This window comes from Mixophyes fleayi, chromosome 1 (assembly GCF_038048845.1).
Source record: "Mixophyes fleayi isolate aMixFle1 chromosome 1, aMixFle1.hap1, whole genome shotgun sequence".
Classification (NCBI taxonomy): Eukaryota; Metazoa; Chordata; class Amphibia; order Anura; family Limnodynastidae; genus Mixophyes; species Mixophyes fleayi.
The window spans coordinates 444,640,512-444,784,690 of NC_134402.1; the positions used below are offsets into that span (position 1 = coordinate 444,640,512).

A 144,179-nucleotide genomic window follows, 5' to 3' on the forward strand; every position below is an offset into this window, starting at 1 on the left:
AATTTACACCCATCTTTCGGTCAATTCTGCATCAGCCCCACAGTGTGGATTGGTGTCCTACAGAATGCTGGAGCAAAAGTGTCTCTGGAACGTCGTAACTCTGCAATGTAACTTATTCTGCTGTGAAGCTGAACTCCCGCGACGTTTCACTGCATCTTTGCTCATTACTAGCTGTTACATATCCCAGCATGCAAGGCAAGAGAAGTGGTACTACTGGCTTGTCAACACACAAAGTATAAGAACCAGGCGTAGCTCATCATTAGGTGGCTACCTCGGTGGTAGTCAGCATATCGATGCTGACTACCCCGACAATACTTACCCCGAGGGAGCGACCCCGAACGGCTACTTCACGACCTGGCTGCAGAACGACTGCTGTGACCGCCGACTGCCGGGGATCGCGACCAATGAAGAATTCGGCCACTCTGCGTGACGTCACTGCCGACCGCGACGCTGTTCTCCTTGCTGTTAAGGTGGAAATGTAAGTATGCGCCCATAGACAATGTGCAACGCTAAGCAAACAAAATACATTGTGCCTGGCAGTCGGCGGTCACAGCAGCCGTCCTGGAACCAGGTCGTGAAGTAGCCGTTCGGGGTCGCAGCGTTGAGGTAAGTATTGTCGGAATAATGGCAGCCATTATTCCGTACCTCTTACACCACTGGGTGAGTCCTAAAGAAGAACAGGCTGTGTCTTACCTGACCAAGGAGAACTGCATCACACAGGACAAAACAGGTTCATAAATCCACCTGGGCAATTTTATGTACATTCCGTGTACACAGAACGTAAAACCGGGTGCAAAGATTCAAAAGCAACACGCAACATGCAGTACACAGCTCTATCATAAATACTGCATACTGAATCTTAATAAATAATATTCCAAATATCAGATTTTTATCTTAAACCAAATTAAAAAATGCTTTCTAGTGGAAAGTAACTGACCCATCTCTAAAAGGAACTGATACAGAAATTAGCAGTAGCTTGAGGGAAGGATAATCCACATTGATTGGCATAGCGTCCACTTCTTCTTTCTATAATAAATAAGTAATGTAATAGAAATTAAGTGTATCATTTTCTTATAATAGGCATTACAGCAACAATCTATTCTGCGTGGATCACGCCGGTTATTTGCAATATTGCCTGGAAAACCCAATTGATTGTCCCACGAAGAGACAGAGGGCTCTTTACTATGCAAATCTTGGGACAAGTGTCAAACAGACCATAGGGGGGAAATTGATTTCCCTGCCATGTGTCACAAAGTGCCTAAGGAACTGTAGTGAAGGCACTCGGCGGCAATGGAGCGTCACTGATTTTTCCACGCCCCCATAGAGGTGTGCAGGAAAATCAATGATATTCGGGTGCCATAGTACATGGAAATGAGCGCAGCATATTACGGAGAATTGAATTACTCCCTTAGGTTACATTGGGTATGAAATTATTATTATTAATATTCATTTATTTATAAGGCACCACAGATTCCGTAGCGCCGGATACAGAAGCAAGTAAGTTGAGTGTGAGTAATGCTATGGGGACTCACACAGAGTGCAACAAAAGACTTGACAGGGTGTACAGAAGAGTCAGACAGTGGACAGACGTGGGACAATAGGTAGAGTGGACCCTTCCCTACTCTAGAGGGAGTGGTGGTGAGAGACAGTAGGAACAACTGGATGAAAATGGAGATGGCAGACGAGGAAGAAGAGGTGACGGATATAATGGTTAGGAGGTGGTAGGATAGGGAATCTTGAAAAGGTGAGTTTTGAGTGAGCGTTTGAAGGACTGAAGGTGGAGGGAGAGTCGATTGAGTCATTGTAGGGAGTTCCAAAGAATGGGGCAGCACGACAGAAGTCTTGGTGTCGACCATGGGAGGAGGTAATGAGAGGTAAATTAAGGTGAAGGTCAGAGGCAGAGCAGTGGTTGGGTAGGTAGGTACCTCAAGACAAAGTCAGAGATGTAAGGGGGATAAGTGTTGGTGAGGGCTTTATAAGTGAGGGTAAGGAGGTTAAACTGAATTCTGAAATGGATAGAGAGCCAATGAAGGGATTTAGACAGATGATTAGCGCAAGAGGTGCGGTGAGAGATGAAGATGAGCCTAACAGCAGCATTCTGTATTGATTGAAGGTCAGAAAAGTGAGAGACAGGAAGGCCAGTGAGAAGGAGGTTGCAATAGTTGAGACGAGAAATGATGAGTAAATGGACCAAGATTTTGGTTGCTTAAATAAAGAGTAAAGTCGACCACTGATTTGATTAAAGTCATGCTCACAAAACAAACTCTGCAGGGCTAATTCTACTTAATCCAGTGCATGTCTGATATACCAAACTCCTACACAGGGATATGCATGTAAATTCACCAATCCCTGTCAGGATTAGATTATATCAAATCTGTTTGAGACCCTTATCTCCCTTGACCAAGGAAACAATCCATTTACAACATGATTTCAGCCTTAACACAGATATCTTCAAGAAGGATGTCATATGTCCTATTCCTGACAGTGGCTGGTGAGTAAGCTTATTGCTCAGAATAATACGATTGCCTTTCATCTGCTACAGTAAGAGCATTTTTCTGGTAAAATGCTGCTACCCACTGACTTGTGGCTGAAGCAACTTTGTGAGGATCATACTGAAAGCTAATTTATGAAATGTGCACTAATCATATACATTATTGTGTGGACTTATGTGCATAAGAAGAGATTATTTGAAAATTGTCAGCAACTGGAGAGAAATAATCACCACCAGCATACACACGAGCGGTGGCTAAGCGCTGTGGGATGTGTATTTTGTTGTTTCTTGGAGGGTATAAAAAAAACTGCAGTCATGGTAAAACTTATTCATCAGTTTAGCTTGAAGCTCAATGGGATGGTGTCTGGGGGGTGACAGAGATCGAGACCCAGGTCGTTCCCTGCACAGTATGCAGGTTACACTTTTTTACTTTTATAGTTAAGAACAATGAACTGATGGGACGAGTAAAGACAATTAATGTTAAGTGTAACTGAAGTGGGCGTGAATCGTAATGGAGTGCAGTCACTATATTCTGCTATGACAGCACTGATGAAGCTACAGAATGTTTGGTGTAGAAGGTTTAGTTAGTGAATGAGTTGGGTCTTAAGACACCACAGGTTCCATACCCACACGTTTTAGCTATGTAACTCAGACTTAGACCTTTAATAGTTACTGTGACATGATGGGCTTACTTCGCTATCCGGTCTGTAGTGGGGAAGGAAGATTGGATGTCCTTTCTGCATGGTTTATTTGGATTTCTCTTTCACAGTCAGTAACCGACTGTTACTGACCACTCCTACTGGTGTCACTTTGCCACCAGACAATCGCCGACTGTGAATGCCAACTGTGCAATAGTTGTAGGAGAATTCAGCTGCCACCACTGGGCTCCTTCAACGGCGCTTAGAATCGCTTACTTTTGCTATAGCTGCTGCAGTGTCTCTTTGCTCTGGGCAGACTGGTACTTCCTAACCACTTACTATGGATCAGGACTGCTGGGTAGTGGGCAGAGCGTTGACAAGTAGACACTGGTTTCAACACAGGGCAGCCGGGGAACAGATGAGAGCGTAAGCAGGTAATAGGGAGGATCTTTAAGTAGTGATGTTTTATTGCTTAATAGGCCTGACATGGACAGTTACACGCTAGTTTGAAGTACTAGAGTTCTCCAAATGATCAGATGGTATAATACAATACATGGTCAAACAGGGCCCTTTTTATACAGTTTTGGACACATAACCTGGCAGGAGGTAATCCAGCCCTCTTCCTACCTGACACCACAAGTCTGAGATATTATATCAGATATTTATCATCAGGATGTAATATTCTCTAGACTTGAGATAACGCAATTTTAATCTTTAATAAAACTGATATCAATCTGTGATTACCTAAATTGCTTGCTTGCTGCATTATTCATGTAGTTTGTCTATCTTTTAACAAGAAGGGATAAAGGTAACAACCTTCTGCTGTGCATTCAGACTAAATTGGTCACACACAATGAAAAGACTTAATTAAGTTAATTAGGATCTCCTTCCTTCCATTCGTGCAAAAACACATTTCCTCCAGCATACAGCTACTGCATAAGAAATCAATACATTTCCAATCGGAAAATGCAACACAATATCAAAAATCAGTACATTTGCTATGATATACAGTGGCGCACTGCGGCCCTAATTGATATTTATGTCAAGTTATTTCTATGTGATCCAGCCAAAGGTACCATTTAGAGCTTTGACGATCTGCTTACAGTGTTCTCCCCCACCATATAGCATGTTTACTGAGTTAAATAAACAACTTTCTATTTGCCAGCAAGTTCTGTGTGGTGTCTTTTATATATATATATATATATATGATAGTGTTAAGCAGAAGAGTAAAGGGTCATGGTTATGACATCAACCATTAAGCATTTTATTGCTGGCAGTGAGGTACTGTAAAAGGATGAGGGGGGCAGCTACATTGGGGTGCTTCAGGTGACGTGGAGGTCCGGAACACCCCCCTGTGCTTATTGTAGAAGACAGACAGCATACCAGTCAGGTGTACAAGGTAAGAAGTGCAGACAGGTGTATTGTGTTTCTCAGTAATAAACTGAGAACTACATTAATGTCCAATTAAGGATTTACTTCCCCTTTAATTGATGGCTCAGTTGGTTTTAATGAACCAGGGCGACTTAATATCACTTATTTTGGAGTGTATTTACTAGACAGAGAAAACTTTCTGGAATAAAAAACTAGAAATGATACCCATTTAATGAATTCAGCAGTAATTATGCTGATTGTGGTAATCTCCGGGTATATAAAAAGTTACTTCCTAAAAAACGATTCACATCAACTTTTATATTCCATACTAAACTTGGCATCTAGAACCATGAATGCGATTGTGATCTTCCTAGTAGGTGCGTAACAATAACTATATTCTACTATATCCTGAAATTACTACTGAAAACTAAATAAAATTAGGGCAGCATGGTGGCTCAGTGGTTAGCACTTCTGCCTCACAGTGCTGGGGTCATGAGTTCAATTCCTGACTAGTTGTGTGGACTTCCCTGTGTTTGCGTGGGTTTCTTCTGGGTGACACTCCCAAAAATACTAGTAGGTTAATTGGCTACTATCAAAATTGACCTTAGTGTGTGTGCGTTCGTGCGTGCGTATATATTAGTTAGGGAATTTAGATTGTAAGCCCCAATGGGGCAGGGACTGATGTGAATGAGTTCTTTGCACAGCACATAGTGGTGCTATATAAATAAATAATGATGAATGGGATTGTGATCTTCCTAGTGGGTGCATACAATAACTATATTCAACTATATCCCAAAATTACTACTAAAAACGAAATACTGAGATTTCTACTAAATGCTATATACCAAGATTTCCGCACAGGAGTCTAGCTACAGCTATAAATCTTTTGTTTCAGGGGTTTTCAACTCCAATCCTCAAGTACCATCAGCAGGTCATGTTTTCAGGATTTCTGTCTGTGGTCTTGATGAACCAGCAAAATAAATTAACTCACCTGTGCATAATTAAAGAAATCCTGGAAACCTGCCCTGTTGGTGATACTTGAGGATCATTGTTGAGAACCCTTGTTTTTTTGAATATAAACAATCTGCTGATATGATGTGATGTTTACCTAAAAATCAATTGTTACTTGCATTTTTCCAATGTAATGTATTAGAAAAAAAATATTTTCTATTTTGTAATAATTAAACCTGGTTCTTTACATTGTATGTAATCTGTTCAGATTATCTGTGACATCACCGAGAGATAGTACATGAAGAGGATTGTTTACAAACTTTGCTGAAAGTTGCAAATCTGCACTAAATCCATAGACACCAATCAGACGTCTGCTTTCATTATCTGACCTGCTTTAGGCAGATAAATGCTAAATGCTGATTGGTTGCTGCTATTGTTTAAGTGATAAATGTTAGTAAATAGCAAACATTCTGGTTGTCTATTTTGTGTAGGCAATGAGTGCACTTTAACTATGAAAGAGATGATATATGCTTACATTGGGCCTAATTTAGATTTGGATGCAAAATACCTGTATATTTTGAATTTCTTGAATATTACAATATGGGCACTTTGTAATCTAGCACATAGATATGATCATTGCAACCATGCACCTGTAATCGTCATGAACACGGAAAATTACATTATGACTATCGGGCTTGTATATATACGCATCGTACAAGGTGAATCTTAAGGATATGTGTGACTCAAAAACACCTCTCTAAGGGGTGTGATAGACTTGCGTCATCATGCCAGGCATGATATATGAACCGATCTGCTCTAAATATGGCGTCAAGTCAGAATGATGCCCCTTTTGTGGTTATGAATTATATATACTGTGCTAAATAACTGTTTGTTTTATTTTAGGTTCCCTTGCTGGCTTCGCAGTTTCAGGTACGTGTGCTGTACTAAATTATACTAAATTATACCTGTATAAGATGTAACGATGGAAGGTCTATGGCGACTAGTGGTCGAATACCTGTCATTAAATGTGCAGATATCTGAGGACCTTCCAACACATTGGCAAGAAAAACAAGACGGGCCTGATTCATTAAGGCGATTAAACAGTGATTAGAACCAGACAATACATCCAGGGGCAAACGCAGGATTTGTAGATGGGGTTTCCACACCACGCCACCAGTGGGCGTGACCAGCATGCATGGGGGCGTGGCTATACTTTAGGCAGTGCATGGTTGCTTTCCAACTCTTCCTATGCCCATAATATACATGGGCAATGCTGCGTGCACTACTGTTAGGTGCACATAGCAGAGCTGTGTGAAGCAGGAGCAGGGTCCAGCCACCTTAATTATACAGTACTCCTAGTGCCTGGAAACCCCCCTCGGTTTGCCTATGACATCCTAGAATGCAGCCACGTTCAATTCATATTCAAGAACAAAGGATGTCTTGTTACAGCCTACGATTTCAGGGGGGGATGTGGGTGGGGAATTGGCACAGCAAATTTGCTGGATCTAGTACAATCGTGGGGACTACACTCTTTTTAGTCCACCGATTTTGCTAGTACTAGCCTAGGCTGGCAGCACTAGGGTTAAGCTGTTTGGGGGGAAGGGAGGGCACACTGTTTTTTTTTACTTATGTATTGACGTTTAATTTTATTTTTTTACTGTATTGTTTACTGTATTGTGCCGGCGGGTGTGGTAGCTGGTGGTGGCATTTCCGTTTGAATGTCGACATTGTGACTGCCAGCTTTACCAACTGTCGACAATGTCAGCATTTTAACCATGTAGACACACCAAACCTGTCAACATTCTGACTGTCGATAGGTTCAGGGTCGACAGATTGACTACATCCCATGTTATTAACAAGTGACATTAATTGATAGGTTTTTTTTCTGTGCATTCTTTTGTGATTTTATATTCCATATATATATTGGACGGATCCTGTAGTATCTTTTGTAGTAGAACAGACCTACACCCAAATTCATCAGTGCACGATCTTCACATCCGTTCCTTGTTGAATTCAGGCGTACGTGTATCCGATTTACGTGCGTTGCAAAACAAAGACACATCACACTCAGTATGCTTCCCTTAATGAATCAGGCCTGGATAGACAAATGCATTTTAAAGGAAAAGTCTGACACCTGCAAGATCATTGTAGGGTTGACATCAGTTGAATTCAAATTAGGAACATTTTAAAGGGAGAAAAATGCAGGAGGCCCAGTGACCCAGCCCAAGGTAGCCCACTATGGGGCCGGCCCGGGGGCATATGCCCCCCAGCCCAGCCTGCCCCTGACTCCTACCTACCAGCATTCCAATCCTGCTCACATTGGGCCTCATGGACAGTTTGGAGTAAATACACCAACAGGGTGTAAATTTGCACCTGGACAAACCATTTTGCGATGCAAGGGGTGCAAGTGAAATTCATCTCTTTTGCCTCCAGGGACATTACTGTCTGCTTTTAAACATATCACACAAATACTAGCCAGATTTATTTTCACACAACGAGTTACTGATGATCTAGAACGAGTCATCTCCCCTCCCAACTTTAAATCTATATGCACATTTTAAATTTCCCCCTGTAGTGCAACATGGTTTTGCCATATGTGTAGTTGTTGTAGTTGTCTGGTGCTGTCAGAGAAGTAAAGAAGAGATATGGGAGAATGTTACAGTGGTATGCAAGAAGCATGCCTTGGTTTTCCAAAATCACTTACTTGGTGCTTCATTCATTTTTATTTATGCACCTGGAACATGGAAACCCTTAAAACCTGGACCATTCAAGGTAGGTGTCTAGGGCATAAGGACTGGAATTGGGAACCACTGACCTAGAACAGACTGTCACTATCACTCTATTTATTTTAGACGAGCCACTGAACATCCGACTCGTCAGTGGAGACCATCGTTGCAACGGGAGACTAGAGGTTCACCAGGATGGAGAATGGGCCACTGTGTGTAGTCATAACTGGGATAGACTAGACACCAGAGTGGTGTGTAAACAACTGGAATGTGGGACCCCCATATCTGGCAAGCGCTGTGGCAGGTTACAAAGAGGAACCGGTGCGGTCTGGCTGAATGAGGTGCGGTGCGCAGGAGACGAGAAATCCCTATCTGAATGCCAAGTGACCCCAGTGGGGCGACACCAATGTAACCACAGGGAGGACGTCTGGGTGAATTGCAGAGGTATGGATTTAGTTATCATTGCAATGATTCGGTGTACATATGTGTCTGTACAGCCAGCTGCAATCTGCCTCAAATCATTAAAAAAATACATAATTTGTCACATATTTTCATATTGTTACATGTCAAATTTGTGTTTTCTATTTGTATCTGTATAATGTAAGCATTATTGTCACGGCTCTGAGGTTTTTTGCAGATCCCCTGCCTCACTATCGAGGATGGTGGAAGCAGAATACACGGATATTCACAGGATAAGTTCACGGCTTACAAGCATCAATAATAACACAGGAGAAAGTAGTAGTGCTGCAACGTAGTATATTGAATGTTGGTACAACAGGAATAGATATATCTACTATATAAATGCCTAGTGGCGTGTGGGGAAAAAACCAAGCTGCAGCGCCACCTGCTGGGCAGAGTTATACACTGACCTATATATTTCTTGAAGGAGAAGTGACAGTTGGAAGTGGTTGGTGGTTGCCGGGGGTAACAGTGGGGAGTTTTTAACATCTTAAGTAGCTTGATGAAGGATGTGGCGATGAAGATAAAGGATGAGGTGATGGAGAAAAATGATGATGAGGTGGTGACATGTGGACAAAACCACTTAAAAAAAGGGCACTTGCGTTGGGAAGTAACGCTCTTCCCTTGAGGAGGCCTGGGCTAGGCCCAAATGCATGACAAGAACCTTTTTAACACCTTAAGTAGCTTGATTTGACTAGAATGCATGAGTATCATGCACGGGTTAACTTGTGTGTATATATATATATATATATATATATATATATATATATATATATAGGCAGAAATGAATACACGGCAATTCGTAGCAATGCAGACACAATTCACATATGCTACTTCATAGTCGGTAATGCTTGGCAACAGCATGAGATGATATACAGTTCAACGCAGTGATGATAAACAAGAACACTAGGATGCAATAGAGAACCACACAGCAGATGAATGTGAGTCACTGGTACAGCATACAGTCCAAACAGAGTAGTATATAGAACTTAGCTGATCCGAGAGTAGAGATGACTCAACTTAGCAGGTGGTACTGGAATCGCTGATTCTTATTAAGTAAAGCAGTAAGCGTTAATCATCACCCAAGGACTTGGATGAACACTGACACATGCAGTAGAATGTTGCCTAGAAGTAGCAGAGACGTGAGTAGTATCTGAACCATGCGTGGAACTACAGGTAGCAGGATTCGTTGTAACTGCAATGGTAAGTTCGCTGTAGTATGGAGCAACTGAACAGAGACACGCAGCTTGAGCCCAAGTACTAGCCACCGGCACAACAAGTAGTTCACAATAACAGTCCAGTAACCAGGTAACAGCAGATTAAGGATAACCCGTGTCAGACGTGGAACTACAGGTGACAGGTAACTTGATAGTAGCTCTAACAGTGAGATGCAGCGATCTTAGCCAGCCAGCAGTAAAGTTGAACCAATAGTTAAAGCACAGGTTTAGCAACAACTCACGATACTCGTTCAGTGTGCAGATGAAAATCGGAGAGGAGTTCCAGCTTGTAGGTGAACAGCGGTGAGGAGTTTGCAGCTTGTAGATGAACAAACAGCAGTGAGGAGTTTGCAGCTTGCAGCTGAACAGCAGTGAAAAGTTTGCAGCTTGCAGCTGAACAGCAGTAAGAATTTACAACTTGCAGCTGAACAGCAGTGAGGAGATTGCAGCTTGCAGCTGAACAGCGGTAAGAAGTTACAACTTGCAGCTGAACAGTAGTGAGGAGTTTGCAGCTTACAGGTGAACAGCACACGGAAGGAGAGGTATACAGCCAGATCCAATCTGACCTTGGCCACCCCGTGTCGGATGAGGACTGGATCATATCTTCAAGAATGTATACGCAATGTCAAAATGCATCAACCACTCAGGCGTGTTCATTAAAAGGATTCATAGATTATATTACACCCCAGACAAGCTGCATATCATTTGGTCCACTGTACCTCAGTCTTGCTGGAGAAAGTCTGGGAAAGCCAGCTCCCTCTTCCACATTTTCTGGACTTGCCCCAAAATTAAACTTTTATGGGATGAATTAATCCGACAAGTAACTTCTACAGCCACCACGACACAGTTTTCCCTGGCCCTCCTTCGACTGTAGTCGCCTGATTTCAGAGCTCACCACAGGTACGTGGCTGGACATATCTTAATTACAGCTAGAGCGGCAATCGTCCAGAACTGGAAGAACCCGGCTCTTCCACATCTCTCCAAATTTATAGCGAAAACTCAGTATAGTTATGTGATGGAAACCATTGGTCTCAAGTATTCCACTGCAGTGTCCCCCCCAATAAAGTGGTTCCTCTGTTCTGACTATTACGCTACCCATGCGGCTGCGGCCTCTCCTTCTAGGTCCAGTTAGAGCCAACGCCACTTCTTCTGGGCCGCCCACGTGAAGGGCCCTTTTGCAATCCACTGACCTCCCTTCTCTGGCTGCTCCCGTTTATGTGCCCACCCCCCCCTTCCCCCACCCTCCCCACTCCTTTCCTTTAGCTTGTTGTCTTTGTCTTCTTTGGTTTTATGTTTTTTGGGATTTTTTGTTTTTTATGTGATATTTCTTGAATGATCCGACACATTTATCTGCCATTTGAGCTGTATTCATCTTTGTATTCATTTTTTGTTTTACTTTGGAAACTCTAATAAAAATCTTTTGCGTTCACCTTTCTTACACACAGACACCAAGAGAAAAGGAAACAGAATCAATAGGCGCTCACACCCTAATGAAAAATATTTTTTCATATATCTAATTGTATTTACAATGTAATTATCCTCTTCCTTAATTTCCATGATACAAAAATCTTAAGGATTATTTTTTATTTTACATTTTTACCAACACTTCCTCGAACCATTGAATTCTATATAAATTCCTTATATCGGCATCAGACTTCTTGAACGTGTTTTTCAGCTGGTTTACATGAACTATGACATATTTTCAAGTTCAGCCATAATATTAAATGCAGCCTAGGAGCCAACATACCCAAAATTCATGAAGAAATCAGAGACTGGGAGAGAGGGGAATGATGTGGAAAATAAACACTGGAGATTGTTTCCTAAGAACTAACATTGAATAGGATCTAGACACTTCTCTTCACTAGAGATGTTCTGTCACTATAGTAGGAACATTGAGCCTGATCATTAAGAAAAGTTCAGCAAAAGTAAGTAAGTAAGGCAAAACCATGTTGCATTGGAGGGGAGGTAAATTTAAAATGTGGGGACAGATTTATAGTTGGGGTACGGCATGTCCTAGATCAACTTTAAATTTCAGTGTACAAATAAGCTATCAAGTATTTGTGTGCTACATGATAAAACAGTATTTTCCTTATTTGCAAAATAATAAACTCATATGGACCCCTTGCATTGTAACATGGTTGTGTCCAGATAACTTGAGTAAGAAATCTCACTCAATTTTTTGCTTAACTTTCCTTAATGAATCAGGCCCATTGTACTTGTCATTCTATGGTGGAGAACATTGCTTTCCAGGGAAATCCAATATTTGACAAGTATGGCAACATTAACAAATACCCAAAACAAATTTGTTGGTTGATTTGGTTATCCTATGGTATAGGTGTAAGTATGGTTTTCATTTAATAAATTCCTTATGGAATACACATGGAAATAACATTTTACCTTACAACAGAAAGGAACATATGCAATTTTTTTTTCAAGATAAAGCTTTGTTTTTTTAATTAAACTTTAATTAATTCTACATGCCTTCCTCGAGGACAGAACTATAGGACCTGCAGCCGCTACAAAGAACTCCTCTCTCAAAAGAGTAGACTGGATGCTCAGAAGAGGCCAGGGGGGCTGGTGGCTAGACCAACATCTCCGGCCCATCCCCAAATTTTGCTATGGGGCCCTCTTAAAACTTGTACTAAATACATTGCTTTACCCTTCCAGCTTCCTTCCGCTCACTACAGCCAGTTAGTTATACCATCAGTCAGAGTTTTTGCTCTCCGTTGCCCGGGTTACGTCCCAGCTCTGCTGTGTTTTCTGTACTGGATACAATTGTATCCAGATAGCAGCTTTGTGTCATTGAAAATTAACAATTTCATCTTTATTATATTAAGACAAAAGGAAAATAAAAATTAGAATCATGCATTTAGCCTGCATGTTGCATCAGGGCATTTACGGGGCACTCATTTAAAGTCATCTGAAGGTGGAAACCACGTTTAAAAATACAAATCAACAACAAAGTTGGATATGGGTGAATTGTCTATTGCTGTCCTCACTTATTACGTATTTTTCATCTTCACATAGAACCTTTTCAAGTCAGACTGGTTGACGGTCCCAGCAGATGCACCGGAAGGCTTGAGGTCTATCACGGGGGAGAATGGGGAAGTGTGTGTGATGACTTCTGGGATGACAGAGATGCTAACGTGACCTGTGGCCAGCTCCGGTGTGGATCCTGCCAGCCATACATCCGAAGGAGGAAGCGATTTGGACAGTCAGATGGGAATATTTGGCTGGATGATGTTCAGTGCGATGGAGATGAACCTACGCTGGATAAATGTCGGCACCGAGTGTGGTCATACAATGACTGTACCCATGAAGAGGATGTAAGCGTGTACTGCACAGGTATGTGTTGTGCACTTCTTTTGTGAATCTCCTGTTGTCATTGAATTAATGACTGTAAGAGCTTCATTTATGTGTAAGTTTCCTCTTTCCCAGGACATGATGCACGAAAATCCTGGAGGAAACAGGGCAGGTTGGAGACCTAACTCTAAGTCATACTGCATGCGCATCATTCTCTTGTCGTATCATCATCATCATCACCATTTATTTATATAGCACCACTGATTCCGCAGCGCTGTACAGAGAATTCATTCACATCAGTCCCTGGTCCATTGGAGCTTACACTCTAAATTCCCTAACACACAGACACAGACAGACAGAGAGAGAGAGACAGACTAGGGTCAATTTTGATAGTAGCCAATTAACCTACCAATATGATTTTGGAGTATGGGAGGAAACCGGAGCACGCGGAGGAAATACACGCAAACACGGGGAGAACATACAAACTCCACACAGATAAGGCCATGGTTGGGTTAGGGTTAGGGTTATCCTCTGTGACACATATTTTATTGGTGTCCCTGTACCATGGCATTACCGGCACATTCCTATGGGCAGAACACACCTTCCTACCAAATATCTCCCAATCCTACCTCAGATGGTGCTTCTTTTGTCTCTGTTCAGTGCATAGGCCCTAACTGTTATTCTACACACGCTATACACCATATAAAATATACAACAGTAATAAGCAACAACACTTAAAAATGACAACAGACATGATACAATGCAAACAAATATCACTAGGAACGGGGGGAATAGGAGTTGCCTACCTAGATTGCAGCCTCTACTTAAACGTCCTGGGCATGAGCTCAAGGGGTAGTGAGACCGAGGGTTGGCTGGGGCATCAAGCTGATGAGATCTGCTGGCTGCAGCCTAACACTTAGGCCTGGCTGGGGCCTAGGTCCTGTGACTGGGTTAGGCCTGATGCCTGTAGCTGACTGAAGCGTAGTTCCTGGGGCTGGCTGTAGGCAAGCGATGGGGACTGGCTTGAGCCTGGTGCCTGATGCTGACTGAGGCCTAGTGCCTGAGAAAGGCTGAGCCAGGGTCCAGAGGTTATGTTCAGATCTTAGAGGGTTGAGGGCTGGTGAGGCCGGTGGCTGTGGCTTGGGGCTGAGGACTGAACTGAGGCCTGGGGCTGTGGTTGATGGCTGGCGCTATGACAAGAACTGATGTGGCCTGTAATTGGCTAAGGCTGGTGCCTGGCTGGAGCCTGGTATCTTGGAAACTAGGGTGCTGGGGTGTGAGACTTCAGAGGACTGGGGTCTGTCGGCAGCCTGTAGGCTGAGGCCTCTGGAGCAGGGGCCCGGGCATAGAAGGCTGGGCAACTGGTGGTCGGGGTGTCTAAGAGGCCTAGGGGTTGGCTGCGGCCTGTGGTCTGGGGTCTATGATGTCACACCTAAGCCCCATACTCCCACTCTGAGAGCAGAGGATGCCACCCCCATCTTCCGCCTGCTAAGTTGAGAAGCAGCATTGATAGGGGTGCAACACCCAAGGCATGTGCCATTTTCGAGAGATGCCATCTAGGGTACCCCCAGAGCTAATGCCAGGCTTGTACATATACATAATAGGGGTAGGCATTTTGTGGGCTCAACCAATATTTACCAATTGATAGGCTGCATTTGAAAATTAGTTCAGCACAAAAAATGATGTGTGTATCTCAGAGACGTCACTGGTTCCTAGTGAAGTTTAGGCTGCATTCTCATAAGTAGTGTGTCAGCCAATATAACGACTGCCTGCACTATGTGTCCATGGTGGATGCATCTTAATTTGGGATCAGGAATGTCTCAAGAAGAAAATTATATTGGCTCATTGCTCCTTTGTGCTACAAGTGGCAGGCACAAATTTAAGTAAAAACTCAGACATACATCTCAGATTTCTTAAGAAAGGGTCAATCGTACTTGCTAAACTAAAGTATGTAATGTTACCAAAGTGAAACCTCTTTGCGAAATTCCTTGTGAAATAAAATACCAGCCATATCTGATGTACTGATCGATGACACAGCATTTCGGGAATTCTCAGGAGGCTATGCAATATACAATTTCTTAGTAACTAAAAGCCCAAACTTTTTACTTTATAAGTATGTAAGATATGTTATAAGTATCTAAGATATGTTTCACAATCAACAAAATCTAAGACTGAGGCATGAGGTTTATGTATGTTTGTCTAAGGGTAAGAAGCCCTATTAACAGGTATTTTCTTCTCCCAATACATCAAAGGGTTACCATGTGCAGTACTCACAATTAGCATTATTCATGAATTGTTGGAAAGTAAAACTGATGAACCTTATCGCCTCTAAAGTTAATGCCATCTCCAAATGAAGTTAACTATATTGGATAATGAGTGAATGAATGAATGAATGAATGAATGAATGAATAAATGAATGAATCAGCGGCTCAGCTTACCGCTACCTGATTCCACTTCTGCAGGGTCCTAGCTCCTCCTCTTCTTCTCTGCACAGTGCATGTATATGTTTCTTCATTGTAGACCGCGGATTGCAATATTTTTACACTCTTGTTATATTAGTGTTTTGTTGCAGTTGTTATTTATTATTTAATCATTGCCTTATTTCTAACCCCTATCTTAGCCACTGTCCCTCTACGTTTTTTATGCCCATCTCTCCATTCTAGCCCCTTCAGTTATGCCACGATTCATTGTCTCCAACAAGGTCACTTACAAACCACCAGAAAATATACGATTCTGGGTTTTTTTAAACTGTCCCCACTGAAATGCACTTTGCAACCTTCTGCAGGTTTGCAGGTCTGGCTGAAAATGTGTGCGGTGGGAACTACTATGCAACTTGTTATAATATTCCATCCCATGAAATTATATATTGTACTTGGATTCATGCCTATAATAAGATGCACTAATTGCGAACATCCCATATTCTGTACGGAGCTTCCCCGATCTCCTGATATCTGGCCATGGCCTTCATGCAAACATTTGCTCTACTCATAGTGTACCCATGTTGCCACTCTTATCTGATCACTTGTCTATATAAACAGGTGCAATCCCACAAAAACAGGCAAGGCCGGACTGACTACCTGGCACTCCTGGCGAATGCCAGAAGGGCCCATGGCTCTATGGGCCGATCCAGCCATCCGCATGCCCGTCTGAGCAGATGAACATGGGTGTGCACATGGTGCGCGTCCCATGTGATTACTTGCATCGCCCGCACGTCACTGAATCTCAGCGCGCAGGGAGGTGCAGCTGCTCGGGTGGGCATGCGGACGGCTGGATCGTGAAGTGTAGCGGATGTAACAAAGTAAGTGTGTCTGCAATATTTCAATATGGGGTGTGTGTGGCCACAGTATTTCAATATGGGGTTTGTGGGGCTATTAATTGAACATGGGGCTGATTTTGGGGAGGAGGGCTTGTTATTAAATGTGAATATGAATTGTTTAATGCCGGGGATGATTGTGGAAAATGGTTATATTTATTAAACGTAAATGTTATTTAATTTATTGCTGGGACTGTTTGAAGGGAGGGAAATGGGATTTGATTAAATGGGTATACTGTTAATTTAATGTTGGGGCTGGTGAGAGGGAAATAGGTCTTCTTATTAAATGTGAATATTATTATTATTGGGAATGGAGGGAAGCCTAATTATAAAACGTGAGTGCTATTGATTTAACACTGGGGCTGGTTGGAGTTTTCTAAAGCTCATCTCCCAATTTTTTTTTCCAAATAGGGCATCCAACATTCCAGGATCAAGATCAGCAGGAACTGAGTTAAAGACACCAGCATCCACAGGTGGTGAAGTTACAAGACAGGTATGAGAGAGCAGGACAGTCTGCCAACTGTCCTGAATCTGGTGGGGCAGTCCTGAAAGTTGGGTGACTGTTTCGCTTAGTCGGGATTTGGTCCAACTGCGAGGACAGTTGGGAGGTATGTCCCGCTTCACAATGTACTGCTTGTGAAGGCAGAGCTGTGTGCATCTAACAGTAGTGCTCACAGTATTGCCTGTGTATTTGTCTAAAATTTGTCTAAAATTATAACCATGCTACGTAATGGGGGCCCTGCTGTCTTAAATACCCTTGGCCCCCCCAAGCTTTAATCCAGCTCTGGTTAGGGGAAGGGAGCTGATAGCTGCTCGCAGTCCCCGGAGAGGACACAGCCTGCAGAGCAAGCCGAGGAGCTCTAAGTAACACAAGATTTGGTAATCTTGTGAGACAAAGACCTTCTCTGCTTGCTCTACAGGAAGTTCCCATCCTTATGGATGTCAGCAGCACCAGAAGCATAGATAAGTACATTGGGCTGGGAGTGTCATAATGTGACTGGGAGGGTGTGATAAATGTAATGTTTTAATACAATATATGTATCAATGCCCTATGTTGACCCCTCCCCCAGCACAATGTGGCCAAGCACTTTTCGGCGTGACGGCACACAGTTTGTTTGCTTCTTGTCTATGGAGGGGGGCTCCAAAAGATCACTGTACCTGTGCCCCAAATTTCTCTTGTCAGTCCTGTACATACTATTATCTGATACTGGTAAGCCCTATGCTGCAAATAGAGAGTCAAGCTGCGCGTAATACATTTGTATCTTACAGGACACCGTATAACAATGTGCTTTGCAAAAATTAATGTAATATTATAATTATCTGGAACAGCGATGTGCCTGTGTGCTTTAAAGGCCAGGGCTGAATTTTAATCCCAGTCCGGCCCTGAAAACAGACATGTGATATTACAAAGCAGGAGGCTATGAATCCATATTTTTTGTGGCTCTTAAATGATACCTACTCTCATCAAAATAGCTATCAAAGATGTTGAGCCAAGTCTGTGCAGCCAACCTTAAGGTAGACCCCTGCGTTGGATACAGTCATTCGGCCGGATAGTTGAATGGTTCGAGCTGTGTTCAATTTGGCTGATTAAGCTCCATTGGTGGGATCTGCTGATGACCACATACGCATATCGATAGCAATCACCGGCCAGCTGCAATTTCCTTCCGCTCTTCAGTTACTCTTCCTATGACGGCTCGTAGAGGCCGACACACTCAACGACTTCAGCCTAACTTGACACAAAATCGGGATGTGTGCTTATCGTTAGACTTGTCGCATAGGTCTCATATCTACCTCTAGTTTGACTAGAAAAAAAGTATGGAAAAGATCAATAATTATTTTTATATGAGTAAATGTAATTATTGTATGAATAATTAATGTCATTATATCTTCACAGGATAAAGGCAGAACAAGTCTACTTAAAAATATGATTCCAGTCTAATGATGGATCAATTTCCAGATTAGTTATCTAAAGACGGAGCACATTCACAACTAACTCTCTGCGTTCCTGCTGCCAGCCAAGAACAAGTCCTTCCTCGAAAACTCTAAACCTATACACAGTTAAATTGTTCAGAAGCTACACTCTAACATCAGTTAGTAATTCATCCCCATAAGGGTATGCTTATTTATGCAGGTGCAGTAAAGAACAGACAATTTTGGTAGTGGTTCATCTTCTTCAGGTGTTGGAGAAAAAGGGGGACCTTCCCTAAAATGTGATGTTCCTCTCTGTGTTTGCATAAATAAACGTACCCCTTAAGGGGGGTGAATAACTTACTAATATCTGTGTGCTGCCTCTGGACAATTTTTTGTTCACTTCAAGAGTACATATAAAATTTATTTTTCTTTCTGATTAACTCATTGTTTATGATAACCAATACATACAAAGAGCAATAAGTAACTGACCTGTGCGTCCTTCCTTTGTATTCAGTTTTGATTTTTGGGGTTTTTCTTTTATGTGCAATTATTTTCAGAGGTTTTTTTCTATTTTAAAAAATCATCTTAAATTACTGATCAAATTAATAAGTTAAACATTAGGCGGAACTGTGGTGGAACTTTGTAGACCAGTAGAAAATCCAGACTCTGAAATCCAGCTGGTGTGTTTGTATTTAATCTCAAAAAAGGGGGGAAGAAAGTCATTTAAACGGAAACCACTATCTATAGTATATAGACCTAGAATATAACTGTTTTTAATAAATAATTAAAAATACCCATATGTAACCAGAACAAAATTCCAAGACAGCAAAATGTAAAAGGTATAGTAAAGTAGTATTGGTGATTATAAAGTTATAGAAATATGTCATTAAAATTAGTTCTGTGGTTGTGAGTTTTTGACAATCACATTTAAGGCTAGATTTACTAAACTGCTGGTTTGAAAAAGTGGGGATGTTGCCTATAGCAACCAATCAGATTCTAGCTGTCATATTGCAGAATGCACTAAATAAATGAAAGCTAGAACCTGATTGGTTGCTATAGGCAACATCTCCACTTTTTCAACCCAGCAGTTTAGTAAATATACACCCTAGTCTGTTGTTATTTCTCCTCAATTAATGTGACTTTATAACTTCCTTAGGGAGGTTATAAAGTCACATTAATTGTTTCATCCATTGTTTCTTATGGTTCTTATTCACCAAGAATCCTTATGGCTCAGTTATTTTATCCAGATATATTATTCCATGTATTATTCACTTATATCATATATCTCACTAGATTCCAAGCCATGTACTTCAGCCACAGAGTCATTCATTCATTCCTACATGTCAGCTGAAGCTGTTGCGATCAAATAGGCTTACTGGGGCTGGGGAAGCTATAATTGTTATTATTATTATTATTATTATTATTATTATTATTATTATTATTATGGTAGATTTGTAAGGCGCCTCAGTGCTCCGCAGTGGTAGGGAAAACAGTACGTACATAAAACAGGGACATACGAGGTAGACAAAATAAACACAAAAACAAAACAAAGGGTATGGAGGACCCTGCTCATTAGAGAGCTTACATTCTAAGTGGAAGAGGGCACAGCTGCCACAAGAGGAGCAAGTGTGGCTCAGAGTGGAGATTGGGACAGTTGTGAGGGTGTATTAGTGTGAGTAGTGTTATCAGTTAGGTAAACTCTAATAAAGAGATGGGTTTTCAGGGAGCGTCTAAAGATTTGAAGGCTGTGGGAAAGTCTGATCGGGTGTGATAGGGAATTCCATAAGTGGGGAGCAGCACGGGAGAAGTCTTGTAGGCGGGAGTGAGAGGTGGTTACCAGAGACGAGACAAGGTGCAGGTCAGAGGTAGATCTAAGAGGGCGGGAGGGAAAGTATTTTGATATGAGAATTGAGATGTATGAAAGGGTGATGTTGAGGGCTTTGTAGGTAAGAGCGAGTAATTTAAATTGGATTCTGGAGGACACAGGCTGCCATTGTAGGATGGGTTGAAGTGTGGATATATGGGTGTCAGGAATGCCAGATAGCAGGTGGTTGCAGTAGTCCAAACAGGAGATGATGAGACAATGGATAAGAGTTTATAATATCTCCTAACTGCCGTTCCTACTTAAGGTCCATCTCTCTCCCTAAAACTGATAGTTCTATATGTTTAAGGTGCTTTGCTATCTCATATATTATTCAGACCCTCTCACAGACCACAGACATGCCCACGTACGTTTCATTTAATGCCTTTTCAAGGCAATCTGTGTTTGAGTTTATATAATTTTATCTTTTTGTTGTGATCATTAAGCGTTTAAAAACACACGTAAATCCGGTCTGCGCACTCCAGAATTCAACAAGGAGTGGATCTCAAGATACATGCGCTGATGAATTTGGGTGTAGGTCTGGGGGTAAATGTATGAACACGCGGGTTCTTCAACACCCGCGTGTTCGGCGATTAAATTTCAAGCGGCGCTGCATTGTAAAGGGAAACCTCCCTTTACAATGCAGCGCCGCTTGAAATTTAATCGCCGAACACGCTGAACACGCGGGTATTGAAGAACCCGCATGTTCATACATTTACCCCCTGTGCTGTGCTCTATCTACTACTCCAGACACTGCAGGATATGTCCTGGTTTGTCAGATTGGGTGTGGTAAGTTAGATTGGGTGTGGTTACTTACATTGGGTGTGGTTAGTTAGATTGGGTGTGGTTAGATTGGGTGTGGTTAGTTAGATTGGGTGTGGTTAGTTAGATTGGGAGTGGCTTGAATGGATCAGCATGTGACCGAAGTTGTCCTAGCTTTGCAGTCAGTTATGCTGACAGGTACATATGCCTGGTATAATTACATAAACAGTAAGTGAAAAGGTCCTGCCTGTGAGATTATCTGTACAATTTGCCCAGCTGGCATGTAATGGGTGAGGAGAGTCTCTGCTGGAGACTTGCAGCAATAAGGAAATATTTCACACATAACGTGCCGACCAAGATGCTCAGCCCAGAAATAGATGATTACGTTCTTCGTGGATGATGCACTAAACATAGTAACACAAGCTGGTGAGGGGAATCAAACACCAGCTGCGATGAAGATCTCTATCAGCCAGCATCTTGAAGCACACAGCAGGTCCATCTGTCTAGAAACAAAAAGTTCTCCTATTATGCCTCAGGGACCAATAAATAACTTTTTCATTGAAAGGACCTTAAGTTCAATAAACTGTTGACTTTAAAAAATAAATTGTATTTCAGGGTTAGATTTACTAAAACTTCTAAAGAGGAAAAGTGGAGGTGCTGCCCATAGCAACCAATCAGAATCTAGCTGTCCTTTATCTCATATATTCTAGAACACAATAGCTAGAATCTGAGTGGTTGCTATAGGCAACACCTCTACTTTCCCTTTTTAGAAGTTTTATTATCTCTACCCCATAGATTTTACCTTACAGTGTTACTGAGACCAAAACATATTGTCGAAGTCGTATAATTGGATGAACGAAAGTATATTGGTTAATATTGTTTTATTGGTCGATTGCACTCAGTATGCCATGCACACTCGCATTACAACATTTAGTTATTTATATAATTCATATTCATATTGAATTCATTCTACAGTGATTTATGAGCAGATAGTATTTAGTTTATTATTAGTTTATATATTATGATTATATGTACACCTCAGTGTTATATAAGGTTCAGGTTATAGGAAATGTGTCATGTCTGATATCATTCTAATCCCCTATACATCAGCAGCTGTACTGTGCATTCGGCGAAGAGATCGCACATTGCATACTCTAGTTATTGATGTTAGGGAATAAACCTTTAATATGATGCTGACTATAAAATGCTAATAGACTAGTTGTAACTGGAGTCTTGGCGGGAAGAAAGGAGCACATCCCCTGGAGAGATGACCCCCACCTTTGGATTCTTTAGTTTGAACTAGCCTATGACCTGTTTACCCTGGACCCACCCGAAGTCTGGACCTATAGAAGCAAGCCACGTCATCTTCATTGTTCACTCTGTAACACTGAATGTATATATATCATAGCTGCGCTCCCACTAGCTTCAGTCTTCTCTGACCACAGTATTCAAGGGTGAACTACTGTTCACTGGTACCCCTGGGAGCGCAGCGAAGCGCATGCAAGCGCAGCGGTATGTATGTATCTTTTGGTATTGGCTGTACTGTACTGTATTATATTATAATCATGTATTAAACTGTTAACTTTTTACATCTGCTAAAATAAATCACTTTGTATGTTGGAAACACAATACAATCGCTTGGGCAATGCTAATTTGAAAATGATAGAATTACTTTAATGATATTTTACCCCTTCACAACAGGGTGAGTTACCTCCCTTGTTGCTCCAACTAATTTTTCAGTGAGGTTTGTGGTCCATAAGTTATTTTATTTTTTTATCCCAGATATTTTAATTGTTTTCCATGCCTCATGCTACAATGATATAAATGGTCCTAATGAATTTATAGGTATAAAAAATAAATGTATAAAAACAAACATACAAATGCAAGAAATAAACAACATGATATGTAATATTTAACATATATAAACTTATATGATATGGTTTTTCTTTAACATAAATTAATAAATGCTATTTATTGCAATAATTAAAAACACATTGATTAAACAGTACCACATAAAAAAAAGTTTTATCCTAATAATAAAGCATTTTTGTTTTTTAAATATCTTCATTTATAGTCATTCCACAATCTTTATATTGAGCAAGATACAGTAAGAACAAAATTCACAGAGTTAGCAGGTAGTAACTTAAATGTTAAAACACTCGAGGCAAAGAGGTAGTGAAGTTGCTAATCAGAGGCAAATGCAGGATTTGTACAGGAGGGTTTCCACACCACGCCACCAGTGGGCGTGACCATCATGCATGGGGGCGTGGCTATAATATTAGACAGTGCTTGGCTGCTCTCCAACTCTTCCTATCCCTATAATATACATGGGCAATGCTGCGTGCACTACTGTTAGGTGCAGCTCTTCCTTTTCAAGCAGAGCCGTGTGAAGCGGGGGCAGGGTCCAGCCACCTCAATTATACAGTGCCCCTGGCTTGGAGGGGGGTTTCCAGGTACTAGAACCCCCCCCCCCCCCCCCTCAGTTTGCCTATGCTAATCACCTATATACTTGGCAAAAGTTTTCTTTAAGTGGGTTTGGGATTAAGGGAAGGGGGAGAGGTCCAGGGGAGGGGTGTATGTGGCAGTAGGGTAGGGGGTTTTGGCCGAGAGGATTTGTAAATGCTTTTTTCCTGTTAATTCCATCTAGTACTATTGATCACCATCAGAATGGAGGGGAGATCTCAAAGCTAAGAGCTGCAAGGCTGTTTCCTCTACACCAGCAATTATTACATAATAACAGGAACAAGTTAATACAGAACCTTGTTTTAACATAAGTTGAACTGTAAGGACGTGATGTCCTCTACTGGGACAGAAATTTAACGGGCATCTGGAATGTGCATTCTTTACGCCAATGTTAATGAGCAATAATAAACACAGGAAAAGGTGAATGGAAAGTCACAGCATGTGATTGGTGCGTCTATTTATATTATCTACTAGGACTGTTTGTCATTTGAGTTACACACTATGACAGTGCACGTGATCTTGCCGGGAGACAAGTACAATTCTCAGTATACTAATTGCCATCAGCAAAACAGTCAGTGATTCCTGGAAGGGTTTGTTGTGGAACAGCTTTGCAGTCTAGAACCTAACTGGATCCGATGGCAGGAGGCATGCGATGTGTGACAGGTATAAAGTAATGTATAGAAAGCCACCATGCATTATACTGCAGGACACAATAACACCCTGGTGCAGACCAATGTATGTATGTCCTCCGTAGAATCAATTCAGAGGAAATAACATTTGCAGCACATGATCCAGTGATTGAAATTCTCCATGAGTCATTTATTCGAGCATGGCAAGGTTCAATTATTAAGTTTCGGGGGTGCAGTCCCATCGTCAGGTGTTCCTGAAAAGGGCATACAGTGGTATAGCACTACATTCTTGTTTTTGGGAGCAGTTCATAAGAGTTTTGTACTCAAATTTTTTCTCATTGATGTCTAGGTGTAAGTGACTTTTCAATAGTTCATCAACTTGTGGCCAAATTGGACACTACACCATTCATAACACCAGAGCACACCATAGGTTTACTAGCCTACTTTTTGAATTTGCGTCATCACACAGTACAGGCAGGCCTATGTTGATGCAATTGACATCTAAATATGCCACCCACTTCAGACGAAAGTGGTTTAGAATGTCCACAGGGCTAAAGCTGGGTACACACAGGGCCGGATTAAGGGAATGGAGGCCCCTGGGCTAAGGGGGCCTCCATTCCCCCGTGAGGCCCCCCCCCCCCGTGATCTGAGCCGCCCCTCCCCCCGGTGATCCGAGCCGCCCCCCCCCCCCCCTCCCCCGGCACTTACCTCCTTCTCCTCCTTCCCCGGCGCGCTGTACACTCTCAGGGAGGCTACCAGGAGGATTACGGCCACATTAAAGGAGCTGCAGGAATTCCTGGCAGGAGATGATCACTTCCTGCATGTGTCTGGAACATGTCTGGGTGAGGGGGAAGGGTGGCTAGAACCAAGCCATTTCTCACAAAAAAAGAACATTTATGTCCGTTTAAATTTTGCAAAAAAATTCATTCAATCACCTTAAACCATGAAGGAAAATATGTTCTGGCCTGATGAGATCAAAGTTGAACTTTTTGGAGTAATCCTTAAAGATAAGTTGGTGCAAATACAACAGAAATCATTACTCAAAGAACACCGTACCTGCTGAGAAGCATGGTGGTGGCAGTATCATGCTTTGGACTGCTTCTCTTCAGCTGAGACAGGGTGTCAGGATCTGCCTGCACTCCTACTGCAGTTGCCTTGGTATACTGCTTCTCTTGGCAGCTCCTGTCGTTGGACTATATTGGACTTGTTACTATTGTTTCCTGCAGAACCTCTAATCCACTAGAGGTGCTGCTATTGTGCCTTGTTTCTTTTTCACTGCCAGGGGTTAACTTGTTGCACTAAGCTAATCATCCTCACCTGATTGTCTCCTATTTTACCTGCCTCTCCCAGTTACCTGTGCTGGTCATTGTTGTTATGTTGCTGTTCCTCATTGTTGTGTTCACTTGTCTCTCCTGTTCTCTGAGACTCCTACAAGCTGCTGCTGTCATCTTTATATCTGATTTCTCTCCATTCATCCAGTCCACCTGCACTTTTTGTATTTCTTGTTACCAATTCTCAGCATCACCCAGAAATCCTTGTTTATTGTCTGCATTACTTAGTTTGTATCAATTCTTGCATTCTCTGGTTTAAACTTGTTCTAATAAATATTGTATATTTTCATCATATCCCGGGCTCCATAGCTGTTATTTAGAGGTTCCAGCATTGAAGCGTGACACAGGAGCTCTAGTTAGGATAGAGGGCATAATGAATCGTTCGAAATATCAAGATATTTTGGCATAAAACTTGCTGACCTCTGTTAGAAAGCTGAAGATAAAGAGGAATTTCACCTTCCAACATGATAACAGTACAAAGCACACATCCAACTCAACCAGTGAATGTCCCTAAGAGGGCTGTGCACAGGAGATCCCCTCACAATTGTATGGACCTTGAACTTTTTTCCAGGGAAAAGTGGCATAAAATTGCAAAGTTCAGGTGTGCGAAGTTGATAAAACTTATTCATGCTTTTAATTTTTACTTCTTTTTCCTCTAAATTTTGTTGGTTGCAAAATCTCATTATAGATCTTACATGATGTATCTTGATTTCAGGTTTTACATCACAAACACCTGCAATTTCAATAAGGGTGTGTAGACTTATTATATCCACTGTCTATGTTGTTGCCACAGAACATAAAGATCTGATGGGCGCCTGGACTAATGTTGGCCCCACGTGTGGCAATATCTGTGTCAATATCAGGAAATTGGCCAAATGTTGCTATGTATGTGTGTCCCCAAAACGATGAAGACTATGGACCTCTGTGTGTATCATTTTCCAAAAGTACTCACCAGACTCCAGAGGAAATGCAGCTGCCCGTGCCAGGCGCCAAATCATTGAACCTCATCCAATTGTCCTCAGGTGTTTGGCGCTCAGATGGAGCCATTGGTTCATACTATGTGTGCCCAGCAAAATATTATACCAATCAAAAACTACTGTGACAGATAGGAAAACCAAGACAACAGGAAACTTTGTCTCAGGGTTCTACTGCCCTACATGTATCTCCATCAAAAATAGTACATAAATTTGCTAGGTTAAGGTCTGTGACAAACTATTAGGGGAACCAGAGGTAAAACCAGGAAACAAAGTCAGTAGTTCGAGGCAAGTAAAGGGTTAAAGTTGAACGGGTCATCAGACAAGCTAAGGGACAAGAGTTGGAGGGGTAATCAGATAAGCCAAAGGTCAATAGCCAGGGCATGTACACAGACAAGCCAAGGGTCAAGAGTCAGAGCTTTGATAAAATCAAGCACCCAAATGTCTACTCGGCTACGCCAAGGGTCTTATGTCTAATCCTCTGTTACCTTCAGGATAAGCTTTTCAGTTCTGTGCAGTGCAATTTTATTTACATGTAGAGACAATACTGTCTGCTTTCGTACGTGGCACACCAATTCTGTGCAGCTTTATTTTTATATATTTTGATTAAGATTTGAGCTAGGATGCACCTTCCCATTTCAACTCTTAATTCTTCCGAACATTTTAAATTTGCTTTTTCCTAGATGTTACAGGTATCACCATAAAATCACTTACTTTTATTTACAAAAAGGGCCAAGGTCAGTTGCTTCCAGATTTACCAACATAACAATAATGCCAACATGCCCGATCATGATCTGATCAATTTTGATCAGATTATTATTTGGTTTTGAAATAAATTTGGGCTCTCACCCACTGCGACGTGTGGCCAGCACAACGGATGGCTAACAAGGTACCGTGCAATGTTTATAATTAGCATAATCCTAATTTTTTAGAAGTTGTTTACAACAGATCTTATCTAGTAAACACAGATGCTGCCACGGCACAGGATCATACATGTACATACACATGGTCATGTGGCCAAATCAGCCAGGTGGGATGCAGCCCAATGATATTTACTGTTTGGTATTAATCGGGATCGGTGGTCTTTAGGGGCCCATGCACGCTGCAATTTGTGGTCAATTATGCCTAAAACAACCACATTAGTCACAAACATTTGCAAGAGTTTATGGGCACTTTACTAGTAACCGGGGCTGTCTGCCAAGTAATATTGTAAGGGGGAGGGTTATCAGAGCACAAGTATGGCTTCAGATTAAATAGAAATGTGCCAACATAACTCTTCAACTCACAAGTAGATAGGTTACAAATAACTTTAATGCATTTTGATATTAGAATAAATGATATTACTATGAAAGCAATATACAACAGGAGAAAGGCCAACCAGCAGAGGTAATGTAATCCCCTGAAGTGAACTCTACTAACGCTGGCTGTGCTCCTTATCAGTCTTCAGATAATTGCAGTATTGACCATAATGAGATCTAATAAACATGAACCTGACCTGATACAATTGCAACTTTCTTTTCCCCCTGATTAGAAGTTACAGGACGGTTTATCCAAAAACACAAGTTGTCTGTAGGAAAGGCATGGCCTATTGGCCTGTGAAAATTGGCATGGCCAACGGACTTCAATGGCCTGAGTTATGTTTATTTGGGCCTCCTGCCCTAGCTGCCCTGGCTTAGACATCTAAAGAACAAGCCTGTGTCTGACTCTGATGCAGAGGAACGAGGGCAATGTACAGTACAGCGTGCCAGCATAGAGGCAACCCATTCAACTTCTGGGTTTCTCTTATGTACGTGGGGTTTTTTAACCGTATCATATACACCAGCTACACGGCAGGTGTAAGTGTCAACTGATTGCGATGACTACACGGCATAGTGTTTGTATTAAAAACTACACTTATACGTGCCTGTAGATAGCACAATATAACGTGTGTTTGCAAGTAAGTGAAACTATAATACTGCTTTTATGTACAGTACGCACTAAGAGCATTCTGAAAAAAAACTATTCTTTTTAACAAACACATTTTTATTAATGATTACTGTAGAGTTGTTAATTTACTCTATAAAATCTTTTGTTTGCATGCGTTCTGATGGGACTTTGCACATACGCCTGTATGCATCCTGCGCTGTGTTCTGTCTGTGTATATACGGTAAGTAATGTACAGCCAGAGCGTACTTATAGCCAAATTCAAATGGAAACGTATACTGAGATCCGCTTGTATTTGATTCCGAGTGCGCACAAACTATGTGCTTGCTTTTTACACGCACGTTGTGTTCAAGTTACATCCGAAGATTAATCAGGCTCTTTATGTCTATTATACAGCTCACAAATACACATAATATAATATATGCTAATGTCAAATAGTACCTTTATTCACTCTTAAAGTGGTTGCCACACTTCTCATTTTATATGCCAGTCCCCCTTACACTCCATGTAGCAAATAGGCTACTACTATTCAGCAACATTAAGGAGGATTCAGTCCTCCGCATGCAGTGCCCTGCAGATCCTGAACAGGGGTAATGGATGACTACTATTTGCTATATGGGGGGAACCCATTTAATAAAATCATAAGCTTAATTTTGCCAATGTAATTGTTTTTGTTGGTTAGATACATTTGCCACGAGAGTGTACCCAACATTAGATGCAGCTAAAGCATCTGTCTTCAGAGGGGTAAAGGGGGATTGTAAGCAATCCTATTATTGTCGGTGGTGACCCTTTTATAAAACACAATAGGACTTTTTTGACCTTTGATAAATCTACCCCATGTTCTGAAGTCTCCCTCTCGGAGCCCCAGCTGGTTTACAGACATCAATCTGCAGATATCACTATCTCTAGCCATGGTATCTGGCAGCTGGCCTTGGGATAGATGGGCTATAACACAGAATCGAGGGCTCAGCTTCAATTTAAGTGTTACCTATACCCTGGCCACATCACTCAGGGGTCTCTCTACAAAAAGTCCATACAAAGGGGTTTTACATGTGGCAACAGTAAATGTTTCTTAAAGGAGAATTTCACGCTATTGCCTTTAAAAATTGATACAGCCCAATCTCTACTAAACTGATTTGCAAGTGTTGTAATTAGCTTTTCTACTGTTTCCAAAATAAGCACATATTAAAACTGTTTCTATCTTACCTACTTGTGAGTTGGAAATGTATAAAATTATGGTATTGAACTGTTTTGGCTCCCTCCCTTGCCTAATCACTTCATAGAATTTGGCAGACTGCAATCACTCCTGTTAGTTGTCGACTAGGGTCAGAGCGCCTAATGCGCTCATTTTTCAAAACAGGGGACACACGGGGGTAATGAAGAGGATGTGGTGACTATCTAATATATATAAGCCTAGCGGCGTGTGTTAGTGTGTGTGTGTGTGTGTGTGTGTGTGTGTAAAAAACTATATTCTCAGAAAGGGCTCATCCAATTGACCTGAAATTTGGTATACTGACATTATTTGACAAAAAAAAATTATAATAGTAAAGTCAATTAACTTCCATCATCCCCTCTTTCCCCCGTGGGAGGGGTAGTAAAGGCTAAATTTACCAGTTGAGTGCTCAAACTCTTGACCGTGTGGGTATTTATTTACCAGAGCCTGTGTTTGGTCATGGACAATTGTATGTCGCATTTTCACGAGTACGGAGAAGCAGTGATGTGAAAGTGCAGGTTATGAATACTGCCCTTCAAGGAAGACTGATTGAGCACAGCGATAAGGTGTTTAGCAGAAATGTTGTGTATCGAAAGGTTTTAGAACAGTAACAGGATGGAGATTAAGGATGTGGCGATCAAGATGAAGGATGAGGTGTTGGAGAAGAATGATGAGGTGGTGACATGTGGACAAAACCACGTTAAAAAAGGGCGCTTACGTCGGGAAGTAACGCTCTTCCCCTGAGGAGGCCCGGCCTAACCCCAAATGCATGACAAGAACCTTTTTAACACCTTAAGTAGCTTGATTTGACTAGAATGCATGAGAATCATGCACGGGTTAACTTGTGGGTTCATAAATTTGAAGCGGGATGAACTAGGCCATTATACAGACTATCGGAACATAGAAACTTTAACAACAGCCACAATAGTGACGTGACTGTCAATCAGGCAAAGGGGGATTGTGGTATCAAACGCACCTGTAACCATGTTCATATATCCAACTTATTCATTCTGTTGCAACAATACTACTACTCCCTGCAGAAAAAGGTTAGCGCTTCGAGCTGAAGCGGATATGTAAGTCTGCTTACTAATCACCAATGTTTGCAGATCAATTTATTAAGAATTCAGGGATATATATTGTGAACAATAAATATTTGGTGGGCCTGTCCTTATAAGGACCGTGCAGCTGTTTGTGTGCTCGTTGTAGGGCTGATCACAGAGCAGAACATTGGCTCATGGAATCTGCCAAAGTCAATGTGATTCAAGGTTATCATGTGTGCACTGCTCGTAATGTGACTAATCAGAGGTCCTGGCATGTGAGGAATACTAATCTAGTTATTGGGATTCTGAAAATTGAGGGGACATTGCGTTCATTTCTCTGGAACCAACAAAGACATCATACCTGCTGCTAGAGCACGGATAGAACAGAACCCAAACAGACATTTATAATATATCCAACTAGTTTTATCTGATTTTGATGCCTAAATACCTGAATTAATTCATAGCAAGCAGTATTCATAAGCAGGGGGTGGGCTGGGCTGGGGGTATTGGGGCTTCTGCCCCCTGGGCCGGTCCCATACTGAGCTACCTTGGGCTGGGTCACTGGGCTAGCTGCATTTTTTTTCCTTTAAAATGTTCCTAATAGTCTGCTGACCCGAGTCTCGGTCCCCCAGGGCTAAAATGTGTTCAGAAGAGGCTTATTGTATCCACACTCCTCCTCTCACACATAAACATACTTAAAGGGACATTATTTAGGAAACATTATAATAAAATGTGGGGCTAAAGGATATGACCACTGTTAAACAAGTGGCTTCTATTACACCTATTCGGCATACATATGTGCCGAATTCGGCATACAACATGGTACATGTGAGCTTTACTTTAGAAAGAAGAGCAATGACTGGCCTTCCGCGACTTAATATTTGTTTTGCTGTTCCAGACACATCTGTCTGGCTAAAACGCCTTCCAACTCCAACTTCATTCTGTGTTACCTTCTCTGCATGTGTTAGCTTTGTGCAGTCAGGATTAAAACACTAACTGATCCAACCAGAGGCGAAAGCCGCTACATTGCACGCAGATGTGGTTCCGGCCCTCCCTCTATGGCCCCAACTTCCACCCAGGCCCCCCGCTCTGCTCTCACAAGAGTGGAGGCATAATCTGTGCTCAGGCCCATCTGTGCCTGACAGCGCAAGCTCAGAAGAAGACCCAGGATGCTAGAGCGGAATCGCTGGCCCCTACCCAATTTTCTCTCTGGGGTCCGCTGATGAAATGTTCCATACCTGGGTCCAGCCAGACTGTATGTAGATTGACAATGATGTCACAGACAGATACATTTAGTGCTACTGTAATTAATGCAATGCACAGCGGGTGTAAGTTTCTGCCACAGTCACTGTATACCGGGAGGGATTAACGCTACCTCTAATTGATGAAACGCGAGTTAGATATTTTGCCGGTGAGCAAACATTTTGACAGTGATTAGATGTTGGCCATGCTTCCTGTGGAAGTTTGTAGGTAGGTGGCAAAACAGCAGGAGTGGCTATATTTGGGATGTACTTCTGTTTCTTATTTAAATTATCCCTTTAAAGTCTCATACTTGTATGGGTCAGCATTTCATAGCACATTATACTTTACAATGTTGATGTTCTTCAACACAGCGAATAACCGTCATTCTTCTAGGTCAGTGTTGGCTAACCGGTGATACTCCAGATGTTGTGAAACTACAAGTCCCAGCATGCTTTGCCAATATATAGCAGCTTATTGCTGGAAGGGTCTGCCGGGACTTGTAGTTTCACAACACTTGGAGTGTCACGGGTTAGCCAACACTGTCCTAGGCTGTCAATGACCACCACTGTAAATTGTCACTATTCTTCTACCCAACCAATTGACCACCATTGTTTTATAAAGGTATTGACCATCATCACCATATATTGTACAGATATATACAGAACTGTATGACATACATTGCACAAAGATACCCTCCATGCAAGCCACATATTGATGACAAATACCTCCTACTGCAATATGCATATTGCAGGTGTAACCCCTGTCTGGATGGATGTGTAGCGGGTTCTCCATGATAACTACTTGGCAATGCCCTTAGGTCAAATGTCCGCCAGTAGCCCAGTTTCTCTCTCTCTCCGTCATCCCTGGATGTATAGGTCAGTGTGGGCAAACAGAGGTCCCATATGTCGATGTGAATAAAAATCAAACATAGGTGAAGCAGGTGAAATGCTACATAGGCGTAACTGATGAAACTCTTATTCATTCATCTTATTCAATAACTATTTGTTAATATATAGTCTCTATATAGCATCAGGGTGGCTAAGAGAATTTTCAGGTTCCAGTACAGAAACTTTTTGGGGCCCTTTTAACAACTGCCGAAAGAAGCGTGGACACACCAGGTTGGTGGCTCCTCCTGCTATACAGGAAGGGCGGAGCCCACAGTACTTTGTACCAGCTCCCCACTTTCCTCTTGGCGCCTCTATATACAGTCGTCACAACTCATAACACATTTGCATTTTGCAGGACAATGGTCCCGCCCATCATTAGGCTCGTCATGTGTTAACAAGTTAACTTGCTGAAGGAACAGTGATTGGCTGGAAGCAATAAGGGAAGCCTGTGGGCCTAGTTTGATTATTTAGAAGTGTTAGTGTAATTTTGTATCTTCCTTTTTTTCCTTTTTTTGGACTGCAACGGATCCAGAACGAAGAAATAAGAAAAGAAGATTTAATTTTATATTTAAGTAGTAAACAAGGATATGACATAACACATTGAACACTAAAGCTATCTGCCCCTAGATAATCAAATCAGGGAGTCTCTGACACTCGCCTCTGCCAGCCAATCAAAAGCGTTCTGTGTGGAAAACCACGTCTAATAGGCTGACGACAAATGGGAGTCACAGGGATTCCCTGCTTTCATCATTTCACTGTGGACATTCTGCTTCTAAGACTTGCTTTGGCTTTTCAGCTGACCTCAGACATTACGTGCAAGGTCCGCCCAAAAAAATTTCAATTAAATTCAGCAACATTTGCAGGAAACGGTGCATAAAAAATATCCACCATAATCTTCACATTTGCGTGTTCTCATGCTCTCAGTATCCGACTCTCACTAAGATCAGTTTTGCTGCACTCATTGTTCTCCTTATCTCGTAGTCCACACCTTATAGGTTCTATCATTCAACTTATCTCTCTATTGACTATTGCAATTCCCTTCTTCCTGGTCTTCATCTACCCAGACAGTCAGCCCTACAAACTATTTTGAATGACTTGTTTTGGGCTGCACACGATCTGTACACATTAATTAAAGGATAAGTCCTCATATACTTAGTCCAGTAATAACTCTATAAAAGTATATCCTTTTACCATAGCATGCAAGCCAAGTATTCATTTTTATAGCTTCAGTAAGTCTCTTTTTGCCAAACCCCAGGTCAGGTATTTCTTTATCCACTGTACAAACATGATCTTTATGGTAACAGACTTCTAACTTCTAATTTTGTCCTGTATTATGCACATTAGGTTTTATTATTGTAATAAACTGCATGGTTTGCTGTGTCCTCCTAATATGGGTGGCTTGAAAAAGTTGTCCCTTTTTTTAAGAATCTGGTAACCTTAAAATAAACCATATATTTAAACCTGTATTCCCCATCTAGTCAATACCCACAGTACTATGATGTGTTGCTTTTTCCAGAGCAGAATATATATATAATGTTTGCTGCATGTACTGTATGTAGTACTTGTAGTGTTTATGTGTTTATATATATAAATATATATGAATAAGGAAAAACAAGCCTAAATAAATTAGGACTAATGAAGCTAGTGTAGATCTACAAGTGCCAGCATACCCATGCTGGTGCCTGGGTCCAGTAATGACAAAATATTTTATTTTAAACAAACACTCTCAAAATCATCCTTAACCAATTTATTATTCACCTAAATCCATAGAGGTAAATTCAATTCTTCTTCCAGCTCTGTAATCCATCAGAGAAAAAAATAACAAAGTCAGTATAGATACAGCTCCTTGCAGACCCTCAGCGTGAATGAAAGGCCTGGAGGTCTGCATACTTGACAACTCTCCCTAAATGTCAGGGAGACTCCCTGAAATAGGGGTGATCTCCCTCGCTCCCTGAAGAGTCTGGCATTCTCCCTGATGCTGAGCCAGTACAAGACGTGGTGTCATCTTAGCCCCTCCCCCTGCTGTAATTGGCCAAAATTGTGACTATTGTTTAGAGGTCAAAATGATGCGATTCATCAAGCCCCGTCCCCGCACGCCCACTTCCCCCGGGATCTCCATGAAGCCAACGAGGTAAAGTTGGCAAGTATGGATCTGTCACTACTGACCAATAGAGAGCGGCTTCACTCTGATTGGTCAGAGTGTGGGAACACTGCTCTGATTGGTTAGTTATGGTTAGATCCCACCTGGAGAGAACTATATTGATAGTAGAATAACAGGAAGCCAATAGGATGTTTTGTTTCCCAGAACAAAGCTATTAACATGTTTGGGGCATGAGCCATCCTGAATCATAGCTTAATAAGAAACCCCTCAAGCTAAGATTAAACACAAACTTAATTAAAATACCAATTAAAAACATTTCTCTGTTACCTGTCTTGTCCATACCTGTAACAGAGCAAACAGAATAAATAAGGTAAATATATATGCAAGTATATGAACAAGAAGGAAAAGTAAAGATTAATAAATTAAATTCCCATGACAAATCTAGACAAAGGGTTTTCCAGTACATAACTTATAAATCTTCAAATCAATCAGTTTTACATTTCTTCCCCAAATGGGGATGTCTAATAATGCAGATGCCCCAAATATAAAATAAAGACAGGTCACCTCTGTGTTCAGTTATAAGATAATTATGTACAAGGAAAGGATTCTTTGTATCCTCACAGTGGACTTGAAGGGGCACATTCAATTGTCCGCGGTTTCCGCCGCGGGAAAACTATTACCAGTATTACGGTAATAGTAAGCTGGATTTCAGCTCGCAGCTCCCTGAGCCGCGAGCTGAAATCCAGCGAGAAAAGTACCGTAATACCGCGAGAATTTTGGCTATAACGCGAACAACTGAATATGCCCTGAAGGATGTTTCATAATGTATTTGTAACATTTACATTAGAGTGAGCACATTTTAAAGAAACATTTATATGTAACCAAATATCACTATTGGGGGATACAGAGATAAACCAACTAGCAGACAACATATCTTATAAAGCAGGTTCTCACCATGAACAGAAAACCAAAAACCCCTAGAAAGCATTTCTTTATCATCATTATCACACTCCAAAGTAGGATGTGGTAATTTAACTATATTACATTAATATTATTATATTAGTATTGATCCTTCAAATCTGAAAAGTGTTGATTCCTCACAAGCTTCCTTAACCATATTATTATGTAATATATCATTCCTGTTCAACAATTGTTCATAGATTCAGAGATATATTTATCAAACATTCTAAAGAACGAAAAGGGGAGGGGTTGCCCATAGCAACCAATCAGATTCTAGCTATCATTTACCTAATACATTCTAGAGAATGATAGCTGGAATCTGATTGGCTGCTATGGGCAACATCTCAAGGTTTGATAATGAATGATAATTATCACTATCCAATATAAAAACAGAACCTCCTTTATTACTATTTCTGATGATAACATCGCTATAAGTCCCGGTTACGTAGGTCATACTGCCCTTTTTCTAACCGTTCGTGGAAAACATCAGCAAACTGACCAATTACTTGTCTAGGCAGGTTTGATGCCAATATGAATTCTTGTAATAACAGGAAAACCATTGTTACAGCTACTTAAGTCTATAAGGTCTTACAAAGCCTCCTGGTCTTTGACAGAAAAGTAACTGTAAGAAACATAACTAAAGACGCAGAGCCATGAATAGTGCTATCAGATGCAGCCTACGCGTGAGACAAATAATATTTTTTTTTATTGTAAGATCTCTGTCAATTCTATTAGCATCAATGGTTGCGCTAAAGACACTGAAATGAGTATTTGGACAAAAAATTATGTGGTAGATTTATCAAACCATCTAAAAAGGAACATAGGAACTGTTGCTCATAGCAGCCAATCAGATTCTAGATATCATTCTCTAGAATGTACTAGATCAGGCCTGTCCAACCTGCGGCCCTCCAGGTGTTGTGAAACTACAAGCCCCAGCATGCTTTGCCAGTAGACAACCTGTTGATAGCTGGAAGGGCATGCTGGGACTTGTAGTTTCACAACATCTGGAGGGCCGCAGGTTGGACAGGCCTGTACTAGATAAATGATAGCTGGAACCTGATTGGTTGCTATGGGCAACACCTTCACCTTTCCTGTTTAGAATCTTTGACAAATCTCTCCCATAAACCTTTAGAAAGAACTGCTTGTTGATGAATATTGTGTTTCCATTTGAACATTGGTCACATTCATTGAAGTTGTATTTGTTTGAGATCCATACTCAGATATCTTTCCTCCTCTGTGATGTCTTATTCCTGCTCTCCTGGTTAGTTTCATGCAATGTTTCAGTTCCATTTAAAATGCCGTTGTTTGGTGTTTTATGCTGCAAAAGTTACAAAATCAAAATTCAACAGACAAGTCCCCCATTCAATGTACAGAGACATTGTTAGATCCAATATCCTTTTCAAAAAATAAACCGCACCCTTTTTTTATTTAACTTTTTATTCTGTTGACATAACATCTATTTTTCTTCCAGGTATAAAACCTTATCCTCATCATTATCTTCTTTGCAATGCGTAAATGTATAATTTTTTCTCATTAACAATCTCACAATCCTTATTTACCTCGAGGGGCTGATAGTGATTCTGTTCATGCTGCAACATTACATAAGTTTTGTAACCTCAATACATACACTACAAGCTCCTGACCAATATTTCCGTCAAAGTTGTGGTACAGGGGGGGAAACTAAGGATCCAGAGTCCCTGGGCTGCCCTACGGGCTTTAAATGACTGTTTAATACTCATTGTGCAGAATTTCTACATTTGTTTAAATCCCTTTGTAATCTCAATCACCTGTATGCCCTAATTTACAAATAATGATGTATAGTAAGTAAGAGCAGATAGAATCTGCCTCTTTGTTGAAAAATCAGTTCAATGGGAAACACTGGGTCTGATTCATTAAAGAAAGTAAAGAAATAAGTAACTTTGAACTGTGGCAAAACCACGTTACAATCCAAGGGGTGCAAATGAGTTTATTATTTTGAACAGAAGGAAAATACTGGCTGTTTTTTTCATGTAGGATGCAAATACTTGATAGTTTTATGTTTACACTGAAATTTAAATTGATCTAGGACATGCTCTACTCCAATTATAAATCTGTCCTCACATTTTAAATTTACCTCCCCCTCCAAAGCAACATGGTTTTGCCCAGGTGCAAAGTTACTAAGTTTTTTTTCTTTACTTTTCTTAATTAATCAGGCCCACTGTTTCCATCCTTGGTAGTCCTATGGGACATAAGGACAAAATGAGAAACATACGTTTGTTAATTGTGTGCTTTAATATTTGCTAAATACGGGTAATGTATAATTAGTTAAAGCTAATAAAATTATCTAAGAAGCATTGGAAAGCGAATTACACTTCACAGATAACACTGAGGAACGGCAGCCTCTTGTAGCTATGGCTGATAACATGGAAATACATTTATTTTTTTTATTTAACAGTTTATAGAACATTTCACAACTGAAAAGCTGCTTTTGTTGATTTTTGCAGTAAAACGGTTCATTATTTCAGAAGCTTATGAATGTGCTTAGCTATAACCCCACTAATACAATTCAGCTCATTAATGCTGAGGACTAGATAAGCTTCATCTTTTCTGAACCAGACCTGTCTTAACGTGCAAAGTTAACCGCTAATGGACATTAAAATAGAGAACATAAAAAACTGTATATTATACAATGCAATGCAAGAACAAACATAATGTATGAAATAAGTTTAGGGTTTATACTTGTAAAAGCATCTTCTCTGTTACACCCTTTTCCTAGTAATCAAGGCAGAGATTATTTATGCTGAAAGGCTTTCAGTCTCCTAGGTAACATAAATCCCTTTATGCCCTCCCATAGGTCTCTATTCTATCATTATTGATGTGTGATAATCCTATTCCAATACAATAGATGTGGGGTGTGGCCTAGTGGCAAGGATTATGTATGACATCATCGGGGTGGAGCATGATGTCAAGTTTCTGAAAGGTCAGAAAACATTAGAGCTGACAGAAAGGTGATAAACAATCGGGGGTGGATCCCGAGGAGGGGGGGATCCCTAATGCACACTACAAAAATATATATAAATATATATAATGTGCCTGGCAGCTGACAAACAGGCAGAGGAAACTGTTTTAAACACAATCCGAGCTGACGTCCCTCTAAAAGAAAAATTTAGGGGGTATATTTACTAAACTGCGGGTTTGGAAAAGTGGAGATGTTGCCTATAGCAACCAATCAGATTCTAGCTGTCATTTATTTAATGCATTCTACAAAATGAGAGCTAGAATCTGATTGGTTGCTATAGGCAACATCTCCACTTTTCCAAACCTGCAGTTTAGTAAATATACCCCTAGGTCTGTCTCTGTCAGCAATATCTCATGGATTTGCTGATAGCCTGCATACAGATGCTATAAAACTATGTCTAGCCTTTGTATTCCCCTGTGCTAGGCATAATTATGTCCCTTTATTTCTAAATTAGTCATTGTCCTGGAATCAACCTTAGCCCAGTAAGCTGTGCAATCATAATGATTAATTCACTCAGCACCATATTCCATGAGCAGTAATATGATGTAAATAGGGACTCAATGGGAACAGTCCCTGCTTTACCATACAGCCAAGAAACACAGTATTGCATAATCAAGAGCCATGTGTTAGTAATAATCAGCATCATTCCAAGTGGGGACAATTGAATTTCCAGCGTACATTTTAATGGGCTTTGCAAATTTACATAATAACCTTTTATAACTAACTTTCCTGTGACATGCAATGCAATGCATGTGCAGAGTGGGACTTGAGGAATTAACAGGCACAATTCCTGTATGGAAATGTTTGGGTAAAGAGAGTTCCCTGAAGAAGTGACGATTTTCAGGAATGAACTGGTTAAAAGGAATCCTGCTTGGAGACTTGTTCTGATTGTAAAGCTGAGACGCTGTGGGTAACATATATATCTGTAGTGTGATTGGAATAAGTGTATAGTTGACCTCTATCTGGTTTTCAGAATATTGTTCAGCTGTGCATTTTGAAACTCAGTCACTTAAGTGATACAGAGGCATAAATATCAATGGTTTCCAGATCTTGGCGATAGTGGCCCAGAGCGGTAGGGGTTAATTCACCTCTTCGCCAAACCAGTCTTTCCAAATGTGCGTATGCGTGAGCACATGGCACCGTCACAATAATTATTCATTAAATAGGCTTCCCCATGCAAAGCCAATAGAAAGCCTTCTGGTGAAGTATTGGGGAGAAACCAAAAAGCCATATCATAGGTGAAAACAAAAGCAATACTGTTTATCACCCTTTGATAGATCACCCACGAAATACTGATTGCAAGTAAAATAATTGGTATTAACAAGAGGAGCAACAGTTATCAGTTATCCCTAATGTGGTGAAGTTGTACAGAACCCTTGTAATCTAATTAGTACCGCTTTCATACTGCCACCCCGGCAATATCCCGGGTATATGAACCTGGGATATTGCCGGGGCCACAGAGGCTCTTACCTGTAAAATTCCCGGGTAGACCCTGTTCATACTGAACACAGGTCTACCCGGGTCTCCCTGGTAACATCACAAGAGGAGCTCTGATTGGCTCCTCTTGTGCTGTTTTTTTTTTTTTTTCAGACTTTAACATTATGTCTGGTGAGACCCGGGTTGAAAAATCTGGGTCTCACCATTCATAGTGAGGGCGACACGGGTCGGAGCCGGGAATTACCCCACCAAAAGTCCAAAAGTCCTGGGTCTTATTAGACTTGGAGTCATTCATACTGCAGCCTCAACCAGGGTTGCCTGGGGGGTGAGCCCAGGGAAAAACCCGGCTCGAGACTGCAGTATGAAAGGGGTATAAGACATAGAAATGCATAAAGGATCTTCAAAAATTCAAGGCCCCCAGCCGGATGGGTATATTAACAATTTCTATACTACGTTTGAGAAAGACCTTTTTCCTATATTGGTTGATGTGTACAATGCTGGCACAGACTGTGGTGGGTTCCCAGAAGAGATGTTGGAAGCTCAGGTTGTAATGATCCCGAAACCGGGCAAAGATGCAGCAACTATAGGCTGTAAAATGTGTTACATTCTAGTTAGGATTGTCTTGAATGTTGAACCATTAGTGCTGCAAAGGAGCGAGGGGACCTCAAATCTTTTGTTTTCTAAGTCTCTATAATGGGGTCTTCCTTCTAAACAGCATCAATTACCACGATTGCTTGTCGCTCCCCTTCTGTGGCTATTGCAGGGGTAGTAAAATGCTTAACGCTTGATGACTTAACGTCAGACCTTTTGTCTTAAACCTTATGTGCAATAATAAAAGACACCACACCGACTTTGTTGGCAAATTAAACTCTTTTATTTAAATAACTGCTATTATGGTGGTGGATGAACACTGTACTCCATCTATCTGCAAGCGGCTTTAGCAACTGTATGTTAATGGGACGCCCCGGAACCAGCACCCCTCTGGACTAAACATAACGCTCTGCACGCCAGCTCGGAGGAGCCGCACCAAGCAGAGAAACCAAGGCCCGCGCTCTTGGTTTGCCCAACATACCTCTGGGGCTTAACTAGCACCCGTACAAATACCACGGCCCGTGCTCCAGGTCGGCCCAACCTACCTCCGGTGCTACACCAGCCTCGTACCATGCAACGGGCTGCACTCCAGGCTGGCCCAACCTACTTCCTGGGCTATACCAGCACACTGGTACCATACGACGGCCCGTACTCCAGGTCGGCCCAAACTATTTCAGGGGCTTAACCCACACAAGTACCATACCACGGCCTGCACTCCAGGTTGGTCCAACCTATTAACCTGGCTGTTTCAGCACCTGCTTGTGAGATAACCAGGCTTCACATATTTAAAACAGAAGATAATGAGACATCTCAACCAGAGAGCAAACCGGATCCAATTAATTTTTAGTGTAGCTGCAGGGAAAACTCATTACAAGACCAAACAATGTATTTTACCTTTCCCGTTCCCCATATAACCTGCACATCACACTAGTGACAACTGCTTATACATACACAATCCATCTGCAGCCAGCAATCACCACATGGTGCTGACAGACACTGGAAGAACGGTGAGTGACCTGCACGTCCTTCTCTAACAGGTGCTATGAATTGTATCTGTGCTCTATGTTCTGTGCAGTTTCTGCTTGTTCCGGGAGAGATGACTTCCAAGCACGAGACCTGTTTCATCACATTAGTCATCTTCTTTCTCAGACTTGTTGAATCTGCTCCAGTGCTAGTTTGTGCAAGCAGGATGCGGATCTCCTTCGGTGTGATCTGTCCTGTCCTTTATATCCAGCGGGATGTCTGCAGACTCCAGTGCTCACAATGCAACTGTAACTACATCATCCAGTAGAGAAATGTTTGTTTAGGACTCAGGACACAGAATTTACCTGTGATCCAGTTTTCAGAAATAGTCCCCAAAGAATTCTAACAGGGAAGATCTGTTGCTGACTGCTGATGCAATGGGTATATATGAAAACCAGGGCCTGATTAAGGGTCACAGCCGCCCTAGGCTACTACACTGGTTACCCCCCCCCCCCCCCCCCCGCACCAATGTGTGGGTAAATAAAAATATATATATATATAGATATAGATATAGATATATGTAAACAAAATTGTAAAACATTAATTAATACATAAAACACACTTCATTATGCACTTCCTCTCTTACCTGATCTTGCAGCGTAGACTATCCGGTGTTCTCTTTTGCTAGTTCTTGGAGCGTTGGCCGTTGCCTGGCTTCTGGAGACTTGAGAGTCCTGTATTTAAAATGTGCAAAAATTGTATTATAGTGCCAAATTTTAACAAACCCTGAATGATACAAAACAACCCCCTAGTACAGACATAGACAATAAAATATATGAAATTTATTTACACTCATATAGTAACATCTACCAGCCCTGTCTATCTAGTATTTAGTATTCTAGTGACCGCTGAAACCACAGTCAGCATCCACATCACCGCCACACAATACAGAGATCCTTCCCCCACAAGCTATTTCATCACCTCCGCCACCAGCTAATTCATCCCCCCTATCGACCCGCAACAGACAGTGTATGACCCCCCTATCCAATTCATTAACCCCCCCTTGTAGCCAGTTCATTACCTCCCTATTGCCATTTCATTAATCCCCCCTATCCAATTCATTAACCCCCCCTTGTAGCGAGTTCATTACCTCCCTATTGCCATTTCATTAATCCCCCCTATCCAATTCATTAACCCCCCTCTAGCCAGTTCATTACCTCCCCATTTTCACTCCATTAATCCCCCCTATCCAATCCATACTAGCCAGTTCATTAACCCGCTCCATCCAATTCATAAGCAACCCCCTATCCAATTCAGAAGCACCCCCTCTAGCCAGTTCATTAATCCCCATTTGCACTTCATTAATCCCCCCTAGCCATTCCATTAATCCCCCCATCCAATTCATAAGCCCCCCTCTAACCAGTTCATTACCTCCCCATTTTCACTCCATTAATCCCCCCTATCCAATCCATACTAGCCAGTTCATTAATCCCCCCCATATCCAATTTATAAGACCCCCCTCGTTGGCCACATTAGCCAGTTCATTAGTCCCCCCAGTCATCTCCCCCCCTCCACATCCGATGTGTCTCCCCCCCCTCCCCCCTCCTGATATTTAACAAGCTGCACTTACCTTGCTGTCTTCTGTTCCTCCTCACACCAGCCGGCGCTTCTGTCATCTTCACACGCAGCTAACAGCATCCGACGCTGTTAGCTGCACTGTCACTGCGGGCGCGCTCTCTGTGATTAGTGTGGTCACGTGAGATGTGAGATCTCACGTGACCACACTAAGCAATACACTGACTAACAGCAGCAGCTAACAGCTAACAGCATCAGATGCTGTTAGCTGCGTGATTGGGTATAGGAACATGCGGGACCGCCCCCTTGTGGACAGGGGCGGCCCCATCAGAGGAGAAAGAAGCCGATCGCCGGCATTTGAATAAAAAAACAAAAAACAAAAAAAAACCAGCTTGCTAGTGTGCCGCGCTGCGCCCCCCAGGACTCAGCGCCCCAGGCTGCAGCCTGGTCAGCCTAGTGGTTGATCAGGCCCTGATGAAAACTGTAAAGTACGCTGAAAAAAATGTTGCACAGACCAATCAGAATTTGTCTTTATTCCAGTACAAAATGAAAGCATACATATCACCAGCTTTAATGCACAGTTACCTATAAAACAGTTTTCATAAATGTCCTCATATATAACTGCACCCATCTCTGAGTTTCTAATTTGGACATAACTACATATATATGCACCAAAACTATGTATTATTATTATTATTATTATTATTATTATTATTATTATTATATATTTGTCTCACGTTATGTTTGTTGTGCTTGTTCTATATTTGACATTTAATGTCAGGTTGTTATTTTATAAACATTGAGGCTCTTGTGCGGTATGTATTCAGCACAAGCTACCTAATAATTGTGCTGAGTGACCCTGGTATCCTGGGATTGATGTGGGGATAGTATTCTGAGTTTAGAACCATGTATCGTCCTGTACCTGTTTCTCGGCCAAAATCTATTTCAGGACAGGAGAGGACGGAGAGCCCGGATTTGCTGGTCTAGAAAGATATGATGATAGAATGTCACAGCAATCATTTGATTGGCCTCACTGTCCATTCACAGTTCTCTTTACTGTTTGTATATAAATATCTAGTGCTGGTTTTTTTTTTATTACAATTTTATTACTGTTGTACTTTTCTAGCTGCATTTCCCTGAGTGACTATAGGAACCCTAGAAGGTACTGGGTAGGCTTCCCTGGCATAGTAAGGCACCCCTGGGTGGTCAGCCAGTGTGAAGTGGGTATCTTTACACCCATGACATCAGTATTTATGACCCCTTAGCACAAAGAGGGTTTGGATGACCCAGAAGGTTAGTAAATCTAAGTTTAAATCTAAATTGAATCAATAATTGGAATTTACATAAATCCTCAAAACTCTGGGCGTCTGTAGAGAGAGAGTTGGTGGTGTGTCGCCACTTCCCATCTACCCTAGCAGCAAGGCTCTGATCCGCCCCATTTTGGGTGTCACACTGAAGGTTTGGGATGAGGTCATGTGGTAATTTAACATCTTTTCCTTCTCCCATATCCTCAATTACAATGTCGGCTGATACAACGCTTCTATAAATGATGGGTGCTCGGCACAGTTTACTGATTTGCTATGTCATGGATAATAATGTCCAACTGATCTCCGTGGTCACCATAAGGCAGAGTTTGGATGTGCCCCCTTTGGAATCCTGGAATTACATTTCATTGTAAATCTATCACAGCAATAAGTCCACCTGAAGGACTATCTCGGAGGACTATCTAACTTTGCTCTTCCTCCCATCACACCATTTTCATTTATATACAACTGGTAACCTTCCAAAAAAGAGCAGGGAGCAACGATCTCTGATAAGTAATGACTTATGATTATGGAAAATACATTCAGACCTAGCAGATCCTGAGAGTAGATGGTCATCTGGTCAAGAGCTTATAATTACACCCTCGGGAAGTCACCATGATTTTTCCATCTTAATCTAATCAATGATGGTGGCTTTGTCCCATGATCAGGACTGTTGGGGCTAAAGTACTAAATATATGTGAAATATACCTTTGTATTCCCATCATCGGGGACCCTTGGACTGTGTTGTTACATAAAATAGCTTCTCATCCTCAAAATATAAGACATTAATCCTCCACCTTCTCAGTACATTTCTACAGTGTTCTCCTTGTCTCAATATGTCTTTTTTTCAATATGTCTATAAATATAAAACCCTAAATTATCTTATTAATATATTTGTGTCAGATCTTTTTTTTTTACTTTAATGCCACTTCGAAAATATATATTCCAAATAGTAACCCAACATTATGTCAGGGGCTGTAGGCATTCATGCATTCCCCTCTGGGCAGTTAACAAGCATAGCTTTTGTTATGTAACTTTGTTATTCACAAAAATTTGTGAATGAAACATTCCCCCTACATACAGCAAATAAAGAGGTTTCCCAACCAGGACCCCAACCTCTGACTTGAGGTTAAACATGTACCCCCACCTCTAAACTGAGGGTAAAAAAGTGTATTACACACCGTTAATAACTGTAAAGTTATAAGTTATAACGTTAATAAAACAATAAAGCTCTATGGAAATACGTCTATACAGTAGAGAATTTCTCACCGGTTTCAATTTTGTGGGTTCAATGGTAACAAATACGTTTGCGCTCACCGTTCAAATCTCAGGTTTGATGTCCGCATTAAAATTAGTTTTTTTAAATATTTATCTTTTTAAACACTATTTAAATAATATTTTTAAATAATAATAATTTATCAAACATAGAAATGGGGGGCTTCCATCGTGCAATTAATTTAAAAGCCAATTAAGAACACACCAGATAGGTATAAAAACAGCGCAGTATGAGCGGTCCAATATTCGCCGATAGACGCAGTCCAGATTTATGCAATTTCACTTTGTATCTTGGTGGATATGAATTAAGAAATCAATGAAATATGAATACTAGCCATGTCCCCCGGTACGTTCTTATTTGGTTTTTGTAGCTCTAATATTAAGATGATATTTGCACCATGGAAGCTCACTGTTTGATTTTAGGCTAATAGAGTTTGGGGTATTTTAAAGGGGAAGTCGCAGACTGAACAATTTCAGCAATTATTCACATTTACCAATTTGACAAACAGATTTGAGAAACCGTTTCCGGCTGGTTCAAACACCTCTAGATGTGATGGCAGCGCTGAAAGCTGCAATGTGAGGACATGCTGGTGTTTGTAGTTCCACAAATTCCAGCATCATCTGAGTTTTTGTAGTTCATCATCATCATCATTTATTTATATAGCGCCACTGATTCCGCAGCGCTGTACAGAGAACTCATTCACATCAGTCCCTGCCCCAGTGGAGCTTACAGTCTAAATTCCCTAAAACACACACCCAGACAGACTAGGGTTAATTTTGTTAGCAGCCAATTAACCTACCAGTATGTTTTTTGAGTGTGGGAGGAAACCGGAGCACCGGAGGAAACCCACGCAAACACGGGGGGAGAACATACAAACTCCACACAGATAAGGTCGGGAATTGAACTCATGACCCCATTGCTGTAAGGCAGAAGTGCTAACCACTTAGCCACCATGCTGACCATACTGTATATATTTTTTTCAACCTCAAAACAATGTAACTAGGTAATAAACCCCCAGACACTTGTACATGTATAACTGCAAAATTATTTTATATAAAGCATCTTCTTTTGCTGCATTTCCCATGAGGGAAACTAGTCACCTGCCTAGGGCGCTTCTCTTCACAGGGCAGAAAATACATTATAGTGTGTTCATTTAACTTTCTTCTGTTGTTGCTTCATCTTTAATAGCCAGCTATATCTGATGTAAAAGTAGTGTAAGTGGACAGGGGGTTATATAAAGATGCTTTATTACCAGTGGTTTAGGAGGGGGAAGGGGGTGCCGCCACTTCTCCTATTACCGTCATTATAAAACAATCATATTTTATTCCTTTACATTTTTCTTTCTTACTTTCTTACAGTCTTTTGTGTCCAAAGTCCTTTCCAACTGGATTCTTCTCTATTCTGCTCTCAGAGGTCACGAGGCTGTTTAATGCCAGACTAGTGGTTTGTTACGTTGTAATTTTTATTATAATTAGCATTCTTGGCATAGCATTTGTCACAAGACACTAAGACACAATACTAAGAGGATTTTTATTCTATATTCCTAAATACAAACATCCAGGGAATTCTGGGAAATGCAGTGGTCCCTTATACAATTGTCCCTACTTTTCACAGCATTTAATTTATTTGTTTTCCAGTTTCAAAACTAACCATATGCACATTAACACTTCTCTTATTCTGTACGCTGGATTCTGTGTGCTGTATATTTCCCTATCCTATATGTTGTATGATTTCTAATTAATTGATTAATTAATTCTGTGATGTTTTGAGCATCACAGGTGCTTAACAAACCCTCAAGGTATGAATACTGTCCACGCGCTAAGAAGGTACAAAGATATCCTTTCATTCAAAATATTTATTTTGCAATATTGTTTATAGACTATATAAGGGTAGGACATACATTCCACACTGTATAATATACTGTAGCTCATATTATAGTTATGATGTGCGTATTTAAAAAAAATGTAATGAGGTATTTAACAAAAATAAGGATTTATAGTGTTCATAAATTGGCCCAGTGATAGCTACAGTATCGTTTTACGTTTTGAATCCCCACCTTTGATATCCTGTGATCTGTATATTTCAGGCCGGAAATTGTCACTATTTAAAAATAGTTTTTAACAAGTAGATGTATGAATTTCTCATTTTATATAAAGGGTGCCTTTCATATGTCCGTCACTATATGGAGAGAGGTGAGGGTGGAATTTGCAGGACTGCATTCAGCTCAATTAATAAAGTCCTGTCCAGTGCATCAAAAATGCAGAACAAATGCATCAAATGCTCGTATCCTGTTGTCACGCACATTGTAAGCGCTTCTGGCGCAGTCCTGCTAAGAGCACTGGAGCATCAGCTCTTAATAAAACAGGACAGATCAAGTCCAATAATAACAACCTAGTGAAACCCACCAAAAAATGATTGACCTGCCCCCATAACTGAATTGTATGCTGAAACCATCTACTTCTGCTCTGTTAAGACCACTGATTAAATTACATCTCAACAAAGGAATAGCGGATATGCAGAACTGTCCACATTGAAGCATTCTGTTGGCCAACCGTCTCACACCTTATCTCCTGTCTGCCAACATGGCTACGTTTGAGGGTCACAGCACTGATAGGTACCTCGCTGGCACTTTTGAAATTTAATTATCAACTTAAACCAACTGGGATGTGCAAGTTTGATATTATACTCCAGTGTGTCCTATTTGTTGAGTCCACAGTCCGCGGTTTAGTAAATATACCCCATTATGTTCAACAATACTGTTGAAAACTTAAACTGTTAAAAATACATTATCTATAACAGTGATGGGCAAACTTTTTCAGGAGCGGGCCAAATAAAAAAGAAAAACTTTAGGCGGGCCAATATAATTTATTAAAAAACTCAAATATAGAAATATATAATACAAATGTTTTGAATGGGACGGGAGGGTGTTATATAGCAGTGTTACCTCTATAAGTGCAGCGATCGTACACACACAGGACTTATTTCAGCAGGTTGCTGCAGATCCGTCTTTCTGGTGAGCCACTAACTGACAACACAGCAGCCAATCGAAATCCACCTTAGTATATGGCCCAGCCCATCTCTTATCACATGGCTTTCAGCCATTAGTGGGCGGGCAGGTGTTTGAGTGATTGACATACGAAGTGTCCTTTTAGGAAGGAGGATGAAGTGTAATGGAGGAAATAGCTGGAAATAGCTGGGAAGGCATAAAAATGAAGGTTCTGACACACAGGGTCGGCCCTAATAATTTTATGCATATGTTAATGAAATTTTTTAAAATATTGGCGGGCCGGATAGAACCTCTAAGTGGGCCGGGTCTGGCCGGCGGGCCGTAGTTTGCCCATCACTGATCTATAACAACATATTTTAGAACATACAACAAAAAAATCACATAGATGAGACATTTGCAGTCAGATAATTATATTATAGATCCACAGATACAAACGACATGTCTGAACCCCTTCATTAGTTACACCGTCCCACACCAGGAAATAAACACACAACGGTCACTCCAAATGAACCCCATTAATAACCCCATTAATAAGAGGCTCAGCTGCAAGGCAAACACCCACTTGCAGCATAATGTCAGAGAATTCAAAGCATAGAAACAAATAGGAGGCAGCTTCATCCTGAGCATTAATCATAGTGTAACAATATCTAGTAACCATATAATAAACAAACGATTATAATAATATAACTAAATATGCTGCATATTTATGTCATATCCTCTAGTTAATTTTCCTTGTATAGAGGAACGTACCAGACATCTCTAAGCCCCATACCAAAATTTCAGGTTCCCGCTCTCAAACGAGCAGAGCATTCACACCAATACATAATCTATGTCCATGGGTGATGTTTTTGTCAATGTAACCAAATCTCTTGATATGGTTGTGAGTATTATTGCAATCACTGCGTTCATTTAGATCAACTTGCAGCCCCCTCATTGTAGTAAAACATTCACAAGGTTAAACTAACCTGTAGCCAATCAGAATGCAGGAATTTTCACAGAACTAAAACAGCCTTTAGCCAATCAAAAACCATTGTATCAAAGCTGGAATGTCACAAAGTATATCACAAGTCAAATAGCAATTGATATGTGTCAATCTTTATTGGCGAAGACACAAACATAAAGAAAGTTGTAGAGTCCTTATTGCTGGAGAGGGAAATACAAGTAGCATACAGATTATTTACAACAGTTAAGGGCATCCATGAGAGATTGGATGGTTTGAATTCAGATACTGCTGATATTTGAGCACATTGGATATACAAAGTTTATTTACAATAATCCCCGATGCGGAAGGAATGTTATGTGCAGGGGACGTATTTCTTGAATGTAGTTTGTTGATTGCTTAGATATTGTATTAGGAAGAACTACTTTGCATTTGTGGGTCGTTGTTAACTACAGAAACTAGGGACTGATATGGGAACGGAAGTAGCTCCTTGTTTGCAAATATTTTTTTGCATCCACTAGAACTTAAATTACTCACATGTAAGGAGAAGTATTTTGCATTAGAGCTGCTCAGGCTGTGTCGTTGGATCTCATGAGTTTTGGATTCTATAAGTACCACCCCCCACGGAGATCCGGTGCCAGTTCACAGACAGGCACACAGGGCCGGATTAAGGGAATGGAGGCCCCTGGGCTAAGGGGCCCTCCATTCCCCGCGAAGCCCCCAATGTGAGCCGTCCGCCGCCCCCGCCCCCCGCGAGGACCCCCCCAAGCACTTACCTGTGACTGCAGTCCTCCGTCCCGGCGCGCTGTAAGCTCCTTACTGAGGAGATCTCGCGAGAGTTCATGAACTCTCGCGAGATATCCTCAGTAAGCAGACTACAGCGCGCCGGGACGGAGGACTGCACTGACAGTACTCAGCAGCCCCCGGCCCGATCAATAATGCTGCTGAGGAGTTTGAAGGGCCCCCTGGATGCCCGAGGCCCCTGGGCTATAGCCCAGTTAGACCTCGGGTTAATCCGGCCCTGCAGGCACAGAAGGGATGGGATCGTTCTTGGCAGTCTCCAGTGCAGTTGGCCAATGTCAATGCTCAAACAGAAACAATAGGGATGGCAGTGTTCTTATCAATCTACAGTCTCCTCTGTGCCATTGCTCACATAGAAACAAACAATAGGGGTGGCAGTGTTCTTAAAAGTCAGGACAGGAACATTGATTGCAAAGTCCACTGGTTACAAGTTTGCACACACAGAATACAGGTCAGGAACAAGGACTGCAGATGTACAGGAATATTAGGACAGGAATAAGGAATCAAATCTACTGGTTACAGGTTTCAGATTCATATGAGAACCAGGTCAGGAGCACCAGGAACAAGGTAGCCAGGATCTGAGATGTACAGGATCTCATGGACCAGAGTGACACCATCTCCTCCCTCGCTGATTCAATGATTTGGCTCAGACTGCTGGGAGAGAGGATTCTAAGGGGCAGATTTAATTCTGAGCAAAGTGCCAACAAGAACTTCCCGAGAAAAGACTCCGCCGCAATGTCTGGCCTGAAATCTGTGTTTATTTTTGAGGTTCGGGCATAAAATAATCAAATATTTCAGGGCCATTATAACTGTAAGTGCATGAGCACAGCAAGGGGCTGTTCACACGTAATTGAATCCCCCCTCTAAAGCCAGGCACAAGTGCAGCTCTTCAACTGCTGGAGTAAGCAGCAGAGAGGGTTAAGTGCTATATTGCAGAGACAACATGAAAGCCAAATACAGCAGCCCCTGTGGTGAGAGTATGGTACTGCACCGAGGGCCTCAGTCCGCAGAGACCAAGTCCTGGCAGCTCTAGAATGGTCTCATAGACAAACCTGTAACAAAACATATTTATCCTCTGAAAAACACTGTACATAGACTAAACCTTTTTAAAACCAGGCCAACCTAATTGTCACAATGTTTATATCATTAGACCAACCTGTAGCCAATAACACCATTACCATCATTGTAGAGCGAGACCTGCCTGTAGCAGAGCAGTAGAAGTTTCATAGTGTTGGAGTAAACAGTAGCCAATCAGAACTTTACAATGTTCGCTGGGCTAGAAAAACCTGAAGCCAATCAGAGCATTAGAACATTCACAGGGCTAGACCTACATGTGGCCAATCAGTGGATTAGAACCTATCAGTGGCCAATCAGAACTGTGCTATAGAGTGACTGCAGGTTGTTCCAACTGTGCCAACAAATAAAGTATCAGAGTATTTACAGGAATAGATAGACCTATAGTACTTTCTATAACTGACACCCTTCAAATTAAACACCAGGGGCTAGATTTACTAAGCTGCGGGTTTGAAAAAGTGGGGATGTTGCCTATAGCAACCAATCAGATTCTAGCTGTCATTTATTTAGTGCCTTCTACAAAATGACAGCTAGAATCTGATTGGTTGCTATAGGCAACATCCCCACTTTTTCAAACCCGTAGCTTAGTAAATCTAGCCCCAGATTTCTAAAGGTTGCTGTATTTGCTGAGCATTAGTAAGTGTGTTATAATAATTTATTATTTTTGTTCTTTCATATTTCTCCCTTAGCAAAGTTAGCTGCTATTAAACCAACGACTACTAAGTGAGAAGCCTCTATGTGAAACAAGGGTCATACATCTCGCTTGTTTAGTAGGTGATAAGTTTCTTCTGGTAATAAGCGCTGGAGGAACACTGTATGCGTGTTGTGAAACCTTCATCTCTATTTATAAATTATAAAGATCCACAGAAAAATGTTCATGTTCTTATATAAATATTTGAAAAGTTTGCTAAGATGTTGGAAAACTGCAAAACAGGGGAATGATGTTTGTAGAGGACAGATTTAGAAAATAAGAACCTAACAATATTTACGGAGAGCCCTCAATCCTCCTGGCCTACCTGCTTTATGTCCATAAGTTAGTATTTCATTTATTAGATTATCCTTCTATTGCCTCTTCTGCTACCTTCAGATTGTCCGCTTTGTTTTGATCTCTTTCTCTCTCTCTTTCTTTTTTCTACCTTTCGCTTCTCTTTTTTATGCTTTTTCATCAGTCCTGTCTTACCTGAGATCAGTTTTTTGCCCTTTAAATAGAGTATAACCATAAAAATGTTATTTTGTATTTGTGCCTAGTACATCGGAATGTATATATTAGACGTAGGTTTATGACTATGGGCAAACTCAGACAGTTGAGTGCCCGCCACCTCTCTGTCCGCTCCTTGTTGTGTTTTTCGCTGTTTCTGGACCTAACCACAAACCCCAAGATATTATACCTCTCCGTTTGCTGTGTTCTATATTAGCACCAATTAAATGTGAGCTTGTTTGGTCCTCATGGCCTCTGGATGTGTGATTTGTATCTATTTTTGTATCAATGATGTTACGATGATGACATCCTAATACTTCTCTACTGACATGGTGCTATTTTGCCATTTTCGGTACGATTAAGTCAGTGTTCATTATGCTTTAATCAATGTTATATTATTATACTATGTGTTATAAGCAGACAAGCAGATTGTATATTATGATGTGTATATATGCTTACATTGTACAAATGAATACCTGTCTTGGTTTCATCAAACTATAAAAAATCCATAAAACTTTTTTAAAAATAATTTTGCTATGTGTCGTTACCACTGATGTATGGCCGACATCTGTCATCAATGATATATTTGTTGAGGCTATGAAAGGATTACAAGTGGTTGGTGATGTAATGAATTCTGCAACAATGCAAACAAGTGTAAAATGTATCTTTATGTTTGGTAACTAGTGATGTCAGAGAGAGACAAGGAAACAATATATCGCTATAGTGACCAAACATACTCCTACTGCCATAGATACCGATATACAATGTTTCCTGCACTGTGTTCCTGCTATACTCCTTACCTCAGCCAGAGATTACACTGCCCACAATACACATTGCTCATGTGGTTTTATGAATGACATTAGCAGGACATTGGTCCAGGGAAAATAGGGTTAACTACACAATCTTGTATTATGTGAAATTTTAGGTAAACTTTAATTATACTTTAGAAATTTTTCCAATTGACATAATACTATGTTGAAATGAAAATGACTGCAAGCAGGAGAGCATACTATATACAATATCTCGAAAATCTAGTTTATTGCTTGCTATTCCCCCTGTATATGTAATGGTATTTGTAATTTACTTGCAGTGTTCTTATAGTCACCAATGAAACCCACTTAATAATAATCAGCAACTGTGGTCCAAAGAGCGAACACCAATTGGATGCCCCAGTGAACTTCCTGAGGTTATAGCGCTCTGAAAGTGTTTGGTAGCTGTCCTAAGGCCGAATCTAAATATTCTGGGCCTGAGTCATTAAGGAGAGCAAAGCATAAGAAAAGGAGTAACTTTGCACCTGGGGAAAACCATGTTGCATTGGAGGGGGAGGTAACTTTAAAACGTGGGGACAGATTTATAATTGGGGTAGGACATGTCCTAGATCAACTTTACATTTCAGTATAAAAATAAAGCCATCAGGTATTTGTGTGTTACATGAAAAAACAGCCAGTATTTAACTTATGTGCAAAATAATAAACTAATTTGCACCCCTTGTATTGTGACATGGTTTGTCCAGGAGAAAACTTACTCCTTTTTTTGCTTTGCTCTCCTTAATGACTCAGCCCCTCTGTGTACATGAGTGACAAGGATTAGTCAGTAACTAGAATTAAGGTAAGTGCCAAGGATTTGTTTTTTGCTTTTTCCTTACAGTTTAGGCACTTTTAAGTAACATGTCTATCTAACAAAATCCTAACGCAGAAGCTATTATAGATATAGCCTGCATTAGGCTAAGTTTCTCATTAAGCCACATAATTCTCAATTTCATAAACTTGACCCCAATGGCTAAACTGTTCTTCCCTACGGGAGAATCATCGGATCCCTCTCGGCAGCCTTCTTGCTCTCTTCTCCGGTAACTCCCCAAAATGGCTCTGCACAACCTAATAACGCTAATGCGCAGTAAAGACTCCGGGTCAGAGCCAGGAATTGAGAGGTAAGGATAGTCATTGCCGGGACAGCCTCCTAATGGATGTGCCCTCTACCTGGATTATTTTTTTAATAAATGTCCGCAAAATATCGTATCATATTTAACGAGGGCCATATGTGGCCCTATAGTGAGGTCAAGGAATTATCTGTATCAACAACCGGGATTAATACCCAAGATCCACCACACAGTGAGGCCAAGGGATTGTCTGTAACCGCAGTCAGAGTTAATGCCAAATATTTGGCACACAATGGGGCCAGGATGTTATTAATATTCACACTCAAGTTTTATGCTAAACATTTGGTGTGCTTTTAAGCCAGGGAGTTATCACAAGGACGGTCAGGGTTAATGCCAAAGATTCGGTACAGTGAAGACCAGTCCGGAGAACATTAAGAAACACTAAACTCTAGAACAGGGTTCAGCACTACCGTGGCATAATGTGAATTGGGGGCACTTATGTGTGGCATGAAATGAATTGGGGGCATTACTGTGGCATAATATGAACTGGGGGCACAACTATGTGGTATGTTATGAATTGTGGGCAAAACTATTTGGCATAATATTGACCGGGGTTCTACTATGAGGTATGATATGATTTGTGGGCACAACTATGTGGCATAATAAGAATTGGGTGTACTACTGTGTGGCATAATAATAACTGATTGGGGGCACTTGTGCAGCAGAATATAAATTCAGGGTACTACTATGTGGAATGATATGAACTGGGGGCACTACTCTGTGGCACAATTTTTTAATATATATATATTTTTTTATATATATATATATATATATATATATATATATATATAAATATATATGTGTATGTGTGTATATATGTGCATATGTTTATATATTTGTGTATATATATATTTATATTTATTTATATATACACACACACATACACAAGTGGCACACCTGGGCTTGACTAGATTTTAGAAGGCACACTTATAGAAGAAGGTTGCCCTGCTATAGAACATGGACACAATAATGGCACGGTGCTGTTGATGACACAACTCTTGTTTCCTCTGTCAGAGTACCTGCACATGCCAAGCTTAGTGTGCAGCATGACTCCAGGCAGCACTGCCAACCCAAGACCAGGGCTGACAACCCCTACTGCACCTCAACCAGGATCCCGAGGACAAGAGAGTTTATGAAAAGTATTTACATAGGTGTAATCCTTGATTCACGCCTATCCTTTGTTCCCCACATTGACTCTATATCTAAATCATGTTACATACATCTAAAGAACATTTCCAGAATACGCACATATCTCACACAAGACACTGCTAAAACCTTAATTCATGCACTAATCATCTCCCGCATTGACTATTGCAATTCCCTCCTTACTGGTCTTCCCAAAAACAGACTCAAACCCCTAAAATCTATTTTGCATGCTTCGGCAAGACTGATTTTCCTTGCAAATAACTATTCCTCTGTTGAATCACTCTGTATGTCTCTACACTGGCTGCCTGTCTTCTACCGAATCCAATATAAAATACTTTTACTAACCTACAAGGCCATCAACAAAGCTGCACCAACATACATCTCCTCTCTTGTCTCAAAATATCTCCCAACTCGGCAACTCCGTTCTGCAAAAGATCTGCGTCTCTCATCCACCCTCATTACATCCTCCCATTCCCGGTTACAGGACTTTTTTCGGGCTGCACCCACTCTATGGAACTCTCTCCCTCGCACAATAAGACTCTCCTCTGTTCTACAAACTTTCAAGCGTTCTCTGAAAACCTACCTATTCAGACAAGCTTATAATATTCCTCAACCACCATCTTAACCTCACTACCTTTAGCCTGTTACACAATTTCACACAAGACAACTACCCCCGAACCAACATTGTTGTGTGACAGGATCATTTAGCTTATGAGTCACCCTACCTTTGCAGTCTGGCTGGGCCAAGATGCAAAATGTATACTTAACCTCATGTGTCAATCTCCCATTGTCCCATAGATTGTAAGCTTGCGAGCAGGGCCTTCTCACCTCTTTGTCTGTTTTACCCAGTTTGTTTATTAGTTTATTACGTTTGTCCCCAATTGTAAAGCGCTACGGAATATGTTGGCGCTATATAAATAAATGATGATGATGATGATGATGATGATGATTTACAGCTAAGATGATGGGCAGCACAGTGGCCTAGTGGTTAGCACTTCTGACTCACAGCACTGGGGCCATGAGTTCGATTCCCAACCATGGCCTTATCTGTGTGGAGTTTGAATGTTCTCCCTGTGTTTGCGTGGGTTTCCTCCAGGTGCTCCGGTTTCCTCCCACACTCCAAAAACATACTGGTAGGTTAATTGGCTGCTATCAAATTGACTCTAGTGTCTGTCTGTGTCTGTGTGTGTGTCTGATCGTCTGTCTATATTAGGGAATTTAGACTGTAAGCTCCAATGAGGCAGGGACTGATGTGAGTGAGTTCTCTGTACAGCGCTGCTGAATTAGAGGCGCTATATAAATAAATGATGATGATGAGGATAATATCCTGCTCGTATAGCATAACTGATCAGGCTATACACTGTGCGAGCATCGTGACAATGTTACCGCAGTTGGTGACAGTATGCTACTTATAATTACTTGGTATCATAAGTACAAATTTCCCCAACATTTTAAAAATATTATTACAACAATCAATAGTGAAAGAACAAAAAAACCACAGAGTTAACTAATCACATGAAAATAGGAATATACTGTAATCATCATCAACATTTATTTATATAGCGCCAGCAAATTCCGTAGCACTTTGTAATAGGCTGCGCACATATTATTAGGAGCGTGTTAATCACGTGTGACCAAGATAATGTTATTCATTTATTTACACAGTCTCAGTACCTCTTTCTTCTAACCAGAATAATACATAACAAATATATGCGGAAATATATAAGTGCTGAATTAGTGGCGCTATATAAATAAATGGTGATGATGATGATGATGATATACTTTCACATTGGAATATATAATACCAGAAACATGTGACAATATCTAGACACTTGTTTGTTAAGTTACCTGTTTTTCTTACCTTATTAAGTACCAAACTGACCAGCGCATCCTAAATAGGTATTTAAATGGATTTATTTTTGTTTAAATCACCCCTTAGAGAATGACTATACAAAAGCCAGCATAAAGATAATATTACTAAAAGTGTAAAAGCTTAAACTTTTTTTCTATTTGCACAAATGCAAATTTTGTCCACTGAAATTAATAAGTGCACCCCTACATCCCATGTTTGGAATTTCCCCTGAAAAATCAATCAGCACCTAGTTTTGTGGCGCCGGAGATGCACAAGGTGGAAGTTGTGAAAACGGACCTCAAGTCCTTAATTAGCATTTTATTACCATTTTAGAACCGCTGCCTTATTTAATTTTGACTTCTATGCTTTTGTCTTAAAATACAGCTCTGTTCATCTTTAGTTGTGTCATTAGATGTCTAATTTTTGTGTGTGTGATATTTTTCATTCCATTGGCTGAAATTCACCTAGAAATGTACTTTCTCATAACAATGCAGCTGGCAGATTCAAAGCCCCCATACAGAGTGTAGGGTGACCTCTGATCTATGACGCCTTCAAATTCAAGTCCTTTAAATGGGGCGGAAAATTCTATGCAGCAAAACAGAGAACAGGGAACGTGCCTTGTCCATCCTTTTAATTTGAATTTTAATGACCTGTTCCTGCAAAACAAAATCTCATCTCTGCCTGTTGGTGCAAAAATATGGCACGAGGAAAGCCCTCGCCGATTCCCCGTATTGCCCCCAAATCCATGCACTACCCCATTAATCATCATTAGTCACGTGATGTCACAAAACAGCAGTTACATAGAAGATTTTCACTGTCCTAATTGACCTTTAGTGACGGTATAAAAATAAAATAGCTATTTCAGGACATGAACTAATAGTGTTACATATATTGCTCTTAGTCTTTGGTCATACTAGCTGCCCTCCATCTGCTAATGATGTGCAGGTCTCACTTCTATTTTCAAACCCCTCTAGACATTCTCGCCCCTCTCCCCTCCACCCACCCACCTGGCTCAGGTGTTTTTTTATAAAGGAAAGTGTGCGGAGCGTCAGCTCATTGGGCTAGTGGGAACTCTGCCAAAAACCTTAATGGTGATGTTGGTCTTTTTCTATAACTAATGATTCCATTTATTCTTTAGAATTACAATGGTCAACAACACAATCATATTAATAAAACTGCTATCTATTAAGTACACTTATAACTGTGTATAGATTACTTCTATCGGTAGAGACCCCATGGTAAAATGTGTCAATGTCCCTACAAGATAAAAGACAATTCTATGACACAACAGCGGCACCCAGAACTTGGGGTACGTCTAACGTCTGGTCTGGCGTGTGTGTGTGTGTATGTATCCATGTCTATATATATCTACTATATAAATGCCTAGTGGCGTGTGTGGAAAAGTAAAACCAAGCTGCAGCGCCACCTGCTGGGCAGAGTTATACACTGACCTATATATTTCTTGAAGGTGAAGTGACAGTTGGGAGTGGTTGGTGGTTGCCGGAGGTGACAGTGGGAAGTTTTTAACACCTTAAGTAGCTTGATGAAGGATGTGGCGATGAAGATAAAGGATGAGGTGATGGAGAAAAATGATGAGGTGGTGACATGTGGACAAAACCACGTTAAAAAAGGGCGCTTGCGTCGGGAAGTAACGCTCTTCCCCTGAGGAGGCCTGGGCTATGGCCCAAATGCATGACAAGAACCTTTTTAACACCTTAAGTAGCTTGATTTGCCTAGAATGCATGAGTATCATGCATGGGTTAACTTGTATATATATATATATAGAGAGAGAGAGAGAGAGAGAGAGAGAGAGAGAGAGAGAGAGAGAGAGAGAGAGAGTCCTATTAAAGGACAGACACATATATAGGGGAGGGTGTATAAATTAAGGCAAAACAGTTATGGGGGAATGGGTTGGAGGGGGTAAGGGAGGGGCAGTCACAAGCCCAAAGCGTTATTGAAAAAAAAGATACATGGGGGTGAAGGGAAAGAGGGAGACAAAATCAATCTTATTCCTCTTCCACAAGACTGTCATGGGGTTATAGTCTCCTAGCAGGCTGTGGATCAGCCTGTGACAGTCCTGGATGGTCATCTTCTCTCTTTTCAAGATGAGGCGATTACTGGCAAGTCATATAGCATCCTTAAAGCAGTTCATAAGTTCAATGATGTGGGTCCCAGGAAATAATCCATAAAATACCGAATGGTATGAAAGGCAAGTCCTGGGCATACTGTCCTTAAGTTCATGTTCCAAGGCATCCAGCAGTGCCTGTGCAGTGGGGCAGTCCCAATCAATACGCTGTGCTGTTTCCCTTCTGGTGATACTTTTCTGTATATAACATGCTATTTACATTATATATTATCTTTACAGACTAATATTTATTAAAGATGAGTATTTAAAAAGAGCAGGGACTTTGTATTTATTTACTTTAAAGAGAGAGATCAGTGTTATTATTATCACCCTCCACGCACAGTTAGGAGGGAATTCAATTGGCCGCATTACTGCAAAAAGTATTGCGACCTGCGCACTATTACCGATATTACAGTCATAGTGCGCATAATCACCGTCAATACGGTCATTTCAACGCCGGCTTTTTGCTTGCGGCTCAGAAATCTGTGTTTAAATTATTGTATTAGCGGTAATACACTTAGCGCGTCGTTATTCTGGGGGGAATTGAATTCCCCCGTTAGACTCTTGAAATAAGCACACCCATTACGCTAAGTTCATGATTATACCTTGAATTACTAATTCTGCACACTCTGTACTGTGCCCAGCTATCACAAACCCCCTATGTTTCACTGGATATAAATAGGCAGCTACCACAAATGCACTAACAAAAATGTTATAAAAAAAAAATATTAAAAACACTTATCTGTTGTCCCAAGAAAAAGTTGTGTTTCTCTCCATGAAAAGTAAACAGTATAACTTGCAGTTTTATTTGATAGTGAGAACAAGCATATGTACAGGAATACAGAGATTGTGGTAATGATACATAGTACAATATCCTCAGTAATATATGAAAGATTGTAGACATTTACTCTATGCTCATCTGCCATGAAATTGTTTAGACTGTAATTCCTCTACGTATAATCCTCACTACTACAGTAAGGCTGTAAAAGTGTCCGGCGTTAAAGGAACACACATTACATTTTAATTTATTTCCCCCTATTTATAATAACATGATTTGTTATTTACGTTTCTTCTGGTGGTCATTTAAACATATATTAAAGTTGTTTCAGATCTTATGGGCTGGAGATTTCAGCTCACTTGTATCAAGTCAGTAGGAGAAGAAAGTATTTATCTTCCCTAGTTTAACTCACTTGGCAGACTGCCAGGACTACTGATATACCCCATTCACACTGCCTAAAAGACCCAGGTTTTTGCCAGGGTGAGCCCCAAAGACCTGGGTCTAGGCTCAGTGTGAAGGATCCCGGGGTATCTACGCGGGGAGGATGATTCGGGAATTAGACACAGGTCTTTTACAGGGTTATTCCTGGGTCCGACCCAGGTTTTTCAACCCGGGTATCGCCGAACACCATTGTAACGTTAAAAAAAATTAAAAATCATCATCACAAGAGGAGCCAATCAGAGCTCCTCTTTCGGTGTTGCCATGGAGACCCGGGCAGACCCGTATTCAGTGTGAACACGGTCTACCCGGGTATTTGCCCGGGTGTCCTGCACTGTTCCCCGGCAATATCCCGGGTTCCAGAGCTGTAACTTAGAATCCTAGCACCTGGGGTGAGAACAACAAATGCCGCCCCCCTAGCCCTCAATTTTAACCAAATGAACCTAAAATATTACTAAACTGTGTTGCGCCCTGGGCGGTCGCCCCTATCGCACAGCCCTAGTTATGGCCCTGCCGGGTTCAGATACCCGAGATATTGCTGGGGTGGCAATCTAAAAGTGGTATTTTATTGTAACAATGTAGTTGCACTCTTTAAACCAGTGGTCAGGGAACAGGGGTAAATTACCCCGAATGGGGTAAAAATGAATTTCCTGAGGGTAATGCTGCCGATTCACATGCTGTCAGTTGGATTGTAGACACCTTTAAATGTGAAATTGCTGTCGTACCAGAAGAGCCTCAAGGGTTGGCAGAGGAACTTCTTGAGCTTTGATGCAATAATGAAGCACGTATTGCATTTGAAAACAAAGCAGATCTGTCATATTTTTGAATGTCAACAGCTGCAAAGGCATCAAAATTGCACACGAGGAGGCAGTCAAAAAGTTGCTGCCTTTTGCAACAACCTACCTCTGCGAACAAGGATTTTCCACTCTAACGAACATAAAAACAAAGCAGAGAAATCGATTGGATTGCTTTAAACAATTAATCCTTTAGCAACACTGGTATTAGCAATGCACTCCTTTTAGCATGTTAAAACAAAAGTAGAAACGCATATGTAACGCACGCTTGCATGGATGTATGATGTGGTAGCTGTAACACAGTCTCCCTCATCCCTGTGTATGCAGCTGTGTGTACAAACAGACCAGTATATGAAGGTGTGATGTGAGTAGAGATGAGACACAGGTGACGCAGGTGAAGTGATGCACAGCTATAACTGATGGAAATAATGGGCCATCAATAAATACAGTTATTTATACCTGTGTTCTCCATGCTCGTCACATTGTCTCACATTAGCGCGTACCCACATGTTGGATTCTGACGCTTTCTCAGATCAAATTTAGCTGTATCTACAGAGCAGGTGTTTACAATCCTTAGATATCAAACTCTTACAGCGACTCCTACGCTTTCGGCGTCTGAATCATCCTCTGTCATTATCTCATAGTCGTCACTTTCTCTGTGATAACCCCTCGGCTTATCTCTCTACACCTTTACCTCTGAAGTCCTTATCTCTCCATGTCTGCACTTCATTCTCAATTTAGTACTCTACCAACATCACCGGCAGCAATGTTTATTTGTAAGGTGCCAGAAAAGTACACAGCATCAGACAGTCCAAATGACAAATTCTACAAAATACAAATTGCACATAAAAAAGAGCACATACAGAAGAGGTTGATGAAGGAGGAGCAGATATGAGACAGAGAGTAGAGGGACCTGGTACAGTCTAGAGGGAGTGGGCAATTCTGAGACAATAGGAGCTAGTGGGACAGGAATGGACATGTGACTGGTGCTTGTAGAACATACAGATGGAGTACAGTCGTATCTGGTGGGGATAGGATAGACTTTAATGAAAAGGTTGATTTTTAGAGGGAATACTCGAAAGATTGAAGGTTGGGGGAGAGTCTGGTCAGACGGGGTAGGGAGTTCCATAAGTGGGGGGCAGCACAGGAGAAGTCTTGGAGACAGGAGTGAGAGGTTGTCAGAGAGGAGGAGAGGCATAGCTCAGGGGCAAATTAAAGAGGGTGTCACTGTATCTCGTGACAAGGTCAATGATGTATGAAAGATATTAGCTGGTGAGAGCTTTAAAGATGAGGATGAGAAGCTTGAATTCTCCTGGTAATGGGAAGTAGGTGCATGAATTAGCAGAATAGAGCAGTGGATGTGGAGCTGTAAAAGAGGAATATCAGTATCGCTGCTGCACTTAGGACAGTTTGAGGAGGGAGATGATAAGAAAATGGATAATGGTTTTGGTTATATCCTGAGTGAGAAAGGGAGTTGAGGATGACTCCAATGCTGGTGGCTTATGTGATGTTATGAAACATGATAGAGACTAGGGGAGGAGTGTAGACTCTAGGAGGGGTAAAGATGATTAGATCAGTTTTGGACATGTTGAGCTTTAGGTAGCGTAAATGATAAAAGAGTGAAGGTGTCAAGGAGAAGAAGGTAGTTGTCTGTATTTAAAGCAATAGAGAAGTGAAGGAGGATGAATAAGAAGTGACCCTTAGACTAAGCCATGACTATATCATTGGTCACTTTAGTGAGGGTAGTCTTGGTGAAGTGTAGAGGATGGGAGCCCACTTGCAGAGGGTAGAGAAGACAGTGCGTGGAGATAAAGTGAGTCAGGTGGTTGTATACAAGCCATTCAACTGGTTTAGAATCCTAGGGAGGAGAAATAGCTGGAGAGCGAGAGAGGGTCAAGGAAATGTTTCTTCAGGACAGAAGAAATGAAGATGGAAGATGTTTGAAGATGGTAGGAGAAGTTGCAGTGGAGAAGGGCCGATAGAAGAGCTAGGTGCATGCAAGCATTGGGGGAGAGGGAGTGGAGAAATTAGGAGGGAACTGATTTTGTTGGGGCAAGATGTGAGGAGTGTGAGTAGTGTGAGGACCTCGTCCTCAGTAACAGGACAGAAAAAACTCAGGGTGTTTAGGTGAGTGAAGGAGAAGGTAGATATGGGGAAATGGATCTGGTGAGAGAAGATTTCTTGACAGATGGTATTGACTTTGACCTTGTAGTAGGTGGTTCATTACCAGTCAGGGTGGGTTGAGAAGCGAAATGGTAAGGAGGCGATGGGTTTTGGTAGAATGGGAGAATTTTTAGGAAGTTACAGTAGGTTTCTATAGAGGCAGTATAACAAGAAGACCGGATAAATTTGGAGTGGAAGAAGTTGGCTTTGGAGTAAGAGTTTCTCCATTGACGTTCGATGCCACGGGAACACTTTTGCAAATGCTGGGTCTGCGTGAAGTGCCAGGTTTGGTGTTTGGATCTCTCTTGCGTTGCTCTGGCTTCACCCACTCTTATACCACCAGGAAGCGACGCTCATATAAACCACATTGCATTTATTTATATTTTTATTGCACATTTGGTATGTTTATAGATGTGTTTAAAAATCTGTTTAATCTGTTTGTTTTTTAAACATGCTTCGTGATAACAAAGTAAGTTGTATTGTTCAAACTAAACATATTTGGAAAATGCATATTTAAATGCTCCCCATTGCAATATCTCACTTGCTTACATGCACTTGTGTTAGAAACGCATCTTAAACTACACTTTCTAAAGCCAGATAGAGAGATACAGTGATGTCAAATAGGTGCTTTGAACGCTAACGTTTATAGTACACATTTCTTCCAGTGGTGACAAACACAGAAGTGATTACATTTACAAATCCCGCACGCAGCATCCTCAGAGATTATTTGCTCCCACAAATCCGGGAACCGTCCTTAGGGTTAATGACCTGCAGTAATATAGAGGAATACTTTAAGCTTGACTTATCTAGCATTAGATAGTAGATATCAGGCATCAACAGCAGCCTGCCCTCCATTCACAGTTTTATATTGTGCTGGTATTTACTTCAACTGAAGCCAACAATTCTACATTGTAAAATCTAGTTATGGTTCTATATATAAGCTGCCAACAGACACACCCCTCCGGTGATTACCGTATCAAGAGAGGAAAGGTGGTGTGAGGAGGTTGGCAGTAATTTAGATGTACAGTTGTGTGCCTGAAGTGGAACGTGACTTTATTAATAGATCCATATTTGATTACAAAAAAATAGAAACATAACTTTGGAACGTCTTACAGGGTATTTGCTAGAAGAGTCAAGAATAGCAAAAGTAAATCCATAAAATGTTATGATCCATGTTTCACAGCATATATAAATGGTCGTGCCGTGTAGGAATGCAAGACACTTGGGGGTATATTTACTAAACTGCGGGTTTTAAAAAGTGGAGATGTTGCCTATAGCAACCAATCAGATTCTAGGGCCTGATTCATTAAGGAGCTTAACTTGAGAAACTTCTTAGTTCAGTCTCCTGGACAAAACCATGTTACAATGCAAGGGGTGCAAATTAGTATATCTGTTTTGCACATAAGTTAAATACTGACTGTTTTTTCATGTAGCACACAAATACTTGTTAAATACAAGTATACTTGATAGCTTATTTGTACACTGAAATTTGAAAGTTGATATTTGTGTGCTACATGAAAAAACAGTCAGTATTTAACTTATGTGCAAAACAGAATACTAATTTGCACCCCTTGCAATGTAACATGGTTTTGTCCAGGAGACTGAAATAACAAGTTTCTCAAGTTAAGATCCTTAATGAATCAGGCCCCTAGTTATTATTTATTTGTACATTCTACAAAATGACAGCTAGAATCTCCACTTTTTCAAACCCGCAGTTTAGTAAATATACCCTCTGGTCAGCAAGATAGGAATTAACACATCCTGCAGGGTAAGGTTTTGTGCTTAATCAATAAGAGAATAAATTAATTAAGCTGTGCCAAATGAGATAATTATCACACTGCTCTCCCTGACATGATAGACCATTGACTTGTCAGTCACACAAGTTCACACCCTCATTAGATGAATATGTTAACTTCACAAAAATAAAAGGATCTCAGTCTTTTTAAGGGTTAAAAATTAAATGCAATCTACTATTTATTCATACTATAAAAATCCTCATGAAATCAATTTCACCATATGACTTCAATAGGCCACTGTACATTTCTTTCAACCATTAGACAGTGTACTAGAGTTCACTCGACAATACAATAGAAAAGTTTATTTATCCCCAGGCTCTTACAGAGGTTATTGGGAAACAGTGTATAGTACATCACGAGGGAACTTGAAGTACAGGGTGCATTCTGCAATGTGAGAAATAATGTCTGGTGATAGAGAGGTGAAACACTGTGACCGTGAGTACTCCAAGATTGTAAATGTCATTCATGTTTTATCCTTCTCATTAACTGGTAACTGTACACACCCATATCGTATAGCACAGAGGTCTGCGTAAGTTCTAGATTTACTAAACTGCGGGATTTAAAAAGTGGAGATGTTGGCTATGGCAACCAATCAGATTCTAGTTACCATTTATATAGTACATTCTGCAAAATGACAGCTAGAATCTGACTGGTTGCTATAGGTAACAACTCCACTTTTCAAACCCGCAGTTTAGTAAATCTAGCCCCTAATGTTAATTTATCACTATAATTCATTTGACATGCAACGGTACTTGTCCTCTATACCAAAAATGTCAGTCTGGAGGACAGTGTCTTCTGACTCAAACAACAGACGTAGATGTTTGAGACACACAAATCAGAAGTGCTTTTGCACAGAAGGAGAGACAAGGAGCCCACACAAGCTGCAATTTGAAGTTTCAACCTTATTGGTTGCAAATCGTTTGTGTATCTGCCCGAAACAATTGCAAATCTCAATCTACATCCGGTGGGGAGCTGAGAAAGGTGGAAGATGAGGTCTACCTGGTCAGATCATGACCTAATTTCAGAGGACCTTTACAGCTTGGCACACAAGCCTCCTTGGAGGATCAATGAGTCCCTACTGCTCAATTCCAACACCATCACACAAATTAAAATAATACGGAGAACTTTGAAAGAAACGTCAATGATATCTCTCCAATGGCACCGTGGGAGGTCCATAAGGCTGTTTTAAGAGGTCAACTATTTATCATGGCCTCGAAAATAAAATAAATAAAATAAAAATATTTAAAACGATACCTGCTCACCAAAACCCTATAAACTGTATTTGGTGGTCTTGCCCCAAGATTTCTTCCGTCTGAGAAAAAGTTAGAGATCTCCTCTCCGCCCATATCTGGTTCTTACGGACCGTTGATCCTCCTCTGCTAACCTCTACTGGATGTTAATATTCTGCAAAGTTAGCCTCTCACATCCTAGCTGTAGCCAGATGCTTAATCACCAAGGCTAGGAAGCAGAGAGAAACACTACACGTTTCTTCACTATCCTACATTTGGTCCATAGCTCGTATAGAGAAAATCACTAACCATCTACAGGATAAAGATGATCAATTCCACCAGCCCTGGCTATTTCTTCAAATCAAGACCCCGCAATGGACTGAGCTCATAAGGAACCATCTCACTGGCCTTGCGAACATTCACACACTCTAAATAGCCTCCATGTCAACACCATAGATTTCCTTATGGAGTTCAGCTCCTCACCTCTTAAAATATTATCGACACACCTGTGGACACCTAGGCTATGACCTCAAGGCTCGAAATATATGTAGCCTTCCCTTTTTGTCCTTGTTGCTATTTTTTGCTGGCCTCTTCTACACAATAGGGGGATATTTTTGGTTTGGTTGGGAGATACGATAAGTTAAAGAAAAAAAATTATGGTTATAGAGGCACAAATCTGGGGACAGCTGCAAAACCACTGCAAATATGTTGAGCATCCCTCCTAGCTCAGTGTAAGTCTATTGTACCAAGAGCAGTAATATGAAGCCACAACCCCACTGACTAGGTCAGGATAACCGCCTTAAATTTAGCTTCTGTACACGAATGACACTTATTAGCAGAGAAGCTAGAGTTGCCAACTTTGATATTGAATGAGCTACAGAAAATCGATTGCGATTAAGGAAGATAATGTATAAATCTGTCAAAAATCACCATCGTATTTCATAAAATTGGCTTCTATCAGAGGAGAGCGGGACACAAGGAAACAGCCCAGAATGGAGCCACATTCGGCACACCAAAAAACGTGGCCTGATGTCTTGTGGTTGGAAGTGACTAAAGAGGTTTGAATGCCAAGCAGTATGTATGGCTCAACCCAAGCACTGCCCAAGTAACACCATGCTTATCATAAAGCTCATAATGGGGATGGTTTTCAGCAGTAGGATCTACAATATCAGGATGGATGGGAAAATCATTAGTGGAAATTAGGATCAAAAACAAACTACCCCCTACCAAAATAAAATCAAACGAAGGAGGAACTTACTCTTTTAATGGGACAATGAGCCAAAGTTCTCAGCAAAAGCAACATCGTAGTTAAGATAGAGGTGAAGGTCACCTATCACTCCCAAACTAGTCTGAACCAGCAAAGAGGAACGGACAAATATTACTTTATCTCTGTGTTCCAAGCTAATAGATCTATAGAAAAATAAAACTGAGTGCAATAGATGCAGAGGTGGCTCAAGCAAGTATTGACCAAGGGGAGTGAAGCTTAATTACATCATGGTGGACTCTGACGAGGAGAGCGTGACTTACATCAGAACAGAGGCAGAGAGAGCTTACGTCAGGAGATAAGCACTGGCAAGACTTAAGGCAACTTTCCGTACTGTACACATTATAAACGGGAAGCTGCGATTTATACACGAGACGCAAGCAAGCATTCGAAAGTTTTGTTTTTTAATGGAAATAAGCCATGTTAATACAAAGTCGAGTTCTGAATAAATAAGACACGGCATACAAAATACATTATTATATACAGATACGTCACATAGTACAAAGATCATAAATTAAAGTACACAGTAGAAATTGAAGAAGATGTCTTCACAATCAACCTCTTTGAGGAACACTTCACTTTGGAATGGCTGCTTTTGACCCTTTAATATGGAGATGGGGGGTGAACAATAATATTTATATCTATGAACAGAAGACCAAGATTTACATTAAAGAAAGAGGTACAAGAGAGATGACAGTGTTTCCTCCGCTCAGCTGATGTTTAATCGCAATGATTAAGTCCAGTCTTGTGGTCCATCACTACCGTAGCAAAGCATCATGGGACGGTCAAACACTACAAACATTCTAACTTTTTTTTTTTTTCTTTTTTTACCCAAATTCCACACCTCTGCTTTTTGCACAACGGTCAAAGACACAGAACTGGAGAGTAAAGTATATTAAAGAGCTCAGTTCATATTCTGGATGAAATATGACCTCAGGAGACGCAACAGCACCAAATCATACACAGTCTGCATCCGATAACGCTGCGCTGAGCAAGGTACATGGACCTAGTGATAAGACGGACCTCAGTGCAGATTGAAGACATTCACACTTATTTTGCAACCCCCCAAAAAATTAAATAAAAATTGCATATTAGAGTCCCATTACAAGTGCTTATGTCAATCTAGCCTTTCGGGAATCATCACGGACAGCCGACAGAAGAAAACAAGGATCATGAATGGACCTGTTCAGCTACAACGCGGTGTCGCTGGTCAGCCTTTAAACGCAATACTGATAACGCGATCTTCATATACAAAAATGTGAAACAATTATAAATAAAATATATTTACAAACTGTACAGACTTCACCTCTGTGCACATTGTATAAAAATATATCTCTCTAGACTGACACGTAAAAAAAAAAAAAAAAAAGGGTGTTAAGACAGCATGAATACAGTAACAACGTAAGAGACGGTTTTCAGAGCATGGTAAGGTTATCACAATATCTTGTAACAATAGTACATTACAAACATCCCCACAATACTAGTTACAAACTGAATCATCCAAATGGTCATCTGAAGTGAAGGTTTTGGGGGTTTTTTATAGCAAAAAAAACAAACAGGAAGCAAAGAGTTATGGGAATAAAATGTAAACTTTTCTTCTATAATCGGAGGGTAGCAAAATGGCTTTTTACAGGTCAATGTCACTGCAAGATTCCTGACATCATAAGGCAGCCCGATAGTCAAGCTGTTAATGGGTTTATATATATGATATATAGATTTTATTTTATTTTAATAAAATAAGCAGCAACAAAAATTTTCAGTGCTTCATAGACAGAGTTCTGTATAGTTGTAACATTCTTCCATGGCTGCGTGTGCTGATCGTCCACCCCACACGATGGATCTAATACATTATAAGTTGACTCTGGTGGAGGAAAGAACATATTAGATATTTGGTTTTACAGCAGCTCAAAATTAAAGACACTAAGCAGGACATAATGTACAGCAAAATTACCCAAATCAGTGACGTATTGTTAACATGGGCAGGGGCAAACGCAGGATTTGTAGAGGGGGGTTTCCACACCACGCCACCAGTGGGCGTGACCATCATGCATGGGGGCGTAGCTATGATATTAGACAGGGCTTGGCTGCTCTCCAACTCTTCCTATCCCGATAATAAACATGGGCAATGCTGCGTGCACTTGTTAGGTACACGCAGCGCTCTCTTTTCGACCAGAGCTGTGTGGGGCAGGGTCCAGCCACCTCAATTATACAGTGCCTCAGGCTTGGAGGGGGGTTTCCGGGCACTAGGACCGACCCCCCTCGGTTTGCCTATGGTGGATACACTGGTCTAAGAGTACCCGACTCTGTAATACTTCCAATATTGAGTCACAGAGTCAGGACACCAAAAGTACCGCCAATGGATTTCTCCCAAAACAACCCCTTTTTTTCAGGATTCTCTGCATATTTTCAGACAGCACCGTCCCTTTCAGAACCCGTTTTCTAGGACTGTCCCGGGACAGTTGTGAGGTATGACCCAACTGTTTCACAGCGGAGGCAGCCATTTTATGTGCCAAGAGGAATGCAGCCTAATCAATTAATTTATGAACCAATACCATCACTGAGGTACTCCATGGGAGGGAAGTTTTCAAAACGTCTAAAAAGGAAGAGTGGAGTGTGTTGCCCGTAGCAACCAATCAGGTTCTAGCTATCATTTTCTAGACTGTACTAGATAAATTGATAGCTGGAATCTGATTGGTTGCTATGGACAACACCTCCACTTTTCTTTAACAGAATTTTTGTTAAATCTACCGCCCCAATGACCATATTCTGAGGCGCAGCTTCCTAATAAATATGGTTTAAGGGGTCCGGGCTCTGAACTAGCACTTTTATCATCCACTATACAAAGCACCATAAAACGTCTATATAAGAGTTGCAAAAACCGAAAAAGAAGGGGGGGGGGGGGTGATGAATTCTTACCTCTTTCGGGATTTGACCTCCCAGCCATCTCTACACTTTTCAAACACCAGTTCCCCACCGGGGGCTATACGACTAGCATGAAAGTCTTTCAGACAGAAGGTGAACCTGAAAAAAATATAAGATTTTTAAAAATGAAGAGTTGAATGTATTTGTAGACGTTCGATTACCAGTTTTCTAAGTTTTCCAATTAAAGTGTACCCACCATTAACACACAGATCAGGCAGCCACTTTGTGGGCGGAACCAATATCCATGCACATGCAGCCTATAGGTGCACAAGGAACCAGTGACACTACCCTGTCAGAGTAAGGCGATTGGTTCCTCAATAATGGATTGGCTGCATTCACAAAATGGCCGCCTCTGATCTGGTTACAGGTTCACGTTTAGTCAGAGGACAGGAAAAAGCTAGTAAGGCATTCCGCGTAGGCAGGACAATAAGACTTACTTCTGCTGGCTTTCTCCCGACTTCACGCGGATGCGACGAATGTGCAGCTCCTTCTCGCTTTGGCTGCTGGTGGCCCAATAGCTTTGCAGCGAGCTCCAGAAGTTGTACCACGACTGCTTAGATCCCTCCCACTTCAGCTTAATGGACAGGAGGTCACCAATCTGGTCTTCGGTGTAAACCAGGAAAGTGTTTGTATAGTTGTATCCAATCGTCTCAGGTCTGAAAAATTAAATACGTGTTGGGAATCAGACTTTGCAGCTTATAGAAGATCCTGGTCCACTTGTGCGTGGATTTTGTCGCATACAACAAACACCAAAGAGACTTACTATAAAAAGAGAAGTCTTAATATCAATCTTATCTTATTCCACAAAAAGAGAATAAATGGACAGCTGCCATAGCAGACCCTCACCACACACACGCAGCCCACTTACATGGCTAAAGACAAAGGAATGGAATCATTCACAGTTCCAGCGAGGACAACGGAGAAGGTGGGATCTGAAGTTTCTGCGTCATTCTTGTATCTGAAGATGTGCATTTTCAGCTGGTAATGGTATACTGCAAAAGAAAATATCTGGCATTAATAATATATGTAAAGCATTGATCAATAACCACGTTATTAAAGGGTCATTGTCTTCGTTTTCCCTTTTAACATAAATATTAAGAAATAATTGTAAAACTATTTGTGCGGTATGATTTCACCTAGTTTTTTTATCATGGTGCTGGAAAGTCTGCTTGCAGACCTCACCATTTGTACAGTTCAATTGTTTGCCTTCTCTTCCCCGTAATTCGTTTATCTCCTCACAGATCTCTGCCATCAATCGAAGGTGGGATAAGGCTCCCACAAAGCAATAGCTTGGGAGTGTGGCCTATTAGGATAGGATGTATGATATAATTGGGGAAGTGTGTAGAAGACAGCTAAGCAGAGACTATTTTTGAGGTTTGTGTCCCTTTAAGAAGACGACTGTTTCATTTCCAGATAATATCAGGAGTGGAGGTTTTGAGAATAATTGAGATGGTGCATGTGGCAACATGTCATTTAATAACTGACCATTGTCGATCACTTGTTGCCACTCTGAAGAGTTCTCCGAGGATTGTGGGTAGGCGCCACTTTCCCTCAGCCTTACCTTTGTATGGCATCTGTGCCCGGGTTTTCAGGTACATTTTGCTGTTCCTTTTGCTGGTGCTCTTCCTGGCGTTGTAGCCAATGGCGTTGCAGCGGTTCTTGCGGCAGCTCAGGCAGATCCCCTTCTTGAAGCGGTTGGAGTCGGTGCATTGGAAAGCGAAACTCTCTTTGTCCTGGTTAATGAGGGAATCCACAAACAGATGTACTGATCTCTCATGCTCACACTTCACGGCTTCTCCAATACCTGGAACGGAGCAGGAACACATCAGTTTCACGGAACGTCTCAGCAAAAGAACATTAATGGCAAGTCCCAAATATCTACTCAACACATTTACAAGGATGGAAAGTTACACTTTTCTATTTATCCAGTAGCCCAATTCCAAGCAAATGACGCTTGTCCCACTAAGGATCAAACCAACAAAAAAAGTCGACAAATAAATACTTACTGCCATAAGCAATAGCCCCAATAACATCTGATAATCCACAGCCTGGCTGATAATCTCCACCATTGGGATATATGTCAAGATGGCCAATGGGCATCTGGATGCCAATGCTGACTCCTAGCGCCTCCCTGGTGTACGTATGAAGAACGTCGACGAAACTCGCATCATCTGGCGAGAGTCGTTTATGAGCTTCCACTCCTTCAAACATTGGACCTGCTGGATCCAAGCCTGGAAGACAAGTTCAAGAGAAGATGGCCTCAACGAGCTGAACAACATTCCTAATAATCAAACAAGAAGGGTCACAGATAGGCAACAAGACGATAACCTCCCAGAATCCTTAGCGACCCAACAGAAGCCGACTGTTCTAGAGTTTTCTTTGATCAAATCCTTAGAATTCTATGGAATGTGAAACCTCACACTTACAACAGTCAACTGCTCTAAAGATACATTTAAACTACAAGCGAGGGGGAGAGAATACCACCAATTAGTTGGTTTGTTTAATATGTTTGTGGGCTAATAAAATATTTGCTTCTTTAACTGCTAAAACTAGAAACTGAAATTCTCCGCTCTATAGTTGCTTTACCAGGAAAGGTCCTTATCAGAAAAGATTAGACATTATACAGCTATTACAGTTACTAGGCTTTACAAGAGAAGAGCGCTGATGATTTTGGTGGTAGAACCTTACATACCTGTAATACGTCCAACCGTTCCACTGACGTAGTTTCCGGCAAAGCCAGCTGCGTGCGCGCCAAGACTGTAGCCAATCAGATGGACATTTTGAAGGGACATATTTGCTTTTTCCTGTGAAACCCAACACAATACACAATTAGGTATGCTGCTTTTAGCCGGATATTTTAAAATTTAAACCAAATTACGTAGAGGATTAAATGGCTGCCAGGAGTCATCTGCAGGATGGCTAAAAAAGTGGATCAGACCAATTTCAACCAGATCCATCTTGGTCAGTTTGCCAGTACTGGTGCCAATACGAGTTATCTGTAAGAGGTGCCATCCTGGCACATAGAGCCGCATATATACCATGACGCCATCTCACCTGTAACCAATCCATTAGAACTGCAGTCTCCCTTCCAACCAGCTTTGTGTTGTTCACAGCGTCGGGGTAGAGTTGATGGGCTAGCAGCATCCAGTCTACCACGATGATATTGGCGTACTCTTCTCTCTGCTGCAAAGCTCCCACCAGCTTATGCAACCAGCTCTCAAACAGCCCACTCATCTGAAGAGGAAGCAGAAATGGGATTTACCAACAAATCATCTTCTAGAGAATTAGCAACGCTTTATGGGAGCAGGAGAGAGTGGTCGTTACAGAGCAAAATGAAGACACTGCTTATAATATATAACAAAGTCTGTGTATTACAGGGTAGAATATTATACATGAAATAACTGGAGGCTAGTAACCGAGTCTGAGCTTTTTGGCCTATATCAGATCCCATTAGGGTACGGTCCTAAAGTTGTGAGAGGGGCTTCAGCAGAATGCTTTTGGTTTCGTAGCAGAACTATATGGGGGTTACCAATTGCTAAATACAATTGTTCGTGTTGGTGGAAACAGCTAACCTGTTTAGGAAGCAATTCGGTCTCTAGGACTCTTATAGCTGAAATTCCAACCAATGATGTGCAAGTTCCCATAGTCACATGGTCTCAGCAGATTGCACTATTGATATCTTCTGTATGCTTCCTCTATCTCCTGGTGCTGCTTCCAATCAGGACAGTGATCAGCTCTCTCTATGTGGCCAGTCAATTACTGTACGTTATCCCTATGTGTCTTCCGCCTCTGCTGCCATTTATCTGTAAACTGCGCAGACAGGAACTAGCAAGCCTTGGGCCCTGGTGCAGGGAAGCAGGACGAGGGAACTGGGGCCCACTCTTCGCTAGCTCCTAGTGCACCAATGGTAGTACCGCCACTGAATGAGAGTACTGCATTGAAAAGATTACATTATACATGCAGAATACTTACCGTCCAGCCATGGATGACTATGAAAGTCTTTGCTGACGAGTTATAGCCGCAGTTCTGCAGGCACTCGTCCTGTGCCGGGTCCAAGTAACACTCTTCGTCAGGATTAGCGGAGAAGTGGGCATTAAACTGAATATGAGGCTTCTTGGGTGTCAAATCCGCATCTGCCTCTTTCAGCAAATTGGCAATTGTATCATCTGTAAGCCAAGAAAAATAAAATGTAAGATTCAATCATTTAAAATTTTTAACAAAACTACAAGTTCCAGAATGAGCTGCCATTCAGAGATATGACCCAGAGAGGCAATCCGTAGACTGCAGGGCATGCTGAAACTTGTAGTTGAACAGGTTTCCTCTCTCTAGCTACATTTTTTTGAATGACAGGTCATACTGGAATTTATAACCTACAATAGAATCATTTGCATTGTAAGAGATCACATTCTGGAGTCATAACATCAAAGCAGATACCGGCAACACAAACAGTAATACTGCACCCAAGAGGAAGAAAGAGGTATTGCAGCTTCAGAGCCTGTATAAATTACTCACAGTTCTAGCTGCCGGCAAATAAAAGCAAATATACAGTATTACATGACACACCCACATGATAAGCTTCAATACATGAAACAATATAACTAGTAATTATAGAAACCAAGCCAGTGAGAGCAGGAAATTAACCACTAGCTATAACCACCATGTGACTTCACCAAACTAGTTTTTAAAACAACATATTAAACAAAGACTTAAATTTATGGGTTCAGCATTTTTAAAGCGGTTTTGAACATAAAATACTTTGCCCAGCAGGTATTGGGGGAGGGGGGGGGGGGGGACACTGCATAATTTGTATCACTTTTTTTTGTTAAAAGCTATTAACCCATTCAAATTGTACAACAAATTGGCTACATACTTATCTTCTGAGTAGCTAATTGCCCAGGACAATAAAGTCTCCCTATTATTATCTGCCAGCTTGTATTTGTGTCTGTATATATTACAGGTGCACCCAGAGCGCATTAATGGATGAAGCGCAAAGCGCTCCATTGTTGCAGTATGTTAGGGCAGATGTCTCATTATGCAAGACGCGAGTAAAACCAAAGACACATTGCAGCCTCTATTCTCTGGAGGTTTTTTTTTTTTGCCAGATTGCTTAAGCGTCTCAGAAGCTGGCGGCCAGAATGTTATTTAATAATTTCACAGTTCTATTGTTTCCAGGATCCCTCATTTGGATGACAGAAATATAATCACCATCAGCAATGTGCGTCATTATAACGGGTCAATTCTGGAATTGCAGTAAGCACTTTAATTATGCGAATACGAAGTTAGTTAATTAATATTTCTACAGAAGCAAAGTTGGGTTTACAAAAAGAATAAAACGTCTAGAAACCCACATAAAATACAGACTCAGACAAAAGTTTATTTAAAGCGCATAATCCACCATCTCAGTGAGCCCTATAAATGATTCCAGCTAACCAGAATGTACTCTAATGGATGATTCACAACGTATAGTGATGATTAAAGCGCTCATTACCAAGTCACAATACAAATATAAGATCGTTACAATTGCAGAACACAGATGGAAGACACGTGTACCATGTATATCCCATTCATTCATTGCGCCCCAATTAGCGCCTGCCAGGGGGTCTAGAGGGGTCTCTCATATCTCCAGGTGATCACACATCTAATAAAATCAGCTAGCAATTAGATATTTACCTTTTAGCAGCCCCTCCTCAGCCAGCAGGGAAGTTTCTCCAAAAGGCAGAGCAAGCACCAAGCATATCCAAAGTAACCCACAGAAGTTGCGCATGGCTGGGAACTCTCCAAATTCCAAAAACAGTTTAATGATTTTTTTTTTTCCTTTTGTTATTTTAATTTTTTATATTATATTTGTTGCTTTATATTTTTCTTGAGGTATCTTTTTTGTTGTTGTTGTTGTTGTTGTATAAAAGACAAGAAGGTGGCACCAAGGACTGCTCAGAGGACACAATGTTACCAGCAACAGCTGCTCTTCCAATGACACCCGGTAAGACCTGCGCTAGTTTAAAAACCACCAGCGCCAATCACGTGACCATCGCCCGATCTTTGGAGTCCCTTCTCCGCTCTCTGATTGGTCGCGCCTCTCACACGCCCAAAACACGTCCCTTTGAAAATGAATGGAAGGAATTGCTGCACAGTGAGCGCAGCTCCAGGACGCAGGAGGAGCAGCAGAGCGCAGGGATTGGATGCCTGGCTGTCAGTGTGAGCCAAACAATGCAACCTTGTCTGGTGATTGGAAACTATGCCACACATATTTCCACTGTGTTATTACACACTCACACCCTCATCTGCTGATCAGATCTCCAGCAACCAGAGATTCCATGTGGAATTTAGTGACATCAGCTGCAATGGATCCTATAACGGAGCTGTCTCCTGGTGCATCCCACAGCTGACAAGACCTTCTCCCTGACCTCAGCAGTCTTCCTCCTGCTCCTGTATGTCACCCATCTGTGCCCTGCATGAGAAATCCAAACACAGCCTGCCCTATACATATACAAGGATGCTTAATATGACACCACATTCACCCATTTGTACACCCAGCAAGGGGGTAACATCTTGACTGGTATTAGTAGCGTTTGTCATTTTAGTCCCTTATCTTGCATTAACTACATACACTGTATATCTAACTCTTCACACTTCTTTTCTTATCACTTAGAGGTCTGTAAAGGAATAAAACATATTGTTTGCACTTAATTTATTGCTGAACTACAAACTTGTTTGTAAGCACTAATAGTACAGCCCCAGTTTGCAGGCTACAAAGAATGGGTCGTGTGAATGAGTGTCTTACAGTAAAGTGTCGTGGTGCTACTGACTATCCAATTGCAAATGTGCAGTAATTCATAACGACCAATCAGGCATTTGTTTACAATTGGGGGCACTTATATAATAATAATAATAATAATAATAATAAAAAAAAAAAAAAGTTGCACCAAAAACGGTTACAAATAAGAGTTTCAAAACAGTAATGGGACAAAATGCCCAACATAAATAAATACTGCACCATTCTCATAAACGTCTAGATGGCATAAACTCATCCAAGCGCCAAATGCGTTAATAGGACAGTTTTCTCTTTTGTAACTGTAGCACTACAGGAACTATCAAGCGGCTAGTTAACTCTGGCGACCGTCATCATCAGCATTTATTTGCAAATGAAACTACTACTGTCAGGAGTATTTGCGTCGCCATACGGGTCTGCTTCAGTTTGCAGTACAAGAACACTCCCTAAGGTGTAGCTTTATCAAACTTTCTAAAAAGGAAAAGCGGAGGTGTTGCCCATAGCAACCAATCAGATTCTAGCTGTCATGTTCTAGAATGTACTAGATCAGTGTTGGCTAACCTGTGACACTCCAGGTGTTGTGAAACTACAAGTCCCAGCATACCCTTTCAGCAATAAGCTGCTATATATTGGCAAAGCATGCTGGGACTTGTAGTTTTACAACACCTGGAGTGTCACAGGTTAGCCAACACTGTACTAGATAAATGATAGCTAGAATCTGATTAGTTGCAATGGGCAACACCTCTGCTTTTCCTTTTTAGAAGGTGTGATGAATCTACCCCTTAGGGATAGATTTACTAAGCTGCGGGTTTGAAAAAGTGGCAACCAATCAGATTCTAGCTGTCATTTTGTAGAATGTACTAAATAAATGAAAGCTGGAATCTGATTGGTTGCTATAGGCGACATCCCAACTTTTACAAACCCGCAGCTTAGTAAATCTAGCCCTTAGGGGGGTATTCAATAGTCCGCGGGTTCGAGCGCGGAAAAACTATTACCGTTAATACGGTAATTTACTTGCTGGATTTCAGGGAGCTGCCAGCTGAAATCCAGCGAGAGATTACCGTATTAACGGTTTTTCCACGCAGGATTACCGTAATAACGGTAATCCTGCGCGGACCGCATGATTTTTGACAATCCCACCGACAATTGAATACCCCCCTTAGTGTCTTTGGTCTACGTTTGCACGCCTCTTACCTCCCCCTCACGCCTCAGCAAGCAGAAGAAGTCGTAAGTACCAAGTCAGCGTACGGTCAAGCGCATATGATTGTTTTCTTGTGGGCATGCACAGTGCAAATTTGTTTATTTTACACACTGAACAAATGGACACATTCCCAAAGAGCCCCACTGTGAAATAATTATTTCACAAATCACTTCTTATCGTCTAACTTCCACAAGATTAATTAAAAGCTCATTGCACATGGGGCTTTCTTTAAAAACGAGCAGGAGGCCCCCCAAAAGACTTCGCAGCCATGGCAAGAGAAGCACATACACACGCTTTCTATCTTAGACCCTTGTTCCGTAGGAAGACAGAACAGCCCTTGTTTTAAAGAGGCCCATCTGCTCTTTCAAGCCAGTTGTTTGACCAAGAGGATCCGAATTTCCCCTGGGTCTAATTTTAAAAAAATAATAATATTTTAACCTTCAAAAATGGCACAAAATAATTACACTACTTTACAATACAGCGACACAACAGTTTTTATAAATATCCTTCATTTTATAAAGCCAGAATTCATGGTCGTAGGTTGTGATCTGTTGGTTTAAGGGGTGGAATGATTGCCTGTTAGGATGACTGCTACTTTAAATTTAAAAAAACAACTTAGCAACAACATTTAACATGAAAATAAAATGAATTATAAAGCAAAATATCATTAGGCATTGTTGGATAACACGCCAGCAAAAAGCTAAGCTGATAATGACAATGACTTCAAGGTTAGGATTATAGAATCTTCTTTTTCAATGCTACAGAGAGTAATTGCATTGAGTTGTAGTATAATAAGACACAAAATTAACCTCACGGGGCACTCAGCCTGTCATGATACAACTTGTGTTTTTATACCGGCTACATTGCTCTACCGGCTAAGTGGCTAGACACGGCGTCCATTAGGGTCACTGGTGAAGATTTGTCATTTCAGACAAAGTTGGGTCTAAACAACAGAGAATTGTCACATCATATTTGTAGCTGTCTATATTAAGCTGGGTACACACTACACGGTTTTCGTCCAATAATCGGCTAAATCAGCCGACATACGACCGCTCGTTCAAAAGTCGGGTCAGTGTGTGCAGTGACACGATGGTCGAAAGTCTGCCCAAATGGACGATTGTCGCCTCATTTGGTTGGTCGTACCGTTTAATATTTTCGTTCCAATCTCATTTCCGTTGTGTAGTGTGTATAAACTTCTGACCGATCCACAACAGTGAGTACGAAATTACAGTCATTGCTCACGACAACATGGCTGTAAAAAGTCGCTAAAGGGACGTCCGCTCTTCCCTTTATCGTCCTAAACAAGGCTAGTGTGTATGCAGTCCATGGACCGAGCAATCGGAACATCGATCGCATGCAAAATCGATCGGCATAAAAAGTTGGTCGAAAATTCTGTAGTGTGTACCTAGCTTTAGTCATTGAAGCTCTGCCCTGAAGTCTTGTATACAAATGAGTGTAATTATGTAAACTGAATAGCTACAAGCAGAAAGAAAACAAACTAAACAGTAAAATACTAATGATTTGCTGTAATATAGGAATTTGTTTCATGCCACATGTATGGGTGTGGAGATTGAGGCAGTCCTGATGTTCTAAACCTGTATTTGGCATGTTCTAAAAGAAACCGCTCATAGGCGTTTAACATTTTTTAGAGTATGAATGATTTAGGAGTGTCAGATTGTATCAGTGGAGGATAAGTCCATCATTAGTGGATTTTATTGATAGAAAATGACATTAGGGGGTAAATGTATCAAGTTACAAGTTTCCAGCGGGTGTGAAAAGTGGAGATGTTGCCTATAGCAACCAAACAGATTCTATTAACATTTATTTAGTACATTCTATAAAATGACAGCTAGAATCTGATTGGTTGCTATAGGCAACATTTTAACTTTTCAGACTCTCAGCTTGATACATTTACCCCTAGGTCTTGTACCCCCTGTCTTTTTTTGCATTTAAAACAAAAAAAACGGCAGTAAAAAGTGAAGGTGAACGTTTAATGCGTTTGACACATTTTTGTTATTAGCATTTTGAGGTCACTCGAGGTCTCCGGAAGCCTCCTTACGGGTTCACCCTCCTATAACACATTACAGAGAACAAAATGCATTAAACAAATGCAACATTCTCATCACATCTCATCACATCCTCCCATTCCCGGTTACAGGACTTTTTTCGGGCTGCACCCACTTTGTGGAATTCCCTCCCTCGCACAGTAAGACTTTCCTCTAGTCTTCAAACCTTCAAGCATTCTCTGAAAACCCACCTCTTCAGGCAGGCTTATAATATTCCTCAACCACCATCTTAATCTCCCTAGGTTACCCTATTACCACCCTCTACACAGCTAACACAAGACATCAACCCTCTGACCAACATAGTTGTGTGAATGAGCACACAGCCCACTAAATACTTTTACCTTTGCATTCTAGCAGGTCCAGTGTGCAATATGATGTAGCATATGCTCCCATTGTCCTATAGATTGTAAGCCTGCGAGCAGGGTTCTCTTACCTCTCTGTCTGTATGTATTACCCAGTATTGTCTTATTAATGTTTGTTCCCAATTGTAAGGCGCTACGGAATTTGCTGGCACTATATAAATAAATGATGATGATGATGATTAAACAAATGCAACATAAACACAACACTCCCTTATGTAAAAATGTCAGTGGTTACGGTGACGTTTGGAAACAATCTCCAAGCTTAGATTGTAAGCTCTGTAGTCAGGATCTCATCATATCCCTCTATTTACAGTATTTAGCGCCCTGCTCACAGAAATCCAGATTGTTGTGGAACTACAAGTCTCAGAATACTCTTTGATCAAATTACAATCCATTGCAGGTCTCTGTAACCTTGAACTCACCAGTTATGGAACCACAAGTCCCAGCTGGGATTTATAATCCAACAGCAGCCGGAGACCGTTTGTCTACAGGAATAAAATTAAACATATTGGTTTCTCTAAATACATTGCAGGCATATTGTTATTAATAAGATCATGGGTTTATAGACTGCGGAGAGAAATTGCAAAAGATCTCCTAAGGAAAAACTTTTTTTCTTTGAGGTAAAGGCTTTATTTCATGTGTACATTAAACCCTGTGATTGTATAGGAATAATACGGCTTCAGAGGGAACTAATCTGCAGAGTAATCTGTGGGACCTGAATGAATAGAGAAGTTCTACATGAACGCTAGTAACCCAGGAATGAGGCGAGGCCTGTAGACACCTCTCCGCCCCTCCTATGCATCAGGCCACTTTATAGAGGAGGGCAAACCGTCTCCTCATGTGCACTCACCAAAACCTTTCCTCAGTTCTCCCTATGGTGAAGAATGTGCTACTTGCTTTCCAAGTTATTTCATTGTGTCTAGTGCCCAACCACAAAGACCCTACAGCTATTTCCTAGTGATTCGGGGATGACGAGAGAACTGGGTCTGAACTAGGCTGTGCCTATATCTGTGTTTCTGTCTCCTTTTCTGTTTCGCTGTCTGAAAAATATTCTAGGCGTTTATTTGTTCATGTAGCTGCATCCAGGATCCTGTATATTGAGGCGTTCCTATATCTAGAATTTACAACTATATCTAGAATTTACAACTATATCTAGAATTTACAATACTATTCGAGTGAATGGAGAAGTGTTTGCAGCATTACTGAAATGTCAAATCACCTCAGATATGGTCCAAAATAGCTCTTATTATTAATAACCGTAAGGATGAAATTCATGAGGAAATGAGTTTACAATGTGTGGGTTGTTTTTTTTTCCACATAACGTTTTGTAAGCCAACAATTTCTACTATAAATACAAATATAACTTGGATAGAAACAAAGGTTATACTATAATATGTGATAGCAGGTACTGCCATCGTTGACTAAATTAATGTACAGGAGACTCCCAGACTATGGTGAGACCTCCTGGAGAGTTATCAGTTACCCTGGTAGGGTGTTTACCTGTCTGCAAGGTGGGTGGATATATCTAGTGACGATACAAAACTCAACCCCAGTGAACGCTCAGAGATAGATTTAGCAATCCTTCTAAAACGGAAAAGTGGAGGTGTTGCCCACAGAAACCAATCAGATTCTAGCTATCATTTATCGAGTACATTCTAGAACACGAGAGCTAAAAGCTGATTGGTTGCTATGGGCAACACTAACACTTTTCCTTTTTGCTAAATCTACCCCTGAGTGACCCGGGGCATGATGACATCATCGTACGTCCTGCCCGACTGACATTATGACGCAGATGGCGTGATCAAGCCACGCCCACATCCCCCGGAAGTGAGGCCTACAAGGTAAACAAATATGAATAATACTGGTTTTAATGGGACCCTATCATGAAAAATGTTTTTCTCTGTGGTCATTTAAATTTGGTGCATTGTATGTAATTAATGACAATAACAATATTTTAAGATTAATGTTGTTTTTACTCTTTATCTTTGTTTTATTGCTGTGGAACAACTGTGTGATGTCACTTCTCCATTCACTGCTGTAGCTGACGTCAACTGTACACAACACTGTCAGCTAATTAACGATAATACCAGCAGCTCAACTACCTCTGTGGCAGACAATGCTACAGGGGCGCCCAGCGAAGTGTGGACCAATTTTAACTTTAAAATTTAATTTGTAGTGCCTTTTCCTAGCATACGTGTGTCAGGTTGCTATTGCTGTCTATTGAGGGCTATAAGATTCTGTATCAAGAGTAATTTATTACGACACCCAAAACCATTCATTCTTCATCACTATGAATAAACCTCCGGCACAACAAAAATCAAGGGGTAGATTTATCAAACGGTCTAAAAAGTGGAGGTGTTGTCCAGACCAACCAATCAGATTCCAGCTAGCATTTATCTATGACATTCTAGAACATGATATCTGGGGGTAAATGTATCAAGCTGAGAGTTTTCCGGCAGGTTTGAAAAGTGGAGATGTTGCCTATAGCAACCATTCAGATTCTAGCTGTAGATTGTACTAAATAAATGAGAGCTAGAATCTGATTGGTTTTTCAAACCCGCCGGAAAACTCTCAGCTTGATACATTTACCCCCTAGAATCTGATTGGTTTAGTTAGTTCTTATCTCAGTGAGTTCCAGCTAATACTAAAGGCTATCATAGTACATAGAGCATTTTTCAAACCCATGGTATATATTGTTCTGTTCTTACCACTATTCTTGTGCAAACACAGCTGGATTAATTAAAACATGTTAATATTCAATCCAAATAGCCCCAAACTATAATAAGTACAGTGTGTTTACAAAGGCAAATAAAATATCAGTACTATTTAATCAACCTTCAGCATCATTCCCGGAGAGATCAAAAGGGTCTAATCCCTCAGATCATTGAGTTTCTATCAGATTTATTTATTTGATTCATCCAGGTCAGGGGGACTTGAGTTTGTACCAATCAGTATTTTTTTTTGGCGCTCTCCCAGCGAATGTAGAGGACGTGACCGGCGTCCACCAGGTCTTCGCTGCCAATGCAGATAATTACAGAGAAAAAAATAAAAGGGTTTATTTAAAGGTCCTGATAAATTTTATGACTCGGCTGAAATATCATTTAAATAGCGACATTAACTCATGAAGTGCTGGAGGCCGCAGTGGAGGGTTAAAGTCCCTATATTAAAGACCCCTGACAATGTCCCTACTTTCATGGAAAGGGAAACAGGACAGGACATGATTCTCAGTTTATTCACAGTTCAGGGTCTCAAAAGAGTCTTTAATTAGGAAAAGTCTGACATCTGCAATGGATCTTGTTCTCTGTTACGATAAGTCTTAGATGTAGTAACAGACGTGGAATTCTCGCAGCTCCCCATTACGTGCGCACTACTCCAGGAATTATAACTACAGTAATAACTTGTCTGTTTGTGGTTTGTAATTCACAGGAATTTGAATTCTGCGCATTGGAGGTTTTAGAAGAGGAAATTGCTGCTGTAAAATGAATATTTGAACTTGCCCAGCACAAGGAAGTTGCAGACGGGGATATAGATACTAAACACAGGTGATGTGTGCATGTACTTGTCTACTGTACTGAGAAAAAACACATTTCCTTAAAGACAGGTATCATCATCATCATCATTTATTTATATAGCGCCACTAATTCCACAGCGCTGTACAGAGAACTCACTCACATCAGTCCCTGCCCCATTGGAGCTTACAGTCTAAATTCCCTAACACACACACACACAGACAGACAGACAGACAGACAGAGAGGGAGACAGACAGACAGACAGACAGAGAGGGAGACAGACAGACATACAGACAGAGAGGGAGAGACTAGGGTCAATTTTGATAGCAGCCAATTAACCTACCAGTATGTTATAACAGTAACACATCAAATTATCAGTGCCCAAAGCATAAAGTGTATTCATCTATAAAAAAATTGGCACGTCGGATAGTGATGATTGAAATCCATGAAGAACGCACTGAAAGTACACCTAAGCATTTAGGAACATGCCTCATGTACCATGATCCTTCCTATGCTCACTGCTGCGCACTGACCATGTATTATTCATAGACTTCAATTAGCCCTATTTCATACATCCCAACACGTCTGTCCCTGACAGCGGGGCAGGGGGCGTGGCCAAAGTGCAAACGAGCGTTACCATGTCACATGGGGGCGTCATCCCGCTCCCAAAGGGCTGCCTGGCACTGTAAAGGCAGCTAAGCTGCCCATTACATACCTCCCTTCCTCCAACACCCCCACTCACGGGACAGAGCTCTAAAATCGGGACTGTCCCACTGAAATCGGGACAGTTGGGAGGTTTGCTATTTTCAGTGCCGGTTAAGCTGTTTTCACAAAGCGGGTGAACTGTGCCAACCCAAGTTGTGGTCTGACAGACCAGGGCACCTGATAATATGGGGTGTGGGGACAGAGGCGTTTGAGTGATTGCGTATCGTGACTAATATGATGCGTTTCGCTGCCCCCTGCCCCCCCACATAACTTGGCCCTGCCCCCTGCAGTAAAATGAGACGTTTGCGTCACAGTCGTGCGGTGGGCACGACTAAAATTATGCCATTCACCAAGAATCGTGTCGGCGAGGCTCCCATCCTACCTACTTCACTAGGAAGTGGGCAGGATGCAGGAGAATGGCCTGCTCTCCCGGGAGTCCGGGAGACCTACCCAGAAGTCCTCAGACTATGGACTATATCACGAGTGCATGATGAGCATATTGACATGCACAAAAATTGTAAAAAATGTGTTTGCCTTGTTTCTCCCACTTAAAGACCATTAGACTGAATTATAAAAAGAAGCAGCGCACTTCGGGGGTGCAGAGAATTAAACAGAACATGCATGAAAGGATTGCATCAAACACACCTGTTGTTTCCATGCATGTTCATGAGCTGCTCTGCAGCAAATGCACTGAAGACAGAATATCCTTGTTTACTGATGAAGTCATACAGGAGTAGCCTGTTGGCTTCATGTACAATGGAAATAAACCATTTCTGTCATCATGGAATATTCCGCTCTCACCCACATACACGGGGTAATTTACACCTGTGAGTAGATCCAGATAGAAGGTGCTGTTATATCATGTTGCCCTGCAGAGGGGAGGATATAAAACGTGGGGACAGATTTAGTGTACTAGTTTAACTCTAAATCACAGTATACAAATAAATCTGTCCGGTATTTGTGTGCGACATGCAAACACTGACAGTGTTTTCCTGCAGGCAGCGTTGCATTTGTACCCCTTGTATTGCAACATGGTTTGTCCAGGTGCAAATTTGCTCCCTTCCAAATTCTTGTGTCCACATTGTGAACTATCTTCATTGCAGCTTCCAATCAGCCAGTCCCGGGGTTATAGAACTGACGTACTAAAGCTAAATGTAAACTACACATGTATCGCTGACATATATCGTTAATGATACATAGTTTCATCTTGTGTTTTGCTCCTCTGTCAGCAGAAGTGTTAGAAAGCTGCAATGATCGTGGGTAATCGCCTAACCCGGCAGCTGTCACAGATACAGTTATTTGTGCTCACAGGATCCTCTCTTTAGTTCTTCATTGTTGAATGTCTTTGAGGTGGAGAAGAAGTAGCTGCTCTGTTGACTTTATAACAACAATAGTAACAGATTTGCTGGAGATCCCGCTCTGAAACTCAGCTGCCGTTTCTGCTGTTTCTGACTTTGCCCATGTCGCAGTCTTGTTACGTCCCAGCCAATATTAATTAGATTTTAAGCTTCAATGGGCAAGAATCTGAGCGTTACAAGTAGTGTCTGGGACCACATGCACTCTATAAACAAGTTGTGTGTATACACTTTGTATCATATAGAGGTCTGTTACCCATGTAAATGAACTCAGTGAGCTCAGTCCTGCTCTGTGCATCAGAAGCATAGATAGAATGTAAGAGGTGCAGACACTCTAATGTAACTCAGTGGCGCACGCAGGGGGGGTTTCTGAGTCTCCAGAAACCCCCCCTGCGCTAAATAAGTGGCCGCTATAGCTGCACTGTCCTATACAGCAGCCGCGGCGCTGTCAAAGAAGCGTCCGCGGCGGTGCTGTAGCGTATACAGCACCGCCGCGGACGCTTCTTAGACAGCGCTGAAGAAACGGAGCTGCTGCGCATGCAGGGTGGCTTTTTTTTGGGGTCGGGGGGAAACCCCCCCCCCCCCCCGACAATCCTCCGTTCGCCCCTGTAACTCTCCTAAAATGTTCAATAATAATAAACATGATCTGACCCCTATGAAGCATCCAGCTAAGCAGGCGCGGGCTGGGAGAGGCGTGGCCGGGGGGCACAGAGGCGGCCGCATCACATGAAAAGGGATGCGGCCGCGTCATTGATGACGCGGCCGCATCCCCTGTCATGTGATGCGAAAGTATTGGAAAGTATTGTATTTTGCATCCGGGGGGGGCGGCCGGCCAGCCTACCCCCCGGCCCTTATAGCAACCTGACCGAGCGGCCCGCTGCCCCCCTGCCCCCCGGGCCAGCCCGCCCCTGCAGCTAAGTGTTAAGGAAACATTGTACTTTGGTTTTGTGCTTACAATCCAAGGGGGGGCAGCATCCAATCAAGAACCACTTCTGAAATAAGCAGATGAAGCAGCTGCAACAGACTGACTTTAAGGTCACATTTGTTCAGTGCAGTTGCTAATTACAAATATTTATTGCTTTTGCAATATATATATCTATAATATAAATGTCTAGTGGCGTGTGTTAGTCTGTCTGTGTGTGTGTGGAAAAAATAAAACCAAGCTGCAGCGCCACCTGCTGGGCGGAGTTATACACTGACCTACTAAATTCTTAGTGTGTGTGGAAAAAAAAATTCAGAAAGGGCTGAAATTTGGTATACTAAGATGTTTTTAATTTGTTAATTTAATTTGTTAATTGTTAAAAGTGTTTATAAAGATTTTAAAAAATATATATATATATATTTCTTGAAGGAGAAGTGACAGTTGGGAGTGGTTGGTGGTTGCCGGGGGTGACAGTGGGGAGTGGTTGGTGGTTGAGGTCTGGGCTATGGCCCAAATGCATGACAAGAACCTTTTTAACACCTTAAGTAGCTTGATTTGACTAGAATGCATGAGTATCATGCACGGGTTAACTTGTGTGTATATATATATATATATATATATAAACACGTTTGATGCAGACTGAGCCTACACACAGGAAAGGTACGTGGGAAGAGTAAAATGAGTTACTATGCGATGAGAGAGTCTGTATGTCAGCAATTTATAGAACAAACTCTGGTGAACTATTTGAACTGGCGTGCCCTGTTGGCTAGCTTACAAGACTAGAACTTAGCTGAACAAGAACAAGAAGGAAACTGGGAGGAGGGGAAGGGTGAGGAGTGGGGAGTCCTCAGGGGCTTGAACCGAAGGATTCAGTGTTGTCAATCATGGGGGTTTGTTATGCTCTTAAGGGTTTGGGCACAGGCCCCGCCCATTGCGCATGTATTTGCACTCATCTTCCATTGTAAAGGCTTGCATATATCTCAGAGTCTTTGAATATTTAGGTATTTCAGTAGAGAATTGATTTATTGGGTTATTGGGATGTCAGGGATTTTGAAAAACCAGAAACTAGGACCACCTCGTACCTCAAATCTCATGATGTCATTTGATGTGGCAATCACAATGTCCCAGAATGGGCAGAGCACGGGGTATTCCCACCATATGTGGAAGGGTGTCCCCACAGTCACTTTTCCCCTCCAGCAGGTGTTGGGTACATCTTAGCAAGGAGATTAGGACCTCTGTACCATCTAGACTGAGCTGGCAAGGGGTGCTCAGAAAATGTTGGACCCCCTGTGTTCATCAAGAAAGTTTCCCAACTCCCAAAAAGTTGAATTTTTAATTACATTCTTTTTCTTTATTAAACAAGATTAGAAAAATATAAACATGTAATAAACTATAATAAATTATTTCAAAATTGCCACATAAGCCCTTGGAGGTTCCTGCCCAACCCGGCAAAAAAACAGAAATATATCATCAAAAAGAAACACAAAGTCTGTTTTAATGTTTACCTACTAATCAGATAAACTCCTAAATCAAGAAACTGGCAGCTACAGATACTGAAGCAATTGATTAAATAAAAAAAACCTTTCAATGGAGCTAGCACCACCTAGTGGTAGAACATAAATCCAAACCGGCACATTATTTATTGAAATAGTTCCACATAAAAATATGCAAAACAATTGAGTTTAAATTATTTTTTATTGGTTAAATGAGTGCATGTTATTACACATCTGGTTTTAAAGCTCAGAAACTAAAATGATTTGTGGTTACATAGACAAGTGCAGTATTGGGAATCTATAGATTACTATCATGATTTAGACCTGTTAGTTACAAGTGTAAATTATTAATACAACCTTACAGATAGGACGCTTTCTTGTGCTGCCCCATATCTCCCCAATTCCCACCATCTTAAATAGTCATGTTCCAACATTCACTACATCTCATTAGTCTAAAATAAATACATATAGTATAGTAAATTGGTGATATTCATGTGCATAAACCTATTTTATGCACAGTTACATGCAAGGGAGGATGACCCGCCAAGACACTTAGACCAGGGAGGACGGGTCGTGAGGGACAAAGCTGAAGTCAAGTGGTTGGAGAATGTAGAATTGTGAAGGACGATGTAGAAGTCGATAAACAGCCAACAAAACAGGACTCTTGAAGCACTAGAAAAGAAACAAAATTTGAACTTTACTCGTCCACAGATTGGTAGGAGGGAGAGCCTTATAAACACTGCATGATACAGGTGAGGTCTCTTAGTCCTATTTGACTTACCTTTAGCAAATTGCTGTTTGCAATTAGTAGAAAAAAATGTGTAGTTGTCTGTGTGATGATGCACTGCCACCTGCTGTCTGTAGCTGGTATGTCAGTCAACCCTCTTGCTGCAGTTTCCAGTGTCTATGGTGTACTACCACCTGCTGTCTGTAACTGGTATGTCAGTCAACCCTCTTGTTGCAGTTTCCAGTGTGGATGGTACACTGCCACCTGTTGTATGTAGCTGGTATTTCAGTTGATCCTGACGTTGCAGGGTCTAACCAATTACAAGCGGTTTCGCACACAGGCAACTTGTGAGTGGATCATGTGATTCGGTTCTTGGCTACTTTGGCCCTCTGGTCAGGTGTAGACGTAGCCGAGAAAGCCCAGGGTCTATACGCCCCCAGAGAGGCAACCCAGGGGTGCCAGAACATGATCAAGTGAACAGGTGACAAAGTAGGGAACATTTTTCCCATTTTTTCTTTCCTACACATGGCCTCCCCGGCCTTATGGAATTTTTACAATAACTCATTGTAAAATGCATTGTGCAGAGGGAGGGGAACCTTGTAATCTTCCGATTCTTCAACAACCAGATGTTTTCTCTGGCTTTGAAAAACAAAATAAATATTGTTGATATATTAAGTGATTTAAGATGTCTCTTGTCTCTTCAGAGACCTCAAAATGAGATAGTAAAATGTCAACCTCAGGGATTTCTGCGAAATCCGTTTTGTCAAGATTGGTAAATTCTTTACAAACAGTTTGTGGTATTAATATAACCCAAGTCCTAAAGGTTTTTTTTGACGGACAGCAGAGTGGGCTGTAGACAGTACTTACTTTTTTTTCCATAGCGTGTAGCATGGGCATTAAATATTTCCATCATATTGAAATATATTCTTTACAACATACAGTGCGCCTGATTTAGGGTTAAATGTAAATTTGCAACCTTTGCATTCTAACAATGGCCCTGATTCATCTTTGGACGCAACCTGCACACTACGACTGTATTCAGATCCAACTGGATGTTCATATACGTTTCAGTTTTAATACGGCTATAAGTACGCTCTGTCTGTACGTCACTTGCTGTATGTAGACACACAGAATACACTGCAGGATACACATATGCATATGTGCAAGATAAAGTCCCATCAGCATGCAAAAAAAAAAATTATATTAAATAAATTAACCAAAAATATGTGTTTTAAAAATGGGTTATTTTTTTCATTTATTTTTTTACACTAAATATGTAACCCCTGAGGATGCTGCAGTTGGACTTGAGCATCCAGGGGCTAATAATCACAATTGCATCAGTAAGAAAAGAGATGGATATAGCTATTTACCAGTCCAGGAAGAGAAACTACATTTCCCACAAGGCTATTTTGAAAAGGGGACGGAGCCTAAGAAGACTGAGAAACCAGAGGGCGGGGAGAGTGGAGCATCCTGGGAGAGACTGAGCTGTGTGACCAGTCCAGATAGGTGACCCTAGGCAGAAGGGCACTGGATTGGTGGTCTGAGCAGAGAGAACAGACAGTCTGCAGAGATATCAGAGCTCAGTGCAGTCCTGAACAGAACCTGCTGTCAAGTCACAGTTTGAAGCTGTAGAAGGAGGTTTGCATGCACCTCTGAAGAAGGAAATTTTACGAGTCAGCCATTTTGGAGATAATGAAGTTCAGACCTGTGACACACACTGGTGCAGATAAGTTACTGGTTATTTTGACCTATCTGTTATTATTCAAGTGGGGTTTGGACTATATCTGGCCACAAGGGCTGAAGAGTTAGGGATAGATGGGTGAGCAGGTAAAAGTGCACCAAGTGTTTGTCTAATCAGCATTTGTGGAACTACAAGTCCCAGAATACAAATGGGAAATGATTTTACAGGTGTTGCTACAGGAGGGTTTGCATACTGTGACTGCTGTACCTCACTGCAAGTGATTTAAAGACCTCTAAAAGCTGCAAACTGGACACATGATGCTTCCATGCCATGCTGCATCCATACAGAAGGGCCCCAACTTGCAGTGCACTACTCCATTTGTGTGGCATGTTAGGTAGGACAGTCTGTCAAATGTTCTGAGTCTAGTGCAGGCTTGGCTAACCTGTGGCACTCCTGGTGTTGTGAAACTGCAAGTCCCTGCATACCCTTCCAGCAATAAGCTGCTATATATTGGCAAAGCATGCTGGGGCTTGTAGTTTCACAACACCTGGAGTGCCACAGGTTAGCCAAGCCTGGTCTAAACGCCGCAAAATCGCAAGAGATAACCGGCGATTTGAGTCCCCAAGTCGCCATATGTATGAAGTAGCAAATTTTAGTCTGAAATACCATATCGCTGTTCAACTCTCATGATTTACGGCGATTTAAACTCGCCCGCATTTAGCTCAAAATCGCTATTTCCTTTCCGATTGGTTGCACGTTTTACATGCAAAACGCGCGCGATTTTGACCCCACTAACACTATAAAAAGCAAGCTACTTCCTTATTTGAGTTGATAAGGGTTTCAGGAGCATAGATAGAGAGAGAGCAGGTGACAGTGTAGGAGAGAGTTTAGTTTGTGTTAAGGAGTGTGGAAAGTGAGCTTTGTGTATTTTTTTTATTTTTATTTTGTTTAGTTGCCCTTGTTTGTATTATTGTATTATTGTCTGTGTGTTTATTAATACTTTTTTTGGGTGAGTGTTGTTTTTTGCTCTTTAATGTATTTCCTCTGTTTATTTGTTTTTTGGTTTGTCTTTCCCCTGTGTGTTTGTCAGGATGGTGAGAGGCGTGAGAGGTGAGGAGGCTAGCGAGAGTGATGAGGAGGAGAGAGAGGAGCGAGGAGAGAAGGAGGAGCAGGAGGAAGAGGCAGGAAAATTATAACCGAAATATGAATTAAGCACGAAGGAGATTAAAAGCTGAGATTTGGGTACATAACTAGTTAAGACCCAACTAAGGGTTAACAAAGCAGGGAAGGTGTGGTGATGCTATATGAGTGTCATAGGGGGCAGGATAAAGGCTACAGGCTATAACATCTCAGGGATAAGTCATCCAACCTCCCTTCCATTCCCAGCTGCTGGCTCCAAAGTTCCGTGTCCAATTACAGAGTCGCCTTCCTGCTGATGTGCCAAGGTGGGGAGGTGCTCCCCGTGTCTTTGCCCGTGTTGCACGAGTTTCGGTATCTGGTATGGGTCCTGATACAGGTCTTGAGGTATGATGGGCCACTTGGTGCGTGGGCTCGTGGTAAAGTATGGGTGTGCTGGTACATCACTGGAGGTATGATGGGCCACTTGGTGTGCAGGCCGTGGTATGGTACTGGTGTGCTGGTACATCCCCGGAGGTATGATGGGATACTTGGTGCGCGGGCTGTGGTATGGTACCCGCTAAGAATTTTAGTTTTCCTGAACACTGCGCTTATACATAGTTTAGTGCCCGTATATGAGCGCCTTCTGGCAGTCTAGCTGCCGAGACTGTTTTCTCAAGGGAAAAGCAGCTGTGGAGTTAGATGTGTGAGGAGGTCAATGCTCTCTGCCCCATCAAAAGAAGCATTGAAAATTGCAGGAAGCGTATCTCAGATATTGAACGCAGAGTGAAGGAGAAACTGTCAGAGGAGAGGCGTGCAGCTGCAAAGACTGGTGGTGGTCCGGCCCTGGTTATTTTTATAATCTTTTATTTATGAGGCGCCACAAAGGGTCCGTAGCACCGTACATAGAACGGTTATGCTGTACATAGTTATAACATACATACATACATGAATGGTTTTTTGCACATAAAAAAATATATTAATATTAAACATTTCACATTTTTGTACACACAGCCTCCGCCTCAAAAGCAGACACCCCCAGTGCCAGCAGTCGCTACCCAGGAGGAGGATGACTCCTTAGAGGGTAAATCCACCTATGTTGTAGTGTTGGGACGGGGAATGCAATTAATCATTTGCCTGTAATGAAAAGCACCTGTAACTGCTTTTGTCCAGATAATGTTTATTAATTATTTTTTTTTCATTTTCAAAGGAACATCACAAGGTGCCACAGCAGAAACAGAGAGCAGACGTGGGGGTAAATGTATCAATATGCGGGTTCTTCAACACCCGCGGGTTCAGCCTCTTCCGCGATTAAATTTCAAGCGGCGCTGCATTGTAAAGGGTTAACTTCCCTTTACAATGCAGCGCCGCTTGAAATTTAATCGCGGAAGAGGCTGAACACGCGGGTGTTGAAGAACCTGCATATCGATACATTTACCCCGTGGAATCTGATCACAAGGTGCCACAGCAGAAACGGAGAGCAGACGTGGAATCTGATCACAAGGTGCCACAGCAGAAATGGAGAGCAGACGTGGAATCTGATCACAAGGTGCCACAGCAGAAACGGAGAGCAGACGTGGAATCTGATCACAAGGTGCCACAGCAGAAATGGAGAGCAGACGTGGAATCTGATCACAAGGTGCCACAGCAGAAATGGAGAGCAGACGTGGAATCTGATCACAAGGTGCCACAGCAGAAACGGAGAGCAGACGTGGAATCTGATCACAAGGTGCCACAGCAGAAACGGAGAGCAGACGTGGAATCTGATCACAAGGTGCCACAGCAGAAACGGAGAGCAGACGTGGAATCTGATCACAAGGTGCCACAGCAGAAACGGAGAGCAGACGTGGAATCTGATCACAAGGTGCCACAGCAGAAACGGAGAGCAGATGTGGAATCTGATCACAAGGTGCCACAGCAGAAACGGAGAGCAGACGTGGAATCTGATCACAAGGTGCCACAGCAGAAACGGAGAGCAGACGTGGAATCTGATCACAAGGTGCCACAACAGAAACGGAGAGCAGACGTGGAATCTGATGACTTTATCATTTTAGAACCCGACCGTACAGTACCACAAGTTGCAGAGTCTGTTCATGCTGCACCAAGTCCACCAACTTCAGCACCTACCCAACCTCAACCTGCAGCAGCACCAAATTTGGTAGAATCAATTCAGCAGGGTGCAGGAGAATTTGGTGCAATTCCACCGGGACTCCCTGAGAGGGAATCAACGTCAGCCTATGAAAGGATTCCGGTGTCTGCGTAATATGCAGGACAATCAGCTAAGGTTGTCCACGTCCTAAGAAAGAATAGATAACAGCCTGATCCACATGAACACTGAACTTAATAATATTACAGGGGCTGTGCATTAACTGTCCAGCTATTTGTTAACAATGTGTGGGCAATTATTGGCACAGCTACCAGTGCCATCATCTTCAGTTGCCAGCACTGAAAGCACTACCCCAAGCCTGTCAATGTCCGCTGCTCCTGTGCGTAGCAGTGGGAGGATCAGGGGTGGCAGATGGGCATCCACCAGCCGGGTGAAGTCTCCTGAGTCCACAGCAAAGAGAAAAAATAAATAAAAAAAAATTGGGGTTTCCATTTATGGCAAAGTGGCTTTTTAGGATTCTGCAACACAGACTGTTATTTCTGTTTATTTAAATTCAGTTGGGAAATAAATAGTTTCTTTATTCACACTGGTATTGTTTACATTGATAATCTGGGTACACTTGTTTATATATACATAAGTGTGTATGTATGTATATATATATATATATGTATATACATATATATATATATGTGTAGGTATATATATATATGTGTATATATATATATATATATATATATATATATTGTGGCAGGAGCCCGCTACTGCAGAAGCACACGGGAACAACAACTTCCTTTTTATGGTGCTTTATTGTCAGGATGGTAAATGTTTGACACCGTATACTTGTACAGCAATCATGGAGACCCTAAACACTAGCTATACATAGTCCAGCTCTCTCTCGGGACCAGCCAGCTCACCCAGCATTGGTCTCCCTGAACAAATGAAACAAACAAGCTTTTATACATGATGCTCCTCCCCCAGCCTTAGCTTGATGGACAGGTGACACACCCACCTTCTCTTTAAAAGAAAACACCCATCACTGCCTCTGTTTGCACAACCAGACACGCCCTGTCTGTTTGCTGAGAGGAAGGATTTCAGATCATGTAAGTTTAACCAAATTTAAACTATTGCTTTTCATACATAAGTCTTCACTCTAGGTGCATTACTGCACAAATGTTTTACTCTACTTCCCTGCTTTCTCTGTATATTGCCAGCTAAATGCCTCCTTCTGTTACAATATATATATATATATATATAAATATATATATATATATATACACATACACTAATCTTTCAACAATGCCTACATGGTCATTTCAATAAACATACATACACCAATATAATTAGGTTATTGGTGTTTGCAAAAAAACATGTGCGTAAGATGTTGATAACGATCTACAAGAATAGGTCATACATGCCAGCTTTCAAAGCTTCTCTCCCAGGTGAGAAGTCATGTGACGGGGGTAGGAGGAGGCGTGGTAACGTCCTCATGTCACCATAGCCCCGCTCCCACTATAAAGTGCTGAAATTCACGGCACTGAATAGCGAGGGCGGGGCTTAATAAGGTGATTAAACCCCATCCCCGTCATTCAATGCCGTGAATTTCAACGAATCCGGGAGGTTTGCCTACTCTTCCAGGAGAACGGGAGGACTCCCCGAAATTCGGGAGCCTGACGGGAATTCTGGGAGAGTACACAAGTATGGAATAGGTAAAAATGAAAAACAAGGTTAGTGGTAATTCCACAACAATTACACTTGCTTAAAAAACATTCTCTCCTGAAAACTAAGTCTGGATGAGCCTTTCTCTGACCTGTCTCCTCCTCTCTGTATTATGAACATCAACTGCTGGAATGAGCTCAGCTGGTTCGTTACTGTATATTGCCGGTGTTAGGGGTATACTCTGGTTTAGGGCCAAATTATGCAGCACACAGCACCACAACACCTTACCTGGGGCACAGAGAAGCCCACCACCAGATGTATCACGCAACATGAATGTGGACTAAAGGCTAAAGGTAAGTCCTATCATCCCTCTATGACAGAGGTGTCATTAACCAGGATTGACACCCAGATCCACAATCACCTACAATTAAACATAAATACATGTAGATGATTGCAACACAACATAAAAATACTATAAACACAAAATAAAAAATCCACGTGGTAACGGGACCTTGGTGAAGAGCTGTTAGATGAGGAGTGGTCTGAGATTTACGAGAATGCTGCCTCTAGCTCCATTTGCGTTACAATTAAAGAGAACGTTTATAAGGTGCTATACCGATGGCACTATGTGCCTTTGCGCTTCTGCAAAATTCTTCCGGACTCGTCTGATCGGTGCTGGCGAGGGTACTCCCATGAAGGCACATTCCTCCACATATGGTGGTCGTGCCCAAAACTGTCAGGCTTCTAGGTTGAGATTAGAGGCCTGATTAATTCAATCCTCCAGGTGGACATTCCCTTGGAGCCTAAATTTTTCCTTCTCCCTCGGCATCCCGACATCAGAATAAATTGATCAGGCACATTGTCTCGGCAGCTACTTGCCAAATAGCTGCAGACTGGCGTATGCAATCCCCTCCCTCCATGCAGTCCATAATTAATAGAGTCTGGCAGACTCAACGGATGGAGTATATGACCAGTATTATTCGGAACTCCTCGAGAGCCTTCACCAGGATTTGGGACCCGTGGTTATCCTACTTTCCAGCGTGTCCACCCTTTACATAATCCAATTCTAAAAATTAATTTCTTTCTAGGACTTCTCTCTTTCCCTACATTGGATCTAGTCACTTCTTACCCTCTTTCCTTTTCTCCTTCTTCTCTCGCTCCTTCTTCTGTGCACTCTCTTTTCTTCTTTCTTCTTTATACAAAAATTTGGGTCACTCATTACTCTTAAATCTAAAAGTCCGGTTGACTTAGCGTTTCACATGTTTTACGCTGATTGTAGATGTGATTATCTGTTGTGACTTTTTTTACTAAGTGTATTCACTCTGCCAATCGTTCTCTTTTGTTACTATGACCTTGCAAAAATAAAACTTTCAAAAAAAACAAAAAACAAAAAAACCCACGTGGCCTGCGCAGCCTAAGAGGAGCCTGGTGCTGGGGATGTTCCTCTCTCGTCGGTGCTGACTCCAAAATCCGATGTTGCTCCAAAGCACCCAACAAGACTGTTCCTGCAAACACCATTTTCTACCACCCTCAGAGTAATGGGCATTTGGGTCCCTTTTTATAGTCCTCATTTATCTGCATAGACCAATGGTTGATGTGTTTGCTAATCACGCCTATAAAGTGCAGCATCTTGTAGAGCAACAAAAATGTACTTTAAATGGAAATATTGTTATAAGTGTATGTGTGTTACACATCATACAAATATTATTATTGCCCCGCTGGTGATGAAATAGTAAGCCACTGTAATAAAATAAAACAATAAAAAAACAACTTACATATAATCTATAATTAAATTTGGGCCACTAATTTATTCTTCAAATAAACTTTCACCTGTAAGAAAATTCCCAATCATTTGTGCCCCTCTACAACAAAAACACACTTTATTGAAACTTCCATTGTGCCTCCTGTTAAATTAACATTGCCCTGCAGTGTAACAGTGAAGTGTTTGGCAATCTATAGAAAGCAGCGTGTTGTATCTGGCGATTTTAAATTCAAATTTGGGCGAGTTTGCAAAATCGCAGCTTCATACATTTGGCTATTTGTATAGATAGAGTGGCAAAACATCGGGACTGCGATTTGTAGAGATTTTGACCATCACGATTTTGAAAGAAACACTTCGCTGGCGATATTACATCAAATTGCTGTTCGATATATCGATGAGATTAAATCTGCCTGAGAAAATTGCAGGAAATGCAAAATCGCAGCTTGATACATTTACCCCTTACTCCCCTAAAAACACCCATAGATTGCTGTGCAGCAGTGAACAGGGCATACCCATACTTGTCAACTTTTTGGAACTCCCCTTCAGGAGATACTGCAGGAGAGGTTCAAAGGGCAAGTGTGGCGAATGTGATGACGTAATTTGCATCATTATGGCCCTGTCCTATGCTGCTTAGTTACACAATTTGGGGCATATTCAATTAGCTTGCGGAATCGCGGCTAAGCACGGCCACCTCCTTCCCGATACCGCTACACCGCAGATTTTCCTTCCCCCCCCATAGGGTTGCAAAAAGTGTGCTGCCCCTTTGCGCCATATCGCAGTAGGGATGGGTCATGCAAGACATTGCATTTTTCTACTGAAATACCGTGTTTCTCAACTAACAGATATTCACTAACTATACTACAAAAAAAATGGTCGCCACTCCCATAAATGGGGACAGAGGCTGTTGTACATTAATTATACCAACTTACCCCTAGTGTTGCTTCTATATAACTGTCCCGCATATAGAATATAATAATTAGATTCACTGACGTTGTCAGGATGAGAGCATAAATCTGATATGATGAAATAGAATATTGAATGTCAGGGCCCAAATAAAACATTGCATTGATACCTAAATGAACCTGATTTTCAACTCAGATAAATGTTTGACCAAATGTTTTTAAAAAGGAAACAATTAGCCCAGTAGGAGGTAATTAGGTTTAGGAGACTTGCTTAAGATATGCAGATCATAGACATCCATTGTTTTGATCATGTATTCCACTTCCTAATTGACTTCCTTTCAACAGGTAGTGTAAACAAAACAAACCACTAAATGTAAATGACAGAGCCATATGCCTATGTGAGATCCTTGTAGACAAAGACAGCATTTGGAAACTGCCTATAAAGATATATAGAAATATAAGCTTCAAAGGAAAATGTCTTCATAGTTCATATTTTGGGAAATCTTGGTGCCACTCCATACTGAAGAGCAGAAATCACACCAGGGTTATGAATGTCAGGTACTGGCAGTATCCGGGAACGTATATAATCACATATCTTTGGAAAAGATATGTCACGTTGTCATAATTCCATCATGTTTGTTATCAAAAGATGGACACATTCATAAGGAATTTATTAATAATGAAATTAGATCTGTGTGATGCTCCACAGAAAAGTTAGGTCACATCAGTGCCGTAACTAGCCATTTTAGTGCCCTGGGCGAGATAGGGAAGCGGCGCCCCCCATCTAAGTGGGAGTGTCAATTGTAGAGTGGGCGTGGTCAACCTACTGTGGGGGGCGTAGCTAGCTCTTTACAAGTTCTAGACCGCACTGAAACCACCTCCCTCCCCATTCTTCTCGGTCTGGCTTTGTAAGGATCTTTATGTAATAAGCCTCCATAGATCAAAGTACTTTAAATGCAGCTATCACATGCTAGCTGTATAAAAAATGAATTGGTTATTGAAATAAAACTCACTGAAACAAATTAAAACAAATGTAACAGTACCATCTGTATCACACTGCTACTTCATCCCACTGTGCCCTCCATCACAGTTTCTTCTTTATCACACCGTGCCATGGAGCTATCTTTATCCCATCGTGCCCCCTTATCACCATCGCACGAAATGAATATATATATATATATATATATATATATATATACACATACACACATACAATATAAAGAGCCTCCTAGTGTCCGCCATACCTTACAGAGAGCATTCCTGTGACCACCATACAATACAGAGAGCATTCCTGTGACCGCCATGCTATACAGAGAGCATTCCTATGACCACCATACTATACAGAGAGCATTCCTATGACCGCCATACAATACAGAGAGCATTCCTATGACCGCTATACTATACAGAGAGCATTCCTATGACCGCCATACAATACAGAGAGCATTCCTATGACCGCTATACTATACAGAGAGAATTCCTATGACCGCCATACAATACAGAGAGCATTCCTATGACCGCCATACTATACAGAGAGCATTCCTATGACCGCCATACTATACAGAGAACATTCCTATGACTGCCATACTATACAGAGAGCATTCCTATGACCACCATACAATACAGAGAGCATTCTTGTGACTGCAAAACAGATAAATACCTCACCTGAAATTAATAGACCCTACCATTAAATTAAAAAGCCCCAACAATAAATTTAATTGACCCACCAGCATCCCACAAATAAAATAGTACCCATTAAATAATTAGCCCCCACCTAAACGTCACCATTAAATTAATAGCCTACCTCCCACCCATGTACTAAGACACCTAACCTCCCTACCCTCATATCACACATTAATACATCCCCCCCTTCCCTCACACATTATGGCAGCATACCCCCCCTTCCCTCATAAAGCATAGCAGCATCCCCCCTCCATAATAGCAAGATGCAGCACACATTCCTCCCTTCCATAATAGCAGCACACCCCCCCTCCCTAATAGCAGCTCACATCCCCTCCCTCCATAATAGCAGCTTACATGCCCCTCTCCCCTCCCCTCCCTCCATAATAGCAGCTTACATGCTCCCCTCCCTCCATAATAGCAACTCACATGCCCACCTCCCTCCATAATAGCAGCTCACATCCCCCCTCCCCTCCATAATAGCAGCTCACATCCCTCCCTCCCCTCCCTCCATAATAGCAGCTCACATCCCCCCCCTCCCTCCATAATAGCAACACACATCCCCCCCCTCCCTCCATAATAGCAGCTCACATCCCCCCCCCTCCCTCCATAATAGCAACACACATCCCCCCCCCCTCCCTCCATAATAGCAACACACATCCCCTTTCCCCTGCTTTGAAACTTACCTTTTTCCTCTTTCTTCCTGTCCAGCCGTCGCTGCCTGGCTCCTCTCTGGTTCTCTGCTCCTCTGCTGCCTAGCAACGTCATGACATCAGACGCTGAGGCAGAGGGCAGAGTTCAGAAGGGGGTGGAGCCGGGTGCCGGCCGCCATTTTGGATGCGCCGGGCGGCCGGCAGTCTGAATCTGAGGTCTGTTTAATTTTTATTTTTTTTCACTCCTCACACAGAGGCAGGTGCGGGCGGCCATTGCGCCCCCTTGGGACTGCGCCCGGGGCGGCGGCACCGCCCGCACCGGCCTCGTTACGGCTCTGGGTCACATAGTAGAATTGGGTAGTAAATCAGGCATCATGCAAATGGCGATTGAAAAATGTATCACAGACACAACCCCTGGGGGTGGGGACAGGTGTGGAAGTGTCTTTAAAAAACAGAGACCAGTTACAGCAAATGATCAGACTTTTTGGGAAATCAATTCACATTGATAAGCTGTCCATCTTCCTTGCCAATTTCCCATGGCACAGAGTATGCAATTCATGTAAGTGACACTCTGAAGGTAACCCCTTTTATTTTAAACTGTTTTGCTTGTGTATGTCAATCTATTGTTTATTCATTATTTTTCATTATATCTGAAATCCCTGTACTTTTGTATATTGAATCTATAATTTAATATGTGGCGTCCTCGATACTCTAACAAATCCATTAGCCTGTTAAGAAGAATATAGCTCGACCAAGTTAACCCTTTGAATGCTAGTGTGTAATTTGTTGATACATTTGATTAACAAGCTTAGTGTGTGCTTGCATTTACATTTGTGTAACAGTCTGGAGGTGCGAAGAGTTAACCCTTTGTTTGCTCATGTGGGTCTTCCTAGTCTGTGAGCAGCTAGAAGCCTTGTGTGCCAGTGTGGGATAGTATATTGGGGATCATATTGCCCATATTCAATAGGTGGTGGCAAACCTGAAATGTGTGGGGGTGTAAGCGCTGTTTGGGGGCGATTTCAATAGGTCTATAATTTGTGTGATAGGTAGAGAAAGACTGCGGGCTAGAATCATGTGTGACCTCATATAGCAAACACCCCCAAAGTCATGGGAGCGTGTTTGTGACAGACGTATTTGCCTATCAGGAAAAAACATCTGTACTACAAAAAAATGGCCGACATACAGCTAATTGCTTAAGATTACACAAGAAAATGGCTTTGAGCCAATACAGCACTTATATTTCTATGGCTGTATTTTGAGCTTAAAGCTTTGGATACGTACACAATCCTTAAACTATGTGGAGTATGCTGGCGCTGTATACGTATATGATAAGAATAATAGCTTTAAATCTAGTATATAGATATGTGCAAAAATGCTGCCATCATCATCTCAGAAATTTGAACCAACAAGCAAAGATATGTCTCCAAAAAGGTGTATGTTAAACATACGTGTGAGTAAAAATCAGATGCATCCCTAAGGTGGCGTGGTTTCCTTGCACCTCGTACCCTACTGAACTTACACATGATCACCTCTCACCCAGCACCTGTGGACCTAAGTATATGATTTGCTCAACTCAAAATATAGGTGCAAGTTGTGCACATTTTTACATGGCGCAAATGGACTTAAGTTCAATTCTTACTTAGGCCCTATCTATTCAAAGTTGGGTTGCAATAATCATACACATTTCTACCATAACACAGATCCTGTATGATTTCTAACTGTAAATTCTTGCTAACTGCGGGCTTTGCAATTTCTGCAGTGCGCACAGGACAAACAACGCTGCCCAGGTGACTACAACAGTAAACAAAGTGAGATGTTGGGGAGCAGAACATTTTGCCCCTGGTGGAAAGGGTCCATGTTGTGGAACGTCCGATTAAAATTACACTGAGAAAAAAATGTAACTTTGCAAATATCTCCAACTGGCACTTTGAGGCACATTTAGCAAACAGTGAGAAGCCCTATGGTTGCGCCAGGGGCTGGGATGCAACATTTAGCCCTAGGAGCTAGACTCAGCTCATCAGCATATTAGGAACATTTTAAAGGAAAAAATGCAGGTAGCCCATACTTAATAACTTTAGAAAGTTGGTTTCCGGGAGCCTGCCAGGGGAGGTGGGCGTGATGGGGGGCGGGGCTCCAAAATGTGCGTCATTTTAGACCCGCCCCATGACATAAACGAGTTATTTGACAACGGGGGCGGGGCCAAATGCTGTGATTCACCGGGAACCGCTGCGTTTGGGACCTAATTCTGCCCACTTCCTAGTGAAGTGGGCAGATCTGGGAGATTGCCACACTGTCCTGGGAGTCCGGGAATCTCCTGGACATTCCAGGAGAGTTAGCAAGTATGAGGTAGCCCAGTGACCCAGCCCAAGGTAGGTGACTATGGGACCGGCTCGGGGTGCAAATGTCCCCCTGTCCCGATGGTCAGTGAAAACGTCTTTGCCTTCTACATTAAAGGGTTAATAACTGCAACAGCATTACTATTGTAAACCCTGCCAGAAGCAAGATTTGATGACTCTCTCCAGCGATGGCGTCCCCAGATGCCATTTAATAAGTATCGCCGCTGCACACTTGTATTTGTTCTATTATCACCATGATGATAATAATGACAATAACAGAGGAAAATGAATGCTAAACTACTTTACTATCTAAATATTGTTTCCAATGTTTTTATATATATTAAGGAATAAATATCTGAAATCTATTTGTAACTATTTCAGTTTAGCACAAAGACCAGCAATGCTGAAGCAGCCGGTGAGATATTACTGATAAACTGCAGCAATAAGATATGAGCAATACAAAAAAATCATTGTTATCGCTGCTTTATAATAAATATCCCCCCTGTCTTCGAGTTCTCATTAAAGCCAATTGCATGAAATATTATTGTGGTACTTTTCGGAGTCAAACATAACATGAGGATTGATAGTTGTCAGCAGTGGTGGTGGTTGGCAGCAATGATTGGCAACATGGCCGCCAGCCTCTTCTACGTCAACTCTCGCGAGATGCTAAGCTGAGATACTGTTCCCAGAATGCTCTGCCCGCCCTCTTCCTGCGCGGCCTGAGGTGAGTGAGACATGGCTGCCGCGGACCGCTCAGGGACTTGGAGCCTAATCCCTCCGATATCCCCGGCATCCCGCCCCGGAGAGTGGCGGCTTCGTGCTGGGGTAGATTACCGCTATGTGTAGCAGCGGCAGGGACCGATATGAGGCGGGTATTGTGATGTGAGAGGGAGGCAGGTGCCCGTGGAGATGCCGGGGATGCGGCCGGGCGGAGTGCAGGGAAGCCGGGTGGTGTATTACTATACCCGCCGGTCCTCTTACCTGGTTACTGCTAGGCCTTATAACCCTCCGAGCAGGGAGAGTTGTACAGTGGGCTCGTGGACGTTGTGGTTATCCAGGGGAAAACTACAAGTCCCGGCATGCCCCGGGGCTTCTCTGGCTGTAGCCTATACCTGCCACAGAGCAATGTATTAATAGCGTGGTACACTCCTCTGTTGTCATTACCTAGTACCCACTTACCGTATTGTGCCCATGGCTCTCAGGCAAGTGGAAATCCATGTTGGCACAGCTGTAATGGTGGTTGTGGTTATGTGGGTCATTGCAAAGCTTGCAGGCCTTGGATACATATTTGTAAGTACCCTGATTATAGTGACATGTGAACTGGCCAGTAGGCATGTAGCAGTGGAATGATGGCACTAAGAGTTTACAGAACATATGTTTTTATGTTTGTTTAGATATAACATTTGTCACCGTCTTGTTTTGTTAATCTTGTAATTTGGGCTTTACTTGGATGATTATTGGGTAACCTTGTGTGCAGCTGCTGTGATGACTTTCTTAGGACACCTTTGGAACTAAACATGAAAATAACCTTTTATATCTGAGCAGCTGCATTAAATGTTCAGCCTGTGTATGGTTCTGGCCTAGTGTCTTGTATCTGAATTATGTGTTTTTGTATACACAGGTAATCTCTCAGAATGGTCCGCTACTCACTTGACCCGGAAAACCCAACAAAATGTAAGTAACCTACTTCCTCCTGCAATGTGTTTCGTATACAGTGTTATAGCTCTAGCTATCCTTCTTTATATTCTAACAAATAAAATTGTTAATGTTCTCCACAGCATGCAAGGCTCGGGGGTCAAACCTGCGAGTGCATTTCAAGGTAAGCGTTAAACCTATCTTACACCCTTTGTGAAGGTCTTCCCATGCTGCAGTGATGTTTTCTTAGGACACCTTTGGAATAACCATGAAAATAACAAGAATTCTGAGCAGCAGCCTTTTATAATGTTTATGTCCTATTTAGGAAGTTGTGTTTAGCGCTACACAGAGCATGTACTCTTGTACAACAGTCCCTGCCCAATTGGAGCTTACAATCTAAATTTCCGACAACTCCTACATATATACTATGTTCATTCTAAACCACTTAACTTACCAGTATGGTCTTTGAGTGAGGGAGGAAACCCATGCAAAGACAGTGAGAACATACAAACTCCACACAGGTTCCTGGGCAAAATCAAATTCATGATCCCAGCGTTGTTCGGCAGCAATGCTAACCATAGTGCTGTTATGCATTGCAGAAATTAGATCTATATGGAACAGGACATTTGATTTCAGCCTGTTTGTTGTATTATTGTTTGTTGTATTGGTGTGCGTGAATGCATGGGAAATATGTACTATCTTGCAATCCACCATTTTTCAGTCTGCAATACATTTACCTTTCTATACAAGGCCCAGTATAGTGGGTATTAATAGTCCCTTTAAAGCACTGCAAATTGCTAAGAGAAGTTGGTATTAATAGTCCCTTTAAAGCACTGCAAATTGCTAAGAGAAGTTAGGATCTCCAATTATCCATCACAAGCATGTTACAATGGTTGTAAAGACCAAAACTGAATTTGTGTGCATAGTACAAGTCACTTGTTCTTACCAGTTTATCCCCAGTCCTCATATCTGTTGCAAAGAATCGCCATAAGTACAAGGAGCTATCTCCAATTAACAATTTGACCTTTCTCAGAACACTCGTGAAACCGCTCAGGCTATTAAAGGCATGCACATCCGCAAGGCCACCAAGTACTTAAAAGATGTCACCCTAAAGAAGCAGTGCGTTCCTTTCCGCCGATACAATGGAGGCGTTGGCAGGTGTGCCCAGGTGAGTGTCCTGATGTAATTACTGCTGTGTCTTATTCTCCGGTCCCTATCAGCGATGTTGGGATGACTGACAGGTGGTCGTTGTGGGGTTGGTTTGGGATTAATGGAATCTGTGTATTTGATACTTCTCGGTAGTTCTCTCTATGGAGTTGCAATGATGACTATCTTAGGACACCTTTGGAATAACCATGAAAACAACTATTACATTCTGAGCAACTCTGGAGTTCTGCATAGTGTGTGTATATATTGTGGGGGACTGTAAAACTGATCGGTCACTTGGTCCTCTACTGCTGGTACCCTTAAGAGAGCATTTTATGCTATGCTCTCTCCCGATTAGGCTTCCTCCAGTCTGCACAACTGGGAAGTTGTAACATGGACAACAAGTTGGCCTGTGAGTTCACTGCAGCCCAACATGGCTTCCAGGTGGAGCTGTGAGTGCGCTGTGTGCTCCGAAGGAAGCTTGTCTGGGAGAGAGCAGAGTGCAGTAGATTTGACACTTTCTGAAGAACGGGGTTCTGGGAGAACATGGTCTGTTTTCTTAATATATTGTACACCAGGCAAAAGAAAAATCTAGAGGACCTTGTTCAGTACGTTTAATGCTTTATCCTTTACCTAATCCTACTTTAATCATGGTAAATGTGTTTCATCACTTTCAAGTCAAACAGTCTTGAGTGTTATACACAGGTGACAACACATTTTAACGAAGTAACTGCCATATGTTCCTATGGTTTGATGCTCTTATATCAAAATGCACCAAAAATATTTAGTGCCCCAGTGCTTTCCCTTGCTAGTCCCAAGGGCTGAAGTATTCAGTCAGTATTGTTCCCTGATGGTTTTATATGGCCTTTAAGTTTAATATATTTCACATAAATGAGTGGTATCGCCCATCTCTCTTACTTGTTTTGTATATAGGCTATTTCACACTCTTATAGTTACGGGCTTCCAATAACCATGGTAAAGCTTATACCCTAACTTAGACTATCTGAGGCAACACATCTGGTTTTTGCTGTGTGTGTCATGTCTAATGCTGGCCACATGCTGCCATATTGTAGCTGATATTTGGCACCGTATCGTGTGTCCTGACAATGATGCCCGGTGGTAAAATGATCATTATTTGGCATGTTGAGACATGTGGTGAGAAGGTGACCACAGATAACTGCTATAGACGTGTGGGGTCCCCTTCTGACCGCACTAATGGGTTTCTGTCATGCTGGAAGTGATTAGGCCAAATGGTCAGATTCCAGCCTGTACGTGTGCGGCCAAATTGGCCACTATTTGTCACCCAGTGTAGGAACGGGCAGCACAACCATTTTCTGCTGGTGCGGTAGCAGCTCTGCTTTGTACCTTTTTTAAATGAATTTCCACAGGTATTGTTCATAAGAAGTCAGCCTGGTCATGTTATCAAAATCTTAACTGGCATTTATATTGGTTTTACCTCTTACAGGGAAAGCTTCAAATACTTGGCTTGGTATCGGCTATTTTACATGTCTGAACGTTAATGTAACTTTCACTGCAGTTGTCTAGTTCAACATGACACAACTGCTTTGGATATGGTCTAAAAAAAAATATTAAAATCCCTATTTTAGAATAATGACAAAATATGCAGATGTTAGTAGTAATATATAAACACTTAGCTGTGATAATAACCAGTGGTTGTCTGCTCTCCATGTAGGCCAAGCAGTGGGACTGGACACAGGGACGCTGGCCAAAGAAGAGCGCAGAGTTCCTCCTGCACATGCTGAAGAACGCAGAGAGCAACGCAGAGCTGAAGGTACGTGAACTGTAACTATACCGGAAGCATCAGGGTGTCAGTTGTATTAATTACCCTGGCCCCCACTGCCCAGGTGGGCCCCAGGGCATTAGTGCGTGCCTGGTAGATTCACGATGGAGACCAGTCTCCTTGTTGTACTGGAAACCAGCCCAGGCTATTTAACAAGGACTACATGGGGGATAGTTTGTTTTCTATTAATTACTGTGCAACATCTATGGTCTGATGGGAGGCAACTCTCAATCACCTGCACTTCTCTGCTATTCTGCTGCTTGTTTACTACAAGTTACTGTTACCTCCACTCAGACAATAAATGTTGCGGGTTCGTTAACTTAAAATCTACTTTTGTCCAGTGTAAGCTTTCGTCCCTCTCCAGCATGGTTATGATGATTCAGTAGCAAACTGTGGTTACCCCATAATATATATAATACTTAAAGCTATAAGTAAAGCTTATCAACGGTTTGGTGTTTTGTTACCCTCCTGTCTGGGGAATCCTACTGCCTGGGTTACACACTCTTTGCTGCCAATCTGTGTGTGCATCTCCTTCATAGTTGGGCATTGATATTCTACACCTGTACGGTGACTGGCAGGAGTTGATCACTGGCGGCGATGATGACTATCTTAGGACACCTTTGGATTCAAACATGAAACAAATCTTTGCTCTGAGCCCCCAGTGTTCATATCGCTTCCTAGTCTCTGCTCTCGTTCAGTCTTGTCCTCATGTCACAGAACAATCATTAAGTGGCCCTTTCTTTCATTCCCAGGGATTGGACGTCGATTCCCTGGTCATCGAGCACATTCAGGTGAACAAGGCCCCAAAGATGCGCAGACGAACCTACCGTGCCCACGGGCGTATCAACCCTTACATGAGCTCCCCCTGCCACATTGAGATGATTTTAACCGAGAAGGAGCAGATCGTCCCCAAACCAGAGGAGGAAGTGGCTCAAAAGAAAAAGGTAACTAAGATTTATAATAGGTCAGATCTAAGGTGGGGATGTTGTCACTATTTTAAACTCTTAATATTTTCTCTACGTTATGTGGTCGTTGTACAGCAGTGTAGCCTAAAGGTCAGAGGTCGACTTGTAAAGGCATCGAAACAAGATTGGATTTCTGTCAATGATGCTTGATAAGAGGAATATAGAAAATAGGCTTTGTGTAGAAAAATTACACTGCAGAATACATGGATTAGCCTAACTGGCTTCACATTAGTGATACTTCAGCAGGAGTGCGTCCTCCATTTTATTCTCCCCCACCCCTTCCTCCGAGTATTATCATCATTCATTTATATAGCGCCAGCAAATTTCGTAGCGCTTTACAATTTGGAACAAACATTAATAAAACAATACTGGGTAATACAGACAGAGGTGAGAAGGCCCCGCTCACAAGCTTACACTCTATGGGACAATGGGAGTTTGAATGTAGATACAACTCTGTGATGTAATTGGTATAGAGCAGGGAGCCTTTTTGTTAGTATTTTATATAGTTGTATATATGTTATACTAGTACATTGACAGTACCATGTATATACTTCTGGGTGTGTAGTTAAATGTGTATATTTAAACGAGCCATCGGTCACACATTTTAATGTCCTTGGGATAAGCACAAGTGTAAGTGCTGGAACCGATTCGGTCATGAAATCACTATATAAGCTAATGACTATTATAGTCTGAAGTACTACACCAGGCCTAGGTCTGGTGCTGATGTGACACTGGTTATTTGTAATCACTCCATTTGCATTGTACCTTGTTTAGCTATATAAAACATGTTTGTTTTGCACATTAATCGGCCTCAAGTATCACTATCAGAAATCTAATTCACACTGGTACTTGTATGTTGTCTACAACAGCTGAATTATTACTTCAGTTGTGACTTGATCAAGTCACGGACAGTCGGCCTGATCCCTTCCCTCTGGGAGTTTTATCTATGCCTGATCTTCTGACTTTTCTTGAGTTCCTCTGGGTTCCATTAATATAAAACGTCATTATTACATAGATAACCAAGCACAGGTATATTCAGGAAAAGTTACTGCTAGGTTTGTGAGCGGATTAACAACACCCATGTGGACTTGGTTGGTTTGGCGTGGTGGAACTCCTGAGCAGGGAGCATATAATGGATCAGGCTCAATGTTATAATAGTTGTACGGTGACTTGCAGGAGGTGATCACTGGCGGCAATGATGACTATCTTAGGACACCTTTGGAATCAAACATGAAACCATTCATTGCTCTGAGCCCCCAGTGTAGACATCCTGTTACATCGCAGCCCTAATCTCTGCTCTCAGTCCTGATTAGAGCAATATGTACTCCTTAATAGCCTTAAACATACAAATGTAAACTTGTGTAATAAAATGAGTCGCTTGTATAAATTGGAGAGACTGTATAATGTACAACATGCAGAATTTATATGTAGATTGTACGCCCCCACTACTGCTCACATTAGGCTAATTCTGTTTGAGAAAAGTGACCAAATTATTAAAATTTTTTCTCTTTTCTATCAGATCTCTCAAAAGAAGTTGAAGAAGCAGAAGCTTATGGCCCGGGAGTAAAATTCAGATGTACAGAAATAAATTACCTTCTCAAATTGTGTTTTATCTTCAATTTCTTTGACACCACTTTCTACTCAATCGTGACTTTAGAATCTATAATAAGTTTAATACGCTAAAGAGACAAATTCTAATGTCTTAAATGTTACTGGTGTACTCACTAATTTCTTCCACAAGGGTCCTGGTAACTAGAGAATGTTTGTACAGGACACTAAGGGTCTGATTCACAGTCAGGAATACATCAAACTACAATTGTACCTTGGTAAAGCCATGTTGTGCTGCTGGGGAGGGGGGTGTTTAAAATTTGCAGGCGGATTTAGAGTTGGTAGAGGGTGGGTCCTAATGAACTCTAAATAGGAGTGTAAGCACAAAGCTGCCCAGTACTTGGAAGGTACATAGACCAGTATTTGCCCTGCGTGCAAAATATAAATGCATTTGCAACATTGTTTTGTTCAGGTGCAGATTTGCTCCCAGCTAAATAATGCACTAAGGTCTGATCCAATGTGCTTTACATGAGGTAACACAAGCAAGTTTTGCTGGAAGTTTTCATTGATAAAGAAACTTGTAATCATAAACTTTCTATAAACCGAGTGAAACTTCTTATTACACAATTTTTTAAGGTATATTTTAAGAAGCACTGATGCGCTAGTAACTAGTCACAAATTTTAAAACATTTACAGCATTATATGCTGTTCATTCAGGGAGGTATGAGGCACTTGGGTCCTTGAATACTTTGCTGCAGGAGATTCTGTCATGGACCTGTACAGTTTGTGGGTCCTCCTCGGCTTGTTGTATAGGAGCCGATAGTGGGGGTTGTCTTTTACTGGCAGTGGGTTAGTTGTGTGTCTGAAATCAGTTGAGGTGCATTATGATGTGTTTAAACATCAATTTGATATGTTTTATGGGGGTATTTACACATAGATTTATGAATGTCACAAGATGACCAGTTGTAACAATCGCCGCTGCTTTGTTGGATAAGTTACTAGTATTTCATGCCTAGTAGAGGGCAAACGACACACGATCAGACAGTCATGTTCTGTTCCCGAGACCCAACACTAGAACCACCTGGTTCAGGGCTAAGAGGGGGAGCAGTCCAGCTTCCACCTTAGCAGGATGTTTATGGTGCATGTTAGGGGGTAGGATGTACTTGATGAAGCACATTTGTGTCTGAAGGCATTATGCTGAAAGTAAGGTTCATCAAAAAAAAACGATTTCCTGAGTTTGATGAGGAAGTAATTGGCTATCGAACACCTCTGGGATGAGCTGGAATGGCGCTTGGGAGCCGAACCTCACCACCCAGCATCAGTGGCCAAGTTCACTAATGCTTTTGTAACTGAATGGGTGGGAATACCCATACCCATGGTCCAAACAGTTCCAGAGGATTCCCAGAAGAGCAGAGGCTGTTATAGCAGCAAAGGGAGATTGGGGATTTGGAATCGGATGTTCAACAACCACAAATGGATGTGATGTTCAGGTGTCTACTTATTCTTGGCCATGTAGTGTATATAGCAAACAAGTGTCATAAAGAATGTACAGGAGGCATGATATGAGGAGGGTGGAGCAGAGGGTCCTGCTCGTGAGCACTTATGATCGATCTTTGAAGAATATATATTTTTTTTCTCCCAAATTTTACTTCTACACATTCACCAGTGTGACGTCTCTAAATGTCGCTGCTGAAACTGTAAATCTATACAATGGATAATGATGTATCCTGCTAATTGTTTTTCTAATCCAAAAACCAGTAGGATGTCATGTGCTGGTCCTAGATCTGATATTTTATTCCTAAGTATTTTATAATCAAAAGATTCCAGATCAAGGCTTTGGTGTTCACCGTAGCCTCACATGATGCATTCTTAAATGGTTATTCATGGTTATAGTAGACTAATGTCAAAAGACTTGTGTTTTTGCTTTTGTAAATCGCCGTTTATATATCAAATGTCATCATATACACACACACGTTAACCCGTGCATCATACTCATGCATTCTAGTCAAATCAAGCTACTTAAGGTGTTAAAAAGGTTCTTGTCATGCATTTGGGGCTAGGCCAGGCCTCCTCAGGGGAAGAGCGTTCCTTCCCGACGTAAGCGCCCTTTTTTAATGTGGTTTTGTCCACATGTCACCACCTCATCATTCTTCTCCATCACCTCATTCTTCATCGCCACATCCTTAATCTCCAGCCTCTTACTGTTCTAAAACCTCGATACACAACGTTTCTGCTAAACACCTTATCACTGTGCTCAATCAGTCTTCCTTAAAGGGCAGTATTCATAACCTGCACTTTCACATCACTGCTTCTCTGTACTCGTGAAAATGCGACATACAATTGTCCATGACCAAACACAGGCTCTAGTAAATAAATACCCACACGGTCAAGAGTTTGAGCCCTCAACTGGTAAATTTAGCCTTTACTACCCCTCCCACGGGGGGGAAGGGGGGATGATGGAAGTTAACTGACTTCACTATTATAATTTTTTTGTCAAATAATGTCAGTATACCAAATTTCAGGTCAATTGGATAAGCCCTTTCTGAGAAAATAGTTTATTCCACACACACACACACACACACACACACACACACACACACACACACACACACACACACACACTAACACGCCGCTAGGCTTATATATATTAGAGATAAAATTTTCATTCTTTTTGGTAATTATTATTATCAATAACAGGATGTGATGGGCTGCCTATGTCACCCTGCCTATGCTGCTGGACATCGGTTGGTCTTACCTTGCCACCGTCCCCTTTCTTTATCCAAAACTGCACCCCTCTAAACGCAGTAGGGGCTTGCTGCTGCCACCACTAGGCTCCTTTGCTGGCACCTAGAACCGGTTCCTTTGGGTAACTTTTGGTGCTAGTGTGTACCCCCTTCCTGGGCTGCTACCCCTAACCTCTTGCCTTCAGATCTGGGGTGCTGTGGATGGTTCCCCCTGACCTATCACAGTGGCCAGAGCTACAGGTAGCGAGCAGAGCGGTGGTACTGGATGCTGGGTCCCAACATCAGAACAGCCAGAAAACAGATTTGATGTGTGTCTAATCTGTAGGTCACAGGAATTGTCGCAGGTAAGTAGGTGTCGGAACAGGATCTTGAAGCAGTGGTGTTTATTATTTCAAGTAGTACTATTAAGGACAGTTACACTAGTTTGTGGTACTAGTGATCTTCAGAGGGTATGGATGGTATAATACTACATTACATGGTCAAACATTGCCCTTTTTATACAGACTTACAGATACTCTGGCAAGAGGAAATCCAGCCTTCTGCTGCTCTAACCAATCCCAGTGCTTCCTGCAGCCTGCACATAACTCAGCCTGGAGGGGTTCAACGACTTTTTACATTGCTGCTAGCGCTGCCACACCATCTGAGGTTTTATATTGAATGTTTACCATCAGGATATAACATTGCTCTAACCATGCTTTGAATGCAATTTAACTTGCAAAAATCACATTAATCTGTGATCAGTTGCTTTCTAAATCTTACACACATAGGAAGTCTACCAGCGAGTATAATTACTAAACCACCCTTCCCTTGTGCTCTTAGGTTCGGGCTCAGGAGACGTGTTGGTCACTCAGCAATGAAAAGGTCCAATTAAGATGAGATTACCTGTCTCCAGACAGTTGCAAATACACATCCCCTCCACACATATGCCCACTTGGGATTTCCTCTAGACAATTTACAAAACCCAAACATGACATACTGTCTCAGAAATCAATACATTTCCGTATAAAACATACCAATATAAATAGATAAGTACATTTGCAATGATATAAATTGGCACCTGCACCACTAATTAAAATAAATTCCTTAAATAAAATATTTCTATGTAATCCAGCCACACAGGAACAATGCATTTTTATCTGTTCTTGCTTTAATGAATGTTTCATCAAATTCACAGCAAATTGAAATATATTAACACAGATATTTCAAGCTAATGTTTCATCGGACCCAACAATAAGAACAATTGTACACACTAAGGAACAGAAGATGATTAATTGATTGCACATACTATAGAGACATTACTGAAAGAGCAAGCCAGGATGTTTTCATTTGGATAATACGCTACTTACAATTTCAATAATGATCCATAGCGAATTAACTACTGACGCAGACACATGATCAGATTGCAGTTTATAATTGTTCTGTATTTCATACAACTATCACAGAACATTAGTTTATGCGATGACGTGATAGGTCAATATGTGTCTTCCGTGTATGTCAAAGAATTGTTTGGTCCTCAAACGTCTGATCAGTGACTATGGGGCTGGATAGGATGTACAGATGATAGTGGCATCATTTTAGGGAAGGCTAAACAAAACTCATCAGAAAATCGTTACTAATGACCAATATTAACATTTGACACTACGGTGACAGACGACATTCTTATTTGAGTCTAGTTTCAATTTAATAGATATATACCATATAAGATAAGCTTACATGGTATTATCAGTGAACACATTGGGGAGATATACTGTGAAACGTGAATATCTTAAAAGGTTATCTGATGGTAACAAAGTTACAATTTCACACCATATTCTATTGAAAAGTCCTTATTTAGAATATAAAAAGGTCCTTTTTTTAATTGATGTATTCAAGTCCTTTTGTGTGGTTTCTTAAAACAATGTCATACTTTTTTTTATACATCATGTGCATTGTTGTGAAAAATATAAAAACAATTATGCTTTATTGTGTTAACTAACCCTCACCCAATCTGTAATAGCCCCCTCTCCAGTAGATTGGGTGACATATTCTGGAGCTCCTACCAGCAGGGTCTCCAATTCTTCTGGTCAGTTTTCCACCTCATCTACATAGGTAAACCGAGAGGGGGTTTCCTAGTGCCTGGAAACCCCCCTCCAAGCCTGGTGCACTGTATAATTGAGGTGGCTGGACCCTGCTCCCGCTTCACACAGCTCTGCTTCAAAAGGGAGAGCTGCGTGCACCTAACAATAGTGCACGCAGCATTGCCCATGTATATTATGGGGATAGGAAGAGTTGGAGAGCAGCCAAGCACGGTCTAAAATTATAGCCACGCCCCCATGCATGCTGGCCACGCCCACTGGCGGCGTGGTGTGGAAACCCCCCTCTACAAATCCTGCGTTTGCCCCTGATCTATCCTGAATGTCTTTGTTTTATGATTTGCGCATGTCCTGTTTCCCAACTGTTTGGCACTGGGGAATTTAGTGGCACCCTATAAAGGTTAATAGTAATTAAAGTATAAAGTGGTGAAAATAAGCACCAATATAAAGTTATAGAATGTGGTAAAGATGAGGTCAGACACTGTTCCTATGCCACTTATATCAGTGTCAGGACTTGTTATGTCTCCAGAGGTAATTATTGATAGATACGTTCCAATAGATTGTAAGCTTGCGAGTAGCGACCTCTTATCCCTCTGTCTGTATTATTGTTTTATTACTGCGTTTGTTCCCAATTGAAAAGCGCCACGGAATTTGTTGGCGCTACATAAATAAATGTTGATGATGAATGTTGATGAAAGTACTGTGGTAAATTTAAGTTTCTTTAATATGGTTGTCGAATCTAAATCAGATTGTTCACCTGTAAGTGTCAGTTTATCAGTTAGGAGCTCATCAGCTGGAGAGAATTAAATACACTGCATGCTTTGTGTGTACAATTAGCTCTGCTTTATTAGTTGCAAGTCCATATCAATATAGCAAAAATCACGTATTACAGAAAACTACGCCCCAAAAGGTTTTAACCACTCATGTTTCCTTTACACAGATGTTGCTACATTCTCACATTTTCACACAGGAATACTCCCCAGGGGAAAGTTGGCTTATCTCCTGTGCTGCCAAATTCAAGGCCATGAGCACAGTCTCCTGGAAACAATGAAAAACTCCTACAAACTAGCTGTATCTAATCTGTCTTTAAGCTATAAGAGAACAAAATGGCTATAAGGCAACAAGATGGCGTCAGCTTAGCAAAATCACATTTCTCATGGTCACAGTGAGACAATTAATAGTCTTGTCTCCTGAGGACTTAACTCATTCTTTAACTTTCAATGGTTACTTCAAGATAACTGGGAGTTTGGGGTTGCTGAATGAAGGTCTGGTTTAGGGGTAAGAACAGCTGGAGCTTGAGGATCTCATACAGTCAGTATCATGTTGTGCAGCCATGTGATGACTGTGTGTATAGTGAAGGGTTTCAGTCCTCATGATCCAGAATATGTCACCCTAAATACTGATGCCTGAAGGTCAGGATGGGGCAGATCCAGCTCCCACTGAACCCTCCATCCATTGCTATACAGGGAACACTGTAATCTTGGCCGGATTCTTCCTAATATCATAGATCTGTCCCCTGAGATCCTGCACTGCTCTGTGACGGCCGCTGGGGGCGCAGTCACACACCAGCCTCGGGGATAGCGCAGGTCGCTCGCGGCTCTATGATGTGATGACGGAAGTGACGTCAGTTCCGGTGTGCTGAGTGACGGCGGCGGAAGAAGGTCGGTGTTGTGATGTGTTGGTATCTTGTGAGAGCGTAATATTGTAACGTGCGGTGTATTGTGGGGTGAGGGCCGGCTGATAACATGGATTACCCGCAGTACAGGAGGTGTCAGCGCAGCCATTGTCTGTAATTTACTGACATGAGATATCAGGGTGCCGTGCAGTAGCTTAGGAGATGATGTGCCGCCATCCAGTAGGTCAGAAGATGATGGGGCGCTCAGGGGATGGTGGGGCGCCATCCAGTAGGTCAGAAGATGATGGGGCGCCATGCAGTAGCTCAGGGAAAGTGGGGCGCCATCCAGTAGGTCAGAAGATGATGGGGCGCCATGCAGTAGCTCAGGGGATGGTGGGGCGCCATCCAGTAGGTCAGAAGATGATGGGGCGCCATGCAGTAGCTCAGGGGATGATGGGGCGCCATGCAGTAGCTCAGGGGATGATGGGGCGCCATGCAGTAGCTCAGGGGGTAGTGGGGTGCCATCCAGTAGGTCAGAAGATGATGGGGCGCCATGCAGTAGCTCAGGGAAAGTGGGGCGCCATCCAGTAGGTCAGAAGATGATGGGACACCATGGAGTAGCTCAGGGGGTAGTGGGGCACCATCCAGTAGGTCAGAAGATGATGGGACACCAAGGAGTAGCTCAGGGGGTAGTGGGGCACCATCCAGTAGGTCAGGAGATGATGGGGCGCCACACAGTAGCTCAGGGGGTAGTGGGGTGCCATCCAGTAGGTCAGAAGATGGTGGGGTGCCACACAGTAGCACAGGTGGTAGTGGGCTGCCATCCAGTAGGTCAGAAGATGGTGGGGCACTACACAGTAGCACAGGGGGTAGTGGGGTGCCATCCAGTAGGTCAGAAGATGATGGGGCACCACACAGTAGCTCAGGGGGTAGTGGGGCACCACACAGTAGCTCAGGGGGTAGTGGGGCGCCATGCAGTAGCTCAGGGGGTAGTGGGGCACCACGCAGTAGCTCAGGGGGTAGTGGGGCACCACGCAATAGCTCAGGGGGTAGTGGGGCGCCATCCAGTAGGTCAGAAGATGATGGGACACCACGCAGTAGCTCAGGGGGTAGTGGGGCGCCATCCAGTAGGTCAGAAGATGATGGGACACCACGCAGTAGCTCAGGGGGTAGTGGGGCGCCATCCAGTAGGTCAGAAGATGATGGGACAACACGAAGTAGCTCAGGGGGTGGTGGGGCGCCATCCAGTAGGTCAGGAGATGATGGGGCATCATGCAGTAGCTAAGGAGATGGGGCACCACGTAATAGCTCAGGGGGTAGTGGGGCGCCACACAGTAGCTCAGAGGGTGGTGGTGCGCCATCCAGTAGGTCAGGAGATGATGGGGCATCATGCAGTAGCTAAGGAGATGGGACACCACGCAATAGCTCAGGGGGTAGTGGGGCGCCAACGCGGTACTCAAGGGATAGTGGGGCGCAATCCAGTGGGTCAGAAGATGATGGGGCATCACGCAGTAGCTAAGGCGATGGGGTACCACACAATAGCTCAGGGGGTAGTGGGGTGCCAACGCAGTACTCAGGGGATAGTGGGGTGCCATCCAGTAGGTCAGGAGATAATGGGGCATTATGCAGTAGCTCAGGTGGTAGAGGGCGCTATGCCGTAGCTCGTGGTAGAGGGGCACCATACAGAAGCTTAGAAAATAGTGGGCGCTTTACATAAACACAGGAAACTATAGGGTAATATGAAATGGCACAGTTTAAAGGGGTAGTATTTTGCAGCATCGGAGGTCCCACTGAAGCTTTTCCTCACCCATAGCAGAAATCATGGCAGAGAGCAGATATGATACATACACTAGAGTGTGAGTTGAGGTTAGAGGTTTGGGTTACATATTGAAGCACACGACTAGTTTGGACATACAGCTTCATTAGGCTTGTGGGTAGATGTTGCTAACGCTCAGGGTGTTTTGATAGTTGTATTTTTTTCTCTGCACTTGTGCTTTCTAATATAATTGTATAAATATGTCATAAGGGATCTGCATATATAGGACCTGCTGCTGGCAAACACTTATAGACACCACTGTTTCTTTATGGATAGAGTTGCCACCTAGTGTGGAAAGAATATAACTTTGCTTTTATTTCATACCATAGATTTATTGGAGTTATTACTTAAAACTGATGTACAGGGAACATGTGTAACCTATAATAACCAATCAGATTCTTACATTTTTCTAGTGCAGTTCATAAAATGTCAATAAAAGTCTGGTTGCTGTGGATTACAACATCTTTTCCCTATCCACCAGTTTTTGTAAATGTACCCAATTGGCTGTAAGTCTTTCCCCAACTATGTTGCAACCCTATCTACCCGGTCAAAGTCCAGATTAATTTTTACAATGTACCTTTTCCCCTAGACCAGCAACCATGGTGTGCATCCCCTGCATTGTCATTCCAGTCCTCCTGTGGGTCTACAAGAAGTTTTTGGAGCCCATCGTATATCCTTTCATATCTCCATTTATCAACCGAATTTGGCCAAAGAAAGCAGTTCAGAGTGCTCCGGCCTCCGCTAACCAGGAGAAAGTAGAGTGCAATGGCAGCAGTAAGGTATGGCTCACGTATATATGTGCGCTCTCCTCTGTTCCTGACTAGTTTTAGCGATTACGCCAATCACCATCCAGTAACACTAGCCTGTTGTTAAAAGGTTTTCATTGTTTTCACATTAATAATGCTTCATGCATCTTTGCTATGTGCTGGTTAAAAAAATAAATATCTATATATGAGTAAAACAACTGCACACAAAAAACAGACAAGATGGACCTGTAGATTATTTTCTGATGTCAAATTCTACGTTTTATGTTGGGTAAATCCATCGATAAGTAGCAGTCTGAGAAGTTTTATTTCAGAAGCTTATTTGGTTCCATATAGTTGTTAATGGGAAATATAATTTCTGGTCTCACTGGAGGATTTCAGCTGTTAAAGGTTTTCAGGGAAACATCATTGTTCCCCGCACCTCTTAGATTGTAAGCTTGTTTGGTCAGGGCCATCTTTGCCTTCTGTTTCATGTCATTGTATGTTGATTGTATCATGATTCCCTCAGTGTACAGCGCTATGTAATATGTTGGCACTACATAAAAGATAATGTTATGTCACTAAATGAGCTTATAACCACAATGTTCTTTCAGCTGGTAAAATGTAATGCTCAGAAATAGTAGTGACACCATCCTGAAGCTGGGTACACACTATAGAAAATTACCTTCTGCTATTACTGTAATGATTTCACCAACGACTGAAAATCCCGATGAGTGTAGATTCCTGTGTACACACCTATACGATTTACCGTCAGATCTGTGCTCTTCATCTCTCATAACCATCTGCTGAAAAGTGCTTGTGAGTGTGTACACACTGCCACATTTGCCCGACATTGTTCCATCGTTGATCATGATTTTTAGGAAGTTTATAGAACCAAATCAACAGATACAATGTGTTTTGGCGCAATAAAACATGATTGTGGGAGCGTACACACTAATGCAATATCTGACCAAATGTTTGTTTATAATATGATCTGCACAATTATTGCATCAGTGTGTACACAGCTTTAGGGGTGAGAGAGCAGTAGGAGTGGCTGATACAGAATTTAGGCTGCAGCATATGTACATATAGTTTCGTAACATAATGTACAGTGGTGGTTTAAACCCATCGCCATAAAAAAATGCTCAATCTACTTTTAATGAAGCTTATCATCAGCTTACCCATTTGCCCGGTTAGTGAACACTCTCACATAATAAAATGTATTTTTTTTGTGCTCTGTCCAGGCACGTACTTGTAAGCAAACAAAAAGCATTCATACAAACCAGCAATTGTAGTGAAAAATAATTAAAAATGTAATTTATAATAAAAAGTTTACAGTCTCATGCCCACTAAATGGTACCTGCACCCCAAGAAAGGACCCTAGGCTGCCATGGACATAGGGGTCTAGTGATGGCAGCGTATTTAGTAGACAGCTGCCATCTATAGTGGACATTTATAAACTCTCCATCGATCAGACGGTGTTAAGCATTACCTGCCAATGAAAATGCTGAATATATTTAACTGGTTATGACACATCAAACTATAATTTTAGTAGTTTAAGTTCTTTGTGGTCTGTACATGTCGTTCTGCAGAGCGGTCCAACCATGTGCATAGAAAACACTCTTATCTGTGTATTTATTTCATTGTATTTGGTGTTTAGAACAGGAAGTCTATAGTCAAATTTGTATCTTTCTCTTTGCAGCCGCACAGCAATGGAACAGTTGATCAAAGCGTCGATGGAGGGAATGAAGAAATCGCCAATAAAAAGACTGACTAACTCGTCTCCTACTTATTAAGGGAGATCTAATTAAAGACTGTAACTTTCCTGACCTCTAAATTTCTAGCTTAATCACTGTCTCTCGCTTTGCTGTTAAAAGGGCAATTTATTTATTGACCGTTAAATGTAAAAATAACAAAACTTTTGTGTATATTAATATATTGCATTCCAGATTTTTTAGAAATACTTTATTGTTCAATTTAATAACAATCATATCCAGTAATAAAATGATTTACTGTACCATCTACTTCCTGCTTGTAGACCCTATATTCCATGTTTGGTCCATGTTCAGGCCCCAGGCTTCATCTAGACTATATTTTGTGCATTAAATATCTTATTCTCTGTTGAAGATTAGCCACCAATAAAATACAAGTTACTTTATGTAAAAAGTATATGTGCAACATTCAAAAATACATATGTACAAGTTTCAGAATATACAGTATGTGAGGTAAAGCTTTGGTAATGGGGTAAGACCATTTCCAATTACATCCAACTTTCTCCAGTTGTATTATGATCATGTCCAGTGGCCAGGTCATGTTGGGGGGGTGTAGTGTCCTATGTCTGTATACAGTGTAATATAATTGTATTATGATCATGTCCAGTGGTCAGGTCATGTTGGAGGTGTAGTGTCCTATGTCTGTATACAGTGTAATATAATTGTATTATGATCATGTCCAGTGGTCAGGTCATGTTGGAGGTGTAGTGTCCTATGTCTGTATACAGTGTAATAGAATTGTATTATGATCATGTCCAGTGGTCAGGTCATGTTGGGGGTGTAGTGTCCTATGTCTGTATACAGTGTAATAGAATTGTATTATGATCATGTCCAGTGATCAGGTCATGTTTGAGGTGTAGTGTCCTATGTCTGTATACAGTGTAAGAGAATTGTATTATGATCATGTCCAGTGGTCAGGTCATGTTGGGGGGTGTAGTGTCCTATGTCTGTATAAAGTGTAATAGAATTGTATTATGATCATGTCCAGTGGTCAGGTCATGTTGGAGGTGTAGTGTCCTATGTCTGTATAGAGTGTAATAGAATTGTATTATGATCATGTCCAGTGGTCAGGTCATGTTGGAGGTGTAGTGTCCTATGTCTGTATACAGTGCAATAGAATTGTATTATGATCATGTCTAGTGGTCAGGTCATGTTGGGGGTGTAGTGTCCTATGTCTGTATACAGTGTAAGAGAATTGTATTATGATCATCTCCAGTAGTCAGGTCATGTTGGAGGTGTAGTGTCCTATGTCTGTATAGAGTATAATAGAATTATATTATAATCATTTCCAGTGGTGAGGTCATGTTGGGGAGTATAGTGTGCAAGAAAAGGGCTTGCAATATCTCATTGGGAAGGTAAAAAATGGGTGGATGAGGGGCCTAAAAATTGCAATAAGATGTGCAGTGAGGCTGATAATGGAGCTGGTTATGTGACAGTACAATGAAGTACAAGTTTTAGATATATTTGTTATATATCTAGGTTATGAGCCCCTCAATGTGCAGTGCTGAGTAATATGTTGGTGCTTTATATATAAAGGATAATATATAAATACAGTGCTCCGATTGAGGCAATATGTGCTGGTATGACATACCGCCACTTTTCCCCACTTCATTTCATGTTGCACACATGATCTACAAGGATGCGCTTTGTTTGCTGCACATGTGAACATAAGCTTTGCAAACACTGATGGTAAAGGACTGTTGAGGGGTGGCGGTGGGGCAGTCTGCATTAGGGGCTGTCTGCATGGCCACTGGCTCACCACCACTTTTGGACTGACAGGAAGAAGGGCCCAACCCATCTGCAGCCAGCACACACACTACTTATATAACAAAATAAATGTGGGAAAACCTAAAAAAAACAGTGCATAGTGCCACTTCTACAGTATACTTTTGACACATCAGGATATGCTGCCTACAGGACATATGCTCCCTGTGTTCTGCTCTCTGCAGGGCTCTCTGCATCTCACATTAGAACAAAGGTCCGCACCCTGTGGCTCTGCAGCTGTTGTGGTACTACAAGTGCAAGAATGTCCTGACAGCCGGCACTCCTCATCTGTGATACATTGGTAAGAGGCCATGCTGCTACCTGTAGTTCTACAAGCCCGGATACCTCTGTATTACAGCGCTATGAGTTATTCAGCTTCAATCCTTGCCCCGCCCACTCAGCGGGACACTCGGCATGACTCCACCCAACCCGAAGCACAATCTGCATGTCCCCGCCCCGACACAGAGACAGTAACCAGGCAGCTAGGTTGAACCCACCCTAATGGCTCAGTTTGGTGACGTCACAGCCGCTGCCCCGCCCACACTGGCTGTCAGTTGGAAGGACGGGTGGGGTCACGTGACGGTGGTGACGCAGCTGCTCTCAGCGACGTGGAGTGATGGCGGCTGCGGCTGAGTGACAGCAGATACCGGAGAGATAGGTGAGAGCCGGGGGCGGAGGGCGAACAGACTGACCCAGTAGGGAGAGGAACAGTGATAGCTCTCTCTTATATAGTGCGTACTGCAGTGTATCATGTTACCTCTACCTGTCACCACCCATCCTCATCACTCCATCCTTCAGCAGCACTCACCTGTCCTCACCCTCATCACTGCCTGCAGCAGCACACTCACCAGACCTCACTCACCCTCATCACTGCCAGCAGCAGCACACTCACCAGACCTCACTCACCCTCATCACTGCCAGCAGCAGCACACTCACCTGTCCTCACCCTCATCACTGCCAGCAGCAGCACACTCACCAGACCTCACTCACCCTCATCACTGCCAGCAGCAGCACACTCACCAGACCTCACTCACCCTCATCACTGCCAGCAGCAGCACACTCACCAGACCTCACTCACCCTCATCACTGCCAGCAGCAGCACACTCACCAGACCTCACTCACCCTCATCACTGCCAGCAGCAGCACACTCACCAGACCTCACTCACCCTCATCACTGCCAGCAGCAGCACACTCACCAGACCTCACTCACCCTCATCACTGCCAGCAGCAGCACACTCACCTGTCCTCACCCTCATCACTGCCTGCAGCAGCACACTCACCAGACCTCACTCACCCTCATCACTGCCAGCAGCAGCACACTCACCAGACCTCACTCACCCTCATCACTGCCAGCAGCAGCACACTCACCTGTCCTCACCCTCATCACTGCCTGCAGCAGCACACTCACCAGACCTCACTCACCCTCATCACTGCCAGCAGCAGCACACTCACCAGACCTCACTCACCCTCATCACTGCCAGCAGCAGCACACTCACCAGACCTCACTCACCCTCATCACTGCCAGCAGCAGCACACTCACCAGACCTCACTCACCCTCATCACTGCCAGCAGCAGCACACTCACCAGACCTCACTCACCCTCATCACTGCCAGCAGCAGCACACTCACCAGACCTCACTCACCCTCATCACTGCCAGCAGCAGCACACTCACCAGACCTCACTCACCCTCATCACTGCCAGCAGCAGCACACTCACCAGACCTCACTCACCCTCATCACTGCCTGCAGCAGCACACTCATCTGTCCTCACTCATCCTCATCACTGCCTGCAGCACTCACCTGCTGCATTTACCTGTCCTCACTCATCATCATCACTCCATCCTGCAGCAGCACTCACCTGTTCTCGCTCATCCTCATCACTCCTTGCAGCAGCACACTCACCTGTCCTCACTCACCCTCATCACTGCCTGCAGCAGCACTCGCCTGTCCTCACTCATCCTTGGTACTCCCTGCAGCAGCACACTCACCAGACCTCACTCACCCTCATCACTGCCCGCAGCAGCACTCACCTGTCCTCACTCATCCTCATCACTGACTGCAGCATCACACTCATCTGTCCTCACTCATCCTTGGTACTCCCTGCAGCAGCACACTCACCAGACCTCACCCTCATCACTCCTTGCAGCAGCACTCACCTGTCCTCACTCACCCTCATCACTGCCTGCAGCAGCACTCACCTGTCCTCACTCATCCTCATCACTGCCTGCAGCATCACACTCACCTGTCCTCACTCACCCTCATCACTGCCTGCAGCAGCACACTCACCTGTCCTCACTCACCCTCATTACTGCCTGCAGCAGCACACTCACCTGTCCTCACTCACCCTCATCACTGCCTGCAGCAGCACTCACCTGTCCTCACTCACCCTCATTACTCCCTGCAGCAGCACACTCACCTGTCCTCACTCACCCTCATCACTGCCTGCAGCAGCACTCACCTGTCCTCACTCGCCCTCATCACTGCCTGCAGCAGCACTCACCTGTCCTCACTCGCCCTCATCACTGCCTGCAGCATCACACTCACCTGTCCTCACTCGCCCTCATCACTGCCTGCAGCATCACACTCACCTTTCCTCACTCGCCCTCATCACTGTCTGCAGCAGCACTCACCTGTCCTCACTCAATCCCTCCAGCAGCCCACTCACCTGTCCTCACTCAATCCCTCCAGCAGCCCACTCACCTGTCCTCACTCACTACCTCCAGCAGCCCACTCACCTGTCCTCACTTACAACCTCCAGCAGCACACTGACCTGTCCTCACTCATTCCCTCCAGCAGCCCACTCACCTGTCCTCACTCATTCCCTCCAGCAGCCCACTCGCCTGTCCTTCGATCACTTACCTGCACTTACTCTGTAAAGGTGGCCTTGTCTAAGCGATCTTTACAGCACTGCAAGTGAAAGTATTTGTTATTGCTGATGTACTGGCGTTTCAAATCTGTTAATTAGTGATGATGGAGCAACTAGTATTTTTCTGTTGCAATATAGTGTAATGTAACCACACATGAGGAGAATACAATTGTGATGTCACCTTATCATAAGCTTCACATAGAAGTAGTCTGTGCAGTAATTTGGATGTTGATATGTAAAGATAATGGTAGATATTCATGAAACTGGTGCACATCACTCGTTCACTGCAGCCAAACTCCATGTAATATGCAGCTAACATAAGAGTTCATTGAACCTCTCCTGCCTGTTTGCCTACCGCTGAGTGCTTGTAAAACTCTGATGTCTATAAATCTATGAAATGTCTAGATAAAGGTGTCTTCCTCCAATGGTTTAATTATTTACTGAGTCATTATATAAGTGTTGCCTATTGTTATTGTATAATCTACAGTAATTCTACAAAACCATTGCAGCAAGATTCAGTAATATACTGTAGCAGATATGTATTGTCTTACAGCATGTCTGTTACATCTGAAAAATTACTGTTTTCTATGTTCCTTCCTAAAATCAGAAGTTCTGTAGTCTTTAGGTCTCTGCCATTGTCGTGATGCCGAGGTCTGGTATGTGAAATACAGACCTTGTGTGTGAAGTGTAACACTGTCATGTTGTGTATTGTACATCGGCTGTTTGCAGACTGTGCATAAAATTTATCTCTAATTTAGAAGAACTGGTTTTCCCTAATCACATTCATGCTATTTTGGTACATCCTTGATACACCTTTATTTATGAGTCATCACTACTTATGTGGGTTAATTAGGGTGTTTTGCCATGTATTTGTTAGCACAGGTAAGGTTGCAATTGCAACGTACATTTGTATACCCAGTAAGTATGTTAGTGACATTCTTGTGTGATAGAAATTCGGCATCATCTTGCATGAATGTGCATTGTCTGAGATACTGTATGCCTAGGGAGACACGTGATACTGGCTGCCATATAACAGCCAGGCAATTGGCTCAATATCGCGGCGTGTGAGTTGAAAACAACCACAATGCCATAATAATCCATTAGATCATTGTTGGGTGTGTGACCTGTCTGTGCAGTCAACTTCTGATTGGCCCCAACCATGTTTGCCATATTGAACGTTTCTCCCGCTTGCCCTGAGTTGGGGTGGATTGTCATGTATGTATGAATGACTTTTCTGTAAATAATATTTGTGTAATCGTCGTCTTCCAATTTAACAAACTTTACATCTGCTGAGTATCTCAGTAGGTCATTCTACTGTGGACTTATGGCACTAATCACTTTTTTGCTTGGATTTCAGTTAGTTTGATTTGCACTTGTATGTTTTGGGTTTGGGCATGACCCTTATGAGCTGTTCTCTCCCCAAGTTGTCGGAGGCTCCCTTCTATGGGGGGGGGGAACTGAAGATCCAGCTCCTTGGGATAAAGGGGACTGCCTGAGCCTTGTGGCGGAGGCAGCCCCGAAGACCTTGCTCGCTAAGTGACCCTATGGCTCTGGGGTTGGGGATGTAAATGGGCCCCCCATAGCTTTGGTGAAGGGTGATATGAAGACCCTTATCTCCCTGGGCCTTTTGGCTCTGGGGGATGAGGGGTAATGGGGCCCTTTCCCTTTTGGGAAGGGTCCAAAGGCCCAAGCCCTCAGCACTGTTTTTGTTAAGGCTCTAGGTATTGTGGAGCACCGCACCTCGTACTTCAGTAAAAAAAAAAAGTAGGTAATTATACTGTACATCAGTAGCTGTTGCCAGTAGCCTCATGACCCGCTGACAAGTTTCATTGTTATGAGGACGCTCTGCGTCGTGGCCATTGAGGGATTTATAAAGTGAGGACGATGAGATTTCCGCTGTGTCCTGTGATGTGAGATTGGTGCCCTCATCCAGGACCAGTTCCTTTTGTTTGTATTGTTTATCTTGGTGTGTTCGCACAGTCTTATCAGGTTTGTACCTTTTTATGTTTTGATTCACACGTTATTGTGGATGACGATTAGAGGAATCACATCCTGGTATAAGGAGTAGCCATGTTCCGTGTGTGTGAATTGGCACATGTTGTATGTCCTGAGCATGTATGTGTACGTGAAGGTGACATAATGGTATTAGCTGGGCGATGCCAAGGTGCAGCTTTATGATGTGTTGTGAGCTGGGCGTACACCGTCACTTTGCACATTGGCATTGGAAACGGATATAACACTTTCTTGTTGTATTATTACATTGGCCATATTGTTCCTGGAAAATATCTGTGAAAAATATATATATTTTTTTTCTTTTTTCATTCTATTCAAAGATGCAAAGTTATCCAAACGTAATATTGGTTTGTGACTGGATCACTTTAAATTTTTACCATAAGTTATTTATTTTCAAGGAAATAGCGCAGGGCGCTTATTTATATAATTGCAAATGTACTTATTTTTGATGTTGTGTGTATTTTGCTAAAGGAAATATCTTTATTTCTGAGACCAGGGGAGGAAATTCGTTTTGTTTTAACTTTCCTAGATGAAATGCATTATTTCTGAGGTATATATCTGATACAATAAGCTTTTGTTGAGGAAGTATTTTGTGTATTTTGGTATAGGGAAATGACTTGTTTGGGGTTTTGTAACTTTTCTTTGGGAATGTGTATTCTGCAACTGTCTCAAGAAAGGACCCATGTTAATCTCATGTTAATTAGACCTTTTGATGTGTGAGGGTCCAGCACCTGAAGGCACAGGAAGGTTTAATTAGACTTGCTGTTAGATTTCCTGTGTCTAAAACAAGATGCAGGAAATCACAACAAGATAGATAAGTGTAAATATTGTTAGCTTTGCATTACATGTAAATCCATGTTTAGGTAACCATATTTCATCCCGATTCTAAGAATAGCTCAGATCTCAGGGGGCTGGCTTACCCTGTGAAGCTGTGTCCAAAACTGTATAAAAAAAAGCACTGTTTTGTATTGGAAATCATTCTTCTTGTTTCATCTGACCTGCTCATTGGTACCTTCAACCAGTGTGAGCAAATAAACATCACTTGTTTCAAAGACCTGCTTGGAAACTTCTCTATCCCTGTGACCTAGAGAATAGACCCAACTCTAATCCGTTCCTGGCTGTTCTGAATTTTGGACCCAGCTTTCCTGTACCACCGCTCTGCCCGCTACCCGGCAGCTCTGGCCAGTGTGATAGGCCACGGGGGATCCATCCACAGCACCCCTGATCCATAGGAAGAGGTCAGGGGTACCAGCCCAGGTATACCAGTAATGGGGTACACTAGAAGCATCAGTTATCCAGAAGAAACTGGATGCTGGTAAGGAGTCCAGTGGTGGCAACAGGCTCCTCCTACTGCGATTAGAGGGCGCATTTGGGATAACGAAAGGGAACAGTGGCAAAGTAAGCCCAGCCGGTTCCCAGCAACAACAGACAGGGTGGCATAGGCGGTCCATCCTGTCACATGGTTATTTTGTTGCCTGTTTTTGTGTGTTTAAAATTACCATTTAGTGTCTGTCCTATACAGTATATCACTTTTCTGTAGCAGTCTTACTAGCTAGGGTGATCATTAACATCCTCACTCAGTTTCACCCTCTCTGTTTCCGTCCATCCCCTCTAGAATGTGAGCTCTCATGTGCAGGGACCTCTTTCCTAGTGTTTTCCTTACATAATTGTTATTTTGCAGATTTTCATTATGTAAATTTGTTGTTTTGTATTTACTTTTGTCACTTTGTTATGTTTTGTTGTACGTTCTAACCCCCAATAAACAGTACTGCAGAATCCTTGCGGTGCCTTTATAAATAAAATAATAAAGTCATATCAGTTTTTGCTGTATCGGATGAGTACTGATATTACAATGTGGACATGACAAGTAATTCTGCAGAGTTGGAGACCCTGCGTTTCCTATATATTGTTGAGTAATGAGGAGATACGTGGATCACTGGCTGCCCTGATACTACAGCAACCTGCGCCGCTGTATATCATTGCAAATGTACTGATTTTTTATATTATGTTGTATGTTTGTATTGGAAATGTAGTGATATGCCATGCCGGAAGAAATTTGTTTTTGTAACATCTAAAGGCAAGCAATCCCATGTTAATCTCATGCTGATTAGACCTTTTCATTGTGAGTGACCAAGACCTCTTTAGCTTGAATGTGCAGGAAGAGGGTCAATACCTTTCCATCCTGTGTAGTTTTCGTCCTGTGTCTTAGAACCTGTCTGAATAATGTAACAGCAAGTAATTTAGGAAATCACAGATTGGTGTAAACTTTGTTTAAAATTTCGTTGTCTCCAAGTCTAGAGAATATTACAGCCTGAGGGTAAACATTGGATATAATATCTGGCGTTGTGGCGCCATCCATGATCAGAGAAGCTGGGTTACCCCCTGACAACATGTGTGTCAGAAACTGTATAAAAAGACCTCTGTTTGACCATGTAATGTAGTATTATACCATATGAGCTTCTGGAGATCGCTAGTAACTCAAACTAGCATGTCAGGATTCTTGAGCAATAAAACATAACTGCTTAAAGATTCTGCCTGAGACCATTACCTGCTGTACCCTGTGACCAACAGATTAGAGCTTACACTCTAATCTGTTCCCCGGCTGTCGTGTGTTGAACCCAGCCTCTCTATGTCAACGCTCTGCCTGCTATCCAGCAGTCCTGATCCATGGTAAGTGGTCAGGAAGTACCAGCCAGGCCACAGCAAAGGGACACCAGTAGGAGCGGTCAGTAACAGTCGATTAGTGACGGTGAGAGAGAAACCCACCACCAGGTGGCGAAATAAGCCCATCCGGTTGCAGACAGCATTTGCCCAAATCAGTCGGGTCAGCTGAAACAGCAACACCTGCCTATGTATGAACATCTGCTTTTTTCTTCTATTCATTTCACCATGTAGAAAACCACAATGCCGATAACTGGAGCCTGGATGTTATATAGGAACCTGCTGGGTGATCTGCTTCCTGGAACTTTCCTCTTTCTGGCTCCAACAGGAGCATTGTCTGAGGAACACAGCAAATATTTATTTAGTATTAACCGTATCCTATACAATGTGGTGCCACGTGACGAGCTTTCTTCCGTGGATATACGGTATGGTTACATGCAATCTGCACGGTTAACACGTAGGAATTTGTTCAGGTGTAATTGTCTGTCTGATCACACACTTTAGGATCTGTCATTTCATGATGACTTCTGTTTCTGTTTAAACCACACATTCGTTGGTGGACAAATTGTTTATATCCGGTGCTTTGGTGGTCGGGCCTTCTGTATACACCTAGTGATCGCTGTCACCGGCTGACTATCTTGTACATTGGGAACAAATTAAGTTTGGATGAAATTCATTCTTTCCATTTTTAATCTTTGATTCCTGGAGCCACACAGGCAGCAATGTTGGGCTGATCTGGTCCTAAAATTCTTATTTAGACATCTTTAGTAAAGTGTACAGCTAAAGCAGAAAGCGGTAATTCGGCAGAATATACATACCGGAGATTGTTAGTGTCCTCTCAATGTTTTAAATGATTCTGCTGTTCTGGAGTAATTAGGGAAAATAGAGTCCAATTATTCTTGAAGGCCACCAACTTCTGAATCCAGGTGCAAGAATACAACTTTTAGAAAGCACCTTTTGGAGCCCACGATATAAGATGTCTTAATCAGTCTACTGCTCCCACTGAAACGTGACTGATTGCCCCGATAACACGACACCAACGTCTGCTGACTTTCATTTAACAGTTTAAACTTTTTCAAAGCAGAAAAACTCCCAATTCAGTGCTCTATATGTGTATATACACCGATCAGCCCCAACATTATAGCCACTAACAAGTGAAGTGAATAACACTGATTATCTCATTACAATGACACCTGTCAGGGTGGGATATATTAGGCAGCAAGTGAACGGTCAGTTCTTTAAGTGGATGTGTTGAAAGGAGGAAAAATAGAGAAGTGTAAGGATCTGAGCGACTTTAACAAGGGCCAAATTGTGATGGGTAGATGACTGGGTCACAGCATCTCCAAAATGGCAGGTCTTGTGGGGAGTTACCGGTATGCAGTGATTAGAACCGACCAAAAGTGCTCCAAGGAGGGACATCCAGTGATGGGGCGCCCAAGGCTCATTGATGTGCGCGGGGAGCGAAGGCTAGCCGTCTGGTCCAGTCCCTCAGAAGAGCTACTGTAGCACAACTTGCTGAAAAAGTTAATGCTGGTTATGATAGAAAGGTATCGGAACACACAGTGCATCGCAGCTTGTTGTGTATGGGGCTGCTTAGCCGCAGACCGGTAAAAGTGCCCATTTTGACCCCTAACCGCTGCAGAAAAGGCCTACAATGGCACACGAGTGCCGGAACTGGAGCAATGGAAGAAGGTGACCTGGTCTGATGAATCATGTTTTCTTGTACACCATGTGCACAGCTGGGTGCGTGTGCATGGTTTATCTGGGGAAGAGATAGCACCAGGATGCTCTATGGGAAGGAGGCAAGCTGGCAGAGGCAGTGTGATGCTCTGGGCAATGTTCTGCTGGAATATCTTGAGTCCTGGCATTCATGTGGATGTTACTTTGACACGTACCATCTACCTAAACATTGTTACAGCCCAAGTATACCTTCATGCTAATGGTATTCCCTGATTGCAGTGGCCTCTTTCAGCAGGATAATGCCCCCTGCCGCACTGCAAACCATATTCAGGAATGGTTTGAGAAACATGACAAAGAGTTCCGACTTCTCCAGATCTCAGAGCATCTGTGGGATGTGCTGGAAAAACAGGTTTGCGCCATGGAGGCCCCACCTCGCATCTTATAGGACTTAAAGAATCTGCTGCTAACGTCTTGGTGCCAGATACCACAGGACACCTTCAGGGGTCTTGTGGAGTCCACGCCTCAACAGGTCAGAGCTGTTTTGGAGTCACAAGGGGGACCTACACAATATTAGGCAGGTGGTTTTAATTTTGCAGCTGATGGATGTATATCACCCAGGAAGAGCGGAATCGCCTCTTCCTCCTCTTCCTCATTTCATTAGCAGATGGCTGTTCCTGAGCACATACAAATGTGCTAAGTGGTTAGCACTTCTGCCTCACAGCGCTGGGGTCATGAGTTCAATTCCCGGCCATGGCCTTATCTGTGTGGCGTTTGTATATTCTCCCCGTGTTTGCGTGGGTTTCCTCCGGGTGCTCCGGTTTCCTCCCACACTCCAAAAACATACTGGTAGGTTAATTGGCTGCGATCAAAATTGACCCTAGTCTCTCTCTCTCTGTGTGTGTGTATGTTAGGGAATTTAGACTGTAAGCTCCAATGGGGCAGGGACCGATGTGAATGAGTTCTCTGTACAGCGCTGCAGAATCAGTGGCGCTATATAAATAAATGATGATGAAGATGAAATGTAAGAAATATTTATTATAATACAATTTGCAATCCAGCAAATAAAAGTAACCAATTCCTGTTTCCACAGAACTACAAGGAATCTAGGGCTAGATTTACTAAGCTGCGGGTTTGAAAAAGTGGGGATGTTGCCTATAGCAACCTATCAGATTCTAGCTGTCATTTTGTAGAAGGTACTAAATAAATGAAAGCTAGAATCTGATTGGTTGCTATAGGCAACATCCCCACTTTTTCAAACCCGCAGCTTAGTAAATCTAGCCCTTAATGTGTAATGCATTTCTTCTGAAGCATTTAACCTCTCTTTAGCCGAACACTTGCTCCAGTTTTCATGCTCCCAACTTGTACCCAGAAGTGAGAGATCCCGTCCTCTTGTTATCTGGGAATAATGTTCCCAAAGATCACAGTACTTGTACCTATCCGAACTGGAAATAATTCACTATTACGTTCTTATGCTTGTTGCTTAGCAACCAACTGCACATCTAACGTCATGTTTCAAATCAAAGTCTGTGACACTCAAAATGTAACCCTACACATTAGCCTATAACACTCTTCCTGTTATAATAATAATATTTAACAGACAATATTGTTTCTCAAGTTCTCCAGCAATATATTTAAGTAAAGTAGAGTAAATTCTCATTCATCTCAACTAGAATACAATCCTGGCAGAAAGAATGACCAAGATCTCACATTTTCCTAATCGAACTTCGCTAGTTCCAGTGTTGGGTACGTAAGTGCGATGATGAGTACAACGACAGCACTTTCCCCGACATCTTGACTGTGAATCTCGGGACCCCGACATGCTGTGAATATAGATTCTTTTTAAAAAATTACTTTCAATGAGTGCGACTCTTTAACAAGCCGGGCGCACACAATCACGTGACTTTCAACGCCGGCAGTAGTATTCTTACTCTTGAGGGCGTTGACAGTTTGTTCTAATTGCAAACACATGTTCTGGCATCAGCGCTTACACCACCTGCCCTGTAGCTGGCGCAAGTGAAATGGCTAAAAACACGTATCTGAGAGATGCCCAGAGCCTGAATCGGACAAATGTGTGCGCACGATCTTGGCACACCCTCACTGCACATTGCCTACGTGCGGCTGCCCTTCATGTCGTAGGCAGTTGTAAGTGTCATTTGCGCTCACTGTCGCAAGTTCCTTTTCTGACGAAATGCAGAACAATTTCACGAAACGGGACTTACGTCCGAAGTTGAATCGGGCCCAGAATGTCTAAATTGTAAATATTCAGGTACAGATACCGGCAGTGTGTGATTGGTCCTGTTTTTTTTATGTGTGTATGCATCATCATCATCATCATCATCATCATCATCACCATTTATTTATATAGCGCCATTGATTCCGCAACGCCGCACAGAGAACTCATTCACATCAGTCCCTGCCCCATTGGGGCTTACAGTCTAAATTCCCTAACATACACACAGACCGGTTAATTGGCTGCTATCAAATTGACCCTAGTCTATCTGTATGTTTTTGGAGTGTGGGACATCAACTGATTTTTTCCTCTTCAGGGCAGCTGAATGTGGATAACATGTCCTTGGTGAACGGTATTCAATTCACCAAAGTGATCTATTCAGGCACAAGTTTTCGATATAAGATAACTTGATCATCTCTTCCTTGCTATATTTCCTTGTTCTGTGTCACCGCACCAGGGACATTTGACTCTGCAAAGAGCTCCCCCTACTGTCTAATACCTAATCCTGCACATTCTCACTGCTTGTCTACATCCATGGTCACCCTGTCCCTTTCTTTTTGTGCTCCACAATGTCTGGGAGGTGCACACAGCAGGGGAGTCTATCGCTAAAAAGGAACTCTGGTGTTGTATCATGGGGGACAGCAAACAGGAATTCTCCTCCTGGCTATTTTACTGTGGCCAGCATATAAATGTGCAGTAAAAAAAAACAAACCACTTTTAAGAAAAAAGTTAGCGACCCCCGTAGCTTTGTGTTGAGAGAAGTCTTAATGACATCAGGTCTCTATAAGAGGTTACCTTGCTGCATCAGCCTGCCAGCTAATAATAATTGAGAAACCAAGAGCCAGTAGTTACCTAGCTGGAACTTTCAGTACTGCCTGAGCGATCGTAAGCAGCCGCAGGGTGTAGCAGTGGGCAGGGCCAACAATCTGCTGTGCCACGCTCTGTACATAAGGTCCTCCCTTGTGGAGGTCTAATTTCATGGGTCCCAAGGGAGCAACACCCATAAGGTATTAGTTGGCTAATTAATTCATTATATATAGATTGGAAAAAAAAAAGTGGAATCTTCTTATAATATTACACCATTGCTTTTCGCGTTTGCATAATGGGACTGTCCCTGTGTGTTTGAGAGAGCTCAGTGCTTGCTGACATTGGTGTTCTGTATTCCAGTGTAAGATGCCTGTGTCCGGATGTGTTTACTTTGCCACCCGGTTTGGGGGGAGGTTCTTACACAGTTTATCTCGGTTGCTTTCTCACCGTCAGTAACCGACTGCTACTGACCCCTCCTACTGGTGTCACCTGCCGCCAAGCACTCGACTGCGAATGCCAACTGTGCGATGGTTGTAGGAGGATAGGGTTGTTACCACCGCTAGGATCCTTCACCGGCACCTGGAACCACTTTCACCTGGGGAGCTGGTACAGCTGCTGGAGCGCCTCTTTGCTGGGGGCTAGCTGGTACCTCCTGACTGCTTACTAATAGGACTGTTGGGTAGTGGGCAGAATATTGAAACAGACGCTGGGTTCAACACAGGACCGGATTAGAGTGTAAGCTCTTGTTGTTTGGTCACAGGCTACAGCAGGCAGTAAACATCAGACAGAATCTTCAAGCAGTGATGTTTATTGCTCAAGGGATTACTATATTACTATATTACTATATTGCTATAAGGACCATTACACACTAGTTAGAGGTACTAGTGATCATCCAGAAGTATAAATGGTATGTAACCTGTTGAAATACAATATACCTATTTTTGTGTAATTTCTGACGCACATGTTGGCAGGAAGTAATCCAGCCCCCTACCCATATCTGGCACCACAACGTCTGACATATTACATTCCATGTTTAGCATCAGGATGCAATATATTATCTAAACTTGGATTTTTACGCAATTTAAACTTAACAAAATTTACATCAGTCTGTGATTTTTCCCAAATTGCTGTTGCATTATTGAGATAGTTCCTCTTTCTCTAATACACAGGATAACTACCCCTCTGATGTACATTTAGGCTATAAAGATGTGTGGGTCAATCTCAGATGAACAGACTTAATTAACATGGGATTTCATTCAATCAGAAAAGTTCCCCTTAACATGGCATACGGCCTCAGAAATCAATACATTTCCATTGCAAAAATCAGTAAATCTGCGCACTGCAGCTCTAATTTAGATAAATGTATATAATTATTTCTAAGTGATCAAGCCCTGTTCTGAGCTGTGTGTCATCATGTATAAAGCTATTGTTAGGGAAACAATACACAACTACTTACTGTATGTTATTCTTTCCCTCTGTTTTCACCTTACCAATATTTTAATCTAACCAATCTTCTTTGACCTGTGTGTTTGGTCTTCCCAGGCTTCCATTGTAGTAATGCGCAGACCTCTTCACGTCTACAAACATGGGTGCCAACAGCAGCACAATAAACGAACTGTCGGAGAATGACTACTTAAAGAAACTGTCGGGAACTGAGGCCATTTCTGAGAACGAGCCCTTCTGGAACCAGCTTCTCTCTTTTACCTTCAGCACTCCAACCAACAGGTAACCAGAGAAGACCATTGTGTGTTGCTGTTCTGTCCTGTGAAAACAGTGATTGCAGTCCCAACGTTTAATCTCTTTTATATACAGAGAGACTTATAGATGTGTTTAGATCTCTACAGACAACAGATCTCAGGCCAATCCGTGGGATCTAATGGGCCAACCTGTGACTCTCCAGGTGTGCTGAAACTACAAGCCCCAGCATGCTTTGCTAGCTGATAGACAGCCTGTAGCGGGCAGGGCATGCTGGGTCTCACACTTTCGCAACACCTGGGGATGTATTTACTAAACTGCGGGTTTGAAAAAGTGGTGATGTTGCCTATAGCAACCAATCAGATTCTAGCTGTCATTTTGTAGAATGTACTAAGTAAATGATAACTAGGGGCCTGATTCATTAAGGATCTTAACTTAAGAAACTTCTTATTTCAGTCTCCTGGACAAAACCATGTTACAATGCAAGGGGTGCAAATTAGTATTCTGTTTTGCACATAAATTAAATACTGACTGTTTGTTTTTTCATGTAGCACACAGATACTTGATAGCTTATTTGTACACTGAAATTTGAAAGTTGATATTTGTGTGCTACATGAAAAAACAGTCAGTATTTAACTTATGTGCAAAACAGAATACTAATTTGCACCCCTTGCATTGTAACATGGTTTTGTCCAGGAGACTGAAATAAGAAGTTTCTTAAGTTAAGATCCTTAATGAATCGGGCCCTAGAATCTGATTGGTTGCTATAGGCAACATTTCCACTTTTTCAAACCTGCAGTTTAGTAAATATACCCCCGGAGAGCCACAGGTTGGCCAGGCCTGCGATGGGGAAACGCTATTCACGATATGGATCCAGCGCCAGCTGATATATCATAATTTATGGAAAGCATTGTTAGTCCACAGAGCTTAGCCACTCCTGGCAACAATTTCAGGTTGAGGACAAATGGGAAGTGGACCCATGGAAGGGGCCTCCAGTGTGTATCGGTGTATACACAAAGATTGTCTGTCGGTTACTAATTCCATGGATGCTAATTGTGCATGTAAATGTATCTTCTACCAACGTGCAGTTATAGGTTATACTACACCATACTAGACCTTACATGGGTTGTCCCTTAGTATAACCTGCTGCTCTGACTACATCCGGTCCTCTTTATTAGTCTTGTTATCACCATCCCCTCCTGGATCAATAAGTGTATAAGAGCTGGGCCAACAGCCGTGGCCATGTAATAAGGGAAGATCACGTGCTTCTCATTATATCCGTCCAAGCGGGAGCTCTTAATGTTTATTTACACTCAAAAGTTCATTAGTTATCTTTACAGCTTCTATCTATGAAATCCTGGCACTGACACACTCAGGGCTGATAACACTGATCTAAGATACTATATAAAATCAGGCACAGTTCATCAGAAGACGATTACTGCATTTTATACGCAATGTGCCAGATTGTACCTCGGTTAAAGTAACCGTAATGTGTCTCAAATTTATAGGAAAGTGGAAGCGTTTTCTAGAGTGTGTCCTAAGTGTATCATTATTTAGTGCTAGTGTACTCGTGTCTGTGCTTGTTAATGTATGCTGTATCATTGTATACTTGTCTGAATGGAGAATGGAAATTGTTATAGCAGAAATATTAAATCCGGTGTATGTAGAATGGTGAAAGGAAATACTTGGGTGCATGATATAATAATTTTCTCCTTCATCCACTCTGGGGGACACTGCTACCATGGGGTTGTATGAGGGTGCATGGAGTTGGCACTTAAATAGTTAACAACTAAGTTTGCTGCTGACTCCTCCCCTCTGCAATCCCACAGACCTCAGTTTTGTTTAAGTGCCCAAGGAGTTGGGCTCCGTTTAGTACTGCTCTGCAGTACTTGCTGCTTAGGTTTAGATTTTATTATTTTTATTAGATTATTGGTATGAGTGTAGGTGGGGATGGGTATTTAACATTTTTTTACCTCACAGGTTTCAAAATGGAGCAATGCTGCGTTTTCCTTTAAAAAAGAAGAAGAAGAAGAATATTTATAAAAGACCGCACAGCTTTCTTGACGTGAAAGGTGGTGTTTTTGCTGGTCATTGCATCTACTCAATGTGTATCGATGCTTGGAGCCTTGTCCCGTAGGGATCTTTATCTGGTGTTCCATGAGAATAGGACGGTTCATAGGACTGTACCTACTGTCTTGCCTAGGGTGGTTCCTGGTTTTTATTTAAATCATGAGATAGTGGTTCCGGCCTTTAGAGAAAGGATTGCTCCTTCTGGGCCTTCTTCCTCTGTTAGTCTGGACGTGGTCCAGGCTTTACGGGTTTATGTGGACAGGAGTTCTGCTGGTTGCAGGACTGACTCTCTTTTTGTTCTATGCGAATTTCATAGGAGAGGTTGGCCGTCCACCAAGCAGACCATTGCTCGTCGGATCAGATCTCGTCCACTCTCTGATTATCTCCCGCTTGGACTACTGCAACCTTCTCCTTATCGGCCCCCCCCCTCTCTCATCTCGCTCCCCTTAGATCTGTACTTAACGCCGCTGCTAGGCTTATTTTCCTCTCTCGCCGTTCCACCTCTGTATCCCCACTCTACCAAGCCCTTCACTGGCTCCCCTTCCCCTACAGAATCCTTTTCAAGCTCCTCACTCTGACTTACAAGGCCCTCGCCAACTCCACTGCTCCCTACATCTCTAACCTTATCTCTATTCACACTCCCTCCCGCTCACTGCGATCGTCCAACGATTGTCGCCTCTCTTCCCCTCTGATTACCTCCTCTCACGGACGTATCCAAGACTTCTCCCGCGCCACTCCCCTCCATTGGAACAAGCTCCCCCGCTCCATCAGAACTTCCCCTAATCTGTCCTCTTTCAAACGAACATTAAAAACCCACCTTTTCCTTAAAGCCTTCCAGTCTCATGCCTAAACTCCCACCGGTCGGCTACCTCTCTTTCTCATCCCTTCTTCCCTTCTTCCCCTTCCTCGACTCCGGCTCCGTTTCTCCCGTCTCTACGTCTCATCCATGTGTCTGTCTGTCTTCCCCTCCCTTTAGATTGTTCGCTCCTTTGAGCAGGGCTCTCCTACCTTCTGTTTCCATCACTTTTAACTGCGCTCTCCAGCTACTCAGCTCACCTCCTCTCAGGCCCTCTGTCTCCTCTCGCTTCTCTCCGCTCCCCTCAGTGACTCTCAACCTGTCATCCGTGACACCCTCTTGGGCCATAGTTACCTGCCTATACTCACTTTTCCCCTCCCTCCCTCTCTTTCATGCTGTGCCTGAGCCCCCAGAGTTATAGTGCTTACTGTTACTTGTACTGTGCTGTTTCACCTTGTACTGTGCCATTGTTTGTCCTTGTACGGCGCTACGGATACTTTGTGGCGCCCTATAAATAAAAATTAATAATAATAATAATAATATGATTAAGCGTGTTTATGTGTAGAAATCTACCTGTGTCTCAGGTTCTCATGGTGCACTCTACTTGTGCGCTGGGGGCTTCCTGGGCTGCTCGCTTTTGAGCATCTGCAGAGCAGCTGGGTAGGGTGGCGACCTGGTTCATACCTTTACGAGGTTTTGCCAGTTCAACATTTTTGCGTCTGAGGACGCTAGTTTCAGCTGCAGTGTTTTGCGGGTAGTAGGCCAGAGAATTCCCTCCCTTAGGGGCTACTTTAAAAGGTCCCCATGGTAGCAGTGTTCCCCAGAGTGGATGAAGGAGAAAAGAAAATTTTGGTACTTACGTTAAATCTCTTTCTCCGATTCCATCTGGGGGACACTGCGTTCCCTCCATTTTGCTGTTCTACAATTAGTTGTGTTGTTGAGCCCTTTTCTTGGGACTTTAGTATTACTGAGGTCTGTGGGATTGCAGAGGGGAGGAGTCAGCAGCAAACCTGTTTAACTATTTAAGTGCCAACTCCATGAGCCCTCATACAACCCCATGTTAGCAGTGTCCCCCAGTTGGAAGCGGAGAAAGAGATTTAATGTACAAAAATCTTCTTCTTATCCGAACCATATGCCCTATTCCAGCATTATAGCCCACTAGAAACCCATCAATAATGACAGCATGTATACAGCACCATGCCATCACACCCTGCCAATGATGCCACCATAACACCCTCCATAATGCAGCACATACAAATCCATGCCACTATAGTAGCCCATTTTTACAATTAAAGTCCCATGGACAGTCAGACGTGTATTCATCCCCTGCATAGGACTCATCTGCCACTACATAGGTGCCTAATTCATCAATACTAATAGATAGGAAGCAGCGCTGTCACTGGTTACACCCTGATACTAATAGGTAGGAAGCAGCGCTGTCACTGGTTACACCCCGATACTAATAGATAGGAAGCAGCACTGTCACTGGTTACACCCAGATACTAATAGGTAGGAAGCGGCGCTGTCACTGGTTACACCCAGATACTAATAGGTAGGAAGCGGCGGTGTCACTGGTTACACCCCGATACTAATAGGTAGGAAGCGGCGGTGTCACTGGTTACACCCCGATACTAATAGGTAGGAAGCGGCTCTGTCACTGGTTACACCCAGATACTAATAGGTAGGAAGCGGCGCTGTCACTGGTTACACCCCGATACTAATAGGTAGGAAGCGGCACTGTCACTGGTTACACCCAGATACTAATAGGTAGGAAGCGGCGCTGTCACTGGTTACACCCTGATACTAATAGGTAGGAAGCGGCGCTGTCACTGGTTACACCCTGATACTAATAGGAAGGAAGCGGCGCTGTCACTGGTTACACCCCGATACTAATAGGTAGGAAGCAGCGCTGTCACTGGTTACACCCCGATACTAATAGGTAGGAAGCGGCGCTGTCACTGGTTACACCCTGATACTAATAGGTAGGAAGCGGCACTGTCACTGGTTACACCCAGATACTAATAGGTAGGAAGCGGCGCTGTCACTGGTTACACCCTGATACTAATAGGTAGGAAGCGGCGCTGTCACTGGTTACACCCTGATACTAATAGGAAGGAAGCGGCGCTGTCACTGGTTACACCCCGATACTAATAGGTAGGAAGCAGCGCTGTCACTGGTTACACCCCGATACTAATAGGTAGGAAGCGGCGCTGTCACTGGTTACACCCCTATACTAATAGGTAGGAAGCGGCTCTGTCACTGGTTACACCCTGATACTAATAGGTAGGAAGCGGCTCTGTCACTGGTTACACCCAGATACTAATAGGTAGGAAGCGGCTCTGTCACTGGTTACACCCAGATACTAATAGGTAGGAAGCGGCTCTGTCACTGGTTACACCCTGATACTAATAGGTAGGAAGCGGCGCTGTCACTGGTTACCCCCAGATACTAATAGGTAGGAAGCGGCGCTGTCACTGGTTACACCCCGATACTAATAGGTAGGAAGCGGCGCTGTCACTGGTTACACCCTGATACTAATAGGTAGGAAGCGGCGCTGTCACTGGTTACACCCTGATACTAATAGGTAGGAAGCAGCACTGTCACTGGTTACACCCCGATACTAATAGGTAGGAAGCAGCACTGTCACTGGTTACACCCCGATACTAATAGGTAGGAAGCGGCGCTGTCACTGGTTACACCCAGATACTAATAGGTAGGAAGCGGCGCTGTCACTGGTTACACCCTGATACTAATAGGTAGGAAGCGGCGCTGTCACTGGTTACACCCCGATACTAATAGGTAGGAAGCGGCGCTGTCACTGGTTACACCCTGATACTAATAGGAAGGAAGCGGCGCTGTCACTGGTTACACCCTGATACTAATAGGTAGGAAGCGGCGCTGTCACTGGTTACACCCTGATACTAATAGGAAGGAAGCGGCGCTGTCACTGGTTACACCCTGATACTAATAGGAAGGAAGCGGCGCTGTCACTGGTTACACCCTGATACTAATAGGAAGGAAGCGGCGCTGTCACTGGTTACACCCCGATACTAATAGGTAGGAAGCGGCGCTGTCACTGGTTACACCCTGATACTAATAGGTAGGAAGCGGCGCTGTCACTGGTTACACCCCGATACTAATAGGTAGGAAGCGGCGCTGTCACTGGTTACACCCAGATACTAATAGGTAGGAAGCGGCGCTGTCACTGGTTACACCCAGATACTAATAGGTAGGAAGCAGCACTGTCACTGGTTACACCCCGATACTAATAGGTAGGAAGCGGCGCTGTCACTGGTTACACCCAGATACTAATAGGTAGGAAGCGGCGCTGTCACTGGTTACACCCCGATACTAATAGGTAGGAAGCGG

At 42.3% G+C, this 144,179-nt stretch overlaps 5 protein-coding genes and 5 non-coding genes across 18 annotated transcripts in view; 9 read left to right on the forward strand and 1 right to left on the reverse strand.

The window, feature by feature from the left end:
* The first annotated feature begins 4,816 nt into the window (after positions 1-4,816).
* Positions 4,817-18,860, forward strand: LOC142101352 (CD5 antigen-like). The gene is made up of 5 exons (XM_075185781.1): positions 4,817-4,877; positions 6,355-6,381; positions 8,304-8,621; positions 12,881-13,198; positions 18,364-18,860. The coding sequence occupies exons 1-5, from the start codon at positions 4,850-4,852 to the stop codon at positions 18,366-18,368; spliced, it is 696 nt and encodes a 231-aa protein (XP_075041882.1). The 5' UTR covers positions 4,817-4,849; the 3' UTR covers positions 18,369-18,860.
* On the forward strand, positions 14,555-111,521 carry RPL17 (ribosomal protein L17). 2 transcript variants are annotated; one of them, XM_075185805.1, is made up of 7 exons: positions 14,555-14,565; positions 105,994-106,046; positions 106,151-106,191; positions 107,041-107,175; positions 108,847-108,945; positions 109,707-109,898; positions 111,439-111,521. In XM_075185805.1, the coding sequence occupies exons 2-7, from the start codon at positions 106,007-106,009 to the stop codon at positions 111,484-111,486; spliced, it is 555 nt and encodes a 184-aa protein (XP_075041906.1). In that variant the 5' UTR covers positions 14,555-14,565; positions 105,994-106,006; the 3' UTR covers positions 111,487-111,521. The 2 variants fall into 2 exon arrangements, with proteins under 2 accessions (XP_075041906.1, XP_075041896.1); XM_075185795.1 differs by lacking the exon at positions 14,555-14,565 and adding an exon at positions 105,174-105,197.
* Positions 69,976-77,441, reverse strand: LIPG (lipase G, endothelial type). The gene is made up of 10 exons (XM_075185769.1): positions 77,044-77,441; positions 75,346-75,539; positions 74,428-74,607; positions 74,066-74,177; positions 73,380-73,604; positions 72,935-73,177; positions 72,242-72,365; positions 71,811-72,029; positions 71,368-71,472; positions 69,976-70,312 (listed from the first exon to the last, which is right to left on the reverse strand). Exons 1-10 carry the CDS (start codon positions 77,135-77,137, stop codon positions 70,300-70,302), a joined length of 1,509 nt encoding a protein of 502 aa, XP_075041870.1. The 5' UTR covers positions 77,138-77,441; the 3' UTR covers positions 69,976-70,299.
* LOC142137212 (small nucleolar RNA SNORD58) lies at positions 105,850-105,918 on the forward strand. Its single transcript, XR_012687856.1, has one exon. It is a non-coding gene; the product is annotated as a small nucleolar RNA SNORD58 (small nucleolar RNA).
* LOC142137211 (small nucleolar RNA SNORD58) lies at positions 106,238-106,302 on the forward strand. The gene has a single exon (XR_012687855.1). It is a non-coding gene; the product is annotated as a small nucleolar RNA SNORD58 (small nucleolar RNA).
* On the forward strand, positions 107,324-107,391 carry LOC142137210 (small nucleolar RNA SNORD58). Its single transcript, XR_012687854.1, has one exon. It is a non-coding gene; the product is annotated as a small nucleolar RNA SNORD58 (small nucleolar RNA).
* LOC142137213 (small nucleolar RNA SNORD58) lies at positions 109,547-109,613 on the forward strand. Its single transcript, XR_012687857.1, has one exon. It is a non-coding gene; the product is annotated as a small nucleolar RNA SNORD58 (small nucleolar RNA).
* Positions 111,110-111,176, forward strand: LOC142137214 (small nucleolar RNA SNORD58). The gene has a single exon (XR_012687858.1). It is a non-coding gene; the product is annotated as a small nucleolar RNA SNORD58 (small nucleolar RNA).
* A 6,320-nt stretch (positions 111,522-117,841) lies between the features above and the next one.
* C1H18orf32 (chromosome 1 C18orf32 homolog) lies at positions 117,842-122,481 on the forward strand. Of its 3 annotated transcripts, none has more exons than XM_075185835.1 (3): positions 117,842-117,944; positions 120,304-120,512; positions 122,160-122,481. In XM_075185835.1, exons 2-3 carry the CDS (start codon positions 120,314-120,316, stop codon positions 122,180-122,182), a joined length of 222 nt encoding a protein of 73 aa, XP_075041936.1. In that variant the 5' UTR covers positions 117,842-117,944; positions 120,304-120,313; the 3' UTR covers positions 122,183-122,481. The 3 variants fall into 3 exon arrangements, with proteins under 3 accessions (XP_075041936.1, XP_075041917.1, XP_075041926.1); XM_075185816.1 differs by having other exon boundaries at positions 117,843-117,944; positions 120,304-120,493; XM_075185825.1 differs by having other exon boundaries at positions 117,932-118,009; positions 120,304-120,493.
* A 2,051-nt stretch (positions 122,482-124,532) lies between these two features.
* Positions 124,533-144,179, forward strand: part of DYM (dymeclin) — a 247,205-nt gene continuing 227,558 nt past the window's right edge. For 3 of the 6 annotated variants that reach the window (XM_075185862.1, XM_075185857.1, XM_075185868.1), the window contains exons 1-2: positions 124,534-124,651; positions 137,792-137,974. In XM_075185862.1, coding sequence (XP_075041963.1) covers positions 137,835-137,974 — 140 coding nt within the window. In that variant the 5' untranslated portion in view covers positions 124,534-124,651; positions 137,792-137,834. Of the gene's footprint in view, positions 124,652-124,704; positions 124,725-137,791; positions 137,975-144,179 lie in introns of those variants that run through there. The other 3 variants (XM_075185845.1, XM_075185872.1, XM_075185853.1) reach the window with 2 other exon arrangements.

Excerpts from the sequence above, each read along its gene's own strand:
- LIPG (XM_075185769.1), bottom strand. The coding sequence starts at position 77,137 with ATGCGCAACTTCTGTGGGTTACTTTGGATATGCTTGGTGCTTGCTCTG. Across the intron at positions 74,608-75,345 it reads TAGTCATCCATGGCTGGACG|ATGAGTGGGCTGTTTGAGAG; the intron begins GTAAGTATTCTG and ends CTTCCTCTTCAG. Across the intron at positions 72,030-72,241 it reads ATTCCTTTGTCTTTAGCCAT|ACCTGAGACGATTGGATACA; the intron begins GTAAGTGGGCTG and ends TTAATTTTTCAG.
- RPL17 (XM_075185805.1), top strand. The coding sequence starts at position 106,007 with ATGGTCCGCTACTCACTTGACCCGGAAAACCCAACAAAAT. Across the intron at positions 106,047-106,150 it reads CCCGGAAAACCCAACAAAAT|CATGCAAGGCTCGGGGGTCA; the intron begins GTAAGTAACCTA and ends TGTTCTCCACAG. Across the intron at positions 106,192-107,040 it reads ACCTGCGAGTGCATTTCAAG|AACACTCGTGAAACCGCTCA; the intron begins GTAAGCGTTAAA and ends GACCTTTCTCAG.
- C1H18orf32 (XM_075185816.1), top strand. The coding sequence starts at position 120,314 with ATGGTGTGCATCCCCTGCATTGTCATTCCAGTCCTCCTGTGGGTCTAC. Across the intron at positions 120,494-122,159 it reads AGTGCAATGGCAGCAGTAAG|CCGCACAGCAATGGAACAGT; the intron begins GTATGGCTCACG and ends TTCTCTTTGCAG.
- LOC142101352 (XM_075185781.1), top strand. The coding sequence starts at position 4,850 with ATGAATGCGATTGTGATCTTCCTAGTAG. Across the intron at positions 4,878-6,354 it reads GATTGTGATCTTCCTAGTAG|GTTCCCTTGCTGGCTTCGCA; the intron begins GTGCGTAACAAT and ends GTTTTATTTTAG. Across the intron at positions 8,622-12,880 it reads CGTCTGGGTGAATTGCAGAG|AACCTTTTCAAGTCAGACTG; the intron begins GTATGGATTTAG and ends ATCTTCACATAG.